At 40.2% G+C, this 126,206-nt stretch overlaps 6 protein-coding genes across 7 annotated transcripts; 4 read left to right on the top strand and 2 right to left on the bottom strand.

The window, feature by feature from the left end:
* Positions 1-6,099: 6,099 nt before the first annotated feature.
* Positions 6,100-11,487, bottom strand: selenos (selenoprotein S). 2 transcript variants are annotated; one of them, XM_067598016.1, is made up of 6 exons: positions 11,205-11,487; positions 10,021-10,149; positions 8,356-8,462; positions 8,172-8,261; positions 7,186-7,258; positions 6,100-6,758 (listed from the first exon to the last, which is right to left on the bottom strand). In XM_067598016.1, the coding sequence occupies exons 1-6, from the start codon at positions 11,302-11,304 to the stop codon at positions 6,679-6,681; spliced, it is 579 nt and encodes a 192-aa protein (XP_067454117.1). In that variant the 5' UTR covers positions 11,305-11,487; the 3' UTR covers positions 6,100-6,678. The 2 variants fall into 2 exon arrangements, with proteins under 2 accessions (XP_067454117.1, XP_067454106.1); XM_067598005.1 differs by having other exon boundaries at positions 10,021-10,152; positions 11,205-11,484.
* A 3,019-nt stretch (positions 11,488-14,506) lies between these two features.
* snrpa1 (small nuclear ribonucleoprotein polypeptide A') lies at positions 14,507-26,117 on the bottom strand. Its single transcript, XM_067597990.1, has 9 exons — positions 25,923-26,117; positions 24,700-24,847; positions 22,149-22,227; positions 21,282-21,328; positions 21,081-21,183; positions 18,178-18,257; positions 17,521-17,596; positions 16,379-16,472; positions 14,507-14,810 (listed from the first exon to the last, which is right to left on the bottom strand). The coding sequence occupies exons 1-9, from the start codon at positions 26,002-26,004 to the stop codon at positions 14,617-14,619; spliced, it is 903 nt and encodes a 300-aa protein (XP_067454091.1). The 5' UTR covers positions 26,005-26,117; the 3' UTR covers positions 14,507-14,616.
* Positions 26,118-43,430: 17,313 nt separating this feature from the next.
* On the top strand, positions 43,431-83,168 carry LOC137189274 (mucin-5B-like). The gene is made up of 29 exons (XM_067599036.1): positions 43,431-43,607; positions 44,106-44,193; positions 55,648-55,761; positions 55,938-55,997; positions 56,104-56,398; positions 57,670-57,784; positions 60,127-60,217; positions 60,298-60,404; positions 60,937-61,165; positions 64,413-64,538; positions 64,636-64,753; positions 65,009-65,147; positions 65,929-66,039; positions 66,414-66,483; positions 69,297-69,434; positions 70,346-70,510; positions 70,594-70,688; positions 70,826-70,952; positions 73,990-74,245; positions 74,662-74,714; positions 75,670-75,773; positions 75,944-76,095; positions 76,258-76,396; positions 76,884-76,994; positions 77,998-78,177; positions 78,307-78,546; positions 79,518-79,674; positions 82,600-82,728; positions 82,907-83,168. Exons 1-29 carry the CDS (start codon positions 43,431-43,433, stop codon positions 83,059-83,061), a joined length of 4,041 nt encoding a protein of 1,346 aa, XP_067455137.1. The 3' UTR covers positions 83,062-83,168.
* Positions 83,157-89,059, top strand: LOC137189264 (mucin-5AC-like). The gene is made up of 6 exons (XM_067599025.1): positions 83,157-83,187; positions 83,276-83,477; positions 84,113-84,289; positions 84,626-87,201; positions 87,748-88,628; positions 88,973-89,059. Exons 1-6 carry the CDS (start codon positions 83,157-83,159, stop codon positions 89,057-89,059), a joined length of 3,954 nt encoding a protein of 1,317 aa, XP_067455126.1.
* An 881-nt stretch (positions 89,060-89,940) lies between these two features.
* Positions 89,941-93,703, top strand: LOC137189254 (mucin-5AC-like). Its single transcript, XM_067599013.1, has 2 exons — positions 89,941-93,506; positions 93,617-93,703. Exons 1-2 carry the CDS (start codon positions 90,036-90,038, stop codon positions 93,701-93,703), a joined length of 3,558 nt encoding a protein of 1,185 aa, XP_067455114.1. The 5' UTR covers positions 89,941-90,035.
* A 2,200-nt stretch (positions 93,704-95,903) lies between these two features.
* On the top strand, positions 95,904-119,835 carry LOC137189248 (mucin-5AC-like). The gene is made up of 19 exons (XM_067599001.1): positions 95,904-99,891; positions 101,492-101,631; positions 101,765-101,936; positions 102,840-103,087; positions 103,328-103,511; positions 103,792-103,972; positions 105,492-105,670; positions 105,807-105,876; positions 105,998-106,128; positions 106,815-106,849; positions 106,971-107,139; positions 107,646-107,741; positions 107,861-107,904; positions 108,615-108,737; positions 110,171-110,269; positions 110,613-110,741; positions 111,610-111,649; positions 114,214-114,337; positions 119,399-119,835. Exons 1-19 carry the CDS (start codon positions 95,904-95,906, stop codon positions 119,622-119,624), a joined length of 6,378 nt encoding a protein of 2,125 aa, XP_067455102.1. The 3' UTR covers positions 119,625-119,835.
* Positions 119,836-126,206: the final 6,371 nt, after the last annotated feature.

Below are 126,206 nucleotides of genomic sequence, written 5' to 3'. Positions count from 1 at the left end.
AGCAATTGTTGATGTAGTTATTTCAACGTTTGTGCTACATGACGGAAAACCTCAGAAGCAGTAGACTATTTAAAAATCTATTCTGTTATAGTAAAATAATACACATAAGATTATGAACTTCTATTTTAAAAAATAGTAAACCTTCCAAAAATAGGCAATGGGTCTGTAACTGTAACTACATCTATGCAACTTCAGAACAAACACTACACTTAAAACTAAGCCGGCTAAACTGAGAGTGAAGTAAAAGTTTTATAAAAGAAAGAATACAAATTATTTTAAAGAGGTGTCACGCCATGCCCTCAAACGCAGCATGTCTCTCAACCAGCTCTCTGGTCTCGAGCTCCCCCGCGTGCTTGTAGTCCTCTACAGCAACCCGTCGCTGAATGTTATAGACATACAAATCTTTCAAATCCATCGAATTACCTCACTAAAAAATTGTCACCAGACTGTGTTTCTGAACTGCTGAAATGTACAGTGTAGGGAAGACCGGAGTTGGTACACGCCTATTTTCTGGTCCTTTGAAGGTCACAGAAACAAAAATGTAACATCGTAATGCTTGATTTCTTCGCCTACACTCATCTACTATGTTAAAACATCTGAAAGTCGCTCACTTTTTTGGTGAAGGAAACATTTCAGTTTTATAGTATTGAAAGTAAAAAAGTGGTCTGTGGACTAAATGTATCCCATAACTGTGTTAAACAGAGATATTAGATATTGTGTTACTTCTAGTTAATAGATAATAGTTAATAGTGTGTGTGTGTGTGTGTGTGTGTGTGTGTGTGTGTGTGTGTGTGTGTGTGTGTGTGTTGGGGGGTGGGGAGTGAGTAAGAATCAAAATTTTCATGGTTTTTTTATCATTACATGTTGCTATTTCTGAAACGTTCCCACCCAGTTAGGCCAGAATGAAATGAAAATGGAATCACATTTCATAACCTTAAATTATATTTGTTAATAAAGGCTAATCAAATTTCATATTTGCTAGCTTGATCACAATCGCTACCAGTTGCACACACAGCATTAATAGTGTGTGTGTTTGTTTTATATACAGTATGCACACACACACTACTAAAGTTAGTAACTTAGCAACTGGTCATAAACTAGTTTAGCTAGCTAGTGATTTTGATCACATTTTCCTTTATTCAAATTTTTTGAGATTTTGAAATTTGAAAATGTAGTTGTTCTAAATATGATTTTTGTATTTAGAAACATTTTTAAACTTTACAAATGTTCTTGTTGGTGTGACAATAGTGCAAACATTTGTAAGGATGTCTGAGAGGGGAAGACCACAGCTATTGCTTGCAGCAATGTGGCAAGTGAAACTACAGAATAAAAGTATACGCGGTACTGCTATATATAGATTTTGATATTCCCTTTCAGACAAATTGACCCCTGACCAAATTGAGAGTAACAAGCACCTCTCTGCTGGTTACAAAATAAACAGACGACTGTTCTCAATGGAGATGGAAAGGGAGTTGGTCAAATACTTAAAAAGTCAGGGAATATTTATTATGGCCTGTCTCCGGCAGAAGTCAGAAAGCTGACTTACCAGCTTGCCATCGCCCACAGTCACCACAGTCCACAGACCAAATAGACTTGTTGCCAAGTGGGGCTCGAAATAAATCAGGCCCCTCACATCTGTGGAGCAAGGGACAGTCATGATCCTTGCATGTGCAGTTTCTGCGACAGGGAACAGCATTCCACCATATTTCCCATTCCCTAGGGTGCACTTCAGGGACCATTTCATAATAAACCCTGTTGGCTGTAAGGGGAGGGGCGAACCCATCAGGCTGGATGAAGGAGGAACGCTTCCTTGAATTTCTGAAACCCTCTGTGGCATCCACAAAGTGTTCAATGAAGACCTCCTTCTCCATGAGTCGCATCTGTCAGTCAGTGGCCTTAATTATGCCAAGAAGAATCGCTTCGTGGTGCTGTCCATCCCCCCACACTGCTCCCATCAGCTGCAGCCACTTGACTGCACCGTGTATGGGCCTCTGAAGAGGCACATAAATACAGCATGCAATGGATTGATACTGACAAAGTCGGGCAAAACCATGTCCATCTATGATGTGCCTGGGATTGTTGCCACAGCATGTCCAGCAGCTGCAACCCAGGAAAACATTGAGGCAGGGTTCAGAGCAAAGGGGGTGTTCCCTTTTAACAGGACATCTTTTCTGACAAGGATTTCACCCCATCCTACGTTACAGACCAGGCAAACCCAACCCTTGTGCTGCAGGCTCACATGGACAATTGTGTGACACCGCTCCACCCAAACCTGGACAATGCTGTGCCTGGACCCAGCAGCACTGGGAGGGTTTCCCCTAAGGAACTGTGGCCTTTCTCCAAAGCTGGGCCTAGGAAAGTGGGAGGTGCTGTCAGGAGAAAAAGGAAAATGGACACTCCGACAGACACACCCATGTAGAAAGATTTGGAGGAGGAGAAAGAAAATGCAAAAAAGAGCCAAAAAAATACAAAACAAAACAAAAAACCATCCAAAAACAGCAAGAAACAACCCAAAACTCCAAAGGTCAAAGCTCCCGCTGCTAATAAGACAAGATATGAGTCATCATCAGTCAGAGGAGTAATACTGTATTGTGTGTATTGAGCCCTTCTCCAACAGCCGGCCAGGGGAATTCTGGATTCAGTTAGTTATGTGTAAAAAGTGGGCATATTGTGCACTCCCCATCTCCAAAAAAACACTCCCAGTACCACTGTAAAAAACCCAAATCCCAGTACCACTATGACTCCTGTGACTCAGAGTCAGACTGAGATCAGTCACACACACACACACGAGGAGAGAGAGAGGTAGACAAGGAGAAATAACTATAGGCCTATTGTAGGTTCATGGCTGTGAATTTTAAAACTAAGGGTACATCATCACATTTCAGGGAAAATGTATGTTGTACAAACTATGGTGTAATGGGCTTTTATTGGCTTCACTAGTGTTATGTTTATGTGATATTTACATTTTTTTGAAAGATAATTGTTTATAATGACAAATGTTTTAACAATAGCTTTCTTGTTCATGAACTTGTAACTGTTAATGTATATTTTGTTGGGGTATTTTGAAAGATTAAAAACAATGTTTATATTGTCAGTTTATTATTATTTTGAATGGTCAGTGGAAAAAGTAATTAGACATTCTTACTGATGAAGTGCTTAAAATGTTTGGTTTTCAAAATGAGCAGATATTCTATTAAAGGTTCATGTTTTTTGGTTCTTGTTTGAATTAAATATTCAAGTTGTTTCAATTGGTTGCTTCATTTTTAGTAACCATAGCATTTTAACATTGTGCCAACCAACCCTGTGATGGGGCTAGTTGGCACTAATGCACAACATGATTTTAATTACAAATCATAGGTGTAATGTGTTCTGTGTATTGGCACATCTCAGAGGTGGGTCTAACTTGTCTGCTTACCTGTAGGCTCATACACTTAAAGTATAATGTAGTGGTGATTTTCTATATTTTCTTATTGTAAACAAATCTCATTTGCAGATCCAAACCAACAATGAACTGATCTACTAATAAGTATTGTGTGTATCCAAAGCCTGATACATCTTATTCCTCTGTGCCATAGAGCTCCATTGTTGTCCAAAAAATATTAAAAACACATCAATGAGGCACACTGCTGCACTGGATGACATGTTCCTTCATTAGCGTGAGCACACACAGTAGCCTACCAGTCAAAAGTTTGGACACACCTACTCATTCAAGGGTTTTTCTTATTTTTTAGTATGTTCTACATCATAAAATAACACATACTGAATCATGTAGTAAACAAAAGTGTTTGACAAACCAAAATATCATTCATATTTTTGATTTGTCAAAGTAGCCATCTTTTGCTTTGATAGCAGCTTTGCGCACTCTTGGCATTATGTCAACCAGCTTCATGAGGTTGTCACCTGGACGTCTTTTCAATCAGTCTTGAAGGAGTTCCCACATCTGCTGAGCACTTATTGGCTGCTTTTCCTTCACTCTGCGGTCCAACTCAACCCAAACCATCTCAATTGGGTTTAGGTCAGGCGATTGTCGACGCCCAGGTCATGTGACGAGGCACTCCATCACTGTCGTACTTGGTCAAATACCCCTCCCTTACATAGCATGGAGATGTGTTTTGGGTCATTGTCCTATTGGAAAACAACTAGTGGTCCCACTAAGCACAAACCAGATGTGATGGCATGTCACTGCAGTATGTTATGGTAGCCATGCTGGTTAAGTGTGTCTTGAATTCTGAATTCCCCCCCACCCACCATCCCCACTCATCCTCCATGCTTTACGGTGGGAACCACACACACAGATACCATCTGTTCACCTTCTCTGAGTCTCACAAAGACACAACGGTTGGAATCAAACATCTCAAATTTGGACTTATCAGACCAAAGTACAGTTTTCCATTGTTCTGATGTCCATTCCTTGTGTTTCTTGGCTCAAGCAATTCTCTTCTTATTGTTCTCCCTCAGGAGTGGTTCCTGTGCAGCAATTTGATGAAGGCCTGTTTCACGCAGTGCCCTCTTAACAGCTGATGTTGAGATGTGTCTGCTACTTGAAGTTTGAGAAGCATTTATGTGGGCTGTAATCTGAAGTGCTGTTAATTGGAGATTTGTGAGGCTAGTAACTAATTTATTAATTAACTTCTCCTCTGCAGCAGAGGGAACTTTTGGTCTTCCATTGCTGGGCCGGTTCTCATGAGAGCCAGTTTCATTGTAGTGTTTGATGGTTTTTGCAGCTGCACTTGAAACTTTCAAAGTTCTTGAAATTTTCCAGACTGACTGACCTTCATGTCTTAAAGTAATGATGGGCTGTCTTTCTCTTTACTTGGTTGAGTGATTATTGCCATAATATGGATTACTACAGTAGTGGAATTGGCCTATTTGCTATATATCAACACCGCGTTGGTATGCCACAACTGATAGCCTCAAACACAACCTTTGACAAGGCTCACCTTGATTGAAAAGCATTTGAGGTGACTACCTCATGAAGCTGAGAGAATGAGTGAGCAAAGCTGTCATCAAGGCAAACAGTGGCTACTAGAATTCTAAAATATAAAAGATATTTTGATTTGTTTACTACATGGTTCCATATGTGTTATTTTATAGTTTTGATGTCTTCAGTATTCTTCTTCAATGTAGAAAATAGTAAAAAAAAAAAAAAACAGACCCATGAGACAAACTAACACCATGGCTAACATACTTGGGCTGCGGTCGAATAGTCTTTTTTGCTTAGAAAGGTTCACTGAATGAAATGACCTGGAAGTATCTAAGATGCAGCCATGATAAGAGCTGGTCGCATTCTCTAAATATTAAGGACAGGTGCTTCAATGCTTCCTCTGTAATATCCTTTAGCATAGGATACACCTGGACATCCTTTACCAAGGAAAGGAGATAATTACGTCCCACAATTCCTTGCGGAAGCAAGCGATGCACCATTCACAAACTCAAATGATTACTCACATTACACATCCACAGCTGCCCGTGTATCCAAAGCTGTGTTCAGCTTGTTTGATAACAGGATAAAAAAATATATGGATTATACGTTTTTCATATGAATTAAAAAAAAAAAAAAACAGAAATTCAAGTGCTTTCCCCGTTTTCTTCTTCAAATCGCCATTGGAATATAAATTAAACCAAAACCAGAAAACAACTTTTTCACTTCTACTATTATATCTATATTATCTGCCCCTACTGCATCAATATAAAAACACTGTCATTGACTATAAATGCTATAAGATAGATAGATAATAAATGAAGTTACGTTGTTGTGCCTCATGCGTAAATGTTTACTGTATGTCTATACTCTATGTATATGTGACATCATAGCAGTGTATAAATAACAAATTCACAAAAAGCATAATGTCTCCTTTAAAAACAATGAAAAAAAAACAAAAACAGAAGAGACCCCTAAAACTTCACATTGTATTCTTGTACCAGAACAGAACCTGTTTCTGCTTTAATAACAGAAAAATCATGATACTCACATTCCATTACACTTCTCACCACTACTCTTAAACCACTGGATTCCATTCATCACTGTGCCGTTCCACTCATTACTAAAGACAGCTACAAAAGCATTGGATTCCCAACTGGACAATTTCAAACTCCCTGTGACCATATCTTTATCTTTATTGCATAAAAATGTGTGCAACGGTACAATATCCTCCTTACATTTTGACAGATGAAAATGTCTGTAACTATATAATGAGAACATATTAGTTGTTGTAATTAACCATCTGTCCTCCAGCTACAATCGCTGTAGTTACATCAACTCTAAAACTATGGAGGTACACACTGATAAACATATGAAAATATTAGAAAAAATGCACTGACTGTGAAATTTATCAGCCAAACCTGCTGGTTAGGTACCATTTACAGGAAAGGCTTCATTACAAGCTTTCAACTCCACAATACATTTAGCCCTGGACAGCGTGATTCAATATAATCACACAATAAATGTGATGCTTTACAAGGCTGCAGCGCAGAGATTAGACAGTAAATAAAATCAAACAGGACAGCAGGTATATGCTATTAATGATGCAAACTGATCAATGGAGCAAGTTAAAAAAAAAAAAAATCTTAATGTGTGGGCTTGGTGAGATTGTCAGCTTGGTTCAGTCAGTCAGTGTGCACTTGAGGATGTCAGAGGTCAAAGGTCACGCAGACCAATGTCTCTGACCTTCTTTAACCTCATCCACCAGATGACGGCCCTCTCCTGCCCGGTCTCCAGGAGCAGGAGCCTCCTCCCTCTCCAGTCAGAGGATTGTAGTCTGGAACACACACACACACACACACACACACACACACACACACAAGCTTGAAACTTTCAACCAGAGAGGGCGGTGAAATACCTTTTAACACTGATCAAGGTGGCAAAGTAGAGGCCACAGGAAATTAATGTCAATAATTGATGAATGAGATCAGTTTGTCTATTAAAGGGAAAGCACAGTATACATGGGTGGAGACCATAGAATTATAATTCCAGGTACATTATAAAAGAGAATGGCCGATATTTTTAAAAATTAAAACCACCATATTAAAAAAAAACCAAAAGCAGGAACTAGCGACACACAATTAAAGGGCAGGTTCACAATAAAAAAAAATTGTGAACCTGCCCTTTAACCCATAATTAAATTCCTTCCCACTGAATATTTAAAAGGAGTGTGTGGTTCAGCTCCAATCCTGTGAAATACATACCAGCACTGCGAAGTGGCTTTTTGTTGTTCTTTGGTTTCAGCACAGCTGTTGATGAACTGGCCTCTTCAGTGGTCTGCAGTGAAATATATTCATCAGATTCAGCAGTAAGAAACTCAGATCATATCCACACCAATGTGGGCACATTTGAAAACACACACTGTTCTGTGGTGCTGTTAACCTTGGTTAAGAGTATTCACAAAACTATTATGATCACTATTCCATACTTCTATACCGGAGTAGTCGTCTAATAACGGAGACATACATCACAGAGACACACCGAAGTGATGCGAGTCAGAGGAGACCAAAGAGAGTAATGTTACCCAGACAGAAAAATCATTCAACTGGCAAAAAAAAAACTGTGTGCTTCTGTTGTGACAGCAGATCAGTATTTAATATGTCAGAGAATAACGTGCTTACTGAACAGAAGAGAAAACACAGAAGACGCGTTGTGTGTCCTTTGAATCACTCACGGAGGAAGAATTCCTGTCTGAATAAAAGACGCTGCTCAGCATGATCGTTTCATGTGATAGCAACCCCAACTGCAATTTTCAGGTGACGCGTGCAACAACGCGTGAAATCCATCTATAGTTTAGTTTGAAGTGTGTGTGTTTCAGACCTTAGATGAAGAGACTCCTAACCAACTTCACTGTGTACTGCATGACATCAGACCAATGTTGTGATTATTATTATTATTCTTTATTAAAACAATATGTTTGCTTGCTTGAGCTGTTAACAGATACATCAGCTGCTCTTCTGGCAGAGTACTATCTGAGTGTTTGCTGTAGTATTAAACCACACTGTAACCAAAGCTGTCGTCAAATCAACCAGGACAGAAATCTGACAGATTACAACTTTAAGAATGCAATTTACTCTAAAAACTACAAATGGAGAAACTGAAAACACTTTTTTTTTTTTTTTTGCACATTTCATCTCTGTGGAGAGGCATAGCAATGTTAAAAGACAAAGTTCCAGGTGATGAAACTCACCTGAGAGACTTTTGTGGCTCCTTTGTAACTCTTTCCCTGTTGCATACTCTCCCATATCTCGATTTTCTGCCTCCTCTTCTCTTGTTCTTGCTGCTCAGCAAACACAGTACACATTCAGTTTAGGTATCGTGGACAGACTCATCATCTTGCTGATGAGGACAAACATCGTGCTTCAGTACTGCACCTGTGTCTGCTTCTCTCTGAAGAGGGCTGCCTTGGCGTCCAGCTCCTCTTGCATCTTTCTCCGAGCTGCTTCCATGGCTTCTTGTCTTCTTGCCACTAACACGGCATCTTTAGAAAAACATTTAAAAAATCATGATGATCAAAACACATGTACACACAGAGGGTGAAACTGAGTTTTACATAGGTGCCGCAGTTTCTGGACGTGAATCAGACAGACATCATACGGGGACACATACAGCCCACTCACACAGGAGGGAAGAGGGATGTTCTTCATGGCAGAGACATGTAGGCCAGGATTCTGCAAAAACACTTTTGGGTATACTGTAAAGGCAAATATCTGATGTAAGTGTGTGAGCAGACAGACAGGAGTATGTGGATGGCATTTACATCATCCTTTATTTACATGCATTTGTTGTGTTTAAGATGTTTGTTTTTACTGTACTTTCATATTTCTCTGTTCTCTTTAGGCCTGTTGGCTGCAGAGGATGTTTGACTTTTTCTTTTGGGTGGATGTATGGAAGTCTCAATGAAATATAAGAGAACTTCTGTCATACTGACATAGTTACTTAGACATTTGACACTCTTGATTTAAGCAACGATAAAAAGGGGACGTATCATTTTGGTGGAAGTGATGAAGTGTAGAATAGAATAGAAATCCTTTATTTTCATTGCAAAGAAGGAATATACAAAGATGAGTGTTTTAAGAACTGCAACAGTCTTCCAAAAAAACATGCTTAAGCAATTGAGGAAAAACTGTAATTGGACAAAAACAATCAACAGATTATTAAGTGTGAAAAGAATCATTAGTGAGTGTTTCCTTACTGAGCCACAGCAGAGAGATACAGCATGTCCTGGTATACATGGACACATATATCAGTATTGGAATATATGTTGTCCGATATGCGCTGAAATATTATCTATTTTTTTAAAGTTATATAGGCAACATTTTATGTATATTTGATCCTTTTTCTTAATTCAAGTTTAAAACATACATACATGTTGTTTGTTCTGTGTTCTATATTTATTTATAGTTATTTATAATGATTCAATTCCCAGTGAAGTTTACAGTTTCACTGCACTGATGTCATTGTTAAACTATAAAATATCATGTCTCCATTACATATCTTATCACAAGTGTTTGATAAGCACATTTGATATAATGTGCTAAGAGATAAGATTATCAGCTTATATATCTAGATTGGAATTTTTTTTTACTCCTGATATTGGTATGAGCCCCAAAACTCCAGTATCGGCCAGGCCCTATTTATTTTCATCTCCTTTTTTTTTAAAATCATTTCTATCTTACGTCTTGTCCTGTGAAGCACATTATGACGTCTGATCTAGAAGGGTATATAGACTCAATCTACTGCTACATCTTCACAGAAACAGTGTCCCATATATCATAATCACTACACAGGAACTACTTCTTTCTAACTGGTGCCACAGAACCTAACAGCTACATACTCTATATCCAATGAAGCTATTTGGCTTTCTTAAAAGGATTACAAAAAAAAAGTAGACTGCAAAAACCAAAAACATTGTAGTGTGATTTTTTTCCAATACTGCTCAGCCCTACACTGTGTTTAAAATGGACCTCTAAAATATGAAATTCTGATCTGATCTGACCTTTGTACAATATAAGGTGTTGGTACATGCTGGTGCTGACCTTGTGGTGTTTGTGGGAGTGGGCTGCGGGGGTTCTGGCTGGATCTTCTCTTGCTCAGGTGCTGGATGATCAGGTAGACCAGCACAGTCACAGCCAGCAGGTACCATCCATACTCAGACAGAAGATTTCCTGCTGGGAGGGAAATGAGCAAACACTTCTGACTACCGTATTTGTTTATTAAAAACAGATTGCATTAAAATGATGATTGATGTTACGGCTGTATGTGCACAGCTGTACCTTTAACATACAGCCTTGGTAAAGTAGCACTCATCTCATTTCAAGTGAAATGTAATGCAATGAATAAATAGTATGATGGTAATTTGTCCTGGTGAACTCTGATGTGCTGTACTAGTGCCGCGTTGAGTTGTTGAAATGTTTTTGTACTTGTGTGTGATTGTGTGGCAAACTATTCATTCTTTTAAGGGCGGGTGTGTTACGGCTGAATGTGTTCCTGGTGCTGTTTGTCCTTTTTCCTCTCCTGACTCCGCCGAGGTCTTCCACACCTATCAGTCCTCAGTGAGGTGCACCTGGTCCAGGACAGGCAGTGGTTAAATGCTCTAGGTTCCTGTTGCAGGGAGAGGCTTCTTATTTGTGGACTGCTGGTCATGCTGCTTCTCCGCCTAAGATTTTATTTAGTGTTGCTGTTATCTTTTGACTGTCGTTTGTAGGATCTATTTAGTGCCTTGGTTGTTTTGTATGTCTCTATGTTGATAAATCTCATGGTATTTTCAAAAGTGTTATTAAAGATTTACTTTGGGTCAATAGTGGACTGTTGTTCGCCTCATAGGCGAATAAGTAATTAACTATCATTTTACGTGTGATATTTTAGATTTACATTTTTGGTTTGTTGAGCCTCAAGTGGCGCAAAGTACTGACGTTAACATCCTGAGAGGACAAGATACACGGGAATCACAGTCATGGATGTAAAATAAGATCTTCTAATACATCCATGATAACAGTGCAGCAGCTGGCTAAACTCAACCAGCTGATGAGTGTAATTCTTAATATACAGTGCTAACCACTAGCATACTACTTATTACTTCATCGCCAGCCAAGTGGCCATCACGCCTCAAAACATAAAACTCCCAATCGATAGCACAAGATACTCTTTTCCCGTTAACGTTACTATAAACCACAGTATTCCAACATAAAAATAAATGAGTCGTGTTATCATGCCAACTTACCAGACAGGCTGAGGAAAGTCAGATCCTGGTTTTTGACGGGCGCCTTCTCCACCTGAGGCAAGTCACCGTCATCTACATCTGTAATTTCCACATCTTCCATTTCAGAGCAACACTAACGCTGTCTGTGGAGACCACAAAATACGTGTCCCCCGTGTCGATTAGCAACCCGGCTCTAAAATGACTGGACGTGGTGGGTTCTCCTTCCTGTGTTGCTAGCTAACAGACTAGCTAAACTTAAAACGCTGAGCAACATTTAGGATGACGTGTTTGCCTCGTGCTGCATTTCAGTACTGTGGGAAACCCGAGCATTCAGATCATAGATTGTACATTTTATACGCGCGCGCGCGCGCGCGCACACACACACACACACACACACACACGTGTGTGTTCTTATTATTACTCTTGTTCTTTACCATCACTATATGGTGGTCGATTTTAGGAGGACGGGGACCGTGGCCAAGCCCATTAAAATCATGGGAGAGGAGGTTGGAAAAGTGGAGCCCTACAAGTACCTGCGTGTCCATTTGAATAACAGACTGGACTGGAGGACCGACGCTGACGCTGTGTACAAGAGGGGGATGATCAGACTATTTTCTGAGGAAACTCAGATCTTTCAATGTATGCAACAAGATGCTGGAGATCTTCTACCAGTCTAAGGTTGCGAGCGCGATCTACTGTGCTGTGGTCTGCTGGGGGAGCAGCATCAGCGCCAGAGGTGCCAGCAGGATCAACAAACTCATTCCCAAGGCCGGATCTATCATTGGTCAAAACCTGGAGACGTTTGAGTCAGTGAGGAACAGGAAGTCACTGGACAAACTGCTGTCCATCGTGAACAATCCATCCCACTCCAGAGACAGAGGGGCTCATTTTCCAACAGACTCATTTAGCTCCGCTGTCATAAAGAATGATACAGGATAACCCCGGGATTCCACCAGGCGCGTGTGCGCCGTGCTCCGGCTCCGACGCGGTTTTGCTCCGTCCTCTGCACAGCGCCTTATTCCACCGGGGGCGTGTCAGAAGCGGAGCGTCTTCACCGCGGGGCAGCCACCCGCCGTTTAAAGTCAGTTGTACTCCTACTACAGCAATTACAGCAGCTTAGTCAAAGCTTATAGAGTGCCTTAAGGCTACCGTAATTACTGAAGTAGCAGTGCAACTAAACTGCCCAATTTTGTTAACTTGCTCAGCTTTCGTTGATTTGGTCACTTTCCTTGATCTTTATGCTTCTGCTATGGTTAAGTGGGCTGCGTAGTTAAATGCTTTCTTTATTCGTTTGTTTTGATTGCGTTTATTGTTGATATACGACCGGTCTGCACGGGGTATTTTATTTTGAAAATTGACCGGATGCTCAATGCTGTTTCTGCGTCTGACTTCCTGCCCAGCTCCATCTGCTCTGTGCTGCTTGACGCGGCCTCCGTAAAAAACAGACGAGGCGCCTATCTTAACCACTGGGACACTGCACAACAGCTCACCTCTGTGCGACAGGTGAACACATCATTGCACATCTGTAAATATTGTTTTTCATCAGACTTATATTGAATACAGTGTATGTATTATTCATGGCCACTTTGTCTTGTGCACATTCTTAATTTTTCCCTATTACTGTTTTTGATGTATATATTTTACATCCTGTAACTATTGAATGTTTGGTGTCTTGCTATGCACACCTGCAATTCTGCCTTTTAACTTATTGCCATTTGTTGTCATGTTATTGTCAGTTCTTCTTGACTATAGTTGACTATGCTCGTGTAACGCAATAATTTCCCTTGTGGGATTAATAAAGTCTATCTATCTATCTATCTATCTATACACAGAGACAGGTGACAAATTAAAGGAAAAACTGGTACAGGTTTGAATGCTTGACCAATACACTGAGGGGATCTGGTGGCTCTGTTATGCTGTGAAGGCATTTTGCTGGTATGGTTTGGGTCCACTTGTCCCCTTAGAGGGAAGAGTCACTGCTAATCAATACAGAGTTGTTCTGAGTGATCATCTTTATCCTATGATGAAACATTTCTATCCTAAAGGGAGTGGTCTCTTCAAGGATGACAATGCCCCAATTCACAGGGCACGAGGGGTCACTGAATGCTTTGATGAGAAAGAAAATGATGTGAATCATATGCTATGACCTTCAGTCACCAGATCTCAACCCCATTGATTCAGTTGGGTACTTAAAAGGCAGCAACCCCTCCACATTAGACAGTGGAATTTCTGTGAACCCTTGGAGATATCTATTTCTTATTATGGCACACTCCTTATAATTTTGTTAATTGCAATTTGGATTGTTTATCCATGATCATAAACTGGCTTTTCAAAACCAAAATGATTTTTCATTAGAAGAGAGACCTTGTTAAACTCTGTTAATTTGACAGGAAAGATCTAAGCTTGGTTGTTCAAAAACACATACTACCATGCTGATCAAAACGATCAACTCGCATATAAATTCCTGAGATTTTTTTGTTGTTGTTGCTGAAATACATTGTTTATTCCAGATTAATTCTTTATGGAGGTGAAAAAAAAAGTAAAATATGATCTCCATGCCAGAAGACTTAGTGATAGTTTGATAGGCAACTCATATGAAAACAGCATCATACAATAATACATTATTTTCCACACAGTTTATATTAAAAGTATTGTTTCCAAAAAATCTAGCAAAAAAAAATCAACATATCAAAACCATCTTTTGTAATACGCTTTTTTCCCAGTAATAACATCCCTTTTCAAGTGCTGGTGCTTATTCTTCCAAAAGAAACTGACAAATGTTTTTTATTCTAACACTGCAAATGAATTATTGGGATATACAAAACCTCCAGCTCTGTAGGAGCTCTGTCAGTCAGAAAATAACCCCAATGATGTCATAGTGAGGTCAACAGGGTTATTTCTGCTCAAGCTTGGAGACTCAACATTTAGAACGGGGAGTCTATGTTAGAAATTGGGGCATGAAGTTTGAAAGATGTGTATTTACCAGGCAAGCATCAGAAGAAATGATGCTATAGGTTGCATTATGGGAAATGCAGGATTCCGTGTTCTATGGAGCATGACCCACACTAGGGACGATAAGTCAGGATATCTTGGCCTCTATTGGCTTGATTTTGACCCCCGCCCCCTCTTTTTTTTTTTTATTTATTTATTTATTTTTTTAAAAAGGTCAATCTCTTGTGTGTCCTCCAACTCTAAAGTGACATACTAACAAGCTGTGACACCCCTTCAAAACATAGGACCATTTAGAGAACATATACCCGGGTGGACTGCATTCAGCTGGGAATGTCAGCTAGCTGCTTAAAGAAACTGGTCCCACACAGGAGTATAAGAAATCAGTTTAATGTATGTCATTGTACTAAATAAAACAGCCCTGATAAATGTCCAACACAAAGAAATCTACAACATAGAAAAAACAAAAATGCTTTCAGGGTACTCAGGAGCCATTAACATGTGGCTCTTCATCCATATCTTCTACATCACCCTCTTCATCTCCCTCATCCATCTCCTCTACAGCACCTCCACTCATATGTGCCACCATCTGTGCAGGGTCACCCTCTTCCTCCTCTTCCTCCTCCTCTTCTTCTTCCTCCTCCTCCTCCTCCTCCTCCTCCTCCATCCCAGCTGGACCTGTACAGCACAAAGAGCACCAGATACGGAAAACTGAGCAGTTTAACTTCAAATTAAATGCGTTTCAGCAGCCAAACCGGCCTGTCTGAGTTTAGTCGCTGCATCTATTATTAAGTTTACAAGTGAAAATTGAAGACAGACAGTAATATAGAGATCACCTCACACCAACTGTGTTTAGCACTTAAGTAAAAAACAATTTAAACATATATAACAATATTTTTTTTTATTGTCAAAAATTCTCACGTGCCGAGCCAAACCAAAAGTGAACTCATCCTATTAAGTATTGGATTTGTATCCTAAGCCTGATATATTTTATTCCTCTGTGCTGTAGTGCTCTGTTGTCCAAAAACAATTAAAAACGTGTCTGGGTGCACTGGGTGTACGGCAGAAACCACTGTGCATGCATGGGAATGCAGTTCCATTTATAGAGCTTCACTTGCTTGTTGTGTACTTTTTTTGTTGATACTACATTATAAATTTCTCAAAGAACTTCAGTACAAAGTCAAGAGTTTGTGCTATGTAGCACAAGCTAGTGAAGCTGTAAAAAGAACCACATTCACACAGTGCAGCAGTGTGGCTCATTGTTTCTGGACAACAACGGAGGTCTATGGCAAAGAGGAATAAGACATATCAGATACACACACACACAATACCTGTTAGTAGATCAATTTATTGTTGGTTTGTTCTTTTCATTATGAAACATTGTAAAAAAAAAAAAAAAAAAAAAAAAAAAAAAACGACTACTACCGACAATTACTAATCTGAAACTAATACTCTGATAGGCTATATTTCTGCCTCAGTGCACATTTTTGAGTGTAACAGAGTAACCAGATTAAAGGAAATTTACACTGCTCTCAAAAATTCACCAGCTTTGACAGTGTTAGGCTGTATTCAGACCAAATCAGGTTGTCTGGCGAAAACGTCAGTCCTCCCATTCATTTGAATGGGGGTAGTGTGTTTAGGCTGTGGACGTTTTGGCCACACGGGCCTGCGGATGGAAAGTCGAGCCAGAGTCAACTTTTAGAGAAATGCAACACAACATTAATGTGGCTGAAGGCTGCGGTGGCCAATCACAGCCAGAGATCAGCCTGATCAGAGCTGTAAACTCTACCATGAGGGAGAAGAAAGACGTCATTAAGAGGAGGGGAGGACATTTATCTCCATCTGATAATGTTAAAAGTAAAGTTAGACTTTGCTGTGTGTGTGAGAGAAAGATTCATGGATTTCATTTTATTTAATGAATTGTGTTATCCTTGACGCTTTGGCAATATTGTTCATCTGACATTCATGCCAATAAAGCGAGCAAGAGAGAGAGAGAGAACGAGAGCGAGAAGCTGTGGTTGAGTGAGCTAGAGTGTGAATGACGTGAGGGAGCACTGGTAGTGAGACAGCCGGTGAATCAGATCAATAAAACATTATTTTGTGATTGTTTCACAGCGATTACATTCTAGAGCACAAATAAACACACCCACACCCACACCCACACCCACACCTCTGCGCTGCACCGCCTGATTTGGTGTGAATACAGCCTTAGTAGAGTTCTGGAATAGTATGTGGTCAGCACTGACCTTGTCTGAGATCTCGGCCAGGGATCTGACCAGCCTGCAGCATCCCTTTCAGCCTCTCCACCTCTGCCAATGATGAGGCGTTAGCAATCGCATTCTGAAATACAAACACACGCATGTTAATCTCATGTGATATGGTCTGATAAATTCTATTCTCATGGATCATTTTACATTCAGCAAGTCCACTGTATGAGATATCAATCTTAATCCAGGTTATTTTAGTTTATCAATGGTGCTTTATCTCCAGTGAGGTTGTCTGACAGTTATTTAATGCATTACATTATCTACATCAAACCATGTCATTTCAAACATGCTTCAAAGTTACACTGTGACTAACAGATTAAGAGTGAAATATGACAAAAAGGTTAAATATAAGCATAAATGTTCATTGTTGAACTTCACTCAAGGTTCAGTCCCTGGCTTTTTCTGAAGCTTTCAACCACATCTCACCATCTTCATCAGTGGATGGAGTTTGCTTAGTAGTCATGGAGGTTGAATTGTTATGTGACTGTAACCCCTGTCTCTGTTCAAAGATGTTCTTTGGCTGTATGTGAACACCAGACCAAAACTGCTCACAGCATCTACTGTGTAGAGGTCAAAGGTCAGCCTGACCAGGAGTCAGTGGAGGCCTGAATTCACGTCCAACACCAGAGACCAACTAAATACAACTAAATACACTGAAATACCACAAAATAGAACAGCTGTGCAGTTTATCATAATGTAGCTGATAGGGATCCTCCGAAACAAGTCCATACATAATTGTTATCTACCCATACAGAGTCCCATCTAATACTTTCTACCAAATACTGAAGGTGTTTCAAAAATATTAAGGTGATCAGCTTAAGTTACTGATTTAATATGAATGACTTGAAATAAACGTGAAGCTAGAAGGTACACTTCTCACTCTGTTGGAGTTCTTCAAGCTATAAAAACACTCACTCCACTTGCGACTATACAGTGTTGTTACAGTGTGGAGCATCTTCCCTCACAAATGATCTTTGGAGGAGTACAGACACTGGCAGCTGGGAGCTCACAAACCCGACTTCATATCCAAACAACAGAGACAAGGGTTACCCCCCCCCCCCCCTCCCCTCGGATAAAAACACCCCAAAAACCCAGAAATACAGTGCTGTTAGAAAATGAACCTTGATGGCTTCCACATCTGCTTGAGACGGCCCCGTCCTCTTCTTCTCAAGCTGCGCTGCCACTCCAGGAGTGAATCTGAAAGGAACACACCCTAGTTAAGACAACACATGGACACACATGGGCTTCTCTGACCTCTCAACCAGTGTAGTATCTTTTCTTGTGTCAAATAAACTGATACATTGTCCAAAGACAGCAGTCCTGAGCAACACTGAGGTGAATGTTTCTGGCTTCAGATTTAAACGGTAGAGTTCAGGCCAAATTATAGATTTATCACTTCCACCTAGGAAGGTATGTTTGTGCTGCATTTGCTGGGCCAAGAAAACAACAAATGACAAGCTTCTGGTGCTGATCCTGGATTTTTTTTTTTTTTTTTTTTTTTTTTAAAAAAGGATTTCCATGAATTGTGAAATACGCCTAAATCATTTAAAATATGTTTGGAATTTTGTCATAAATGAATACAAATCATTTTAAAAAAAAATATGGCAGATCTCACAATTCACATATGACTGTCTGTCACTATGTGTGTGTTCTGATGTGCGCAGACATAGTGTTTACAATAGGTGGTGTCTTGTTGTTTATTGCATAATTTCACCATTTCATCGGCCAGGATGCAGTGGTTCTGAGGAGCTGCTGTCTAACAAAGACTTTCATCTTACGTTTTTGTTCGCTTGGCAATATCCTTTGCAAGTTGAGCACCTCGTTTGCCCTTGAACATTTTCTCCGCCTCCTGGCGTTCCTATGACATAATCACACAGTTAAAGTGAAAACCCTCATCCAATACACACTGAGCTTTCATCCAAGGCCAGGCAGGAAAATGCACAATTCACCAGAACTCCTCTGGATGTTAAGGGCATCAACTCCTGGGCAGAAGACTTAAACATTTATTAATAAATGTGACTGTATTTGTGACTGTATGTTCAGACTACCGGCGACATAGCAACAGGCTGTAAATCATTTTCAATGGAAGCAAATGACACTTGTCACTGCATGACGTGCTACAAATCAGAGTTGAACTGGCCTTAACTTTTTTCAGTGCTCCAATGACACAGTGAAGCGTCAACCAATCATAAGTTTTTGTTTCACCATTTTCTACTCCCCACAATTCATGTTCCATTCCATCTATTAAAAAAAATAATAAAAAAAAGGAAGAAAAGGTGATACTTGTCATTAGCCAGTTCCCTGTGCCATTTAATCCTTTTCATTTAAGTTGACACTTAACAAAAAAAAAAAAAAAAAAGGCGCTTGGCAGAAGGTGGCAGCTATTGTTGGAGTACCAGGTATGTACATTGTAAACACACAATGGCTAGCTGTGGTAGTGTTATTTAATCATACTAAATCGTGTTTATTAGCTATTAAAAGATAATCATAAATTACTATGGTACACAACTCCATGACGACATAAACACATCAACGAGTGCTTGAGCAACACTTCAACAACACCCCATGAGTGTGTGTGTAGCTCAGTCTCCCCTCGTGCAAACAAGGACTGACAGAGAGCAGAGGAGAGAAGCATGTTTCAAGTGGTATCCCTAGTCTGCAGCCAAGACTCCATGTTATCTAGGGTTGCCCCCTCATAGTCGACCAAATCGTTAGTTGATGAGAAATCATGGTCGACAATGTTTTCGCTTAGGCCGTATTATGACCAAATCAGGCGGTGCAGCGAAAAACACCAGTCCTCCCATTCATCTGAATGGGGGTAGTGCGTTTCGGCTGCGGCTGTTTTGGCCGCTGCAGTGCCACACCAGACCATGGCCGGAAAGTTGAGCCAGAGTCAACTTTTAGAGAAACGCAACCTGACGTCACTGTGGCTGAAGGCTGCGGTGGCCAATCACAGCCGGAGATCAGACTGATCAGAGCTGTAAACTCTGCCATGAGGGAGGACAAAGACGTTACAAGGATGAGGGGAGGACATTTATCTTCATGTGATAATGTTAAACATAAAGTTAGACTTTGCTGTTGGCTTCTCGACTCATTTTAAAAAAGCGAGCGAGCTAGAGCGTGAATGAAGAGAGGGAGCGCTGGTGACAAGAAAGCCGGTGAATCGGATCAATACAATGTTATTTTGTTATTGTTTCACAGCGGTTACATTCTAGAGCACAAATAAACACACCCACAACGCCCGACCACACCTCCGCTCGACCCTGCGGCTGAACGCTGCACTGCCTGATTTGGTCTGAATATGGCCTTAGTCGCAGGAAAAAAACAAAAAACAAACAAACCTTCAAACTGCATTCAGTACTGCACCTCGTCATTAACAAGACTAGGTCAGAACCTCGTATATAGCTGACTGTGTATGAAACACTAGAGGGCTTTAATTTGAAACGACAGATACAGGAAGCGGTGACATCCGGCCGAGACATGTGATGTTACTTCACTCAGCTGACCAATGGCATGACCTCATCACTAGGTCAGTCAGTCAGAGGACAGCCATTCGCCTTTATAGGGCTGGTTCCTGCAGTACAGCCAAAAAGTTATTAAACTATGTTGGGCAGGAAATCATCCCAAGTGGTGGGATCATTTTGAGCATGTAAAGGACGACCCCCAAGAAGGTGACAAAGATTTGTTACTACTGTTTTTGCTTCCATCTACAATACATATAACTGATGAGATGATCTGTGACATCTCATGCCACATGTTGAAATACTGTGGAGGGTCAGTAAAGACTGGTCAACAGCTCTGCATATCACATTACTTCACATTTATAAACTTATTTCCCATTTACAAGCAATCAAAGATGTGCACGCAGCAGGGGGACATAACCACATTAGCCACATTGTACAAATAAAGCAACTTGCTGGAAACCATTAAAATTTATTTTCTTTATTTTATTTTTTTTAAATCTACACACCACCTTTAGAAGACGTCTGTCAGCTCTGAATGTGTCCCAAACCATAAACCGGCAGTACAGGTAAAAACACAGAAGTCCCCCCCCCCCCTCACAAAAGCAACATTAGCATGAAAACAATAAAGTAAAGTTTGCATATAATTCCTGCTGTTTGACTGCACAGAACAGATGCATTCATTCTGGTTATGTTCATTAGCACTAAGAAAAACTGCTGCTGCTGCTGTTTCCCCCTCTTATACTAGACAATAGATTGCAGTGTATTACTGATCAGCCACACAGGATCATGACAAGACTTTCTGAAAGATTAGAAACATAACAATGCATTTTCCACCCAAAGCTGCCAGTTTACACTGACACACATTGAAACTATATGTCAAACTGATCACCACAAATATCACAAACATTCACACCCTTCATTAAACAGCCTTAAACACGCAGTAACAGTACAGTAAAATCATCTCTGAAGCCAACGCTGAGTTCTGAACTGTGAGCTAACCAGAAGTTTTCCTTCTTGAGATAATGAAAATTTTCTATCCGTTACTTCTGCGATTCGTGCAGTTTAAACTTCATGTTGACTTCTCATAAGCTCTCTATCACTCTAGTTAGCTTTCTGCCCCCCCACCTGTGTATGCATCACACTGATGACTTTACTCAGAAACCTGTCTATTGGGACTTTCAAAAACTGGTACGACTGACCTCCTCACTTGCACTTACCTTGAGCTTGACCTTCTGGAAGTCAAGCACACGGATCTGTGGGATTTTGTTGATGACATAGAGCCTGTAATGCTTCTTGTTTGTCACTGGATTCCTTAACAGACTGGAAAATCAGGGATTTATCACAAAACATGTAGAATCAGAATTCAGTGTTGAACAAGTCAATCATAACTTTATCTTTTGAGTATTGATCAGTAATACCTGAGAAGGGTCAATGTCTTCACTGTAGCCAGTGGGTCTAAGTCACCCTAGAGATGAAAAGATAATGATTCAGAAAAACACACCATGGTAAATGAAGCTACCAACTAAAAACAGTGAAACAGAACATCTGTGAAGTTTAACCCAATACAACATCCCTAAAATAAATTCTACCATTATGTGGCTGACTGTATTCAGTTGTTTGTTGACATTGTCAGAAAGATGATAATGCTACTTCATGTTTATTATTGAGGTCATAGTGGGTGGTGGTGGTGGTGTACTGGAGTGCATTATACTGAATGGGGGGCGGTGGGGGGGGTATTAGGAACACTTTTCAATATAACATATAATAATAATAAACAAAATGCGCAAACTTTTGCATACAACTGTACACCAGTTATACAGGTTAAGGCCATCATACATTATACAGCTGGAGTTTCTAGCCGTCCTTCTTTTGTTGAAGATGTAATATCATCAGTACCATACACTGAATATAACTATTGTGTCATTAATTCGATTCGAATCGATTCTGTAGGGGATATTCCTCTAAATCATTGATAAGTGATGCAAAATAAACGTCCTAAAAACTCAGATTTAATACCATTACCAAAAACACATGATTTGATATTTTTGTACATATTCTGGGACTTAACCAGTTTGCACCAGAGTACATCCCTCTGAACTGTACAAAATGCCTTATTGTAATCAATAAAAAGAAACAATACAAATGAATAATATGTTTCAAAAGAAAGATGTGATGGAGTAGCTCTTTTTAAACCTCTGGTATTTCAGTGTAATTATGATCTAAATGTAAAAACCCATAACATTCCTATGGTTCTGTTGTACTGGCTCCTGCTAAAATGTACTCACCAGCTCCTGAATATTGTTGTTTGTGAGAACCAGTTCTGTCAGACTAGGCAGAGACTGCTCCAGATTTTCACCTATGCGGCTGGAGAAACATTTGATAGGGTTACAAACATGCAGCCAAACAAAACAAGCCAGCAGCTGACAGCTATGGAGTCACAAAGGTGGCTTTGTAGAAAGGCTGTTAATGCCAACCTTGTGCTTGTCTAAAAAAAGGTACTCACTGTGTGCAAAATAATAAGTAAGCCAGTTAATGTGCCACGTATTTTGTTCATTTTGTTATCCCCTCAATCTATTTCTCCCAGAGTTTGGTTCAGTGTTCAGACCTAAACAGCACTGTGTTAAAAACAGGCTGTGTTGGTGTGGGTGTGTTAGTGAAGGTACTGGTACTGGTGTGAGGTCTTGTCAGACACTAAGACGCAGCACAGACCAACATCAGCTCTGCATGAGAAAAGGTAGTTTTCTCATTCATTTTGAATGGGGCAATGTGTTGATGAAGTGGGGGTGCCAAAACAGAAAGGTTGGCAAAAAAAATGTAGCAGTTTCCTGGTAAAAAAAAAAAGTTGAACCAGGCTGAACTTTTGCCCCAACGCAACAGCCCAGAGCTCCACAGTAGAAGACTGCATTAGGATTGGGATCCTGCAGGACCCAAGGCAAATTTTGCAGGAGCGGGCGGTTTTAAGTTTGCTGCGGGTGGGAGTGGGCAGTCAAAAAATAAACAGCGGGTCCCGAGATTTAGCCAGCACTCCAGACTGACTCTCACAGAGCTGGCCTGAGTGCTCAGTCAGCGCTCCTCCTGGTGCCCTCTGACATCACTATGATACAAATCACACTCTTTACGGCAATATGTTTTGTCATTTGGAGTCTGTCCATCTTTTGTTCAGATTACATTGATAAATTACTCTTATTGGTTTCTACTCGCAGAGGTTTTATTGCACTTACAGTAACATAAAGGAGTTTAGCTGTTGTCAACTCTCCAAGTCTACACCGCTGTCTGTATCTGTGCTGCACACATGGAGGGCTCAGCCCTGCCCACACTGAGAAAATGCAGAGAAGAGGAGAGAAGCAGCGAGATAGCAAGCTGTTTCCAAGGCAGTGTGTGCACAGTTTTGAAGCAGCAGGGGTTCTGACTTTTGCCAATGACAAGTTCCTTATTTTCCCCGGCATCAGAACGGGTGAAGATAGCAGTGAAATTTACTTAAATTTCTTTCTCCGCTTTTATTGTCATGAGCTTCGAGGAGACTGTGTTTGTCATTGAGAGAAAATGACTTTCTGTCTCCGTCATGAGTTCAGTGTGCTGTGTTTTTCCATATGTTATGTATGAAGAGACCGAAAATGAACACTGTATGTGGACTATTTGATTTCTATAGGCAAATCATTTTAAGATGATAAATTTTCTACTATAGGAGTGATTCTGTCTCAAGCTTTCTGATCCATATAAGCAGCTGATCACTTGTAACTGTGATCACTATGAGCGGTTTCCACTGTATACATTTAAGCACAGCAGGAGGTCATGGTTTGGACTTTATTCAATTTTCTTTTTGTCTTCACGACTTGAACAAAGTGAGTGAATGAATGAATAAAATAAATAACTTCAAAACAACGTTGGCACACTTTTATTTCTTAACTTATAAATGCTGAGCTTTTAAATAAAAGGCTTCACTCCAACACAGAAGTGACCGTGAATAAAATAGGGATCAACCTGAAACAGGTATTTTTGTAAAAGTCCCTCACAGTTCTTCTATTTTATGTTTCCAAACATGGGAAAGTGATGCAAGTGCGAAAAGACACTTGATGGAACCGTCTTTCTAGATTTTGTTGCCGTCCATCAGACATTCTTTGACACGCAGCTAAATTAAGCCTGACAGTTAGCCTGCCACAGAGCAGGCTAGTTCTGCTGAATATGTTACCATAGTTACTGAGCTGGAAACCATATAAGCCGCAGTGATGGAACAGAGCTCTCACTTAAATTAGCGAGGCTTATCGAAATAAGCTTTTCCTTTAGCCAGCTGGATGGAACAGCCCTCAGGTGAAGTACTGGAGTTGATGACAACTAAATCCATTATGTTTCTGTAAGTGCAATAAGAGTAATTTAATTTAATCCATGCAAAGGATGGACAGACAGGGGGGGGGGGGGGGGGGATTACAAGCCTGTTACTCATCAAATCAGATATGATTTGATCAAGACTACTGTCTGGTAAGAACGCATCCATGCGCTAACATAACAGTCCACTTACACATAAAACGGGCTTCCAATTAGGAATGTGTTTGTTACAAGATTAGACAGGAAATTTTCTAAACTATTCTGTCATTTCGCCCTAGAGACGGTACCACAGAACTGACAAACTTCAATATCAGCTAATTATTTTAAGACAAAGTATTCAAACATGGTGTCACAAGCAATATTAAAATCACATCCCTAAAATAAACCATACAGTGCTGAAATGCTCCTTGGTTCATCTGAATATGCAACGTCTACGTGATTCTTCTTTTTTTATTGGAACATCATTTATTTTTCCATTCATGACATTTGGGGAATATTGCATCTATAACTTACCAAATCCTGTTGTTGTTCATTAGTAATGTTTTGAGTCTTTTGAGAAGAGGGAAACCGTCCAGTTTTCTGACTTCATTATCAGAGAAGTCAATGGTGTCAAACTGGTCCAGAGTAGCTCCAAGGTTTTCAAGCACTGGGATTTTATAACCTGTGAGATGAAAAAACATCAATGCTGAGGAGAAAGTGACAAAAGGCATTAACAGATTGTTTGCATTCACACCAAATAAGGCGGTGCGGCGAAAACGTCAGTCGTCCCATTCAGCGGCTCGGCAGCGGCCGACGGACAGTTGAGCCAGAGTCAACTTTTAGAGAAACGCAATCCGACGTCACTGTGGCTGAAGGCTGCGGTGGCCAATCACAGCCGGAGATCAGACTGACAAGAGTTGTAAACTCTGCCATGAGGGAGGACAAAGACGTTACGTTACTAGGACGAGGGGAGGACATTTCTTTTCGCTTGATAACGTTAGTAAAGTTAGACTTTGCTGTCGGCTTCCCGACTCATTTTTCAAAAGACGAGAGAACAAGAGAGAGAGAGCGCAGCTGTGGTCGAGCGAGCTAGAGAGTGAATGAAGAGAGGGAGCGCCGATAGCGAGAAAGTCGGAGAATCAGATCGATAAAACGTTGTTTTCTGATTATTTCGCAGCGGATATATTCTAGAGCACAAATAAACACGCCCCCAAACCCCACACACCTCCGCTCGACCGCCTGATTAGGTGTGAATGCAGCTTAAGGAATGGGGCAGAGCGTAAGCGAGTGAGTGGTTAAGCAAGAGAGCGAGCGTCAGAGAAATGACGGTGAATGTGAGCAGAGCAGAGAAAAAGGTTGTCAGTCTGGCAGTAAATGCACAGTGCAGACTACAGTGTGTCAGTTAATTTATGCTGCAGCTTGTCAAGACCATGAAAAGTCACGTCTATTGTTTCTGCTGAGAAAAGTGAAGGGCTTGGCTCCGAAGTTAGCAACAATGGTTAGCCCAGTTTAATAGAGAACGGAGAAATGTGTAGTTGTCTGCTAAGCCACCCCCGCCAGGCCAAACCACTCAACCCAGGGGAAACACTGTATATACACACACATACAGTATAGACCTAACGTTACTTTTTTGCTGTTCATTTCAAAGTGAAAAGCAAGCACTTATTTGTCATGTTTTTAATGGAATCGGGGTGAGGCCTGCGTAACGTTAAAGCCTTGACAAGCTCAACTATGTTGATGAAGAAAGTTTGACTAACCTCGTAAATCCAACTCTCTGTCTCTCACAGGGTTAGTATATTGAGCGGCCTGCTCAATTAGCTCCGCAGATAATTTCACCATATCGAAGCGTATAACAGACGTTACAGAGATTCTTTCTTTTGCAGCAGTTGTTCGGCGCGTAATGCTGCAAACACGCTTCTTCTTCCCTTTCTTCCTTCTTCCGCTTCTTTTTCTTCTTCTTTGAGTTTTAATGGCGGTTGGCAAATTAGCCTATAGGCGCGTTACCGCCACCTACTGGACTGGAGTGTGGAACAGTAGATTGGCAGAAAAAAATCTCTGTTATTCCTGTTACTGTCAAGTCATTAATTAGAAGATTGCGCAGTTTCCATTATGTCTTTCCTAGCAGATTCCCTAATGTAATATTGTGTTTTTCAGCACTTAGTGCTGATATTAATTCCCCTCTTTCTTCATCATACCTGTTGCAATCTATCAGTACATGTTTGACAGTTTCTGTTTCATTACAGTGTGTACATAATCCAGTATGGTGGTTGCCTATTCTATGGAGTGTTTGATTTAAACCTGTATACCCTATTTGCAAATGGGTAATAACTATCTCTTCCCTCGGGCTCCTGCCCTGTATTCCACCGTCAACATGTTTTTGAATACTGTAAAGATGTCTTCTTTTGTGAATTAGGTGGTGTAGTATTCCTGCAAAGCTTTGCACATATAATCCTTCATGATAGTTTTAACCTCTACTTCATGTAACGATATTTGTATGTAAATTAACTGTAGTTTTAATGTTTAGCCAATATGTCTTCTGTCTCATTTCCTTCCATCCCTACATAAGCAGGAACCAAAAGGAAGGAGACATCCAATCCCCTATTATTAAAGAATTCAGTCAGTCAAAGAATTGACTTTAAGATATTGCTGTTGGTTTATAAAGCACTAAATGGTTTAGGGACAAAATACATCTCTGATCTGCTGCTACATTATGAACCATCCAGACCTCTCAGGTCGTCTGGGACAGGTCTGCTTTGTGTCCCCAGAGGAAAAACTAAACATGGAGAAGCAGCGTTCATGCTCCACATATCTGGAACAAAATCCTAGAAAACTGCAGGTCTGCTGCAACTCTCAGTTCTTTTAAATCACAGCTGAGGACTTTCCTGTCTGCCGCTGCCTTTCATTACACCACATTGAGGGTTAATATTTTACATTGCACTGTTACTTTTATTCTCTTGTTTTATCTGTCTTATTCCCTTTTAAGCTTCTTTTTATTTCCAAATTTAACACTTTTTTAAATTGTTTTTATATGTCTTTTTACTTGTGTTGCTTTTATATTCTGTTTTAATACCTTTTATGCTCTATGCAAAGCACTTTGAATTGCCTTGTTGTTGTTGAAATGTGCTATACAAATAAACTTGCCTTGTTCCTAACTGAATGAAATGACCCGGAAGTATCTAAGTGGCAGTCATGATGATTGCTGGTCGAATTCTCTAAATGCTAAGGAAAGGTGCGTCAATGCTTCCTTTCTAATCTCCTTTAGTATAGGGTACACTTGACTATCCTTTACGAAAGGAAAGGGGATAATTTCGTCAATTCCTTGCGGCAGCAAGCAATGCACCATTCACAAACTCAAATGATTAAACCCACATTATGCATTCATAGCGGTCCATGTATCCTCCGTCCGAAGCTGTGTTCAGCTTGTTTGATAAGAGGATAAACAAATATACAATGCGTCACACATTTTTCGTATAGATTAAAAAAGCAGAAATTCACATGCTTTTCCCATTTTTGTTTCATTTTTGGGGGGTATTTAAGAATCCTCCCACTATAGCTCAACCAGGAAACACTGTCAATAAACATTATTTAATGCTAGATCCTAACCAGTCCTGTCTGCGTGTCTGGAGTTTTGAATAATCAATGAAGTTACGCTGTTTTACACTTTTTCTTTCCCTGTACAGTGTTTCCCTGTTGAGCTGCAGTGGAAAGATCATAACAAAATGAGGGAATTTGGCACTAAAACAACTGTAATGTTGCTTGAGTTTATTAAATACTTGCAGGGATCATCCACATTAAGAGACACTGTGCACATTTACGCACCAGGCACAGCAGCGTAACTTCGTTATTTAAATCACCAGACATGCCATTTCTTCACACAAAAAACGGCAACAAAATAATACATTGTATATTTGTTTATCCTGTTATCAAATGAGTTGAACAGAGCTTTGGATGGAGGGGACACACGGACCCACAGCCTGTATCAACCATAAAAACTTTAAAGCACAATGTTTGGGTTTGTATGTGGTGGTTCTTAAACTATTGTATGCACAGGCTAATAACAGATCATAATAGGCATATTAACCACAACACAGAAATCTGTTCAAGAGAAAGGGATATGAGACATTTTTAGTCAGATTTAATTCATCATGTTTGAAACTAGTAACATGTTCTGCCTATCTTTCATACATTTAACTTTTATTTTCATAAAATAATTGGGATTCAGGAGGATGAGCCTGAGCAATAATTCTCAATTTGATCATTTCGTTTCAGTTTTGTGACTGGTAGCCTGTATTCCTTTTTTCAGTATAATTCTGACCTTGGTTATGAAGTGATATTTTTCACCATGTTGTGCACGTTTATATAGCCTGCATGAAACAACACGGTAAGAATGACCGAGGCGAAGTATCTAAGATGCACTTTTTGTAGTCCATCTTCAAAACATTGTAGTTTCACCATGGCAGACCCACAAACATCCACCATCACATAATTACGTCGCCCAGTGTAAGTGGAATCGGATTCTCTTAGCACCTCAGTTGTCTTTTCCTAAGTCCTAATAAATTCTCCTTCTCATCTTTCCTTGACCTTGTGACATTTCCCATGGAGGTCAAGGGAAAGTGGTTAGGAAAAGACGATGGGAGGGACTTTTCGACTGCAGCCAAGTTGTAGCCGTGGTGTCACTATTTCAGTGTGTTTTCAGTTCATGAAAGTTAATTGTAACATTTTGGTGGCCTAAAAAAGTCTTGTTCAGTGTTTGGTTGTACTAAAATACCCTCTAAAGAGTAGGATGTTCAATTTTTTCTGGTAGGTTAATTTTGTTTTAATGGTTTTAAGCCTGTTTTTCGCTAGTGAAAATTAGTATTAGCATAATCACAATTAACCATAGACTATGGGTACATCTCAAGTCTCTTATTTGATATTTCCTCACTCTTTGATCCTCACTTGAACCGTCCACGAGATAAATGAGAGCAGCCTTCACGGAAGTCTTTTACCGGCCGAGACACTCCCTTATTGACAACCAGTTATTCCCCTCTTCTCATTTCTCAGTTTGTACATCCTTGATTCCTTCCCTCGCCTCCTCTCCTCACGTCTTAGTCCCTCCAACCTGAGATGCAGGTGGAGGAGGTGAGGAAGAGACACAAGGGGAGAGGAATTGAGGTAACAGGTATTTAACAAAATAAGACATCCTTGCTTCGGAGCAAGCAGCAACCTCTGGGCTGAAAAATGAAGCCAACGTGGAAGTGCCAAAAACCTGCATTCTATCTAATGGCCATCGGGGGTGATTCCACTGGCTGCAAAAAGAAGTCCAATTGTATAGAAGTCTGAGAAGATGACCCGACTTCTGTCTTGATTTATTACCTCAGTAAACTGTTTCCTAATGAGTTTATGGTCTCAATCGCTAGTTTCAAGTCTTCTTCAATACAGCATGATGTTCATTTTGTAAATTATGGTCCCATTTAGAGTAAAATAGATGATAAAGCAGCATATGCCTTAGGGTGTGGCTACTCTGTGATTGACAAGTCACTACTATGGCCATAACGTTGCTTACATCACGTAACCATGATGTATAGGCGTAGCTGCTGCTATTTCACAGTGTGTTTTCAGTTCACTAAATTTGTAACAATTTACACACACACACACACACACATATATATATATATATATCTTTTATATATTTTATTGTGTGAAGCACTACAAATGGTTTGTATATTCCAGCTGTGTGTCATGCCTCTTTTATATGTCACAGGATACACCTGTGCATCCTCGCTCATAGCTCCTCCGGCAAGCCTCCTCTATCCTCTCTCCCCCAGATGCTTTTTAGGAATTGAGATCCTTAAACATGACGCACTGAGATGGATTTCTGGGTCACAGGCAGGAAGACGGAGGAGAGAGGAGACGAGAAGGCATAAAACAGTGAAATGAGAAGAGCCCTTGGGATGTACCCTATGCCAAGGATGCTTCTTCTTCTTCTTTGGATTAGACGGACTAGATGCTACCATGGCGTATTGCTTCCCTCTACTGTTACTGATGTTCCTTTTGACAGTTATTTATATTTTGTTATATAGTCCAATACTGTACAGATATTCCAGCAGTTTCTACATTTAAGTCCAGTTATCCAAGTTGAGTAAAGTGTGCAGAGTAAAAACTGTTTCTACAGCTGCTCCCAGGTCCCTGAAGAGCTTCCTCTTTTGAAGTGAGTAATTATTGCACTGGATGAGGATGTCTCACTGTCTCTGAGTCTCCAGACTCATATTTAAGTTTCCCAATCAGGGCAAGCCCACTCCTGAGCCCACAATGCTGAAGCCTCAATCTGGATATGACAACTGAATCTTTTCCTTGACAGGCAATTGCTTTTTGCTTTTTCCACTGTTTTCTGTATTGCAAAGTGAGACCTCCCCTTCTTTTCTTTTCCCATGTATTCTGCCACATTTCTTTGACAGACTTGTTTATGATTGAAGTATATTCTGACAGTCCATATTGTAGGGAAATTTCTACTCTGTCCTCACGAGCAACGTTCTTTGTCAAGTTATCTGCTTCCTCGTTTCCCTCCACACCCATGTTTGCTGGTACGCAAATAAAACCCCCCTCACACCCTGCCTTGTGAATTCTGGTATTGTTTGATAAATCAATAATAATAATAAGTCAATATATCCGGTCTGGACTTGGATTTGATTTCTCAAATAGTTAAAGCTGCTGCTGAATCACTGCATATGACTGAGTTGTCTGGTTTACTGTCCTCTACCCACCAAAGTTCCCATAATATTGCCAGCATCTCTGCTGTGACTACTGACATCTGGTCTGATATTCTATGTTCCTTAATTCTTAATTCAGGAATGGTTATTCCAAATCCCACTCTCCCACTCCCTGGATCCTTTGATCCACCTGTATAAATCTGTAAATACAATCTCCATTCATGTTGCAGATGGGTCTTAACTTCCTTGACTAAATCTCTTGATTTCTTTCTCTTGTGATTTGGCAATTTCTTTTTATATCCAAATATCATGTATTTTGTTTTGTCTATGGATATTTTGAAGCCCCCCTCATTGGCCCACTCAATCACCTTATCCAAAGCTCTTTGAATTTGGGTGAAAACATAAGAGAGATTCCTTTCCTGCTTCCAGATGGCCCCATCATCTGCAAATAATGAAAGACCACATTCTTTTCCCACTCTGCTAAAGATTCCATTGACTAAAATGTTCAAAAGGATAGGGCTAGTAACACTTCCATGAGGGGTTCCAATCTCTACCTCAAGTTACCCAGATGAATCACTTCAAACCCTCACCTGTACTGACCTGTTGCATTTCCTCTAGCACCAGCCCTACCATGTGTTTAAATAGATTATATCCCAATCCATCTCTACCTGGAGTGGTGTCTTTGCCATGATTTATAGCTCTTTTCAATTCCTCTAGTGTGAAAAACACATTGATAGCACAAAAAATATTCCCAATTAAAGAAATGCTACCATCACTCAATAATGATAAAAATGGCTTTATTTTTTCCCAGTGCTCTCCAGTGGATGGAAGATAGGAAAAACTTGACATTAACGTTTTTTTTTTGCAGGACAGGCAGGCAAGCAAACAATTTAGAGGTAGACCTACATGTAGTTTACCTGAGTATTTCTGTTTTATGCTACTTTATATTTCTACTTCACTACACTTAAGAAGAAAATATTGTAGCTTAATTTTCCTCCACTATCCCAAGAAGAGACCACATCTCCCCTGCAGGCTATTTGCCACTGGTTACCAGTGAAATACAGAATTAATTTTAAGATTCTTTTATTTGTTTTTAAAGCACTGCATGGACTGGCACTAGCTTATCTTTCTGAATTCCTCATCCCCTATTCTACTGCCAGAGCCCTCAGATCTGCGGACCAATCACTGCCCTTAATCCCACACTCCCAGTTAAAATCCAGAGGCGAGGTGAGTGTAAAAAAACATGTATATATATATTAAAATCGAATTAGGTGATCAAATATACATAAAATGCTGCCTATAAAAAATAACTTTATACTTTAAAAAATAAAATATATTGGATGCATATCGGACAACATATACACCGATATATCTGTGATAAGCCAATACTGGCTGATAATATCGGCTGACCAATATATCAGTCGGGCACTAATTATATATGTTGATATCAATCCACCCTTTTTCCACCACTTTTAAACTTGTGCTGCCATGTTGTAAAAATCTCACATTGTCACACTGTCACAGAAAATATTGCCTAGTTTAGGGATAAAATGCCAGTGCATTGCAGAGTCAACTGAAGAGGCCATATCAAGTAAAGTCAATTTATAGCCCAACATCACAAATCACAATTTTTCATCAGGGGGCTTTACACTCTTTACATCTTCTATCCTTAGACCCTTGATTCAGATGGATAGGACCTGAGCCATGTGCCCTCCTCTCACCATGGAGACCTGCAAAGGGAAGAAGACTATATACACACAGGAAAAATTATGTCACACTATTCACACACATAGAAGGAAGAGAGACAAGGAAGCCATACACACAAGGGAGAGAGAGACAGGACATCTGTCCCACAACAACCAGCAGTAGAGTGCTTTACACTGTCTTTGGTGATAACCTGCTGATCTCTGGGATAAAGTGAGCTATGAACTGAAATGTGGGAAACTATGAATCTGTGATACATGTGTGAAACAAAATAAAGCACCACTGCTTCACACACACAAGAGGGCAAAGTTCAGTCATCGCTCCTAGTGGCATCAACACTGAATGCAGCTTTAAATTGACCTTGGTAAGGTCAAATGATCTAATCTGTGTCGAATGCCAATGCCTAATTTCTGTCATGAGTAATTAAGTAATGAGTGTGTTCAACAAGCTTTTTTCTAAATTTCAAAACACAAGCTTTAGTGTAAATGCATGAGGAATATAGAGGAAAATATAAATGTAGTGAGGGAAAATCTAAAAAAAGATCAATTATTAATTCTGCTTAGAATGAGATATGAAAAGTGAGGAAAAATAAAAAAAAAGAGCCAGTAAAAGAGACATGAGATGAGAGAGTGAAATGAAATTGTTTGTTAAATCAGTTGATTAGTAGTAAAGCTTTTTATTTTGCATGATCATTTTAATGTACATATTTATTAATTTCTTTTTACTTTAATTTTATCAGATAACTAAATGATTTTGTCACTTCTCAGTCGGGGTTTTCTTGATTATCTACCACACAGTAGTTGCAGGTCATGTAGCACTTAACAGGACGGGACAGTGAGGAACAAAATAAAATATGACACCAAGCACAACAAACAATGTTCACACCCAACACACACCCACACTCACAGCTACTCACACAGTGCAAACAGTCAAAGCTGAAAGCTAATTTCAGTTTTCATATCACAGTTACTCATTTGTTTTTGATTCCCCTTTTATTTATTTTTTTGTATAAGTTAATGTACATGAAGCTTTCTTGTTCTTGTTCTGTTCTTGTTCTTTTAAAATTTCCTTTCCTCTGGGCCATTCTACCATTAGTGGACAGCTAACCAAGCAGCATATCCCCTCCTGACACCATGGACCTAACTGATCCACAGGTGATGCCACTGCCTTCGCATACTGCCCTCTCCCACCTGGGCAAGAGGAACACCTATGTTAATGCTTCTCATTAGCCACAGCTTGACATTCAATACAGTCATCAAAACTTATCACAAAGCTCATGGATGTGGGACTTGATCCTGCGGAGGACTCCTCCTCAGCAGGATCTTTGTCATCATCTCATCAAATTTGCTGATGACACAACCATTGTAACGATGATGAGTCAGCTTATGGGCAATTAATTAATGTAATTAATAACATGAATCATGGCTGCATTCCTAATACATGAGCAGGTTTCAGGGCCCTCTCATATCGAGCACACTGGCTGCTCACTGGCTTGGCTAACTAGGACACCTAAATGGAACAGAGTCATCATTAGTGTTGCATGTAAATGCACAGCAGAAACATCCATTATGAACAATATTCCTGACATGCCTGGTGCTGTTACTCTTCCATGTATACTTCTTTAAGATTTTCTCTCTGGTTTCTTTTTCCTTGAGTTTTGCTCCCTGTTCAGCACCACTCCTGCTAGACAAACAGTGGCACCCAGCATCGCCCAGAGCTATCAAGCTAACCTGATACATACTGATAACAGCTGATACACCTTAACATCAGGCTTATCTTTCTCGCATGCCAAGTTAAACCATACCTGTGGCTTCTGTGTACCAGGAGACAGATAATCATCTATGGGTTTGAAGCAGTTTCCCAGTTGATGGGGTCTTTTGATGTTTATGAGCAATTTTATATCAATTTGCTGTTGCTGTGGAATGATGTTTCCTGAATCCAAACTGCATAGGATGCAGTGGGAAATGACCGTGATTTAGATGGGCTATGAACTGGTCACAAATTACCCTTTCATTTATTTTAGAAATAACTGGGAGAATACTGTTAGGTCTGTAATTAGTTACATTGGTTGGATTGCCAGCCTTAAAAATAAAGATTGTTACTGCTGATTTCTAGGCATTGGGAAAATAGCATTGTTTTATCAAAAGTTTACAAGATGAGTGATAGGAGTACAGAGGATACTTTTGTACTTTACAAATGCAGGATCACTGTCAAAAACATCTTTGGCCTCGGAGCTTTTAAACTGGCTCAAGATTTTGGTTATGGAGGACTCTGACACTTCAGAGATGTTAAAAACAGGGAGATTATAATTTGGTGGTATAATGACCTTACTTCTTAAGCCAAAATCTTGTGCCAGATCTTGAACTGAATCTATAAAATAATTAAACACAGAAGAAATTGTCTTTGTCTTGCATTAAAATTCCCTGAACTTGGAATTCAAATGCTTTACCTGCTTTGTTGCTATCTTTCTTTAGAACTCTGTTGATGTTTTCCCAAATTTGCCTGCTATTCCCATTAGCCTCATTTATCATATTAATAAAAAAAATTACTTTGCCTTTCTCAATTAATTTAAAACTTTCTCACATAGATGCTGAAAAGTCCTCCTTGATTACATGGCTGAGGTCAAACTGACTTGTCATGTCCTTCAGGTTTTTAGTATTTGACTTCTCAGCCCGATTAATATTTAGATCCTCAACCAGAATTAAGTCTTTATTTCTGTCAAGTTCTTTCAGGGTGTTTCTTAGATGTTCATAAAACTATTCTATGAGGGAGATCTGTATATACTTACAACAGTGAAGGGGGGGCAAAATAATTATTACAGCAATGCATTCCATATCCATAGAGCTGCTGAATTCAGTTCCTTTGCAGTTTATGCAGTTTTTCACATACATAAGCAGTCCACCACCCCTGCCCAGTTTCTGGTCTTTTCTAAAGACATTACATCCCAGTACTAGGTATGCAGTGTTGGGTGATGAGTCCATTAGCCACGTTTCAGACAAACAAAGGAAATCAAGGCTCAAGTCCATAAGTAATTTTTTGAGTTGTTCGGATTTTGAAGTGACGCTTCTGATGTTTAAATGCCCCCCAAGTAAAACTCTGGGTTTTGCTTGTGGATCACACGAAACTTTCGCATGTTTTGTTGTTTGAAACAGCTGAAAGTTGCGTTGTTTGTAAGCAGGCACATTGTGAGCGCTAGTTTTGGGGATAACTGGAGGCACTTGAGTCACATTTACTGGTATAAGTTTGTTGGATTTGGCAGGAGTGTGTTTGGTTATTAGTAATAATTCATAATTATCAGAGATAATTATGAATTATAAAATCAAGAAATTATTGATATTAATAATACATGGCACCAACTGTTAGAGAGCCTCACACAGGAGCACCAACTGTTAGATCTGTGAGGAGCTGGTTATTAGAAATAAGTAATTCAGAGATAATTATTAATGATAAAATTAATCAAATTATTAATATGAATTAATAATTACAAGGCACCACCCAGAAACTGGGATCAATAACCAAACAATAAAGTAGTTTCATAAAGGAGTTCACCTAGAATGCTAATATCTGAGGGATATCAGCATTCACAGGTGAATGAAGAATGTTTGAATTTGAGCTCTGACTCTCTCCATCAGCCACTTTTCACAATATAAAAACACAATAAGGACAAAAGAACTTCTCTTTAAAGATATAACAGTGTTTATTAAACAATAGCAGAGTTAACAAAGTTAGCAGATGCTTTGATCAATAAACCACTGTCCTAAAATCTAATTCTATCTGAGCAAACAGATAGCTATGTACAGTGAAAACACATGCAAGCGGGAGTGTGTGTATGTGTGTGTGTGAGAGAGAGAGTGTGTGTGTGTGTGTGTGTGTGGGCGACAAGATGGCGACGTGATCTGGTGTGATGACGTCAAGAGTTTAGATAGCGGCCGTGACTATGGGAGGAAGCAACGTCACGCGATAACAGTGACTGCAGTGTCTTGGTTAGACAATAGTGTAATAAATCTGAGTTCAAACAGAAACCAGAACTTATGTGGGATAAATGACAGAGACCTCAGAATAACCGACACCAGACCATCAAAGTATCAGGCAAAAATAGAAATCTTTATTAAGTTAAGACCAATAAAAAGAAGGGGCTTCGGAGTTTCACTAGGTAGGATAGTTATGCCACTTGAGGGGGAGTCAGGGCTGGCCACACTATAAAAATTCACACCACCATCCAGAGATGCAACACACAACAGGGATAAGAGCACATCACAACAACTTCAGGAAATGCCTGGGAGCACACCACACTGCACACAGTGGAGTCACACGTCTACTTTAAGAAAGAGGGTGGGGCCAATACAAAACCTCCCCCCGCCTGGGACCCAACTCAACCCCACCCAGCTTCTCTCCTGTCCCCACGACAATAAAATACAAAACAACAAATACACAATACATACAAGTTAAAATATATACTAAACTTGCGTGGTCGATGAGACCCTCCCCCGGGGTCTGAGCTTGTGGCACCGTCCAACTCCCTGGGGAACCACAGCTCCGTTGGACGGCGCAGCAGGTGAACAGGCAGGGAACAGCGGCGTGCCAGAGGCAGCAGTGAGGTTGAAGAGCAGCGGCGGCGGCTTGCGCTCCTAAAGCCCCAGCCCTAACTAACTAAAGGAGGCAGCAAACCTCCCCTCCTAACACAGGAACTCACTAACCCCCTATCGTACCTGTCTTCGTCGCCGGCAGCCTTAAACAGCTGCGAACGACACCCTCCCGCTCCCGGAATAAACGCAGCCACACCGCAGAGCAGCTCGCTCTCCAGACCTCCACACACGAATACCCGCTCTTCCCTTCCCCTTTTCCAGAGTCCCACAGCTGCGCAATCAGCCACACCTGACCCTCATTAGTCCATCACTTGTCAGTCCAATCAAGGTATCTTCGCCAATTCACTTCACACTTTCCCCTCTCCTAATGAAAAAGACTCGTCCCCAAGTCACTGCACTATCATCTGGTAATCTTGCGACCAAACAGGTGGCCTCCGGTGACGTAGGGGGCGACCACCGGAACTACCCTGACCGTTGGACTCTGGCCTCTCCTCTTGACTGGAGCAGGCTGCAGGTGCATCCTCAGGGGAAGGGCCCACAGATGCGGGGGAATCAGAGCAGTTTATAAGAGGGATCCTCTGTGTTCCTCCAGCTCCGGAAGGCACGGGGGCTTGAGCCACATGACCCCTTAGTGGCAACCTCTCTCCTTCCGATGTCCCCAGGTCAGCTGGGCAGCGATGATGGGCCCAGCCCGCACCAAACCGGACCTCTGAATGCTGTCGCCTAGGTCTGGTCAGCTGAATGTCGGGTCTGTCGAGTCTGTCAGCCCTCCTGGACACTGGATCACTGGTCACTGCCAAAGAAGAATTATAGGGCTTAAGCCGGTTGAAATGCACAACACACTCAGGGCCTCCCTCCACTGACATTAGTCTATAGAGCACATCTGTCACTCTTTCGACCACCCTAAAAGGGCCTTTATACCTCCTCTGTAACTTGGGACACAGTCCTCTCTTCCTAGCCTTGTTCTGCACCCAGACTAACTCTCCCTCAGAGTAGTACTGAAAATTGGCCCTAAAATCATAAGAATTTTTCTGTTTCTCTGAGGCCCTGGACTGATGTCTTCTTACTGCCTCTACAACTGTTGACAGTATCTCTCTCATCCTGGACACATAGTCATTAACAGAAGAAAAATGTTCCTGGGTGTCTAGGTTTAACATGATGTCAATAGGCAGAACAATTTCTTGCCCAAACAAGACTTTATAAGGAGTGAATGCAGTACTGGCATGAACACTACTCCAATATGCCAACATCACATAAGGCAGCAGAGCGTCCCAGTTTAACTGGTTGTCCTCTACAAACAATGACAGCATGGACAACAGGGTACGGTTAAAGCGCTCTATGAGGCCATCTGACTGGGCATGATAAGGGGATGTACGAGACTTGTGAATATGCAAAAGCCTACACACCTCCCTGAACAAAGTAGACTCAAAATTTTTGCCTTGATCTGAATGGATACTGTGGGGAACCCCAAAACGACACACCCACTCCTCTGTCAGCACTTTAGCGATAGTGCTAGCTTCCTGATTAGGAAGAGGAAAGGCCTCAGTCCACTTTGAAAAATAGTCCCCTATCACGAGGATATACTTATTCTTACTAGGGGTTTCTGGAAGAGGGCCAAGGATATCCAGAGCCACCCGTTCAAAAGGTCTTGATCTAACTGATGGTTGCAACGGAGCACATGGAAGCTTACCCTGGGTCTTGCGGGAGGAACAATCTACACACTCTTTCACCCATTTCTTAACATCCCCAAACCACCCTGGCCAATAAAAACGGTCCTTTACCGTCCCTTGTAACTTGTGCACCCCCAAATGACCCCCCATGGCGTCATTGTGTAGCTGTGCCAAAACCTTAGGTATCAAAGAACAAGGGAGGACCACCTGTCTTTGAGAAGCAGCGTCAGAATGGGCAGGGGGGATCCTCACTAACCTAGATCCTTGCACATGCAGTTGACTCCAAACAGGAGCATACTTATGTAATTCAGGGTCATCTGGCATATGACACTCATCTGCCTGCTTTTTACAGTCTATAATCTGCCGTAGCTCTCTGTCATCCATTTGGGCTTGGGCTAGCTCATCTATCTCCCTCCCTTCGCTAGGGGGGACCGTGAGGGATTTCCTGTACAGCACACACTTTAGAGATCTCCTTGCTTGTCTCTTTACTGGCTGGCAACTCCTGACCCTGTCCTCCCCCATCACCGAAGGCAGGCAACCTTGAAAGAGCATCAGCATTTGCATGGAGTTTGCCTGGCCAATGTACGATCTTATATTGGAAATTAGCAAGTTGTTCCACCCAGCGAGCTAGCTGCCCCTCCAGCCCCTGGAAATTATGTAACCACCGCAAGGAATTATGATCAGTACGTAACACAACCTCCTTACCTAACAGGTAATGTTTGAAATGTTTTGTAAACATGACCATGCTCAAAAGCTCTTTTTTTGTGGTAGCATATTTACGCTCTTGCTTAGTAAGCGCCCTGCTGGCATATGCAACAACTCGTTCATGCCCCCCCCATTCTTGAGATAGCACTGCTCCAATTCCCACATCACTGGCATCAGTGTCTAAGATGAATGTTTTGTTTGGGTCTGGATACGCCAACACAGGCGCAGTAATAAGGCTGGCTTTTAGCTGATCAAATGCTCGTTGACAATATTCAGTCCATTGAAAACGCTTCCCTTTCTCCGCCAGCTGATGTAAAGGACAATATCAGCAAAACCCTTCACAAAACGCCTAAAGTAGGAGGCTAGCCCTACAAAACTCTGGACCTCCGACTGGTTTCTTGGAACGGGCCACTCCCTCACTGCAGCTACCTTAGCAGGGTCTGCCATCACCCCTTCAGCAGAGATGACATGCCCTAAATAATGAACCTGAGTAGAGAACAGATTACATTTAGAGGGTTTAATTTTCAAGTTGGCCTGCTGAAGTTTTACAAGAGCCAGATGTTCTTGAAATGTGCGCCCAAACACAATAATGTCAATAGCAAGATGGCGCTGCCTAGAGGTTGGCGTCTTTAAACTCACCCAATCCAGTGTAAAACACACGTGTCTGATGGTAGATGACAAAAGGCAGAGCGGTTCTGTGTCTCATGTTATCGGAATGTCAGACGTGTAAGAAGATGTGTGTATGTGTTTATGTGTGTGCGTGCGTGTTTGTGGGTTAGTAACACAAGAGAGAAGAAAGAGGAAGAAAAGCGACCGTGGGGGGAAAGCAAAGTGGTTGCTTTGTCCACAGAGAGCGCATGTACAGACAGCATTCATGTCTGATTTCTGATCAACAAAGCAACTTACTTTTTCACTCACCGTGGCACAAACACAGCAGTCCCGAGTGGGGACAGTTTAGCATGGTGAACACAACTAAACAGGCAGCAAACTTCAAATACTTCTCAGAGTAAAGCAGCACAAAGGGACTCGGTGGTCCGTCAATTCACAACAACAAACAACAGCACTGAAGCTGAAGATAACACACAATATAACTTATCTCTGCCCAGACTTAAGCCCCTTACTTGTTCACTTCAGGAAGTGAGCAGGGTGTGTGTTTCACTCCATCTTTGGTCTGGCTCGGTTCCTCGGTGCGGATGCTGATGGGGCCATCTTCACGCTCTGTCGGCGGGTTTGACGGCAAGCTGATCCTCAACGGTGTCGCGGAGAAAACAGCTGAGTTGACTTAGTTGAAGAAGGGTGGGGCAGAGAAGTTGTCTGTGTCTTTGTGAAAAAATCCTTTTCTTCCTTCTGCAGGCAGTGAGAGCGCTGGGTTGCAGCAGAAGTCACTCTTGGATCGGGTGATCGTGTTCGGGTGAACATGGGCAAAGTCTCGCCTCGTCCAGCGGGGGGAAAATCTTCCAGTCAGTGGGGAAAAAGTACACGTGCATGGGGTTATCTCCTTTAGTAAACTGGCTCACTCTTGCTCGGTTACAATGGACAGGCAGAGATTTCTTGGTGCAGCCGGTACTTAAAGGGGCAGTGATGTCACGGCTGTGTCACCATGACTTCCTCTGGTGTTGGAGCGTCTCTGCCAATGAGAGCCGAGAGTTTCCAGATTTAACACCAAGGTGCAAACTGAGTAGATCACGTTGGGAGATGGAGTCCGTTTTGGACTCCCTTTGTTTTACTGAGCGCCTTCCTTTTATCAGGCTTTGTGACTGCATGCAGGCCTACCTTTGTCTCATGCACATGGAGTATGAGACCCAACAAGTTATCACAGAAGACAGTCCCATTGTTGGAGTATCTCAGTCATACCCTTAGAATGGACATTACCTTGTCTGATGAAAGTGTCAGGAGACTGTGGGTCGCTACAGTTGGAATTAGGTCCTAGGTTTTGGTGGATGTCACCTACGAGCAAGAGGGTGATGGCTAGATAGCTGATTATTCTCTGGAACTATTGTGATGGTTTTCCTTTCTCCGTGGACCGCAGCTGCTTTGTCAGAGAAGTCCGAGAAGGAGGTGAACTGGCTGGTGAACTCGAAAACTTGGAAAATTATCTACGGACTTGAATGTTGATTTCCTTTGTTTTTCTGAAATGTGGCTAACGGACTCATCACCCAACACTGCATACCTACTAAAGGGACGTATTGTCTTTAGAAAAGACGAAAAACTGGGCAGGCGTGGTGTCCTTCACTGTTGTTGGTATATACACACACCCCCCTCATCAAATAGTAAGTTTTATGAACATCTAAGAAACACCCTGAAAGAAGCTGACAGAAATAAAGAGTTCATTCTGGTTGGGGATCTAAACATTAATTGGACTGAGAAGTCAAATAGTAAAAACCTGAAGGACATGACAAGTCAGATTGAGCCAAGTAATCAAAGACCCCAGTAGAATCACCCAATCATCTCAAACCCAGATTGATTTAACATTCAGCAATAGACCAGAAGAGTAACTAAATCATTCAATTTACTGACCTGGCTGAAATTGGTAGCAAGGAAACTAACAAAACATAGGTTCATATAGCGGCAAGAAATTAAACGTGTGCCAAACATCATACCACTCATACCACCAAGTTTGAACTAGCCTGAAGTGAGATCTTGTCCAAAGACGATCTAGAGGTTGCTTTTAAGTGCTTAATGACCACAATGAATAGGTTAAGAGTGAATTCAGTAAAAATGTCACACATTCCTGAAAGAAGTAGAGCTTTCCCTGGTTATATGCACAACTGTGGAATCTAATGAATGAGGGATCATGCCTTGAAAACCGCACTTAAGTCAGGGTTAGCCCATGACAGGAGGACTTTTCAGCATCTACATAATAGTAAAAGTTGTAAACGAATTGAGAAAGGCAAAAGAAAATTTCTTTATTGATATTATAAATGAGGCTAAAGGGAATAGCAGGCAAATTTGGGAAAACAAGATAGAGTTCTAAAGAAAGATAGCAACAAACAAGGCAAAGACTTTGAATTTCCAGTTCAGGGAATTTTAACGCAAGACAAAGACCAAATATCTTCTGTGTTAATAATTATTTTATAGATTCAGTTCAAGAACTGGCACAAGATTTTGGCTTAAGAAGTAAAGTCATTATACCACCAAATTATAATCTCCCTGTGTCTATATCTGAAGTGTCAGAGTCCTCCACTGGCACTGCCTGTATGTATCGAGCTAGGGTTGCAATATCATGATCTTCGTTATATTTTATGTGTTATTGTCATGTATTTTAGATTACATTTATATTGCAGTTTCAATAATGCTATATTGTGTCTGAGCAAGGCACAAACAGTGCGGTGTGCGTGAATATGGGTACATCTGGTAAGGTGTACGACAGTTTTGCTGACCAAATTACTACTACTCTTACTATTCCGGAGGACAGGCTGTACTAGGAGTGAGCTCCTGATTACATCTCAAACTTGGACCTAAAAAAGTGGAATATTTTGCAAAATAACCTTCAATATTCTTCAGAAAGGACTCTTAAGAAGAAGTTACAGTGTTGATCAGCAAGAACAGAAGAGAAAATATTACCTTTGGATATATTTTTCAAATCAAAACAACTAGCTAGCTGTCAACTGCTAACTGCTACCTGCTGTTACCAATATTTCATACAGATACAGCACTAAAGAAGCTAACAGAAGAGTTATTTTATGAAAACAAGAAGAAAAATTAAAGGATCCTTGGTGGTAATGTAACCTATGCTAAATTTGTGCACTTCAGTAAACTTTTTGTGAACAATATTAGACATCATTGGACAATGATAACATATGGATATCAGACACTCATCAGGATAAGGAAATGGTCAGCTCCTGCTGACTCTGCTACCAGGCTAGTCCAGATTTTCAAATGTAAACATTAGATTAAACATCAAGGAAAAGATGGAGAGGATAAACAACAGCTGCGATCCTGACCACATGAACAAGCAAGACCATCTGTACATCGATCTCAACATCAAAGGAAACGGTCCTGGCCATATGGATCTTCTGGGGAAGTGCCCGGATGGCGGCCTTTTCTCCCTGCTGAGGTCGAGAGGAGGTTCCGGGTGCACTGGGCTGGTACTGAGGGGCTTAAGAGGAGCTTCTACCCTCTGGCCACCAGGATCCTGGATGGAATTGCTACGTAGGACTGTCCTCCGGGGCCGTTTATCATACCACAGACTGTGCCTGTCAAAAACTGCATCAAGTTGAAAGTAGTTTTTCATCAGCAAAAAGACCTGGGCTGTGTTTCATGGAGTGCTTTTTGGACTACTGTTGGTACTCACTGGTATTGCCTGTATGTGTCTGTCTGGCCAGAGCAATCAATGTTGATGGAAAACAGCTGGGACAACGAGTGATTGAGCTTGGGACAAATGCTGGCTCATGGCCAGTTGATGCTCCTACAGTGAGTTTTCATCATAACTTACTGGGATATTTTGCAATCTATTCCTCTTTCCTGCAGCACAGACGAGCCCAGGTACTAGAGCAAATCACCAATCCAGTGGATTGGTCATCTGCCACCCCGTTTCAGAGAAAAGCAGGTCTTCTCTTCATGCTGATCCTGCTCTCCGGATCCAGCTCAATCCTGGACCAGTGACCCCTGGAGAGCTGCAGAACTTCGGTGCTGATTTGTGCCCGAGTGTGTCTGGGACTCCTCTGGTGATGAGTGAGCATCAACTTTCTAAGCTGGGCTTCTCCCTTAACAGACAGACTAAACTTTGTTATCACCAGGCATGATGTCTTAATGAATAACTTTTTGCTACTGGACTGTGACCTTGATAGGTCCAGTGTCTCTCTCAAAAAACCTGCTGCTGACACCACTGCGTGTCAAAACCCTGCAATGAGGAGGCAGAGGTTATTCAAAACCTTACAAACTGTCAATCATGCAAAAGTCTTATGGGACCTGAAGCTGAAACTGAGGGGGCTATTTAGTTGACATTTTAACATCAGAAGCATTACTGCAAAGAGCAATCAGCTAACTCATATTCTGTCTGACTCAAATCTGGACTTTCTCTGTCTGACTGACACATGGTTGAAACAAACAACTCCTGCGAGTGTGTTCACCGTGCACTGATACCAATGTTTTAGAAGAGACAGACCTGATGGAAGAGGAGGAGGGGTGCTTTTTATGTGAGAGACAACATCAAATGTGAATGTATGGTTTACATTTTGGGTAACACGTTAGAATATGTTGGGATAAAATAATGTTATCGCAACAAATGTCTTTTAACATCATAAATGTTTATAGGCCCCCTTCTGCAGATGACACTTTCTATGATCAACTCACAGAAGTCTTGAAAGAGTGCAATCTCAACAAAGAATTATTACTTATGGGAGATTTTAATGTGAACTGGGAGGATAAATCTAAGAGGAAAAAACTAAAATTGATCATAGAGAAATTCCAACCAGAACAACTAGTAAAAGACTCAAATAGGATTGCAAAATGCTCCAGTACACAATATGCTCTGATATTTACCAAATTTAATGAAAGAATAACTAAAAGTTATAATTTAATCACTGGCTCATCAGATCATAACCTAACCCTATGTGTGAGAAAACTGACTAAAAATAGATTTAGGATTAGGACCACAGCAACTAAGCCAATGATCCTTCAATGCATAGTCAGAGCTAAGCAAGAATTTGTCAGTGAAATTAACAGCTTGAACTGGGATGATGTACTGTCCTCTGATGATCTGGACTATGGCTGTGATACTTTTACTCACAGAATCGACTCTGTGAGGGAAAGATTTAATGCGAGGATACAGATAAAATCTAAAAATAAAAACAATTTACTGTGGTTTCATGAAAATTTGCGGAAACTAATGAAATTTAGAAATGCTGCACTAAGGAAGATAATTAAAACTAGAAGAGACACTGACATGCTGGTTTATAAGATTTAAGGAACAAAGTTATCCAAGAGCTAAGAGAAGCTAAATCTCGTTTTTATCTCAATATTTTGAATGAAGCAAAAGGCAACAGTAAATTGATCTGGAAAAACACTGATAATCTCACAAGGAGGGACCCAAAATTTTTAGGAGATTTTAAACTCAACGGACAGAATAACAACAATCATAACAATAACAATAATGCAGCAATAGCAGTAGCAATAGCCAGGGAAGGATGCCAACAGGACTGCAAAGGACCACGAAGGCTAGGCCTGCAACCCAGGGTTTCCTGAGAGATGAGAGAGCACAAAAAACTCCAGAGAAGAAGCCAAGTTAGTGACATGTATTGAAGTTACATGAATGCATACAGATGGAGAGGAGGAGGAGGAGAGAGGAGCTCAGTGCATCATGGGAAGTCCCCCAGCATTCTAGGTCTATAGCAGCATAACTAAGGGCTGATCCAAGGTGAGCCTGGTCGGCCCTAAATATGCTTTATCAAAAAGGAAAGTTTTAAGCCTACTCTTAAACATAGAGAGGGTGTCTGCACCCAAGACTGAATCTGGAAGATGGTTCCACAAGAGAGGAGCCTGATAGCTGAAGGCTCTGCCTCCCATTCTACTTTTAAAGACTGTAGGAACCACCAGTAAGCCTGCATTCTGGGAGCGCAGTGTTCTAGTGGGAATATGGTACTATGAGCTCTTCAAGATATGATAAGGTAAGATAAGGTGTGCCTAAATACTCTGTTGTGCGGAAGTGGGATGTGTACAAGGCGTGGTCTTTGTTCCCGAACTTTGTTTATAAATCTATAAACTTCATTTAAAACCATTAAGTACAACCTAGCAAATTTTAGACATATTAGAAACTGTCTCTCTTTGGACACAGCCAAAATATTTATGCATGTTATGATTCTTCCCCATACGTCTTATTGCATCACATGTTGGGGGCGGGCTGGAGAAACAGCCATAAGACTTCTTGAGTCCTTATACAAACAAACTCTAAAGACTCTGGACAAAAAGCCAATGCATTTCCATCACTGTAGGGTACTGAAGAAATACAATTTTCTGAGCTTTGAGAATTTTAGATTACTCTCAAATTTGTGCCTAGTTTATAAAATTTTAAATGGTTTGGCCCCTCCTCCACTACGTGACTTTGTGTACACTCACTCAGTAAGTTCTATTAGATCCTCCAGAATATCCTCTATACAAGATTGCACCATACCATTTCGTCGCACTGCATTTGGGCAATCAGCTTCCTCTGTGATTGCCACAACTCAGTGGAATGCCCTACCTGATGATATGAAGAGCTGCAGTTCCATCAGTATGTTCAAAACCAAATTAAAAAATCTGCTAAAAACTACTCAGCTCTGTAACTGCTGACTCTAGATTTCATCTCATGGTCTTCTCGTGAACGCAAATAATCTTGCTTTCAATTTGACAAGCTTACATTATTAATTTTTAATTGACATTGTGAGTGCATGTGATGTGCTATTGTATGTACCTTTGTATTTTGTATTGTATTGTATACTATTGTATTTGTGTCCTGTGCGTTTTTTGATTTGTACTGTTTGTTATTGTGCTGTTATATGTTTTAATTGTGACCTGCTGAAGGGACTGCAGATGAAAATTAGCTATAAGCTACCTCTGGTGCAGTACATCAAATGGTAACATTTATGTTTAACACTGTACATGGTCCCAATAAATATATAAATAAATGAATTTTATGGTCGCAACTTCATCTGACAAAATCAACATAGATGCAGGTTAATGACAGCTTCTGTCCTGTATGAATGGCTATATTATTTATAATGAGTGATCAAGGAGATTAGGGACAACAGAAAGTTGTCATTTTTGCAGACCTGCATGAGCTATAACAAGACAGGCTAGAGGCAACGGACTACATATAACATAAAACATAAAAGGCAACAGGCTTTCTGTAACAAAAAAGGCAAAAGGCTTTCTATAACAAAAAAGGCAAACAGGCTATACTGTGCTGCTTGAAAGTTTGTGAGCCCTTTAGAGTTTTCTGTATTTCTACATAAATATGACCTAAAACATGATCAGATATTTACACAAGTCCGAAAACTAGATAAAGTGAGCCCAATTATACAAATGAGACAAATTTTTTTTATTTTTTTCATTTTTTTCATTTATTTATTGAGGAAAATTATCCAATCTTACATATTTGTGGGAGGAAAAAGTATGTGAACCCTTGCTTTTGGTAACTGGTGTGACCCCCTTTTACAGCAATAACTTCAACCAAACGTTTCCGGTAACTGTTTATCAGCCCTGCACATCAGCTTGGAGGAATTTTAGCCCAATTCTCCTTACAGAACAGTCTCAACTCAGGGATGTTGGTGGGCTTCTTTGCATGAACTACATGCTTCAGGTCCTTCCACAGCATTTCTGTAGGATTATGGTCAGGACTTTGACTCAGCCATTCCAAAACATTATCTTTCTTCTGCTCTAACCATTCTTTGGTAGAATGACTTGTGTGTTTAGGGTTGTTGTCTTATTGCATGACCCATTTTCTGTTGAGCTTCAGTTCACAGACGGATACCTTGACCTTTTCCTATAGAATGTGCTGGTACAACTCAGAACTCATAGCTCCTTCAATGATTGCAAGCTGTCCTGGTTCAGAGGCAGCAAAGCAGGCCTGAACCATGATACTACCACCACCATGTTTCACAGATGGGTTGAGGTTCTTATGCTGGAATGCAGTGTTTGCTCATCGCCAAACATTATGTTTCTCATTCAAGCCAAAAAGTTAGATTTTGGTCTCATCCATCCACAGAACATTTTTCCAATCACCTTCTGGCTTATCCATGTGGTCTTGAGCGAACCGTAGACGGCAGCAATGTTCTTTTTGGAGAGAAGTGGCTTTTTTCCTTGCAACTCTGCCATGAACACCATTGATGTTCAATGTTCTCCTGATGGTGGACTCATGAACATTGAATGTAGCCACTGCACGAGAGGCCTTTAGTTTCCTAGACATTAGCCTGGGGTCCCTTGTGGTCCAGAGGCATGTAATACTCCGGGAGTATTACATGCCTGTTCTTGGTGTGATTTTTGTTGTTTGACCACTCCTGGGGTGGGTAACAATGGTGTTGGATGTCTTCAATTTGTACACAATCTGCCTGACAGTCGCCTGGTGGAGTCCAAACTCTTTAGAAATGGTGTTGTAACCCTTTCTAGCTTGGTGAGCATCAACAACTCTTCTTCTAAGGTCCTCAGAAATCTCCTTTGTTCAAGCCATGACACACTTCCACAAACCTGTGTAGTGAAGCTCAGACTTTGATAGTGTAAATCCAGATTTCTCTTCTTTAAATAAGGCAGGTCCTCCAAGACTCACACTTGATTCTCTAATTTCCCCTTCAAATAAATTGATAATCCTAGAAGTTCACATACTTTTGTCACGTGCAAATATGTAACACTGGATCATTGTCCTCAATAAATAAAAGTGTAAGGTTTTTGTCTCATTTGTTTAACTAATGTCTTTTTACCTAGTTTTAGGACTTCAATGGAAAGTATTTGTATTTGTATCTGTATTTGTTGAGACAGCAAAATTATTTGTATTTGTATTTATATTCAAATAAAAATGGAAAGAGGCTTAAAAATCCTATTTTTGTTTTTATTACACTTTTAATTTTAGAAAATTAAAGTGTTAGTATAAATGTTCATGTATAAACTATCTTGTGAAGGAGGTCCCCACACCAGGTCTCGAACTGGAGTCTCCCAGATCATAGATGACTGTGCTGACTACTGAGCTAAAACTTTATTCATTGTCTCATTGCAGACAGACCTCTACCGATTTATACACCAACACAGAGACAGCAAATCATGTAACATGTAGGGAAGAACTTAAAAGGCGATTCTTGCTTTGCACTTCTCATTTATTGCCTATTTTTTACAACCTAACTTTGTGGAAAGGAGAAGGGGAACAACAGGTTATAGAGTATGGAGTGTGTCAGTAGCTCAGCTTTATATCTGGGGAACAGCCTCAACTCTGGGACTGAGTTGGAAATGTGTGTCATGTAGCAGGTGGACGTGACTCCCCTCGTTGAGACCTGCTGATAGATGTAACAGTGGAGCAGAGGACAGAGACTGAGATAGAGACTGTAACCAACCTGCTATTTGACATGTTTTTTCTCGAAAACAAATCAAAATATTTGTATGAAACAAATGCTCTTAAAAAAAAACCCCACTATTTGTGTTTTGCCGAATAATGTATTTGTATTTGAGCACACCCCTACTATATATAACATAAAAGATCAAAGGAAACAGGGGGACATTTTTGTCCAAACCCTGCTCTCCACTTTCAGTGTAGGTGACTGCTGGGCAGAAGAAAAATCCATCAAGGAGTTCGACTCATCAGGAGATATTTCCAGACCAAGACAGTGTGATAAATGTGTTGTTATAGACAACATCAATCATCAATCTCATGACTGCACCTCCTTGCTAGGACTGAATGTGAAAATATAATGTGTTTCCTGTATTTGCATGTGTTGCCAGTGCGATTGAATGTGCCTGCATGTGCACACAGAGCAGACTGAAAGACTACACAGAGTGGGCTGCCAGCATGTCAGGGGTCCAATCACAAGAAAAATGTTCTGAGAATATGCTCTCCTACAGCCCAGCAGTAAACTTTGAGTAAGCACTCTAGCAGTTGCTTGACCAGTCAACACTTGTGATTCCTTCTGACAGCCACACACAAAGCACTGGTCTTCAAATCATGCCACCATGCTGTCTTGTTGAATGTGTTAGTCCAGTTATGTGATGGGCTGTTGAATGTGTGAAGTTTTTGTAACATCATGGACAACCTACTGATTCTTAATTATGTAATGGTCCATTTTGTGGGCAGTGTTCTATACATCTGACTTTATGTAAAATTCATGTTCAACTTTAATGAAAAAGTTTGTGTACCTCTTCTGTTCTAGGGTGTAGATTGTTGCACTGAAGGAGAAAAAGAAATTCTGTGAAATTGCACCACTCATTGTAAACCATTTTCCCCGTTGAATGTTCAATGAAAATGTTAGCAGTCACCACTGCACACATATTGCTGTGGTTTACTGTAATGGTGACGCATATAAACCCATTTCATACCAGAATTTAATTCACACAAGTAGTATATATATATGAGTCAGTGGGATTAGATTATGTTACTGCTTCATGTTGTGTTCTAAGCTGCTAAATGGCACTATGTCTGTTTATTAAGTGCCATAAGCTACTGTATCTTATGCACATTTGTAATCAACTTATAAAGCTACATAAAACTCATAAATAAAAGTACATGTGGCATTCAAAACTAATCTTGGGCTGCCTGTTGCTAAGCCAATCCTTAACAATCTGATCATAAAAGATAAGTCTGAATGATAATAGAGGGAGTTTCTACTGAACTTTTTTATATGTACACATGATTTTCATCATAAAATAGTTGCTGTGTAACTTTGCTTTGATAAAAATTACAATCAGATTTTCCAAATATTCCAGGTCAAACCACAGGTGTTGGGTTATCACTGTTGGTTAAAGGAGGTGAGCACTGTTCAAACACACTTTGATGCAATGTTATAACGTCTTTGTTTGGTTGACTCATAAAATCTCGATATTGTGCAACTTATATTAAATACGAGTCAGAGCCAAAGCTGCTATTGAAGACACTACCCCCCTGCTATCAGACATACTGTAGTAACTAGTATGGGACAAAAGAGCAAAAAACCTAGATATGAACAATGAAAAATCATTTCAATTACATTATTTGTCTTGTCATTAACCACAATTTGTCACAAGCTCAGCCTCCATTTAACTCACTTAATCCCACTATTGAGTATCCTCTCATTTCAGACCCTGTCATTCCTCTCCTGGCCAGCTGTAGTCCTCACTTCTTCTCTCTGTTCTCCACTCAACTGACCCCCACCTGCCCCTCATCACCTAATCAGCTCCCTAGAATATATACCTTTGCCAGATTGTCTATTGTATGTCAACCTTAGTGTTTCTGCCAACCTGATCTGCTACAACCCGGGCTTGGTCCCTCTCACAGTTCTTTTGGACCTGTTTGGACCTACCTGCAACTGAACCTGCTTTTGCAAAAAGACAGAATAAACTGCCATTTGGTTTTATCTGCACTGTCCCTGCGTCCTGTTTTTGAGTCCACACCTGACTTAATAAGACAAACTCCTAACACTAAGGGCTGTGTCAGTCCTAACCTTAGGACACTTTTGGTCTTACAGTATGGCGCTGTCAGACATTCACTGCTGTGTGGAATAGGCAAGACACATTCGCTTACGGTCGTTGACCTGCAGCCTCCGTTCTTCGGAGGCTGCAGGCCCTTTGCTGACCTTTTACACATGAAATCATGAGGCAGTTGGGGTGGAGGGTGAGGTGGTTGAGGTGGAGGAGGTAGCAATGGGTGTGTAGTAATGTTCACTACATTAACTGTAAATACATTACTCCCAACCTCACCCTATCCTTAAAAGAAATGTTTTATCTTGTATCTTTCCCTAATTTTAACCATACCATAGGGCACAGATATTTTAGAAAGAGAGAATTTTAAAAACATTGGCATTGAACTTCATATAAAACATTGGCATTGACCTAAATCCATGGTTTTGCAGAATTGTGCAATATCAACCTACTGTAGGTCATAATGTCAAATATCATCATTATCATTGTTGAGTGATAGGGTTGGGTCACAGGGTGTAAAAGGGAACAACTGGTGAACAAGTAATGGAATTAAAAAGGTGCAGTGGAGCTTCACAGAACTTTCAATCACAAACATACAAATGCTTGAAGTGAATGCGCTTAAATATTCAGCTCTAAAAGCGGCTGAAGTATCTGCTGGAAACAAGGAGTCACAATGGTCCAGAAGGATTACCACAAATAAGATTGCAGATACAAGCAGCTAACAAGTTTCCTTCACATTGTGTCTGGGTTAACCTTTAAGGACCTCTGTCAGGACATCTGAATAGAACCACTGCTCCTCCTGCTTTAAAAGAATCCATCCAGTTGAGGAGTTCAGGCATCAGATTAGGATGCCTCCTTGACCAGTCTCCAGACAAACTAATATTCACCTACAGCTGCTAGACAGAACATGCGGGAGTGATTATACAGTATATCCTGGCCTGGGAATGCCTCAGAATCCCAGTGCCAAGTGGACATTAATAGAAATTAGATGGCGCATGTGTACTTTGATATTTTGCATATTTCAATATACATCAATAATACCCTATCTTGAATTTTGAATGATATTACTTCTTAATAAAAACTAAACTCAGATTTAAATGGCAGAACCTACAGTTCACTTTCCATGAGCTCAAATAATTAACTCTTTACACACACACAAAGACAGACAATGCCAGCTGAAGATGTGCAATCCTCTGCTGCAGATCCACCAAGAGCTCTCCCCCGGGAACAGACAATATGTGATTGGTCTGAATATACATTTTTTATGAGTCCCTCTGAACCCTGAGCTTGTAACCCTCTGAACTTTTCTCTAGCGGATTCATCAGGCCAAGGTTTGCTCATGTGTTACTGCAAACAAAAACAGCTTAATCCCAAGAACTTGAAGTGGTTTGAAACTAAATTGCGTTCTAACTGTGCTATCCTCAGGGTCCACATTTCTCCATTTAAATTCATTAAATCCCATTTGAATTATTTCACAACATAAAAACAGAAATGTAGTTGAAGCTACAAAGCCAATGACATAAAAATGATTGCAATAAGACAATTTCTTAAAACCCGGTGTTTTTGTTGCAGTAACTATTGTCTTATTAATGTCTGTGCTGTTACCAAACACCCACTCACTCAACAACAGGAAACAATGTTTCAAAATGCCAATGCTAAAATCATTCTTTTTGCTTTTTTCATCCCGATGTTTGCCATCCATTCAGAATCTGCCCCAAGGTCTAATTTTGTAACACAATGCACCAGTTGGCAACCACTGCTCTTCAGTGAAGTAAGCAATGAAAGGTTGAACTGTCATTGAACGTTAAGCAGAATGTTATTGTCCAATGAGCCTACATATGTGAGGACTTTTGAGTTTTCAAATAAGTTGAAGGATATCATGCTTTCTAGGCTTGTAAATTTGAAGTCCATTGTCAGTCATCTCAAAAATGCATTGTCACAAAGAGGGGTTAAAACAGTAACAGCTATGATTGTTACGGTGGTGTGTGTTCTCCTGTTTGCACTGGTCGGGGTGTTGGTGTGTTATAAATGTTACACCTACTCTCCCTGTTATCTGGAGGAATATCGGGAATATTTTAAATATTTTTGTGACATCAGAAATTACATGAAAGGGATCCAAGTATTTTAAACTCAATGTAGAGTCATTTTTAAAAAATATTTCAACACTTGCTTATAGGGTTTCTCACCTGCACACTGCTTTTGTTTTTCATCCAGTTCTGAATATCTCTTGCTGCCTTCATGAAATATAATTAGTCATTTACAAATTTCAAAGTTTAGGCCTGTTATTTTTATGTAACTGCAACTGTGTCTGCTATGATGTAGTGGGCACAGTTCTTTACATTTCAAGAAGACAGATCGAGTGTTTCTGACATTTTAGAGATAAAATTCAGTTAAACTGTGATGAGGTTCATAATGTCAGTAGCTGAGGTGACTGGGAAGGGACAACCACCCAGATAATTATTCCTAATTAACTCCATCTTTACAGTGTTGTTACTGCCGGTCTACAGTCTTAGTCAGACATGCCATTTGAGATACCTCAAATTAAATTGACCTAAATAAAACGGTTTTATTTCTGCCATGTATCTCACCAGAAAACATGCACATATAACTAAATAGAATAATGTTTTCTTTCTTCTGAAATGTTATGCTTATAGTTGAGACATTATTATGAGTTTCTGTTATGGTAGTGATTTACAGAGCCTCCTGTAAAAATCATGATTCAAACAGCATGACGTAAAGCAGTTGCTGATTTATGCTGCTGCGTAAATGGCAGGGCTACACCCATGGCTGTGCAACACACAGTAGACCCACTTCAACCAACAACATAATGACATTTATGTTGATGGTAAAACAATACTAATGGATCTGTAATGAACTGAGGTGAATTGAAGTCATCACTGCTTTCCATTCATGTTCCATTCACTGTTGATTCTTGCTTTTGATAAAGATGACTGCTGGTGATAAGAAAGCAAAAGACAAAAGTGTTAATCACCTCAGAGATCTGAACACACCTTGAATACATTTAAGCCTTTATCGCCTGAGTCAAAATATGACAAAGAAAAGCAAATAAAAACACTCAGGAGAGTATTATGTTAAGTCTTTATTCATCTAAAGCCTTGTATTATCTCAATCCCTAATGATGATCTATTATTCCCACAGGTCCAAATCAGATTTGCTAGATGTGGGTGTAACCCACTTGAACTTTAAATAATGCCAAAGCTGTATCTTGATGCTCTTAAACTGAAAAGACAAACCTTTGCTTTCCTTCTCACTGTTTATTGCCACAGGTAGAAACTAACTGAATACATCTACTCAAATACAGGACATAAGTTTATTTTTGACTGTTGATATTTTAAAGGGTCAGTTATCCCAAATTACAAAACAACATATTTTCTCCCTTTCCTCTTATGGTATTTCTCTATGCTTATAGTTTTTGCTTTATTTGTTCTGATATCTGTCTCCACCTCAATTAACAGTGAAATTGAACATTTTAAGCAGCATCCTCTCTTTCCAGGGGCATTTTCCCTCTTACTCAAGATAATCCACACAACACACTGTCAACAGCATTTGAATATTTCTTTAGTTGAAATATAGTTCCACTGAAAAAATGATCACAGTGAGGCCTGTGACTAGGTTAACCAGGACCATGGTTCCTGGAAAGAGAATGCCATTGAATTTTAGTTTTTTAAGAAATATTTTAATGCTCTGATATATGTTATATGAATACAGAAAGTAATGAAACTTAATGATCCAAGAACACATCAGAAACACCAACACCATGGGTTTGGCCATCAGTATGGATGTGGATTCCTCATTAGTATAGACTGTGGCTTTTAGGTGTTAGTTTGTTTCCATCACAGATGTGAGGTGAACATTCTCTGAGTATTTGCATGCTCTGTAATCTTGCCCTCTATATCAGGTGTGTGAGGGAGAGTGAAACATGGACCATGAAAGTAAATGGGACACAGGGCAGGACCAGCAGTCATGAATCACCACGTGGAGCTATGGGCATGCCACTCCCTCACCTGCCGCATTAAGACCATTCCCCCTCGTATAAAGATCTGGGACTTCCTCCTATCTTCCTCAGAGTTCCTGTGGAGAAGCAAATGGCTATGACTAACGAGTGGCTGCTATGGCTGACCCTGTCTGCCATCGTAGCTGCTTGGCACAGCGGTATGTACATTATGCTCAATTAGGCAGCCTGACAAATATAACAAATGGGACTATTACTAGCTCACATGTTACCCATGTGCTACAGCAAAGCTCAGCTATGTTATGTTTTAAAGAAGTTTGAAATCAAGTTTAAAGTCATTGATTACTTGACTAATAACTCTTAATTCTTTCAATAGAGGCAAAGTCTGCTGTGAACACGTTCTCCTCTATGTCCCAGATTCCTGAAAAAATAACAGGTGAGCTTGTTGGTTGGACCTGTAAGCTGACTGTTTCCTTGTGTAGACAATGTATGAGCATTCATTCATGTAGGTAAAGACCTCTGTAAAAGATGACCACTGTTGTGGTACCACCTCCTGATCTGTCTTTGTCCTGTAGGTGTGAGTCCCATCCACAACGGCCAGGTTTGCAGTACATGGGGAAACTTCCACTTCAAGACCTTTGATGGGGATGTTTTCCAGCTCCACTCCTCCTGCAACTATGTCTTGACCTCTTTGTGCAGCAGCAGTTACAAGGACTTCAACATACAGATAAGAAGACAGGATACTGCTGGCCGTCCATTCATCAGCAACATTATTATGAAGCTGGAGGGTACTGTGGTGGAGCTCTCCAAGGACTCAGTGGTCATTGATGGCAAATCGTAGGTTTACTCTAAAAACCCCAATCCAGACTATGTCAGATTTTCCTTAGTAGTTCTCTTCAGATTTCCTTAGATAAAAAGAGGAAAAACTTAAGTAAACTTAAGTCATGTTTTTAGAAAATATCTTTTAACAAGTGTGAGACTAGGGAATTCCTTAAAGTCTGTTTTGTCCTCACAAACATTCCTGGAAATAAGACAAATTAACGTAACTTCAACAGCAACTTAAATGGAAGACATTTTTTCATTGCTGAACAGAATGTGCCAGAATATGTTTCAGGCTTTGTCCATGGTTTTTTTATGCAACCTGATCTTAAGACTCATCCTAGTCATCAGAGCAGCACAGTTAGAACCTAAAGACATTGATTGATTATGAGAGGCTAATTTGTTGCCTTCTCCTCCGCCGCCTGACTGTGCATCCCTCCACAGACTGTTTCACCCTGACAGTCCCAGTGCTTCCTCCGTAGGCTCTACTTCACTCAAGCTGCCCGTCAGACCTGCTGCTTCTTCCCACTTTAACCTGCGGAGCGTTAGCAGCAGCATGACCAGAGGCTAGTCAGCTAGCCTCTCAGCTAACATTACCCCCGGCTCTCCGTGTGGATCCAACCGGAGCACCGAGCCCCGGTTTGTTATTCAGGTTAAAGTGGGAAGAAGCAGCGGGTCTGACTGGCAGCTGAGTGAAGTGGAGCCTCTGAAGGAAGCACTGGGACCGTCAGGGTGAAACAGTCTGCGGAGGAGCTGCTGTGATCGGCTGTACAGATGGGAAACACCTTGGCTGACAGGATGTACCCGTAGACTGTGGATGTACCACTCTGTTTGGAAAAAAAAAATCTTCTTTTTGGTATATAACGGTGGGTGGAAACCAGCGTATTAGGTGCATTACTGCCACCTTCTGCTCCGGAGTTTGGACCAGAGATTAAATCCTACACATTAATCCTGTATGTCTAATAAACTCAGAGAAAACTCTACTGCTCCACCCACTTAAGCAGGTTCATCAAAGTTTTAATGCTGAGCTCCTGAACTCCAGTCTTCCTGAGTTCTTCCTTCATATATTGTCTTTCTCAATCATACTTAGTACAATATATGCTTGCATGCATAGTAGTCTTCTCAGCCAGCTGGAAAAAAATATGTACATATATCGGTATTGGCAATTGGCCACAATGAGTTGGAAATATCGGCATATTGGATATCGGCAAAAAATCCAATATCGTGCATCCCTAGTTCTAGGAATACAAGTTGGAAAAACAAAATAATGTGACTTTTTCTTTTTGCAGAGTCATCCTACCATTCAGTCAAGCAGGAGTGCTCATTGAGGAAACTCCCACCTACATCAAAATCATAGCAAAGCTGGGACTGGTTGCTATCTGGAATGAGGAGGATTCTTTTCTGGTAGGTATATTGCTGCACCGACAATATTGTTATCATCAATGTTGTGTGAAAATACTAAACTGGAGTATAACATGGCGTTAGGCTGGACACTAAACACATGATATTGTTTTGTAATGTAACAAGGGCTAGTATATCTTTTAATGAGTAGGATCACAAGACTAATTAAAGCTGCAAGCAGCGATGATCGGGCCCTCGAAACCTTGCGTATGTCGCTGCGCGGCGCAGTTGAAGGGCTTCTGTCACTCGCATGTAGATGTGTTCAGACCTGGGCTGTTTTCAGACAGTGCAAGGAGATAAACATCACTTCCTTTGTCCACTATTTTGTCTGCTGCTTGGGCTGCTTCCTTGAAATTTTATAGGGGGCGCTATGGAGCCAGTTTGCATTACTTATTGAATATTCTCATGTAGGCATGTTCAGGCTGGCAAACATGGAAAGTTTGGGGCAGATTGGAGCATTTACACTAAAGTTATAGCAATTTCCTCTGGAATGGCGAAACATCAAAACTCAACGCCACGCCACAGCCACACGCTTCAACGATAACTAAATAATTTAATACATTTTGATCACAAACTAGTCTAGATGACACACACTGATTTTGAAGTCGTTATGATGGATTCTGTAGGAGGAGTTCGTTAAAATATAACACATGCAAAATCGCCAAAATTGACAACTAAATTCAAAATGGCCAACTTCCTGTTGGGTTTCAGCTATGGGTCCAAGAGACTTTTTTGTGTGCCCTGGCATGATACATGTGTGTACCGATTTTCATACATGTAGGTTTAATGTGGCGCAGGGGCTGCTTCGTTGAAATATTATAGGGGGCGCTGTAGAGCCATTCTGCCACACTCATGCCAGCCACCTATACGATATTACAGACTTTAAGACCTGTAATGTCTGTGTAATGTTTTGACTTTTCAAGCATGTCTAGCCCCTTAAAAACAGCTTCGTACTTTGTGGCGAACAATGTGTTGCCATGGCAACGGCTTTTGATGAAAACTCAGAAGCTTCAGGAGTTATCATCATCAAGGTCTTACACCATGGCTGACCAAATTTTATGTGTTTCTGACCAACCTGCTAGGAGTAGTTAGCAAAAGAGTGGCGCTTAAAACTTCCTATTGCCAGTAGGTGGCGCTACGACTGTCACTAAATATGGGCCTTTACATGTGTTCAGACCAGGACTCTTAACAAGCATATGAAATTTGGAAAAGATCAGACCATATGGAGTGAAGTTATAATGCTTTGAAATTTCATGGTGAGACATCGAAATTCGCCGCATCGTCATGGCAACACCTTTCAACAAAAAGTCACCAACTTCAGACTATACAAACTCCAAGGTCTTTAGGCTATTCTCAGTAAATTTGAGGTGGATCCAATCACCGTGCTACCCACAGGGCGTCAAAGCGTAAAAAATGTTACTTCCGGTTGCCAGTAGGTGGCGCTATGACTCAGATCCAATATTGATACATGGATGTGTTCAGGGCGGGACTCTTTACAAGCACAAAAGGTTTGGGTCTCTTAGGATCATGTATGCCTGAGTTATGACCGTTTCAATTTTCATGGCGAAGGATCGAAATTTGCCACCCGGCCACGCCCCCTTGGCAATGTTGAAAACTCACTGTTTTGATAACTTTTCATCTCCCAGGTCTGTAGATGATACTGACCGAATTTGAAGTTGCTGAGGTCAAATCTCTAGGAGAAATTTGTTAAAGTATGAGGGCTGGAAATGGCAAAATCAGCGTCAAAATCGCAACTTTGATCCAAAATGGCCGACTTCCTGTTGTACTTAGGGTATGTCTCCAAGAGACTTTTTGGTGCGTCTGGTCATCATACATAAGCATACTGAATTTCATTCTTCTACGACAATCTGTATCAAGGGGCTCAATTTTCCTAATTTTCTAGGGGGCTCTGATGAGCCATTTTGCCCCGCCTTTTTGCGAGACCCATAAAGTATCAAATTTTTCACCACCTCTGATGTCTGTGCAAAGTTTAACAACTTTTCATGCACGTTTAGGCACTCAAAAATGCATTTGTTCCGGAAGAAAAATAATAGAGAAAAATTCCTTGAGTTACAATAGGGCTTTCGCACTGTCAGTGTTTGGGCCTTAATGATATGATCAAAAACATCAAAAAAAATAATAGATTTCAATAATTTAACTCTAAAGTCTGTATACTTTAAATTACCAGGAGTTTTGTGGAACATCAGAATTACCATTTTGTTCTGATTTATTCTGATCATTGGTAGTCTGGGAAAGTTTACTTCGAATAGACAAACCTGATGAGGTCACTTAGAGTGTGCTGCAGGTGCAAGCAGCTGATTAAGCTAATGTTTTTGTCCTCACAGGTGGAGCTAGATCTGAAGTACAAGAACCAAACCTGTGGTCTTTGTGGAGACTTTAATGGGGTCCAGCTCTACAACGAGTTCTACAGTCATGGTACACTTTGATCCACTTTAACAGGTCAGTCAGTGTAGGCCACAGAACTGAACTGTGTTTCTTTGGTTTTATCCAAACAGGTGTGAAAATATCTCCCTCTGATTTTGCTAACTTCTGGAAAATGAATGGTCCAACTGAAAGCTGCTCTGACTACACACTTGAATCAACACAAGGCTGCAATGACACGGTGAGGCTTCAGTCAGTTATATGGAAATAGAAATGGAAAAATTAATTTTAAACAATATTATATCACTATTATACCATGACCAACACTTGATTCTGATTTGTGGGTGTCTCAGGGTGTCAGTGCATTGGTTTCATCACTGTTCTTGGTGAATATGCTGAGCTGGAATCCTACTCATGAAGTAACATTACAAAACTGACACATATATTGCCAAAGTGCTTTAAAAGTGAGGAGTCTACTTACCCAAAACATGAATAATGAAAGGATGCCTATTTTCTGAATACAGCATGCAGCTAATATGGATGAAGCAACCACAACAATTATCATGGGTCATACATTAGTTTTCAGTATCTGCACAAAATGGCATAGTTTATCCCCTGATTATATGTGTGGCCTTTGTTACAATATTGTCAGAATTGATGCAGAAATATTTAATATCTTGCACTTCTCAGCTTTACCTGCCTAATCATTCTCCCTGTCTTTGCTTTTCCTCTGTTTCCATCTCTGTCTCTCTGTTTGTCTTTCTGTCTTATAGAAACCTCTGTGTGAGCAGATCCTTACAGGGGTGGCCTTCAACAGCTGTCACAGCCTGCTGGACATTGCCTCTTTCACCTCTGCCTGTGCTGCAGACCTCTGTCACTGTAGTAATGGTGTAGGTGAACATGCAGATGCCTCATGCCTGTGCAACACTGTGTCTGAGTTCTCTAGACAGTGTGTCCATGCTGGTGGCAAGCCTCAAAACTGGAGAACCAAAGAGCTCTGCTGTGAGTACACTCGTTAGACTCTGCTAATTATATATTCCATGGGTAGGAGAGCTTGTCTGCTCTGCCTGGACTTTTGTCCAAACAAAATATTTGAGGTGCATGGTGCATGGGTTTCTCTGACTCAAAACACAGAAAGATCAGAACTCAAATTAATTGAGAAGATAACATTAAATCAGAAAAAACTGTAACTGAGATATCTGTCAATTGTGAATGTTACAAGAAGGTAAAAAAGAAGTTCAGAGAAAAGGTTTCAGCCATCATATATTCTGTAAACTTAAGAGTAACTCCAGGCCACAGTGTCTTCAGTCAACAATGAGGTTTGTCAGTGTACAGTTTGCGTAATTCAAGCAAGTTGATCAAGAACATTGGTCTGTGTTATCCTAACCCTAAGCACAGTCACAATTTTGCACCCATACAAAAAGTGCTGTCTTGGGTTTGAATATTTCTAAATTCTTATTTCTAAATTTGAATGGAGTCTGGAGTTTAAAGGTTAATTCACTAAACACAGCTAATTATAAAGATCATTAACCTTGACTTATAGCTGTTATTAAGCTGTTGGCAACTGTTGAAAACTGACCAACTTCAGGCCCACACACACTGGCACTGAAGGCTTGACTGTTTCTTTAACCAAGAACAAGCAAGACCAGGGCCTGTATTCACAATACATCTCAAGGCTTAAAGTAGCTCCTATAACTGGCTAGTTAGCAGAAAACTAATAGTTGTGTTTGTTGTAACTCTACTACTACTGGGCCACTGGAATAATTTAGAACCTATCTAATTAATTTAGTTTCTTGCACTCATGTATATTGATCAATATTTTGTATCATATTCACTGACACAGATGATAACCATGGTCAGAGCGTAAGCTTAAACATGATGTAATGCATAAAATGGTGCCAACCTTGCCCCTTCTCAAAGCTTAGGAGTTAAGAGGAAAGTGCTCTAAAAAGAGAAAAGTAGGCATCAAAAACAGAGCTTTTTATCAAGAATGGACACTTTTACCCTGTGTCAGAGTTTCGGGACACAGCTAAAAAAGATATTGGACCATCCCTGGCAGCAGGACGAAAATGGACACCAAAGGAAGCAGTACAACAGGCAAAGTCACCCCTCCAGCATGGTGACATTGTGGGCTCAGCTGGAGGGACTTATGGGAAATGGAGGCAAGCAGAATCAGCTTCCTGCTTAGAGTAACTTATAATGTCTTTCCTTCGCCTAAGAATCTCAACCAGTGGCTGGGTGAAAATGGTAAATGGTAAATGGACTGTACTTGTATAGCGCCTTTCTAGTCTTCTGACCACTCAAAGCGCCTTTACACTATGAATCACATTCACCCATTCACACACATTCATACGCTGAATGGGTATAGGGGCTACCATGCGAGGTCCCAACCTGCCCATCAGAGGAAATCTAATCATTCACATACATTCTCACACTGATGGCACAGCCATCAGGAGCAATTAGGGGTTAAGTATCTTGCCCAAGGACACATAGACATGCAGACTGGAGAAGCCAGGAATCGAACTGCTGATTCTTCCGAAAATCCATCATGCCCCCTGTGTTCAACTCCAGCTACCCTCAGACACATCTTCACTGGGTGAAAAGTGAGCCTCTCCCAAGGCAGGTACACTTGGACACACAACCAAGTACTGAAGTGCTTGGCATCAGCTCTTGAATCCAAGAGAATAATTACCAATGCCTTGCCCCTTAGAACATGAAGAACAGTTCTGAAAACATCATTTGTCCGAGAATGGGAACTGGGACAGAGAAAGCTCCCGCCAACAACCAGAACTGGACAATTGGGAGCCACCCAGGACTGGGAAATGCTGGCTGATATATGCCAATGTCTTACAGTCCCGTCAGAAATAGCCACTACCACCTTGAGACTAGACTTGGTGCTCTGGTCCAACTCTCTGCACACTGTCTACTTTGGAGAGCTGACAGTACCCCGGGAGGATGCTGACGATGAAGCAAATGAGAGGAAGAGGCTGTGGTATGCTGAGATGGCAGCTGATGCAGAACAGCAAGGCTGGAGTATGATGGTTTGTCCTGTGGAGGTTAGTTGTCGGAGCTTTGTAGCAATACCTACTACTAGGTTGCTGACGGAACTGCGAATATGCGGCTAAGCCCTGTGCCAGACTATCAAGGAAACATCGGGAACTTCAGAATGCTGTAGCCAGTGGATATGGATGAGGAGGAAAGACCTCAGCTGGGCCCCAAAAGGACTGGGGCACACACCCAGCTCTGATCAGCCTGTGGTGGGCCTGCCTCAGCAGAGGGTGTATTGTGAGGAAAAGGCTGAAACACCCGATGACGCTGAGGTACACAACTGATGATGTGTCCCAAATAACATCCACTGGTGGTGGACAAATCGATGAAATATTAATGATGAAAAGTGCCTACTTGAAAACCCCCAATGACGGACTGACTCAGTTCCTATCACTGCTCGTTTCTTTAGTTAAGTGCAGAGGGCCTTCCTCAGACACAAGGGATTCATAACATCACGTCTTCTGTATTCAATAGGTTTCAGTCAACTGTAAAAAAACAAAAAAAACAAAAAACATCTCAGTATCAGCATGTAGATGATGTTTGTCAGATACAATCTACAGTACAGTTTGACCTTGTTTCATTCATGAAATCTGTATATCTATCTCTCCATCCTATTTTATCTAATCATGCTGCTGTGTGTTGAAGAATATTTCCCTTAACATTCACTGACACAGCCCAGTCACCTGTCAACCAATCACTGTGGAGGTTTCATTTCATTTCATTTTCATAACATCCAATTGGAGTCAAACATTTCTTATTAAAAGTTAATCTCAGCAAGTTGTGCAAATCGGTTTTAAGAGGAAACTCTTAGTTAGGAACTCTGGTAAGACTTTCTATGACTCTGCTGCTCATGTCTATAATGCGTTACAAGCTTATAATGCATCATAATATGCTTATAGTATTGTATAAATTTAATTATATTATTATTATTATTCATAATTATTTATAATGATAATATCTAAAATGCATTATAGACATGAGCGTCATAGAAAGTGTTACTGGAACTTTTAGTGACACTTAGGAGGACTCCTAGTGGTAAGATAAGATACTTTGTGAATACAGCCCCTGAAGTGGTAGACACTACCCACACTGTGGGCAGACCATTCAGGGGCTGGAACCAGACTACAATAGTAGTGTTTGTGTGAATGAATGTTATCAAAGATATAAGTCAAGTGGTGAGAAAAAACTGATGTATTCACAGGGAAGTCATGTCCCTACAATATGGAGTACAAAGAGTGTGGGAGCCCATGTTCTGATACCTGCTCCAACCCTGAAGCTAGCCACACCTGTGACAACCACTGTATCGATGGATGCTTCTGCCCTGCAGGTACAGCAGAGTGACACACACACACACACACACACACAAACACACACACACACACACACACACAACCCCAATACAGTATTACTGTGATTTCGTTCAGGCACGGTGCTGGATGATTTAAAAGGAAAGGGTTGTGTTCCACTGAGCGAGTGCTCCTGCAACTACAACAGCAAGATCTATGGGCCAGGAGAGTCCTACACCAGTAACTGCAAAAACTGGTAAGATATATATTTCGTCTGTCTGCATGTTAAAGGAACACTCCACATTATGGGAATGTGTTTGTTTGCTTGAAAAATCATTCAGATGAAATGATCAATTTCTATATTGTCAGTCTGTGTCCTGTACAAATATACAGTATATCCAAGAATGGGCTCCGCCTAGTTTATAAATAAAACTGTCTTGGAGATAGTTGCAAATTATTAAATCAGCTATCTGCTGAGAATCAATTAAGATCCAGATGTGTGTGTTGACAGTGTGTGTGAGGGTGGCCAGTGGAATTGCACAGAAGAGAACTGTCCAGGAACCTGTTCTGTGGAGGGAGGAGCCCACGTCAACACTTTTGATGGGAAAATCTACACCTTCCATGGAGACTGCTCCTACGTTCTGGCTAAGGTCATAAACATCATCATTACTGCTTATATACCACACACCGCTCTGCTAAGATAACACTGGCACAACACTGTAGATGTATGTATGTCTCTCTAAACCTCAGTTTATTTAAATATCAAAAAAAGCAAAATCGAATACAAGATGCAAATGTAACCAAACTTTGCACTGGAAGTTGGTATCACTTCCAAACTGACTGACAGTTATTTTAATAACTTGCTAATATTAGACAACTAAATCTTCACGTTACAATATAAGCTATAATACAAATTAGTATGGGTAAAAAATAATCAGTTAATCATGTTCTCTGATGCTGTCAGTGTTTTGTTATATTAACAATAATCAGTTTGTCAAAAAAAAAATCCTCTAATTGAGGGATACAGAGTTAGCACACAATATTAATATCTGACCTTTTTTTCAGCAGTGGTTTTAAACATTGCAACAACAAAAAAATCAATCAATAATAAAAAAAAATCATAGTTCCCTAATATTACCTGCCATTCTTCTGATCCCAATCCCCTTCCATCCTCACAGGAAGTGCGTTAACAGTCCTACACAACAAACAAGCTCTCCCTGTCAATAGGATGGAACTGCAAAGTAAATAATGTAGTGTAAAAAAAGAGGACACACATATTAGATTAACATTTAGATCAGGATTAGAGGTAGATTAAAAAACAAGAAGACAGGAAATTAATCTGGAAATTGAATGGAAACTCGATCTGCTGTTGTTTCAGTTTGACAGTTAGCAAGCAGCACTGTTTGATTAGTTTTATGTTTGTATGTTTAGGACTGCAGTGGAGCCTCGTTTGTGGTACAGGGAGAACTGGGGCAGTGTGGACTGACTGATAGTGAGACCTGCCTAAAGTCTGTTACCTTGGGTTTGTCTGGAGGGGCTAATGTGAGTATGATACACACACACACACACACACACACACACACACACACACACACACACACACAATGGCATGAATAGATTCGTAGATTGCTGAACATGTTTTTCCTATATTCCAACCAGCCATTGATTTCTATTATTTCAGCAGTTAATATAATATTTCAGTCTACAAACATGATTGAGTTAGGTAATCCATCACAGAGAATATCAGTTACGTTTTTTTTATTCTATATTTATATCCACTTTTAATCAAAGTTGCACTGTTCCATGGTAGTGCTATAAAAGCATATTTTAGTGTAATTTAATCATTACACCATGAGTGAACATGCACTCAGAATGTAAAGATTTCAGTAATAACATCTTGTCTCCTTTCAATATAGGTGATTACCATCCAGCCAAATGGCAAGGTTTTTGTGAATGGCATCTATGCTCAGTTACCCTTTTCAGCTGGTGAGTGTATAGTACTCACATCTGACCTTCTCTCTATGTGACATGTACAAAACATGTATACTGTCTGTGGCCACATTATAACCTACAGTATATTTTTCTATTTAATGTATACCACAAACAGTTTAGCTGAATGACTGAGGACTCATTTCATTTGTTGTCAGGCTTCTCAGTTCCTAAATATTTAATTGCAATGCCCAAACTATTATATCTGACCTCTACCTACAATATCTACAACCTATCTACCATATCAACGTTTAAATACTATCCTAAAGGTGCAATATGTGACATTTAGACAGACATCTCACAAAACTCAGATCAAACTGTCACAGTACATTGAGGGCCAAAATAGTCCCTCCTTGGCTCTGTGCACTGTGGCCTTGATGCCAGGGTGGCCCTAGTGGAGTTGCTGCAGGTAGTATTATTGGAGAAAGTGAGGAATGATAAATCGCTGACAGTCCATTGTCCATTGTTGTGATCTCATTCCTCATTGCATAGTAGGGTTTGACACTATTTGGGAGTCGTTTTCACAAGCCAGGCCAGGTTTTTGAGACAATGTTGGACAAGCTCCTGAATTTGGGGTCAGTGAGTGTCTCCTGTCTGAGCTTTCCTCCAAGTAGAGAGCATGTACACAGTCATTACCATTACCCCAACACTTGTCAGGGATGAGCTTCAGGTTATTGGGTTGAATCCTGTCCAGGACTTTGTGGAGACACACATCATGCACCTGCATGGATTTGCCCCAGAGCAGGATATCATCCACTATGATCTTGCACAGTAATCCTGCAAAAAGCTATTCCATGCATCATTGGAAAACTTCACTCCCTGTAGAAATACCATAAGGCATGTGAGGGAAGCAGTAATGGCCACCTGGAGTTATGAAGGTAGTGAGTCTTGATGACTGCTCATTGAGGGAAAACTGCCAACACCCACATTATGCATTCAGAATACTAAACACCTTGGCTTCAGACATATCCGCAATGACCTGCTCCACAGTTGTCATTGGATGGTGGGGCCTGAGGAATGCTTTGTTAAGGTGCACTGAGTCTATGCAGAGCCTAACTTTTCCATCTTTCTTGCTGGCTGCCACCATGTTTGAGACCCATTCAGTGGCTTCCACAACAAGTGTGATGACTCTTAGTTTAGTCATTCTATCAAGTTCTGCTACTACTTTGTCCATAGCATAGCAAGCAGCACCTGCCTGGGAACATATATGGCGGAGGGCACAAATTCATCAATCCACATGTGATAGAGCACTGGGAGCTTGCCTATGCTGTCATAGTCAAACAGGTCTTTGTATTTGCTGAACTCTGGAGTTCCCTGTTGGAAGTTGTGGACCTTGGGAGCAATGCTTACCAGACCCAGTTTGTTGCTGTCTTCAAAGCCCAAGAGTGGCTTCACATTGAGGTCCACTACCTGGAACTTGAGCCACCTGACAATCACCGGTTCATTGTAGCCTTTGACATGATGTTATATTTCATTTCAGAATCTATTTTGACTCTCAGTTCTTTCTGGGTGGAGGTGGAGAAGAGTGTGGTGAAAAGTTCATCCTTCTGTGGTGGAGCCTATAAACTCTCACAGTCTGATGGTGCCTGTACTAGACCTCCTCTCTGTGTACTTGAAAATTTGCTGGCAGAAAATGGTTTAGATCTACAGCACCTAGAGAAGTGGTTTAATTTCCTACAGGTATTGTAGTGTTTATTGAAGGCAGGGCACTTGCCTCTGTCAGATGTGTGTTTTCCACTACAATTTGAATAAGGGCCTTCCTGTGTGCCTCCTTCTGGGGCCTCCTTCTATAGCTCCTTGCTGCCCCGTTCCAACTGCTCATGTAACATGCAGAGCTCTATGGCAGAGTGCAACATCAGGTCTTTCTGTTTAAGAAGCTGCGAGTACAGGGCATTGCTATGGATTAGCTTTAAGGTAAATCTGGTGCAGTACATCAAATGTTAACATTTATGGTTAACACTGTACATGGTCCCAATAAATACAATACAATACAATACCACACACCAATCGATCCCTGATCAGTTTGTCAGTTAGACTGCTGAAGTTACATCTTTTGGCCAGCAGTCTTAATGTAAAAACATATTAATTCTGTGTGTAGTGTCCCCCACTTTTTGTTTCATGGTGTTGAATGTGTGTTGGTCCATTGTTACATTTTTTAATGGGAGACATATGGTATCAAACTTTTGTATCAGTACCTCTGGATCCTCTTTGTCCTTGTGATCTCCAAACATGAAGATTTCGTATTTATCCAAAGCTTCAGAGCCAGCAAAGTTGAGGAAGGTGTAAGCCTGAACTTTTTTGAGGTAGCAGAAAGTCCAACCATGCAGTACACCCACCATTCCTTCTTAAACTCCAATTCTCTTAAAATCCAATTGTCTGCCACATTTTAGTCAAAAACCAGTGAGTCCAAGCTCCATTCTGACACCATGTAGACATGTAATAAATCCACCTAGCACTCTTGAACTTACTCGCTGCTCTTTTTATTAGCTTCATGTTAATTAACACGTTTTGGCTAGCAACAACAACCCAAGCGCCATTCTGACACCATGTAGACATGTAATAAATCCACCTAGTACTCTGTTGAACTTACTCGCTGCAGAGCCAACATCCTTTCATTTGTCTGTGGCCTGATTTGGATGACAGCATGCAGAAAATGATAGATTTCAATTTTAATATGCTTTCACTGTGAACTTTTTTCTTCGACTATCCAGATGGGCAGACTAATAGTATTCCACTCTGCCCCCTCCCCTTCCCTCTTCCCTGCTACCCCCTTAACAACTCTCATCTCCATCTTTTCTCTCAACCTCTAGCTGGGATCTCTGCCCTCAAAGCGTCCACTTTCTACCTTCTGGTCCAGACATCTGTTGGTGTTCTGTTGGAGGTGCAGCTCCAGCCAGTCATGCAGCTTTACATGACAGTGACCAGTGACTACCAGGCCAAGACCTGTGGTATGAACCCTGAATGATCTGTAGCTGGTCTCAGACTGAAAACATCCCATAAAACAGTGAATATGCAAACAGTGAATAAAACATGGAAATAAGAGGTTCTGTAAATAAACACAAGCAACTACTCCAGGCATAGTCTGGGACACAGGCAAAGTCAATATTATAACTAACATAAACAGTATATAAAATAGCATCAAACATATCCATTGGAGTGAGAAAGAAGAAATACTGAGACAAAAAAAGTCAAATATTCCCATTTTTGAAAGGGAGATTCTGCAAATTGTATGAGTGTTTAAAAAAACTAGAAGGGACTTTGACATAAATACAGCTTATACAACAATATGTTACTAACTGGTTGCCTTAATGTCTTAATGTAGTATTTCTTTGCTCAATGAGGCAAGAGCGATTTATTCATTGTTTGAAGTGGAAATATCAAGCTATACCTTCACCAAACAGGTGTGTGTAATCATTACATTAATCTTCCATGCTTCCCTGCATTTTCAAATCATATACAGTAGAAGACTCACTTGTCCACATATATGAAACTTTGATGAAATTTAAAAAAACTGTAGAAAGTTTGATTGATAGACTTCATAATTTGACTTTTCTGTAATGAATAACAGAATCTTCTGAGAGGCTGCAAAAACCTAGCACATACAGCTAATTTATTTTAAATTCAGACAACAGTATAGTGCCACAATGTGGATCACTTCCCCCATATTGAATATATATTCAGTATTATATATAATATTATTTTTTGCAAAATGTTCTGCTGTGGTGTGCCTTTTTCTTTATCTGTTTTGGTTTTAGTACAAAAGAAATTTGTGTAGTGAGAATACCCATAGAATCAATCAAATTTGCCTCTACAATGAATGCTTATGTATTGCCACCAACATGATGGTGTCTGCCTGCAGGTCTGTGTGGGAACTTCAACAGTAACCAGGCTGATGACTTTCTTAAGCTCAGTGGTGTTCCAGATGCCACAGCAGCTGGTTTTGTCAATAGCTGGAAGACACATGCTGGCTGTCCTGATGTTAAGAGCAACTTTGAGAACCCCTGCAGTCTTAGTCTGGATAATGGTGGGTCAGACTCATTTAGATTCTCTTTTACCACTGTGAATTCTTCAGAATGACTGATGTTAATCCTTGTGCTTCAATAACAGAGAAGTATGCCCAGCACTGGTGTTCCATGTTGAGTGACCCTCAGGGAGTGTTCGCCTCCTGCCACTCAGAGATCAACCCTGACATTTACAAAGAGGTAAGTCTCACAGCTATACACAGCTGTAAACTTTACATATTTCTGTGGATTGTACTTGGACCAGTCTCCAGACCTGGGATATGACCTCACACTGCTGTTTTTTTTTTTTTTTTTTTTAAAATTCTGTCTCCTCTCAGAACTGCATGTATGACAGCTGTAACTGTGAGAAAAGTGAGGACTGCATGTGTGCTGCAGTCTCTTCGTATGTCCATGCCTGTGCAGCTGCAGGGATCCATATCAGTGGCTGGAGGAAGACTATCTGTGGTGAGTAGTGAGGAAAGGTGAAACAGTACAATTTTACGAGGATTCTCTTCTTGGAATTGGTAGAAGAGGCTTGACGATTGAGTGTCCTCACACATATCCAAGTCAGTTTGGCCAAGCATTAGATAAATCCTTCACATATTTTTTTGACATAAAAGCCAACTGTTTCAATTAGAAATAGTTGGTTTCTTGCAGTTTGTTCTATTTTATCACACTATGATTGTAAAGGATCACGTTTTATCCTAAATTACTACAAATTAACTATACTTTATCCTTTTTTATTTTGAGCCATTCCCGTCTTTCTAATTTTGTGGAGTAAGAAAATCACCTTGAGGGTCATGAAACTTGCTTGATTGATAGAAATACAGAATAACTCTGCACAGCAATAGTTACAATCATCAAGGATTTTTTTTAACACCTTCATTTATTCAGGGAAGCCTCTCTTTTGCACTTACACCATTTCACACATTCACACCTGGAAGCGGTCCAGTACAACTACAGTCTGACCTGCTGGCCACTGTGCAGCTCCACTGGAGCAGTTGGGGTTAAGGGCCTTGCTCAAGGGCACCTCAGTGATGATAATGATGGAGGGGCAAGCACTGCTTTTTCACTTTTCACTTTTCCTGCTCAGATTCCTCCTGTTATTCCAAGGATTGAACCAGTGATTGAATCCGGTCACAAGCTTGCTTCTCTAACCTTTAGGCCATAACTAGATCACAATAACTGTTTTTTGTAAAATTAACTAAAACCAGTAGCTGCATTCACTTAGGAAAAACAACCTAAAACACTACAACATAACTACAAACAGATTTAACTATAATTTAAGATGCAAGCAACAATGATCAGGCCCTCGCACATTTGTTCATGCTGGGGTGCGATGCAGTCAAAGGACTGTTATTGCAGGCATGCAGATGTGTTCAGGACCGGGCTCTTATCAGACATTGCATGAAGGAGTTAAATATCACTTCCTGTGTCCACTAGGTGGCACTAGACAACACCCACTACTTATATATCATGTTGCTGTATATCAACTGTAGACGACACTGTAAATTTCATGTGACTCAGATGATGTTTGTCATATAAGGCTGACATCCTGTTGTCAGTAGGTATGACTATGACTCAATATTGACATGTAGATGCGTTCATGCTGGGACCTTTATCAAGCATGAGAAATTTTGTGCAGGTTGGACAGTGCACATTCAAGTTACAACAACTTCATGTTTCATGGTGAAACATCAACCTTTGCCGCGTCACCACGGCAAGGGCGTTCAGTGTAAACTCAAGATTTTGATTACCTTTCATTGCAAAAGTCTTTAGATGACATTGACCAAATTTGAAGTTGGTTGGGTTAAATCTCTAGGAGGAGTTCGTTAAAATACAATGTCTGAAAATGGCAAAAAGTGCGCAAAAAACGCAAGTAAATTCAAAATGGCTGACTTCAAGTTGGACTGAGGGTATGGCTTCAAGAGGCTTTTTTGTGTCTGGACATGATACATGTGCCTACCAAATTTCATTCATCAACCTCAAATTTAAAGGTGTTTGCTTTTAATTTAAATTTTCTAGGGAGTGCCCTCGATTTATTTTGCCATACCCAAGCTGAAAACCCATATCAGACAACTTAATAGCACCCTTCTGATGTGTGTGCCAAGTTTTGTGAGTTTTCAAGCATCCGTAGCCCATAAAAAACAGCTTCCTGTTTCATGGCAAATAATACGTCGCCATGGCACCAGCTTTTTATGAAAACTCAAAAGCTTAACCGTTTAGCATCATCAATGTATTACAACTTAGCTGACCAAATTTTAGGTGGATATGGTTAACCTGCCAGGAGTAGTTAGTAAAAGTATGTGGGCTATAACTTCCTGTTGTCAGTAGGTGGCGCTATTACTATAGTACAATATTGTCCTGTACATGTCTTCAGACCAGGACTCTTATCAAACATGTGAAATTTAGGAAAGATCTGACCATGTGGAGTTGAGTTGCAACAATTTGTTTTGCAATGGCAAAACATTGAAATTTGCCGCATCGCCATGGCAACCGAGTTCAATGAAAAGTCACAAGTTTCACAATATAGCATTATCAAGGTCTTAAGGCTTTTCTGACCAAATTTGAAGTGGATGTGTTCAACCTGCTAGGCACAGGTCATAAAAGTATGGCACCTGTAACTTCCTGTTTCCAGTAGGTGGCGCTACAACTGTGACTCAATATTGACACATGATGTGTTCAAGCAGGGACTCTTATCAAGCATGAGAAATTTGGGGCAGATTGGATGATGTATGTTTAAGTTATGACAACTTCCTTTTTCATGGCAAAACATCAAAGTTTGCTGCATTGCAACGGTAATAGCATTCAATGAAAACTCAAGGTTTTGATAACTTTTCATTGCAAAGGTCTTTAGATGACATTGACCAAATTCAAAGTCGGTCAGGTTAAATCTCTAGGAGGAGTTTGTTAAAACACAACACCTGCAAATAGCAAAATCTGTGCAAAAATTGCAAATTAAATTCAAAACGGTGACTTCCTGTTAGATTTAGGGTATGGCTCCAAGAGCATTTTTTGTGCGTCTGGCCATGATACATGTTCCTACCAAATTTCGTTCATATATGTCAATTTGGAAGGAGGGGCTTCAAATTTGAATTTTTCTAGGGGGTGCCCTTAGGCCCTTTTGCCATGCCCATGGCCTAGTCCCATAAAATATGAAATTTTTCACAACTTCTGACATATGTGCAAAGTTTTGTAAATTTTCAAGCACGTTTAGCCGCTCAAAAAAGCGTTTCTTATGGAAGAATAATAATAGAGAATAATAATTCCCTCAATTACAAGAAGGCCTTCACACCATTCGGTGGGCGGGCCCTAATAATAACAAAAATTCCTCCAGTTACAAGAGGGCCTTCACACCGCTAAATGCTTGGGCCTAATAATGTGGCAAATTGGCTAAATTGTGCAAAAACACTGGCATGGGTCTTTATATATCTTCCTGTGCCATGATTGCAATGCAACAGTGTCAGTTTTTCCTCTGCTTCCTATGGTCTGATCTCCTTAGGAAAGTATTCCAGTTCCTGCCCCAGTAACATGGTGTACTCCTACAACATCACATCCAGCAGTCGAACCTGCCGCTGCATCAGCACTACAGATCTCAGTTGTCACTTCTCCTTCCCGCCCATCGACGGCTGTATCTGTGCAGAGGGAAGCTACCTAGACGACTCTGGAAACTGTGTCCCATCTCAGGCTTGTCCCTGTCATGACAAAGGCACAGTGGTGCCTCCTGGACAAGTTGTCAACAAGGATGGGCTCATGTGGTATGAAAATGATATATTGTATAAGTTTGTTATTGTGTTATTGCATGTGATTTGTATGTGATTTGGTTGGTTGAAATGAGAGTACCATACCTCATATCTTAGAGTTAAAGCCCCAAGCCATAAAATTCTTCAGCAGTAAAATGCTAAATATATTCATATACTGTATATAATTAAAGATACAGAATTTTATATGAAAGGGCATTTTGTCTTTTTGAAGTGATCATAAATAAAAGTACTGGCTTGTAGTTGCTGTGTTCAAAGACCTGCCAATCAATTTGAGAGTAACAGTTGACAGGCAGGTTTTGAATTTTGGCTATTTTTGTATACATTTGGACTACAGATTGGGCACAAATCTTGAAACTGTGTGATATAGTGTTATCTATGTATATTAATATATTTCTTTTTTTTTCTACTAGCACTTGTAAGGAGGGCAAACTAAGCTGCATTGGAGAGTTCATTATACAGCCATGTAAGTTACATAACAGAATCACCTGATAAGTGGCAGTCTAAAAGTGGTAAATTCCTTACAGTACCTTGTATAAGGCAGAGAATGTTCTTACGGTATTCACCAGCTGTATTTATTTACGGGGAAACAGTGTCTATGTATGCTGTGAACTAGGAAAGAGTAGGTCTTAATAGATTTGAGTTACATTTCCAGATGTAACAGACTTACAATAATCTCTAGTATGAAGCTGAATCTGTCAGATTTAGAACCTTGGACAGTTGTTGGTATCCTTCATAGCTAAAATAGTTGGTTGCATTGTTTGGAGGTTGAATATAATACTAAACAAGATTTTGTTTGTGTTCAAAGGAAAGGTGTTCATTTGTTTTTTTCTAAGAGTGAGATGTTCAGATAGATATTTGGGATGAAAATTCGTAAAAATGAAAATGATGAGCCTTAGACATTAAATAGTTTTATGATTTGGTTTTAGAATACAGACAAAACTTAAATTCACTTGCCAGTGTTTCAGCATTAGCCTCCAAACACTAGAGAGTTTCCTGTTGCCAGGGGGCGATTTTTACCACAGTTTACAGTTGACAGGGTCCCCTGGAGGCTTAGAGTATGCTGCTGGTATCCCAGGAATAGAAAGTGAAGAGAAGACAGAAAAACAAAGGAGCTGCTGAGTCTCCTGCATCATTTAAATGTAATATTACTCATTTAAATCACAGAATGTTTGTTTTGCAAACCGTACGTTTCACTAAATCTCTGGCTGTGTATTTGATTCTTAGGGCTCGTTTTCAAGCTGTATGGATGTATAATTGTCATAATCAATATCTTAAAAAAATCAGTTTTCCAAGCTCCATTAATTCAGGCATAAAAATGTGTTTTTGGTACAATAAATCTGGGCAACAATGATGATGATGAGTGACAAAGATTAATTTAAAAGACATATTAAAGTTATTTCAATCATGCCTTTTCTCAGCAGCCTGTGCTCCTCCCATGGAGTTCTTGAACTGCTCTGCTAATGGTCCAGCTGCAAAAGGAATTGAGTGTGAAAAGAGCTGCAACACATTAGACATGGCTTGTGTGAGTCACCTTTTCCCAACACAAAGAAACATTTACATAAAAATACATATTATTAGTTAATATCTTGAATAGATAAGTGGGTAATCTGAGGTAAAGCAAAACATGATTTGGTAAACCTCAGCAGAAATTACATATACATCTATGGATTGTATGTTTGATATTTTCTCCAGGTGAGCATAGAGTGTGTCTCTGGCTGTATGTGTCCATCTGGGATGGTATCTGATGATAAAGGAGGCTGTATCAAGCCAGAGGCCTGTTCCTGTGTTCACAACGGCATCTCCTACCAGCCTGGAGAGACTACCAAGGTGGACTGCAACACCTGGTAGGTGAATCACAAGAGGAATGAAATGTTGTAAAGCTAGAAAGATACACCTTAATTCTTTTGGCAACACCTCAGTCTGTGATTGAAATGTACAAACAAAAAGTCACGTCATTTATTATAAGCCTGATGCCTAATGGTGATCTAATCTTTATTTGTTTGCAGCACTTGTAAAGACAGGAAATGGCAGTGCACTACCAACCAGTGTGATGGAACCTGCTCTGTATATGGTGATGGACACTATATGACTTTTGATCAGAAACGCTTCACCTTTGATGGCAGCTGTGAATACATTCTCACTCAGGTGAGTGAAATGAATGAAATGAAAGCACACAAAATCAGTTGAACAGAGTGATGGAACTGATGTTCATTTTTTCACATTTCACCTTCATTTTTTGACTGAGGTGAGCATATGTTATGATTGATGATGGACTCAACATGCCGTGTGACATATTCAAGAATGAGCCATCTCAGACAATGTCAGTGAGCGATTAAAAATACTAAAACTTAATTACAACTGTAACCCTGCCCTACAAAATGCTTTTGGTATGCTGCATATGTCATACTTTTCAAAGTCCTTGCTTATTTCTTGTATCAATGAGTTGTTGCATGGAGGTAGAGACAAACATATATGCAATATACACTCCAACATCCTGAATACATATTCATTCAACATTATTATCTACATTTATTTAATTTTATGATTGGCCAGTAATCAGTAATCTACGCATCTATTGATGCAATTGTGTTTGTGTGTGTGTGTGTGTGTGTGTGTGTGTGTCCTTCCTCAGGACTATTGTGGCAGTGCTGAGAGTAATGGAACCTTCAGAGTGATCACTGAGAATGTTCCATGTGGAACCACAGGAACCACTTGCTCCAAGACCATCAAGGTTTTCCTGGATGTAAGCAGTCAATATAAAACCTTTTCAATAGCAACTGCTTTGTCTGTTTCAATATCAACTGCTTACACAGAGATGACATTCAAGATAGATTCATAGCCCTTTCTTGATGTAAGATTTTTGTAAACTCCAATGTAACTTTATTGATATGTTGATATTTTGAGAGACAAGATTTTTTTTTGTAAATTAAAATGAACTGATATGACATATCTGGACTTGCTTTAGATTATTGAAGATGTTTTGCTAATGGCTTTTTAAAACTTTTACAAAAATCTTTCATTTACATTTCCAAAAGGGATTTTAAAAAATCTTTCCTCTCAACTTATCTCATCATTTATACAAAAAACTGATTTTATTAAATAAACTCAATAAATTAATGAAGAGAAAAACAAATTAATGCCCACAGGATTTACACCATAATGTAACTGTAATGGTGATAAAGGTTGAGATGGCAGTCTGATTTCCCTTTTGATTTTTTCTTGTTGTGGTCAGTAATCCTGCAGCCAAACTTGATCCTTTGCACCCACATTGAATCAAACACAAAATTCTCCCAGTTTTACAAGTTTATGTTGGCTTTTGCTATTTGCATGCATTATGAAGATCCCATATGAGTTCATAAAAGGATATAATGCAATGCAATAGAAATGCATACTATGTAATTTGTCTAATTGTATGTTGAATGTGTTTTGCAGACTGGAAGAAATGGATTACTTAGGACTTAGTATACTTACAAATGCCACATTGCAGCCTAAAATAGATGACTTAGGGTGGTGTTGGTGGAATACAAAAGAACTAGAGGGGCCCATCATAGCTGCAAAAAACAATTGATTAAATGACAATCACAATGATTTAATGGCTTCAGAATTTTCAGTCAGAAATTTTGGCTTTGGAGTCAAACATATCATAAGTAAACAGTAAATGCAACATATTACATATATATATGTATATATATGTATATGTATATACCCAATAAATCAAACAATAAACAATTTGTTCTTATGTTTAGAGTACAGAACTGATTCTAACAGAGGGAAGCTACCAGCTGCTTTCAAAAGGAAATGAAGAAATAGTTCCATTCCGCTACAGCACCATGGGCATCTACTTGGTAATTGAAGCCAACAACGGCCTCATTCTCATTTGGGACAGGAAGACCAGCTTGTTCATCAAGCTCAGTCCAAAATATAAGGTAAACCTGCAATGTGAAGGAACATTTCAGTTTTAATGAGACTTTAAATGATTTGTTCAAACAAAAAAAGACAAACTTTGTTTTGATATTTGAGTCGAACAGCATAATATAAGGTGCTCTGTTTTTCAGGGTCGGGTGTGCGGGCTGTGTGGCAACTATGACAACAATGCGAATAATGACTTCACTACAAGGTGCCATGCTGTGGTGGTCAATCCTCTCGTGTTTGGGAATAGCTGGAAGGATTCACCAAGCTGCCCTGACGCTCAGAGCATCACAGGCCCCTGCACAGCCAACCCATTTAGATACTCGTGGGCCCAGAAAAAGTGTAGCATCATACAGAGTGATGTCTTCTCTGCCTGCCACTCCACGGTAGGTTGTCGTTGAAGTCAAATTTGTTGTTGAAGTTTTTCCTTCTGTTTTTACCTTGCAAGCAGCAAGGCCTAATGATGGTGATGTTTGTCAGTTTGGCAGTTGCTCCATCTGTCCTTCAAACAGAATAAGATGTGACAATATCTGCAAAAATGTAATATGCACATCCATGGTCCAAAGAGAATGAATTGTAATTATTTTAGTGACCCCTTAGTTTATATTCAGCACCACTGTCAAGTTAAAGTTTTACCCTTATCTAATCCATGTAAAGCTGTTTCAAAGAAGAATCCCAAGATTACCATGTAATATTTTGGTGAACCCCTGAACGTTCCTTTAGTGGCACCATGTCATATCTCCCTCTTGTATGAAAAAAACCCATCCAAATCTATTTCAGGCCATTTTAGACTAAGCTTTCATGAGCTTGTGCTTTCAGGCCAAAAGATCAACTTTGGCATCACATAAACTAATAGGCAGACTGACACGATATTTCCAGCACATACTGAATTCCAAAACAGGCAGAAACATAAACAGCAGATGTGCACAGGATTCTGCTTATACATTAGGTGTCTTCATACTTAAAAGTACAGAAGTATTATCAAAATTGACTCAATCAATTTCGAATGTTTTTAAAATCAATCAAAAATATCAAAATAAAAATTACTCATTATGCAGCAGAATGGCCCTTTCTGAGTGTTAAATTGTTACGTATTACAGTATATATTTGGTATATTATTTGGTCATTATAGCTGTTAAATTTCAATGTTGTAGCTAGTTGAGGTGGAGTTGAACTGTTTTATACACCGTTGGGTATTTCAATCTTTAATAATGTATCGTAATTAGTATCTGTAACTGTTGATGTTGATCAGTTTATTGGAGTAAAAAGTACAATATTTGCCTCTGAGATGTAGTTTTGTTGTGGGATTTCTCTTTCATGCAGCTTTAACTCATAATCTTCAAACACTTGTCTGTAGGTGGATCCTGCTCCATACTATGAAGCATGTGTGTTTGACTCCTGTGCTTGTGACACTGGTGGAGACTGCGAGTGTTTCTGCACTGCTGTGGCGGCTTATGCTGAATCCTGTAATCAAGCTGGCATCTGTGTACAATGGAGAACCCCAAAGATCTGCCGTGAGTAAATGTTCCTTGTTGCAAAACTACAATCAGCGTACAGTTGATACAGTTGGTCTGAGGTAAACTCAGGTTAATGGGAAAGGAAATAAAGAGATTATCAGGGTTGTAATAAAGCAAAACGACTTTTGGTTTTCCACATTTGAAATATTTAGAGCTCTTAAATGTAGAACAGGAATCACAGTTGGTTTTCCATTTGTATAACTTACAGCATTATGTGTTTGTGTGTGTGTGGGGGGGGGGTGGGGGGGGGGGGGGGTCATGAGGGGCTGTAGTAGTAACCCTCAAAGTAGGGTGGTTGGTTGTAGTATAGAGAAGAATGTGAGATGAGTCTAAGACTTTCATGAACCATATCTGAGAAATACATGTGTGTATGTGCTGTGTCTAGCAGGTACCTATTTAGAGTAGGGATGTGCAGAGAGCCCAGTATATGTATTTGTATCTGTATTTGTTGTGTTTGTATTCGATTAAAAGTGGAAAGAGGCTTAAAAAGGCCTGTTTTTGTTTTTTATTACACTTTCAATTTTAGAAAATTAAAGTGTTACAATAAGTGTTCAATAATAAACTACCTTACGAAGGAGGTCCCCACACCAGGTCTCAAACTGGAGTCTCCCAGATCATAGACGACTGGGCTGACTACTGAGCTAAAACTTTACTCATCGCCTCATTGCAGACAGACCTCTACCTATTTATACACCTATAACACAGAGACAGCACATTGTGTAACGTGTAGGGAAGAACTTCAAAGGCAATTAATGCTTTGCACTTTTCATTTATTGCCTATTTTTTACAATCTAACTTTCTGGAAAGGAGAAAGGGAACAACTGGTTATGGAGAGTCCCTTGGGAGCACTCGTGTGTGTCGGCTTTATCTCTGGAGAACACCCCAAAGTCCAAGAGTAATGTCCAAATTAGGAAACGTACTTCATGTAGCAAGTGGATATGACTCCTCTCATTGAGACCTGCTGATAGATGTAACAGCGGAGTAGACGAGAGAGACTGAGCTAGTGATGTAACCGACCGACAAATCATTTTAAAAATATTTGTACAAAATAAATATTCGTAAAAAACCCACTATTTGTGCTTTGCCGAATAACGTATTTGTATTCATTTCATCAATTGCATAGCTCCTTTTTCCTTGTTATGCTCTAGCCCAGCCTCTATCCCCATTTCGCTACACACCAGGGTGAGGCCCAAAGCACACATAAGGTCCCAGCCTAACAAGTTTACTGGACAGCAACTTGACAATAGGAATGAGTGTTTAAAATTTCCAATCACTTCATCATGAACTCTGGCACCATATATCTTTCTTTTATTGAATTCCCTGTTTCCCCTATTGTTCTTAATGTTCTACTGCTCATTTTTGAAGTTGGGATCAAATCTGATGCTTTAATAACAGACTCTGCTGCCCCTGAGTCTACGAAAAAGGTTACTCCTTGGGCTGAAACTTGAAATGTGTGTGTGGGCATGACCCTGTATACTGTATGTGCAAGCATAGAATATTTGATATTTTCTGTATTCTGTTGTTCTTTCTCTTCTAAATATATGTTGGCATTCTGAACTAATTGCTGAGGGTTTTGTGTTTGTGTATCTGTCCTGAGTGTTCTTACTGTCATGTTGTTCATCTGGACCCCAACCTGTTTCCAGCTCTGTGCACTGTCAATCAGCTGTCATCTCGTCCTTGTGTTTCTTTGGCCAGTCCTTAGCCCAGTGGTCACTGGCACTGCAGTTGAAACATCCATCAGAGTGACCTTTTGCCTTTGCCTTGGCCTCAGCCAATCACTCATCCTTTACCATGACTCCTTCCTCTGGTCCTAGGTTTAATTTTTTTCCCTCATTTGTTTTCTCGAGTTTACTGCTATGGGCGGTTCTCTAGCCTGCACATGCCCTAGTAAGCCATTGCCTATATAGAACCCCTTTTACTATTTCCCTTTTCTGTTTTTTTCTCATAACCAAATAACAATAAACAGAAAAATGCTATTTTGCAATTCTAAGAATCACAGAGGAAATTTTTCAGAAATATTTTTCTCAATTGGAGTGATCATTCATACCCTTTCTTCCTTCGCTCTCAACCATCAGCATTTGTCCACCTTCTCACCCTTTGTTCGTAGGGGAGGTCAAGGGAATCCTCAGAGGTTTTATTTTTCTGACTATGCACAGCTTTTGTCTGTCAGCATTGAGTTTGCCACTGGTCCACGTTCAGCATCCTGCCTGACAACGCCAAAATTGTGGTGGCAATTTCTGTAATAAAGACTCACAAAACAGAAGACGTCTTTCTGAGTTTTATGCTCACACTTGCAGACAACACTGAAGACAGTTCTAATAAGCACAGTAATGTCACAGAATTATGAACAGTAAGTGATTGCTTACTGATAGCCTTTGATCAGATGTCATTATCTGTATGAGATATCCAGGCGCAGATCACATTTTAATACCAGGTAGAGAGGAGTTTAACTTTAATGTTTAATTATTCTCGCCAACCTTTTAAACAAGAACCTGTAGTGTTAGTTTATTCTCTAATACCATGTCATATTTATATTTACTGATATATGTAGACATTAATGTCCTTTAGGAACAAACAAGAAAAATATCTGATGCATTAGCGTTAAGGACAGACTTAATTTTTTTTAAACATATCTTAAGCATGTCTACCCGGGTCCACACACCATTGCCAGTCAGCAGTTGTCCTTAAGACACTCTGGGCTGTAGTTGGGCTAAATGTTAGACCATGCACACTTTCCTACACTGTCTGTGTTTCCTGCTGACAAATATGGCCTTTCTCAAGGTAATTTTCATCATTATTGTACTGCTCTGGTTTTTGGCCAGGGTACCATGTGCAACCACAGGTCTAAAGTCATCAGTATTCTCACTAAATATTCCAGTCTGGAATGTGCCTGTACTAAATAAGTTTTATTATCTTTCCCAGCTCTCTTCTGTGATTATTACAATCCCCCTGGTGAATGTGAGTGGCACTATGTGCCATGTGGATTTCCTTGTATGAAAACCTGCAGGAACCCCTCAGGCATCTGCTCTACACAGATACCTCCTCTAGAAGGTAAAATATAATGATTTTGTAGCTTGGTCTGATTTGCTAATCAAATTTGATTGAAGATTTAAGATTGAAAACAATAATAATTCTAATAATTATTAATTCAAATGATTTCAACACTGTCAACAATTATTAAACAATCCATTTCTGGCACCGTATGAACAACAATTTGGTTTTCAATCAGGTTGTTATCCAAAATGTCCTCCTGCTGAGCCATACTTCGATGAAGATGCAATGACATGTGTTTCAAAAGACCACTGTGGCTGCTACAATAAAGAGGGGACACACTTCAATAATGGTGACAAAGTGCCAACAACTGAAAACTGTCACACATGGTAGGTCTTGATTTAATGTGTCAATCAAGGTAATATAACTCTGCTGGTTCTGTCAATCTGACAATATTTCATGTCCTCTCTTGAAGTACATGCAGTTCAATGACCATCGAATGTCACTATGATGCCCAAGGTATGAAAAAATTTGGAGAGATTGAGGGTTGTAAAATACATACTTATATTAGGTTGATATGTTAATAATACATCCTCTTTCTTTACAGCCTGTACTTGCACATATAATGGAAACAAATATCCCCCTGGCAATACCATCTATAACACAACAGATGGACATGGTAACTGCATCACAGCAGTGTGTGGGAATGACGGTACCATTGACAAGGAATCATACCCGTGCCCAGTACCCACACTAACAACATCTATGTCCATTGCAACCACTACTACAGCAAGCCACTCTTCAACCACGTTTGTTTTTACATCAATCACACCAGGTATGCACAAGACTATTTTGGAACATGAAGATATATTCAACTAATGTAAGGTATATGATATATGATATATATATTTCGACTATGACATTATACAGTTTCTTAACCAACGCCTGAATTATGTGTGTCCACAGAGCTAGTCACAGTCACAGTCACGAGAAAATCTACTCCTGAAACACCTTCAATCTCAACTGCAAAACCCCCAGTAAAACCTACAACAACAGAAAGTGTTACTGAAACATCTTGTCAGGAAACGTTCTGCTACTGGTCACGGTGGATAAGTTCAGACTACCCTGAATATGGTCCTGGACGTGGAGACAATGAAACCATAAAACACATTATCCAGAGAGGATATGACATCTGTGACAATCCAGTGGCAGTGGTGTGTCAAGCTGTGCACTATCCAGGTGTTCCACTAGACGAACTGGGACAAACAGTAACATGTAATAACCAAGGACTTCTGTGTAAGAACAGCTTACAAAACCCCCCCATGTGTTACAATTATGAAATAAAGGTTAAGTGTTGCAAGGCAATACAGTGCAGGAAAACGCCAAAACCTACTACAATTACGTTCACAACCATACCAACTACACCACAATCTTCTCATACTAGTACCACAAGTGAATTGCCAACTAAAACTCAGACACCTACAACAACTACTCCACCCACTACACCTTCTTCCACAACTCAGAAAAGCACAACTCAGACGACTACATCAACTCCTACAACCAATACGCCTTTTACTACAACTGAAACAACTACAACTCAGAAATCTACAACAACTATTCCACCCACTAAAGCTTCCACCACTACTGAGACAACAGACACAACTCAGAAACCTACGACTACTACAACCTCAACACCCACTACCACAACTGAAACAACTACAACTCAGACACCTACAACTACAACAACCACTACACCCTCTACAGCCACTGAAACAACTACAACTCAGACACCTACAACAACTACTCCACCCACTACACCTTCTACCACATCTGAGACAACAAGTGCAACTCAGGCACCTACAACAACCACTACTGCCACTACACCTTCTACCGTAACTGAGACAACAACTACTACTAGGCTACCTACAACAACTCTTTGCCCAGGGGGACATGATATGACGTGTGGCTGGTCAGAATGGATAAATCTTGGCAAACCCACGCCGGGCCCTAATGGTGGAGAAAATGAAACCATCCAGAATATAATCTCTGCTGGTTATCATGTTTGTTCAACTCCAGAAGAGGTCCAGTGTAGAGCTGTTCTTTACCCAAGTCTTCCCTTGTCAGAGGTGGGACAAGCTGTGACATGCAATAAAGATGTAGGTCTCATATGCAACAACAAACAACAAGGGCTTCAGGGTGAGTGTTTCGACTACGAGATTAAATTTAAATGCTGTAGGTGTCCAACACCATCAACTGCCCCTACAAATATTCCAACTTCAACACCTTCAACTACCACATACGTAGCACCTTCCAGCACAACTGAAACAATTACAACTCAGAAACCTACAACTACTACAACCTCAACACCCACTACCACAACTGAAACAACTACAACCTCAACACCCACTACCACAACTGAAACAACTACAACTCAGACACCTACAACTACAACAACCACTACACCCTCTACAGCCACTGAAACAACTACAACTCAGACACCTACAACAACTACTCCACCCACTACACCTTCTACCACATCTGAGACAACAAGTACAACTCAGGCACCTACAACAACCACTACTGCCACTACACCTTCTACCGTAACTGAGACAACAACTACTACTAGGCTACCTACAACAACTCTTTGCCCAGGGGGACATGATATGACGTGTGGCTGGTCAGAATGGATAAATCTTGGCAAACCCACGCCGGGCCCTAATGGTGGAGAAAATGAAACCATCCAGAATATAATCTCTGCTGGTTATCATGTTTGTTCAACTCCAGAAGAGGTCCAGTGTAGAGCTGTTCTTTACCCAAGTCTTCCCTTGTCAGAGGTGGGACAAGCTGTGACATGCAATAAAGATGTAGGTCTCATATGCAACAACAAACAACAAGGGCTTCAGGGTGAGTGTTTCGACTACGAGATTAAATTTAAATGCTGTAGGTGTCCAACACCATCAACTGCCCCTACAAATATTCCAACTTCAACACCTTCAACTACCACATACGTAGCACCTTCCAGCACAACTGAAACAATTACAACTCAGAAACCTACAACTACTACAACCTCAACACCCACTACCACAACTGAAACAACTACAACTCAGACACCTACAACTACAACAACCACTACACCCTCTACAGCCACTGAAACAACTACAACTCAGACACCTACAACAACTACTCCACCCACTACACCTTCTACCACATCTGAGACAACAAGTACAACTCAGGCACCTACAACAACCACTACTGCCACTACACCTTCTACCGTAACTGAGACAACAACTACTACTAGGCTACCTACAACAACTCTTTGCCCAGGGGGACATGATATGACGTGTGGCTGGTCAGAATGGATAAATCTTGGCAAACCCACGCCGGGCCCTAATGGTGGAGAAAATGAAACCATCCAGAATATAATCTCTGCTGGTTATCATGTTTGTTCAACTCCAGAAGAGGTCCAGTGTAGAGCTGTTCTTTACCCAAGTCTTCCCTTGTCAGAGGTGGGACAAGCTGTGACATGCAATAAAGATGTAGGTCTCATATGCAACAACAAACAACAAGGGCTTCAGGGTGAGTGTTTCGACTACGAGATTAAATTTAAATGCTGTAGGTGTCCAACACCATCAACTGCCCCTACAAATATTCCAACTTCAACACCTTCAACTACCACATACGTAGCACCTTCCAGCACAACTGAAACAATTACAACTCAGAAACCTACAACTACTACAACCTCAACACCCACTACCACAACTGAAACAACTACAACTCAGACACCTACAACTACAACAACCACTACACCCTCTACAGCCACTGAAACAACTACAACTCAGACACCTACAACAACTACTCCACCCACTACACCTTCTACCACATCTGAGACAACAAGTACAACTCAGGCACCTACAACAACCACTACTGCCACTACACCTTCTACCGTAACTGAGACAACAACTACTACTAGGCTACCTACAACAACTCTTTGCCCAGGGGGACATGATATGACGTGTGGCTGGTCAGAATGGATAAATCTTGGCAAACCCACGCCGGGCCCTAATGGTGGAGAAAATGAAACCATCCAGAATATAATCTCTGCTGGTTATCATGTTTGTTCAACTCCAGAAGAGGTCCAGTGTAGAGCTGTTCTTTACCCAAGTCTTCCCTTGTCAGAGGTGGGACAAGCTGTGACATGCAATAAAGATGTAGGTCTCATATGCAACAACAAACAACAAGGGCTTCAGGGTGAGTGTTTCGACTACGAGATTAAATTTAAATGCTGTAGGTGTCCAACACCATCAACTGCCCCTACAAATATTCCAACTTCAACACCTTCAACTACCACATACGTAGCACCTTCCAGCACAACTGAAACAATTACAACTCAGAAACCTACAACTACTACAACCTCAACACCCACTACCACAACTGAAACAACTACAACTCAGACACCTACAACTACAACAACCACTACACCCTCTACAGCCACTGAAACAACTACAACTCAGACACCTACAACAACTACTCCACCCATTACACCTTCTACCACATCTGAGACAACAAATACAACTCAGGCACCTACAACAACCACTACTGCCACTACACCTTCTACCGTAACTGAGACAACAACTACTACTAGGCTACCTACAACAACTCTTTGCCCAGGGGGACATGATATGACGTGTGGCTGGTCAGAATGGATAAATCTTGGCAAACCCACGCCGGGCCCTAATGGTGGAGAAAATGAAACCATCCAGAATATAATCTCTGCTGGTTATCATGTTTGTTCAACTCCAGAAGAGGTCCAGTGTAGAGCTGTTCTTTACCCAAGTCTTCCCTTGTCAGAGGTGGGACAAGCTGTGACATGCAATAAAGATGTAGGTCTCATATGCAACAACAAACAACAAGGGCTTCAGGGTGAGTGTTTCGACTACGAGATTAAATTTAAATGCTGTAGGTGTCCAACACCATCAACTGCCCCTACAAATATTCCAACTTCAACACCTTCAACTACCACATACGTAGCACCTTCCAGCACAACTGAAACAATTACAACTCAGAAACCTACAACTACTACAACCTCAACACCCACTACCACAACTGAAACAACTACAACTCAGACACCTACAAATACAACAACCACTACACCCTCTACAGCCACTGAAACAACTACAACTCAGACACCTACAACAACTACTCCACCCACTACACCTTCTACCACATCTGAGACAACAAGTACAACTCAGGCACCTACAACAACCACTACTGCCACTACACCTTCTACCGTAACTGAGACAACAACTACTACTAGGCTACCTACAACAACTCTTTGCCCAGGGGGACATGATATGACGTGTGGCTGGTCAGAATGGATAAATCTTGGCAAACCCACGCCGGGCCCTAATGGTGGAGAAAATGAAACCATCCAGAATATAATCTCTGCTGGTTATCATGTTTGTTCAACTCCAGAAGAGGTCCAGTGTAGAGCTGTTCTTTACCCAAGTCTTCCCTTGTCAGAGGTGGGACAAGCTGTGACATGCAATAAAGATGTAGGTCTCATATGCAACAACAAACAACAAGGGCTTCAGGGTGAGTGTTTCGACTACGAGATTAAATTTAAATGCTGTAGGTGTCCAACACCATCAACTGCCCCTACAAATATTCCAACTTCAACACCTTCAACTACCACATACGTAGCACCTTCCAGCACAACTGAAACAATTACAACTCAGAAACCTACAACTACTACAACCTCAACACCCACTACCACAACTGAAACAACTACAACTCAGACACCTACAAATACAACAACCACTACACCCTCTACAGCCACTGAAACAACTACAACTCAGACACCTACAACAACTACTCCACCCACTACACCTTCTACCACATCTGAGACAACAAGTACAACTCAGGCACCTACAACAACCACTACTGCCACTACACCTTCTACCGTAACTGAGACAACAACTACTACTAGGCTACCTACAACAACTCTTTGCCCAGGGGGACATGATATGACGTGTGGCTGGTCAGAATGGATAAATCTTGGCAAACCCACGCCGGGCCCTAATGGTGGAGAAAATGAAACCATCCAGAATATAATCTCTGCTGGTTATCATGTTTGTTCAACTCCAGAAGAGGTCCAGTGTAGAGCTGTTCTTTACCCAAGTCTTCCCTTGTCAGAGGTGGGACAAGCTGTGACATGCAATAAAGATGTAGGTCTCATATGCAACAACAAACAACAAGGGCTTCAGGGTGAGTGTTTCGACTACGAGATTAAATTTAAATGCTGTAGGTGTCCAACACCATCAACTGCCCCTACAAATATTCCAACTTCAACACCTTCAACTACCACATACGTAGCACCTTCCAGCACAACTGAAACAATTACAACTCAGAAACCTACAACTACTACAACCTCAGCACCCACTACCACAAGTGAAACAACTACAACTCAGACACCTACAACTACAACAACCACTACACCCTCTACAGCCACTGAAACAACTACAACTCAGACACCTACAACAACTACTCCACCCACTACACCTTCTACCACATCTGAGACGACAAGTACAACTCAGGCACCTACAACAACCACTACTGCCACTACACCTTCTACCGTAACTGAGACAACAACTACTACTAGGCTACCTACAACAACTCTTTGCCCAGGGGGACATGATATGACGTGTGGCTGGTCAGAATGGATAAATCTTGGCAAACCCACGCCGGGCCCTAATGGTGGAGAAAATGAAACCATCCAGAATATAATCTCTGCTGGTTATCATGTTTGTTCAACTCCAGAAGAGGTCCAGTGTAGAGCTGTTCTTTACCCAAGTCTTCCCTTGTCAGAGGTGGGACAAGCTGTGACATGCAATAAAGATGTAGGTCTCATATGCAACAACAAACAACAAGGGCTTCAGGGTGAGTGTTTCGACTACGAGATTAAATTTAAATGCTGTAGGTGTCCAACACCATCAACTGCCCCTACAAATATTCCAACTTCAACACCTTCAACTACCACATACGTAGCACCTTCCAGCACAACTGAAACAATTACAACTCAGAAACCTACAACTACTACAACCTCAACACCCACTACCACAACTGAAACAACTACAACTCAGACACCTACAACTACAACAACCACTACACCCTCTACAGCCACTGAAACAACTACAATTCAGACACCTACAACAACTACTCCACCCACTACACCTTCTACCACATCTGAGACAACAAGTACAACTCAGGCACCTACAACAACCACTACTGCCACTACACCTTCTACCGTAACTGAGACAACAACTACTACTAGGCTACCTACAACAACTCTTTGCCCAGGGGGACATGATATGACGTGTGGCTGGTCAGAATGGATAAATCTTGGCAAACCCACGCCGGGCCCTAATGGTGGAGAAAATGAAACCATCCAGAATATAATCTCTGCTGGTTATCATGTTTGTTCAACTCCAGAAGAGGTCCAGTGTAGAGCTGTTCTTTACCCAAGTCTTCCCTTGTCAGAGGTGGGACAAGCTGTGACATGCAATAAAGATGTAGGTCTCATATGCAACAACAAACAACAAGGGCTTCAGGGTGAGTGTTTCGACTACGAGATTAAATTTAAATGCTGTAGGTGTCCAACACCATCAACTGCCCCTACAAATATTCCAACTTCAACACCTTCAACTACCACATACGTAGCACCTTCCAGCACAACTGAAACAATTACAACTCAGAAACCTACAACTACTACAACCTCAACACCCACTACCACAACTGAAACAACTACAACTCAGACACCTACAAATACAACAACCACTACACCCTCTACAGCCACTGAAACAACTACAACTCAGACACCTACAACAACTACTCCACCCACTACACCTTCTACCACATCTGAGACAACAAGTACAACTCAGGCACCTACAACAACCACTACTGCCACTACACCTTCTACCGTAACTGAGACAACAACTACTACTAGGCTACCTACAACAACTCTTTGCCCAGGGGGACATGATATGACGTGTGGCTGGTCAGAATGGATAAATCTTGGCAAACCCACGCCGGGCCCTAATGGTGGAGAAAATGAAACCATCCAGAATATAATCTCTGCTGGTTATCATGTTTGTTCAACTCCAGAAGAGGTCCAGTGTAGAGCTGTTCTTTACCCAAGTCTTCCCTTGTCAGAGGTGGGACAAGCTGTGACATGCAATAAAGATGTAGGTCTCATATGCAACAACAAACAACAAGGGCTTCAGGGTGAGTGTTTCGACTACGAGATTAAATTTAAATGCTGTAGGTGTCCAACACCATCAACTGCCCCTACAAATATTCCAACTTCAACACCTTCAACTACCACATACGTAGCACCTTCCAGCACAACTGAAACAATTACAACTCAGAAACCTACAACTACTACAACCTCAGCACCCACTACCACAAGTGAAACAACTACAACTCAGACACCTACAACTACAACAACCACTACACCCTCTACAGCCACTGAAACAACTACAACTCAGACACCTACAACAACTACTCCACCCACTACACCTTCTACCACATCTGAGACGACAAGTACAACTCAGGCACCTACAACAACCACTACTGCCACTACACCTTCTACCGTAACTGAGACAACAACTACTACTAGGCTACCTACAACAACTCTTTGCCAAGGGGGACATGATATGACGTGTGGCTGGTCAGAATGGATAAATCTTGGCAAACCCACGCCGGGCCCTAATGGTGGAGAAAATGAAACCATCCAGAATATAATCTCTGCTGGTTATCATGTTTGTTCAACTCCAGAAGAGGTCCAGTGTAGAGCTGTTCTTTACCCAAGTCTTCCCTTGTCAGAGGTGGGACAAGCTGTGACATGCAATAAAGATGTAGGTCTCATATGCAACAACAAACAACAAGGGCTTCAGGGTGAGTGTTTCGACTACGAGATTAAATTTAAATGCTGTAGGTGTCCAACACCATCAACTGCCCCTACAAATATTCCAACTTCAACACCTTCAACTACCACATACGTAGCACCTTCCAGCACAACTGAAACAACTACAACTCAGACACCTACAACTACAACAACTACTACACCCTCTACAGCCACTGAAACAACTACAACTCAGACACCTACAACAACTACTCCACCCACTACACCTTCTACCACATCTGAGACAACAAGTACAACTCAGGCACCTACAACAACCACTACTGCCACTACACCTTCTACCGTAACTGAGACAACAACTACTACTAGGCTACCTACAACAACTCTTTGCCCAGGGGGACATGATATGACGTGTGGCTGGTCAGAATGGATAAATCTTGGCAAACCCACGCCGGGCCCTAATGGTGGAGAAAATGAAACCATCCAGAATATAATCTCTGCTGGTTATCATGTTTGTTCAACTCCAGAAGAGGTCCAGTGTAGAGCTGTTCTTTACCCAAGTCTTCCCTTGTCAGAGGTGGGACAAGCTGTGACATGCAATAAAGATGTAGGTCTCATATGCAACAACAAACAACAAGGGCTTCAGAGTGAGTGTTTCGACTACGAGATTAAATTTAAATGCTGTAGGTGTCCAACACCATCAACTGCCCCTACAAATATTCCAACTTCAACACCTTCAACTACCACATACGTAGCACCTTCCAGCACAACTGAAACAATTACAACTCAGAAACCTACAACTACTACAACCTCAACACCCACTACCACAACTGAAACAACTACAACTCAGACACCTACAACTACAACAACCACTACACCCTCTACAGCCACTGAAACAACTACAACTCAGACACCTACAACAACTACTCCACCCACTACACCTTCTACCACATCTGAGACAACAAGTACAACTCAGGCACCTACAACAACCACTACTGCCACTACACCTTCTACCGTAACTGAGACAACAACTACTACTAGGCTACCTACAACAACTCTTTGCCCAGGGGGACATGATATGACGTGTGGCTGGTCAGAATGGATAAATCTTGGCAAACCCACGCCGGGCCCTAATGGTGGAGAAAATGAAACCATCCAGAATATAATCTCTGCTGGTTATCATGTTTGTTCAACTCCAGAAGAGGTCCAGTGTAGAGCTGTTCTTTACCCAAGTCTTCCCTTGTCAGAGGTGGGACAAGCTGTGACATGCAATAAAGATGTAGGTCTCATATGCAACAACAAACAACAAGGGCTTCAGGGTGAGTGTTTCGACTACGAGATTAAATTTAAATGCTGTAGGTGTCCAACACCATCAACTGCCCCTACAAATATTCCAACTTCAACACCTTCAACTACCACATATGTAGCACCTTCCAGCACAACTGAAACAATTACAACTCAGAAACCTACAACTACTACAACCTCAACACCCACTACCACAACTGAAACAACTACAACTCAGACACCTACAACTACAACAACCACTACACCCTCTACAGCCACTGAAACAACTACAACTCAGACACCTACAACAACTACTCCACCCACTACACCTTCTACCACATCTGAGACAACAAGTACAACTCAGGCACCTACAACAACCACTACTGCCACTACACCTTCTACCGTAACTGAGACAACAACTACTACTAGGCTACCTACAACAACTCTTTGCCCAGGGGGACATGATATGACGTGTGGCTGGTCAGAATGGATAAATCTTGGCAAACCCACGCCGGGCCCTAATGGTGGAGAAAATGAAACCATCCAGAATATAATCTCTGCTGGTTATCATGTTTGTTCGACTCCAGAAGAGGTCCAGTGTAGAGCTGTTCTTTACCCAAGTCTTCCCTTGTCAGAGGTGGGACAAGCTGTGACATGCAATAAAGATGTAGGTCTCATATGCAACAACAAACAACAAGGGCTTCAGGGTGAGTGTTTCGACTACGAGATTAAATTTAAATGCTGTAGGTGTCCAACACCATCAACTGCCCCTACAAATATTCCAACTTCAACACCTTCAACTACCACATACGTAGCACCTTCCAGCACAACTGAAACAATTACAACTCAGAAACCTACAACTACTACAACCTCAACACCCACTACCACAACTGAAACAGCTACAACTCAGACACCTACAACTACAACAACCACTACACCCTCTACAGCCACTGAAACAACTACAACTCAGACACCTACAACAACTACTCCACCCACTACACCTTCTACCACATCTGAGACGACAAGTACAACTCAGGCACCTACAACAACCACTACTGCCACTACACCTTCTACCGTAACTGAGACAACAACTACTACTAGGCTACCTACAACAACTCTTTGCCCAGGGGGACATGATATGACGTGTGGCTGGTCAGAATGGATAAATCTTGGCAAACCCACGCCGGGCCCTAATGGTGGAGAAAATGAAACCATCCAGAATATAATCTCTGCTGGTTATCATGTTTGTTCAACTCCAGAAGAGGTCCAGTGTAGAGCTGTTCTTTACCCAAGTCTTCCCTTGTCAGAGGTGGGACAAGCTGTGACATGCAATAAAGATGTAGGTCTCATATGCAACAACAAACAACAAGGGCTTCAGGGTGAGTGTTTCGACTACGAGATTAAATTTAAATGCTGTAGGTGTCCAACACCATCAACTGCCCCTACAAATATTCCAACTTCAACACCTTCAACTACCACATACGTAGCACCTTCCAGCACAACTGAAACAATTACAACTCAGAAACCTACAACTACTACAACCTCAACACCCACTACCACAACTGAAACAACTACAACTCAGACACCTACAACTACAACAACCACTACACCCTCTACAGCCACTGAAACAACTACAACTCAGACACCTACAACAACTACTCCACCCACTACACCTTCTACCACATCTGAGAAGACAAGTACAACTCAGGCACCTACAACAACCACTACTGCCACTACACCTTCTACCGTAACTGAGACAACAACTACTACTAGGCTACCTACAACAACTCTTTGCCCAGGGGGACATGATATGACGTGTGGCTGGTCAGAATGGATAAATCTTGGCAAACCCACGCCGGGCCCTAATGGTGGAGAAAATGAAACCATCCAGAATATAATCTCTGCTGGTTATCATGTTTGTTCAACTCCAGAAGAGGTCCAGTGTAGAGCTGTTCTTTACCCAGGTCTTTCCATGTCACAGGTGGGACAAGCTGTGACATGCAATAAAGATGTAGGTCTTATATGCAACAACAAACAACAAGGGCTTCAGCAGGAGTGTTTCGACTACGAGATTAAATTTAAATGCTGTAGGTGTCCAACACCATCAACTGCCCCTACAAATATTCCAACTTCAACACCTTCAACTACCACATACGTAGCACCTTCCAGCACAACTGAAACAATTACAACTCAGAAACCTACAACTACTACAACCTCAACACCCACTACCACAACTGAAACAACTACAACTCAGACACCTACAACAACTACTCCACCCACTACACCTTCTACCACATCTGAGAAGACAAGTACAACTCAGGCACCTACAACAACCACTACTGCCACTACACCTTCTACCGTAACTGAGACAACAACTACTACTAGGCTACCTACAACAACTCTTTGCCCAGGGGGACATGATATGACGTGTGGCTGGTCAGAATGGATAAATCTTGGCAAACCTACGCCGGGCCCTAATGGTGGAGAAAATGAAACCATCCAGAATATAATCTCTGCTGGTTATCATGTTTGTTCAACTCCAGAAGAGGTCCAGTGTAGAGCTGTTCTTTACCCAGGTCTTTCCATGTCACAGGTGGGACAAGCTGTGACATGCAATAAAGATGTAGGTCTCATATGCAACAACAAACAACAAGAGCTTCAGCAGGAGTGTTTCGACTACGAGATTATATTTAAATGCTGTAGGTGTCCAACACCATCAACTGCCCCTACAAATATTCCAACTTCAACACCTTCAACTACCACATACGTAGCACCTTCCAGCACAACTGAAACAATTACAACTCAGAAACCTACAACTACTACAACCTCAACACCCACTACCACAACTGAAACAACTACAACTCAGACATCTACAACAACTACTCCACCCACTACACCTTCTACCACATCTGAGAAGACAAGTACAACTCAGGCATCTACAACAACCACTACTGCCACTACACCTTCTACCGTAACTGAGACAACAACTACTACTAGGCTACCTACAACAACTCTTTGCCCAGGGGGACATGATATGACGTGTGGCTGGTCAGAATGGATAAATCTTGGCAAACCCACGCCGGGCCCTAATGGTGGAGAAAATGAAACCATCCAGAATATAATCTCTGCTGGTTATCATGTTTGTTCAACTCCAGAAGAGGTCCAGTGTAGAGCTGTTCTTTACCCAGGTCTTTCCATGTCACAGGTGGGACAAGCTGTGACATGCAATAAAGATGTAGGTCTCATATGCAACAACAAACAACAAGGGCTTCAGCAGGAGTGTTTCGACTACGAGATTAAATTTAAATGCTGTAGGTGTCCAACACCATCAACTGCCCCTACAAATATTCCAACTTCAACACCTTCAACTACCACATACGTAGCACCTTCCAGCACAACTGAAACAATTACAACTCAGAAACCTACAACTACTACAACCTCAACACCCACTACCACAACTGAAACAACTACAATTCAGACACCTACAACTACAACAACCACTACACCCTCTACAGCCACTGAAACAACTACAACTCAGACACCTACAACAACTACTCCACCCACTACACCTTCTACCACATCTGAGACAACAAGTACAACTCAGGCACCTACAACAACCACTACTGCCACTACACCTTCTACCGTAACTGAGACAACAACTACTACTAGGCTACCTACAACAACTCTTTGCCCAGGGGGACATGATATGACGTGTGGCTGGTCAGAATGGATAAATCTTGGCAAACCCACGCCGGGCCCTAATGGTGGAGAAAATGAAACCATCCAGAATATAATCTCTGCTGGTTATCATGTTTGTTCAACTCCAGAAGAGGTCCAGTGTAGAGCTGTTCTTTACCCAGGTCTTTCCATGTCACAGGTGGGACAAGCTGTGACATGCAATAAAGATGTAGGTCTCATATGCAACAACAAACAACAAGGGCTTCAGCAGGAGTGTTTCGACTACGAGATTAAATTTAAATGCTGTAGGTGTCCAACACCATCAACTGCCCCTACAAATATTCCAACTTCAACACCTTCAACTACCACATACTTAGCACCTTCCAGCACAACTGAAACAATTACAACTCAGAAACCTACAACTACTACAACCTCAACACCCACTACCACAACTGAAACAACTACAACTCAGACACCTACAACTACAACAACCACTTCACCCTCTACAGCCACTGAAACAACTACAACTCAGACACCTACAACAACTACTCCACCCACTACACCTTCTACCACATCTGAGACAAGAAGTACAACTCAGGCACCTACAAAAACTACTACTGCCACTACACCTTCTACCGTAACTGAGACAACAACTACTACTAGGCTACCTACAACAACTCTTTGCCCAGGGGGACATGATATGACGTGTAGCTGGTCAGAATGGATAAATCTTGGCAAACCCACGCCGGGCCCTAATGGTGGAGAAAATGAAACCATCCAGAATATAATCTCTGCTGGTTATCATGTTTGTTCAACTCCAGAAGAGGTCCAGTGTAGAGCTGTTCTTTACCCTGGTCTTTCCATGTCACAGGTGGGACAAGCTGTGACATGCAATAAAGATGTAGGTCTCATATGCAACAACAAACAACAAGGGCTTCAGCAGGAGTGTTTCGACTACGAGATTGAATTTAAATGCTGTAGGTGTCCAACACCATCAACTGCCCCTACAAATATTCCAACTTCAACACCTTCAACTACCACATATGTAGCACCTTCCAGCACAACTGAAACAATTACAACTCAGAAACCTACAACTACTACAACCTCAACACCCACTACCACAACTGAAACAACTACAACTCAGACACCTACAACTACAACAACCACTTCACCCTCTACAGCCACTGAAACAACTACAACTCAGACACCTACAACAACTACTCCACCCACTACACCTTCTACCACATCTGAGACAACAAGTATAACTCAGGCACCTACAACAACTACTACTGCCACTACACCTTCTACCGTAACTGAGACAACAACTACTACTAGGCTACCTACAACAACTCTTTGCCCAGGGGGACATGATATGACGTGTGGCTGGTCAGAATGGATAAATCTTGGCAAACCCACGCCGGGCCCTAATGGTGGAGAAAATGAAACCATCCAGAATATAATCTCTGCTGGTTATCATGTTTGTTCAACTCCAGAAGAGGTCCAGTGTAGAGCTGTTCTTTACCCAGGTCTTTCCATGTCACAGGTGGGACAAGCTGTGACATGCAATAAAGATGTAGGTCTCATATGCAACAACAAACAACAAGGGCTTCAGGGTGAGTGTTTCGACTACGAGATTAAATTTAAATGCTGTAGGTGTCCAACACCATCAACTGCCCCTACAAATATTCCAACTTCAACACCTTCAACTACCACATATGTAGCACCTTCCAGCACAACTGAAACAATTACAACTCAGAAACCTACAACTACTACAACCTCAACACCCACTACCACAACTGAAACAACTACAACTCAGACATCTACAACAACTACTCCACCCACTACACCTTCTACCACATCTGAGAAGACAAGTACAACTCAGGCATCTACAACAACCACTACTGCCACTACACCTTCTACCGTAACTGAGACAACAACTACTACTAGGCTACCTACAACAACTCTTTGCCCAGGGGGACATGATATGACGTGTGGCTGGTCAGAATGGATAAATCTTGGCAAACCCACGCCGGGCCCTAATGGTGGAGAAAATGAAACCATCCAGAATATAATCTCTGCTGGTTATCATGTTTGTTCAACTCCAGAAGAGGTCCAGTGTAGAGCTGTTCTTTACCCAGGTCTTTCCATGTCACAGGTGGGACAAGCTGTGACATGCAATAAAGATGTAGGTCTCATATGCAACAACAAACAACAAGGGCTTCAGCAGGAGTGTTTCGACTACGAGATTAAATTTAAATGCTGTAGGTGTCCAACACCATCAACTGCCCCTACAAATATTCCAACTTCAACACCTTCAACTACCACATATGTAGCACCTTCCAGCACAACTGAAACAATTACAACTCAGAAACCTACAACTACTACAACCTCAACACCCACTACCACAACTGAAACAACTACAACTCAGACACCTACCACAACTACTCCACCCACTACACCTTCTACCACATCTGAGAAGACAAGTACAACTCAGGCACCTACAACAACCACTACTGCCACTACACCTTCTACCATAACTGAGACAACAACTACTACTAGGCTACCTACAACAACTCTTTGCCCAGGGGGACATGATATGACATGTGGCTGGTCAGAATGGATAAATCTTGGCAAACCCACACCGGGCCCTAATGGTGGAGAAAATGAAACCATCCAGAATATAATCTCTGCTGGTTATCATGTTTGTTCAACTCCAGAAGAGGTCCAGTGTAGAGCTGTTCTTTACCCAAGTCTTCCCTTGTCAGAGGTGGGACAAGCTGTGACATGCAATAAAGATGTAGGTCTCATATGCAACAACAAACAACAAGGGCTTCAGCAGGAGTGTTTCGACTACGAGATTAAATTTAAATGCTGTAGGTGTCCAACACCATCAACTGCCCCTACAAATATTCCAACTTCAACACCTTCAACTACCACATACGTAGCACCTTCCAGCACAACTGAAACAATTACAACTCAGAAACCTACAACTACTACAACCTCAACACCCACTACCACAACTGAAACAACTACAACTCAGACACCTACAACTACAACAACCACTACACCCTCTACAGCCACTGAAACAACTACAACTCAGACATCTACAACAACTACTCCACCCACTACACCTTCTACCACATCTGAGACAAGAAGTACAACTCAGGCACCTACAACAACTACTACTGCCACTACACCTGCCACCACAACTGAAAGAAGTACTACTACCTTTCAACCTACAACAACTACTACCGCACCTGTAGAGACAGGAGAACCACCCTCTCAACCACCTACTGGGCCAGCAATTTGCCATTGCTCTCATAATGGTATAGAGTTCGCCCCTGGTAAGTTCTCATTAATAAAGACACCCTTCCATCGACATTTAACTTGCAGTTGAGTCACATCCATGGCAGACATAATTGTGATTATCTTCTATACAGTATCACTGAAAAGTTTAGACACATCCTCCCATTCACCTTCTGTCTTTGAGTGCACAATAATTGGAATGCCACAGGCTTTGATGATGAAACAAGGCATTTATTTTTTCTTGCCTTCTGCCATAGCTGAATTCACTGTGAGATGGAATTAGGTAAAAAAAAAAAAAAGTATTATGGCTAGGATTATGAGAGCAACGATCCCATTGAGTTCCATGAACATGCAAGCAACTTTATATCAACATGGCCCAAGGTTTGGGGGCGCTATGGAGCCTCCTGGCCACACCTGAGCCCAATCACTACAGAACATTGCAATTTTCGCCAGTTCTGACGTTTGTGCTAATTTTTCTGATTTTTTGAGCATCCCAAGCCCCTCAGAAATGCAATGGCATGCAGGAATAATAATAATAATAATAATAATAATAATAATAATAATAATAATAATAATAATAATAATATTTACAAAAACAATAGATTCCTTGCACTGGACCGTTGGGCCCCTGGCACATTTGTACTTGGGCCCTAATTATAGGGCAGCAATGAATGAGCCCTCGCACTCCGTGCATGTCAGATGTAGCGACAGCCATGGTATCACTACTAGAGGTCTGTTGACATGGGTCTGAATTTTCAGGACTGTGTGAATGGATAAAATATTATTTTCTGTGTGCAGTACGTGGTGCTAGAGATGACATAGTGGAAATTGTGTATTTTAAATTGTGTATTGTGAAATATTAATGCAGCAATACATTTACTAGAGGGCAACTGACATGGATATACATTTTCATGAATATTGGATATTCCATGTTGTAGATAACAATCACTTCCTGTGTCCACTATGTAGCACTAGAGAACACCCACTACTTATACGTCATGTTGCTGTATTTCATGTGAAGATCACACCATGAAAATTTCATGTAAATCGGATGATTTACAATAAGGCTGACTTCCTGTTATCAATAGGTGGTGCTATGACTATGACTAAATATTGACATGTAGATGTGTTCAGTCCTGGACTCTTATCAAAGATAAGAAACTGTCTATGGGTAATAGAAAGTGCAGCCTAAATGACACATAGTTCATGTATACACAGTTTTCAGTATGTCATCTCCATCGCTGCGTTCTGCACACAGGAAATAATATTTTACCCATTCGCACAGTGATGATAGTGAAATTTCAGAGACTCCAGTAGCGATACCATGGATGTGTCTCCCTCCAATGCTGTTTGCAGCTTTATTTATGATTATTATTATTATCATTATTATTATTATTCTAGTAAGCCATTGCATTTTTAAGGGGCTTGGGAATCTCGAAAACTCACAAAAATTGGCACACATGTCAATTTCTGAAGCTCTGAATTGGGATTACACAATAAAATCTAGTGATGTTGCTTTTAACACAGATATATCCATGGGATATTTATAGTGCTTAATTCTGTAATATATGAGATCACATACTGTCTATGATATCTGACAGACTCATTTTCAACAATTCTCCTGTGTTTCATTTACAGGCTCCATAGTTTACAATGTGACAGACCATGATGGCTATTGTTACATAGGGTACTGCAATGATAGCTGTCATGTAGTGCCTACACACCACCCATGTAATGTATCTGGGAAAGAGTGTGCTGATGTAAATCCTCCAAGAAAGGTACTTCTTTATGTCCATTCCATACATATTTAACTTTCCTTCATGAAATTGTGTAGCAGCACTGCTCAATCTGTAAAATGCTGTGATTTCCTCTTTTTTTCCTTTAATTCCAAATTATGATTCCCTCTCATAGGATGGTGAAAGTTGGAAGGAAAGCAAGTGTCGTATAGGAAGATGTGATAATGGCAAGGTAACCTATAGCCACATACAATGTCCAACTCAGAAGCCTATAGTGTGCAAAAACAACTACCCTGCTATTGAAGTGCAGGATGATGATGGATGCTGCTCCCACTATGAATGCCAGTGTAAGTCTGACCTACTCAAATGTTGCTAGCTTGCGAAATCCTCAGGTTAACTATGCAAAATTATTTTAATTGTAACAATGTTTTGTTATGTTTTTTCATTTTACTTACATTATGCAATCCAACATCTAATGTTGGGTTGCACTTTATTTTATGGTACACTAATAACACATATCAAATTAGACAAAAACAAGAAATAATATGTTCTTTATCAGACAGTAATCAAACACAGTTATACCCTGATTAATCAATTACAAACCACATATAATACCGTGTTATACCCAAAATATTCTATATTTAGACACTATTATACCAAATTAAACTCTAATTAGAAAATGATAGATCCTAATACACTATTAGACACCATTTGACAAGATCATAGTCTAATTAGAAATCAAATAGAATGCCATATCAGATCCAAGATATGCTACAGATAGACACTATTCTACCCTTACTACCAAATTATGCTGTAATTAGACACCACATTTATTATTATATATTTTTTACTGCTTCATCGAATGTAAATTATACAAAAAGTATGAAGATAATACATTCATGATGAAGTAATGTGACACAATTATAAACCATTTGTAACTTTTATTAACCCAGATAAATCTCACATCATTGCTAAGCTGTTAAAAACATACAATTATTAATATCTGGTTTCTAATTAGAGTATAATTTGGCATATCAGTGTAAAGTATATTTTAAATACAGCATTGTATGTGGTTTCTAGTTACAGCATAATTTAGGTGTATGGTGTCTAATTAGGGTATAACTGTGTTTGTAGTACAGCTTAGTACATCTTATTAGTGTACCGTAAAATAAAGTGCAACCAGATGTTGTATACCACATGATACCAGAAAACATGTCATTTTAAAATTTGAATATCCATATTGTATCAAGGTGTCTGCTACGGTTGGGGAGACCCCCATTATGTCACCTTCGATGGAACCTACTATGATTTTCAAGGCAACTGTTCTTACTGGCTGGTGAAAGAGATCTTGCCCAAATACAACTTCGGTGTTATAATAGATAACTACTACTGTGGTGCAGCTGATGGCTTGTCCTGTCCTAAGTCCATCACTATCTTCTACAAAAACTACAAGATCTTTATTACACAGACGGATATCAACGGCATTTTTACAAACCAGGTAATTCTCCCTTTCTCTCTTTTTAATTCAAACTCTAGTCATTATCCCAGCAACGTCTCTCATTTTTATCAGTGCAAATGCAGCCACTGCTTGGACTTATGTAGATACCTGACCTGATCCTAATTGGTAAAATTGTCCAAAAAAGGGCTTTCATACCACCACTGTAGATGCATTGAACCATGCAAAGAAGTTTGTAAAGAGTTATTTCTGACATTTATATCATGATGCTTTTTGTTTTAGATTTCTGTGAATGACAAGCCTGTATGTGCTGCATACCAGACTGGTGACTTCCGTGTCACCACCACCGGCATTGATACAGTGCTCGTCATCCCTAGAATCCATGCCAAGATAACTTTCTCAGGGCTCATGTTCAGTATCTACCTGCCCTATAGTGAATTCAGCAACAACACCCGGGGGCAGTGTGGTGAGTCCTGCAGTAGAAATTAATAGCATCTTACTGTATTTAGAGTTTAGACATCAGTTGATTAATAACATAATAATATGTAATGCACATTTACAGTAGCTGAATATTTTGTGCACCTGATACTTAGAATACATAGAATCTATTGTACCTATGTTACACATTCTACATTCAGCATTTTGAATGGGAAAAAATGGCTTCTGCATAATTCCAGGGATTCAGCAGGAAAATAGCTGTTTGCTGAGTGCTGTCATGGTTTCACTACTAATGAGGGTTTCTCTAGGTACATGTAACAACAACCGGACAGATGACTGTATGTTGCCCAGTGGCAAAATTGATTCTTCATGCTCAAATGCACACGAGTGGCATACTAACAACAGTAACTGTGAAGATCACCTCCAGCCCACACCAGCCCCTCCACCTAATCCCTGCAATACAACCATTTGTGAGGTCATCAAAAGCAGGTAGGAGGAAAAGGCGTAAATAATCATCTGTAACATAAGGTTCAAACATTTATTAGATTGAGTATTAATTTTCAGCTGTGAAATTAAGAGTTTACAAGTTCTAAAATTTGTTTTTTTGTTGTATTTTATTCATTTTTATTTTACCAATACTAAGAGACTTAAGAGTCTTTATATACAGCCTGTGGGGGGAAAAATAAGTTTTTCTAAAATCCATCAGTGATGCAGCCTGAAAGAGAACAGAAAATACTATTCCTCCTTCTTGTCATTGCTCTCCAACTCACCACTGTTTTCCCAATATTATGTCTCTTTCTGTAACTGTCCTGTCATGTCTGAAGAAAGCCATAACAAACAACTGTGTCTGAATGGCAAAAATTACTTTTATAAGTTATCTATGTTAACATAGATTACCATAGATTAATATTAGGGATGCACGATATTATCGGCACGTCATTGGTATTGGCTGATATAAGCTCTAAAATGAAATATCGGCATCGGCCCAAAATGAACATTTTCTGCCCATTATGAGAGGCCGATTTGTTGCCTTCTCCTCCACAGCCTGACAGTCCCAGTGTTTCCTCCGTAGGCTCCACTTCACTCAAGCTGCCCGTCAGACCCGCTGCTTCTTCCCACTTTAACCTGCGGAGCGTTAGCAGCAGCATGACCAGAGGCTAGCCAGCTAGCCTCTCAGCTAACCTTAGCCCTGGCTCTCCATGTGGATCCAACCGGTGCACCGAGCCCCGGTTTGTTATTCAGGTTAAAGTGGGAAGAAGCAGCGGGTCTGAAAGACAGCTGAGTGAAGTGGAGCCTGCGGAGGAAACACTGGGACTGTCAGGGTGAAACAGTCCGCGGAGGAGCTGCTATGATGGGCTGCACAGCTAGGAAACACCTTGGCTGACAGGATTTACCCATAGACTGTGGATGTACCACTCTGTTTGGAAAAAAAATCTTCTTCTTTTTGGTTTATAACAGCGGTTGGCAACGTATTAGGTGCATTACCGCCACCTTCTGCTCCGGACTTTGGACCACAGATTAAATCCTGCACATTAATCCTGTCTGTCTAATAAACTCAAAGAAAACTCTACTGCTCCACTGGCTTGGCAGGTTCATTAAAGTTTTAATGCTGAGCTCCTGAACTCCAGTCTTCCTAAGTTCTTCCTTCATATATTGTCTTTCCTGATCATACTTAGTACAATATATGCTTGCATGCATAATAGCCTCCTCAGCTAGCTGGAAAAAAATATGTACATATATCGGGATTGGCATCGGCAATTGGCCACAATGAGTTGGAAATATCGGCATATATCGGATATCGGCAAAAAATCCAATATCGTGCATCCCTAATTAATATAGCAAAATTACAGATTCCATCTCTGAAACTGGTTTATAAGACAAATTACATTCCAGCTTTGTTTCCAGGTAAGCAACACATTTTATTCATTTGTCTCAGGTCAATAATGTGCCATGATGCTTTCAGTTTGTGTTCAGTGACCACACTAACTATGAATACTATCTTCCCCAGTGTGTTTGAAGCTTGCCACAAGATCATTGATTACAGTCCATTTGTGAGGGCCTGTGAGTTTGATGTGTGCCACATGCACGTTAATCACAGTTGCTGCACCAGCTTGCAAGCCTATGCTGAGGCCTGTGCTGAGTCCGGAGTGTGTATTGATTGGAGGAGTGCCACCAAAGGACGCTGTGGTATGAAACTAGAATATGTAATGTGTAGCCATTATGTCAAGCACTATTACACACTGTACCAACACTGCACCAACAACATCACAGCAATAACCTCTACTAAAAACATGATGTTTATTCTCTCTTCATCATTGAATAGAATATAAATGTCCAAGTCCCAAAGTGTACCAGGCCTGTGGCGTTAATGTGGAGTCTACCTGTGATTCCTGGTACAGTAATTCACCAACACATTGTGGTTGCTCATCACAGTCAATTAATTATCATTCATTGCTTTGACTCACATACAATATCAATGTGTGGCTTTCACACACCATACTGTTGTTTCTATAGGTACAACCAGAAATTCATCTATACCATCAATGAGTTCAGCAGGATGACAAATATGAAGGTGGAGGGTTGCTACTGCCCGAAAGACACCGTCCTCCTCTCTTCCAACTCAAATGAATGTGTGCCCACCTGTGGTAAGAGCAGATAGCATTCCTGTATGGCATTTGCTACTTAAGTTGTAATTCAAACTCTTGCACTTTTTGATGACCTGTTGTGTTCACAAAGTCAAAATTGCATTTGTTATTCTATTGTAAAATAATTTAAATAAATTAAATCACAAGTTTATGGAGACAGTAGTATCCTGTAGCGAAGAGGAAAGTGAGGGTGTAGAGGTCAGGGTAAGGAATGGGTGTGTAGTGCATTCAACTTTGATGCCATAAAACAAGGTTTGCACCTTGTCTTAAACCAACAATTAATGTTGACTGTTTTTTTTTTACCGTAATGACAATCTTTCCCTCACTAAGTGTTTTACTAGAACTTTGCTATACTGTAGCTGACATATGGGGATATGAGAGGAATGACTAAAGAAACACTCAAAAATGCCATTACTTAATCCAGTAGACCTGTTATCAACATCTGTCAACCTGTTGCTGTAGCTGAAGTCTGAGTCTGTTTGGAAGTCTTAACCAGTAAAAAGAAGGAACATTCAAACTGACTATTCTGGAATTGAGTACAGCAACCCTTGGCTGGTACACAATGCAGTACCTTAGCAATGGGTTAAGGACTGTTAATCTAATTTCAACAGTAAACCGATGTGTAGAATATGAGATGGGAAAATAATTTTATGTTAATGTATGACTATATGTTTTTCTCCTAATAGAAATCTGTCGACTTGCAAATGGAAAATGGAAAAAGGTAAATTATTTGTCTACAATGCCAGCCCCTTTTTACCTTTACCCGAACTGTCAACAGGCCAGTAATACATGATAATGCCTTTCCTCCTGCCACAATTCTACATTAAATAATGTGTCCTCAGGCCAATGAAACATGGATAGAAGGCTGTGAGGAGTGTATATGTGAGGAGGACACTCTGCAGGTCACCTGCCGTAGCATGTCCTGTCCAACACACCCACCAATCAGCTGTGACGAAGAAGGTCAGGTCAAAGTCACTGACACTGATGGCTGCTGTCAAAAGGAGAAGTGTGGTAAGTGGGCGCCAAGAAGTTAGCAACTCCTAGTACTGAAGTCACAGTTTTCCTCATCCTATGCATTCTGTATTTCTAAATATTGTACTGTTCTGTACTGTATTTATATATTTAATACACTGTTCTCTCATTTCCTGCTATTCCCTGCTATGTTCGGTGTTTAGATACCAGTGATCCACACAGATAGAATTTGAATGCACAGTAACTATGTCTGCACATATTTAGAACCAATGATAACCACAGATCAGAAATGGGTTATAATGGTAAGACGATGATTGATGTTTGTAATTTGATATCTGTTCACAGGTAGTATAAGTGGGACATTATACATACCATAATTGCAATGTACAACACAGAAGCAACAAACCAAAAATGACCACAACATGCTTATTTGTTGCCTGCTGTGAAAACCAAGACTCTCTTGAGTATTTCAAAAGACTTGTTTCTCAGTGAAATATCTCCCCAGTTGTTATTTTACTGGTGTGAACCTCCCTCTTTGAACACAGAGTGTGATGTAAAGCAATGCCCTGGTATGCCATCCTGTTCTGCTGGTTATTATCTAAACACCACTATGGGAGTCTGCTGTCACAAATACTTCTGTGGTGAGTGTGCTCATGTCTGTGCATGTTACTATAAATGCATAGCCAAGTTTCATTTTTGCCACTGTGATTGTTGCAGCACATTTAAAATGCATTAATTGATTGGTGCCGTTGCTTCACAGTGCCTAAAAAGGGTGTGTGTGTTTCCAACAACCATGAGTATCAGGTGAGATCTCACATCTACCACCACCATGAGAAACTGATGTAAAGTGACTAGATTACAGAAAAAATACAGTGGGCCTTTGTTTAACACATAGACTGTGGGATTGTGTAATTTTTCTACAACCAAAACCTTATTTGATCAGAAATATATGAAAGGTGTTAACATAATCTAAAATTTCTAGACTTGGTAACTGGTGGCACAGGCAAACAATTATGCTAATTGGCCATGATATATTAGAGTTACCTAAAACTTGTCATGGGAATAATTGCATTTGTACAGGAAGAAAATGTAGTCATTAACTCATATTGGTAGGCTCAGTTATGCTGCTGTATTTTGCAGGATTCCTGCAACTTACATGTGTCATTTACATTTGTCTTCCAATGCTTCCCAAAATATTTAAGAATTTCTGCACTTTATGTCCAATGGCCCACAACTAAACAAAAAACAGACAAAATGGCGACAATTCTAGGTGAAAATGGGTGAGTCCAGGAATCCAGGAAAAACGATTTTTTTTACCTTATGGTTTAAGATTTATATGACAAAACATAAAGTGCTGCACTTGATACATTGAGATCAAACGCACAAGTAACTGAGTCACATTTTGTGTATTAGTTGTGTAGTATTTTTGACATTGGCAGATATGGTTTCACTTGAATTGAGACTTATTATGAACATGAATTATCTGTGCTGACCTTCTCACCCTGTCCATCCAGGTTGGAGACCTGGTGCCCATGAAGCCATGTGATAAGTGCATTTGTAGTCACCAGATAAATGCCAACAGCAATCTGCACACTATAGAATGTCAGCCCATACCATGTGACATTCACTGCCCTCTGGTAAGACCAGTGTCTCTCCCTCCCTCCCTCAATGATGTACTTTCTCACTCACTCACACACACGCATGCATGCACACACACACACACACACACACATACACACACACACACACACACACACACATTTATAATTTTTTTTTTAGCTCACTCTTACATTCTTACATTCTCACTTTTTCTTTCTTCACTGATGAGCACATTCATTGGCCACGTTCTCTCCCATACATTCACATTTTAATTTTTATTAGTTGCCAGTAATGCCCTTTCAAACCTCTGTCAGATCTGCTGTGCTATTTTTCCATTCTGCTTTTATTGTCAATTCAATCATAAGTTTTAAGCATTTTCCTCCTTACTTCATATTTGCTGGCAGGAATTAGTAAGTAACAGTAAAATGATTGGAGAACACTACACATTGGATTGGAGTACCAGTCAAAAGTTTGGACACACTTTCTCATTCACTGGAATGAGAAGGTGTGTCCTGATGAGCAAAAACTACTCAGCACAAAAAATTTAAACAGGGATAATTTTACAAATCCACATATGAGAGTGTACACCAACAGATTTGTAAGTTTCAAAGGTATATTCTGCAAGCGCAGAATGGTGAGTGTCATCACTGTGTCAGAGAAGTTGTGTTAATGGATTTGAGTGAGCAGCCATGTGACCTTTTAAATCAGGATTCAAAGCTGTTCTCTCAGTTTTGAATCATACAAAAGCAACTCAAACCAAAATTCCTTGAATTTGACTTAGAAGTAAAATATCATCCTATTAGATGACATTTTTAAAATAACATCAAGCATCCTTATACTTTGCTCCACTATATTTTATTTGTTTAAAAGAATTTAACTGTTTTAAAAATCATGGGTCTAACAGTCAGTTAAGAGAGTATTCTGCCGAAGCCTATTGGTCAGAAACCATTGTTAAGCACCTTCTCACATTCTCCGGCGCTAAGCCTTTGACAAGTAGGAAACAGTGAGAGCAGATTGAAAATGAACATGGACCATATGAAAAAAAAATCCCTTCACGCACTCACCCACAGAATGTTTAAAGTGTGAATTTAGTGTTAGGTCATTTGTACATTTCCGCAAGTCTCAGCAGAGAATTTTGAGTCCTAGTACTTGACTACAAATTTGTCTTTTGACCACACACAGTTTTAGTCAGAAACTGTCTGTGACATTTTGTGTTTTGTATTTGCCTCAACTGTATTGCTTCTTTGCTGCCAATGGGAATAACTAATGTAAGTAATGAAAACATGAATGTACCCCCTCCAATTATAGTTACCCGTTTGATAAAGCTATCCCATAAACTCATCAGAATATTGATGTTAACTCTATATCCAAATCCTGACATTAAATGTCCTCATCTAGAATGGATCTTGTGCTGGTTTTACATTTTTACATTTTGTTTATATGCTGAGTTTCTGTGTGTGTCTCTGTACAGGGCTATGAGTACCAGATAGTCCCCGGCCAGTGCTGTGGGAAGTGTGTCCAAACAAGCTGTGTTGTCACGCTGTCGAACAATTCAACACACACATTACAGGTTGGTATATGTGTGCAATTCAAAAGTCTCAACTAATGTGTTTTGGAAAATTGTTAGCAATAAATTATTGGTGATGTGTAGAAAAACTCTGGAATATCCCTTTCAGTTTAACAGGCAGTGATACTAGATTCAGCACAAATTACCAGGAGGTGAAGTGCATCTTCATTTGATGATACTCACAAATAGAAAAACATATCAGACAAGGCAACAGGGAGGCAAAATAGCTCAGTCGAAGGCTATGAAAACCAGTCCACATATGTTTGAGGAGATGACAGTGATTCATGCAGTCCTGCCTGGGAGACTGTGTTCTAAATTGTGTTATGTTATCTATGTTATTCTTCAGCCTGGCACCATTTGGACTCCTTCTGGGGACCCCTGTGTGAGGTTTGAGTGTGTGAAGAACGGTAATCAGTTCACCACAGTTGATATCAAGACCATCTGTCCTCCCTATGACCCTAATGAATGCATACCGGTAGGCTACACACACATGCATGCAAGCACACACACACACACACACACACACACACACACACACACACACACACACACACACAAACCATCATCATTGTAGCTTCTTATTCATGGAAGATTTGAGTCCGTCAGGTTATAATTTCACACATACAGTAATGACATGATGGTCATGTTTCAGGTATACATAGTATGGCATGCCATCAAACTCATTAGACCCCCTGGTCTTCCCCTTGCTTTTCTGTTGTCATGGACTAAACTGTAATTTAGTTTTTGTTAAATTGTAAAAGTGTGAAAAGATTTGTCATTATTATTGTATTTGGATATTGCGATGTGTTAGATAAGTCTTTATAGCAATGCCTTGTGTTCCTCTGTATAGTTTTTGTCCAAGACATTGGCAGACTTGCCATTATGAAGAAGAGACAGATTGACATCTAACTTGCATTTAGAATAATTCCTTATGTTGGAGTTGAATCAGACACCACTGAAAAACAAAAGATGGATGATTAAAAAAGAGAGAGCTTGTGTGTTTTTCTGTGTGCAACAGCAACAGAGAAACCACAGTTTTAATTAATTGAATCTGTTCCCCCTACATAACCATGGAAATGCATTTACACACCCAGCATGTGACCACAACTTATGATATCATCCTACATATGCCTACATAGACATACATATTGTTATATTACTAGGCAGTGGTATTAGAGCTTTACTTTAAGCGCATACACGTTAATTGCGCACACCCAATGAGCTTGGTGGCTTGCCATAACATAGAAGTGGCAGTAGTGTGTGCCACCTACTGTCAAATGTGAATCTCTAGAAAATAAAACATGACCCAACAGAGTACTGACGTGAATGTGTGTCTCCTACAGGGAACAGAGACCATAACACCAGATGGATGCTGCCATGCCTGTATGTATTGCCTCCAGGAGTTTTTCATATCTGCATGTTATTTACACTCCTGTGGCCTGATTACACTCATGAGGTCCATTAGAGCCTTTAAATGAGCAGAGCCATAGAGCTCTCACACTATGTTATCTTCACTCTATTATTTATCTGATAACTTCGAATTTTCAAAGTTATCAGATTGTGTTGTGATAACTTTTGTACTCTGATCTCACCAGAATGTCATGTGATCAGGTAGAGTGGAGAGCAGAGATATTTTTAGACCAGAAAAAAATTTCTAAACACATTTCACTCCCATAGTTTTAACTCCTCAAGCAACTTCAAATAATTGTTAGATGACAGGCTTCTGTGTTTGATACCCGCTCATTGCAATGCTCCTCATAATATTGCTCTTATGAACAAAGTTGCTTTAGATCTTCACCATGTACCATCATTCAGTGTGACTCAAGTGCTCTTCAACATCATTACTTTAAATGTGGATTGGTGTAAATGTTGAAGTCATCTTTTCCAGTCACATACCCCTCTTCTCATTTCTCAGTTTGTACATCCTCGATTCCTTTCCTCGTCTCCTCTCCTCGCGTCTTAGTTCCTCCCACCTGAGATGCGAGAGGAGGAGGCAGGGAAGAGACACAAGGCAGGCATTTAACTAAATGAGACATCCTTGCTTTGGAGCCGTCATGTCAATTAAATATAACATGCTGCAGGGCTGCATCATCTGACCATTGTTTTGTTACAGCATACCGCTATATTTTATGATACATTGTTATATTTTATTTAACACGCACGTGCACGCACAGAGTATGTCTAAGTAGTCCAGTGGTTTAAGATCAGGCCACCTCTGTACCCCTTTCAGATCTGTAGGTTGTGAGTTTGAACCCTGTAAAGGCTAGCAGTTAGTGGAGTTGAAGGTGCAAAAATGCAGAGGCACACACCTTGGCAAATTTTATTCTTGGTAGATTTTTCAATACTATTCAACTTCCAGCAATGCAATCTAAATCAGCTTTCTGCGATCACATGCAGTTTCTACAGAAATTGCATTTTCTAGTAATCATTATTATCATTGTGTGAGAGCATGCATACTATGTTATCTTTGCTTTTGTCCAGCTTTCACAATCTTATCTTCTTTGTTCTTCAAATCTTTATTTATTGTGCGAGCTGCAAAGCAAGATAACTATGTTATCTTCGCTCTTTACTAGTGTGAATGCTTTCAGTAAAACTTTATTATTATTATTGCGTGAGAACTGTACCACAGCTCTCACAGTCTTCTTATCTTATTATTATTATTCTTGTGTATGTTTTTTGACCACTACCTACACCTACATACTTTCAGTTACAGAATCCATTCATATCACAAAACTTTTTAAGTTTTTACTGGACATTTTAAGGACATTACTGCTGTTGAGACTTAGTAGGAGCAGTTTTGGTTATTAGCAATAATCAACAATTATTAAAAATAACTACTAATTATTAAAAATCAGTTATTTGTGCAAATTAATAACAACAGGGCACCACCCTGAGATCAGGGACCAATAACCAAACCAGTCTCAAAAAGTGTGTTTTTCCAAGAATGTCAACATCTGAGAGATATTAACATTACAGGATGAACAGTGAAAGTATGAATTAGAGCACTGACCCCGTCACCAAGCTGTTATCACAGTATGTATGCAAACAATCACAGGAAACTTCTCTCCAAATGCACAGCAGAATTAATTAACATTAGTAGTGTCAATTACAAATCATTAACACTTCAATTAATGAACATCTATCATAGCTAGTTACAGCTACAACTATCCAACACAAGCAACAATAAACAACAGTGGTTATAAACAGCAAGACAACATATAGCACTAACAGAGATGTGTGTGTGTGTGTGTGTGTGTGTGTGTGTGTGTGTGTGTGTGTGCAAGAGGGGTGTGAGACGCGACAGTTCCAAGATGGCAGGCGTGACTGCAAGATAGATAGAGAACAGAGACAATCGTTAGTAGCATCTGCCGGTTGAACACGTGTCTCTAACAATAGGATAATTTGGGGACAGAGCTGAGCTCTGTAACTGAGTTATCTGCTCACCAAATGTGTGTGTGTGTGTGTGTGTGTGTGTGTGTGTGTGTGTGTGTGTGTGTGTTCGTGTATGTGCGTGGTTAGTGGGAGAAAGGAGGTGGAAGCACCAAGGAACAAAAGATCACAGGGATTGTGAGAAGTGGCACTTGCTTTTATTTTCATAGACGTGGAGTGTGAATGTCCTTATTTGCCAGCCACGGTCTGATTTCAACAAATAAAATGCAACCTATGGTCTCATACACGATGGCAAGCTAACACAAAGAGTCCAAGCAGTTGGACAAACACAAATACAGCAATGATACTTTCACAGCATTCTCAGCAGCAAAACTGGGCTTACAGTCCGTTAATCTCATAACAACAACAGCAATAAAGCTGAAAATAACACAATTTAATAACCTATCTCTGCCCAGACTCTTACTTGTGTCGCTTAAGAAAGCAAGTAGGGTGTGATTATATATCAGGTCACAATGAGATGTTATTCCCTCTCAAAATGTTGCTCCTTTCTGCTCCAGGTGTTCGGAAGAATCAATCATGCAGTGTGTCCACCACTACTGTGTACCTGGAGAGCGAGGGCTGCCACTCCAAAGACCTGGTCAACGTCACATCTTGTAGTGGAGCGTGTGGTACCTTCACCTTGTGAGTCCCCACTTATCATCAGTGTCATGGATAATTGTTTTATCTCCAAATGAATGTTTCTGTTTTCTGAGATTTTAACGACATTATCTATGATAGAGGTTTATATCACTTTAAAGGGGCACAGCACCAATTTAGTATTGCATTTCCATTAAGCTATAGGAATTGTGAGAGACAGATTAATATTGTTAATGCTGTATCTTACGCTTCTCATAATGCAGCTCCATACTGTTTATCAGACCCTCCTTGCTGTTAAATGCCCGTGTGTTTGATACTTCACAACCTCAGACTGTATCACCGAGCCAGTTCTTGCACTTCCAGTTGCTGCCGCTCATGTGTTTACTCTCATGTTTACTCTCGTGTCTCTTGTCCTTGGTTATTGAAAATAATTTCCCAACTGACCACTGATTTTGGATTACGGAAAAAAAGAGCGATATATATTTTTATAGGTCAGTGAAAACATTTTATTGTTCCAGACTTTCTATTTCCACTCTGGTTTTAAAACAGAGCTTCTAACAAATGGAGAGATTGTTTACAACATGGATGATTTTACACTCTGATTCCATCGCTGCAGCTCAGAATAACATGAGACAACTGTGTGATGATAACTAGAAATAAAAACAAAATATTGTCTTTTATTAGAAAAATAATCCGCACACTGTTAATTGGCTCCTATGATTATAGATAGACCTCATCAGTCATTAACTACTTTTCCACTCTTTGTTTCGGTAGCGGAAACAATCTGGCTGCAGTTTGTTTTTTTATGTACATATGTACATATTCAGGATGGTTTCTTCATCATCCAACTAAATAGCAAAAAATACTCTCTCTGTATTTAAGTCATATATAATAATTCCTAAATGTATTTTAAGTATTTAATTTAATGTATTTAGCCTACTTTTAATATGTGGAAATTATTTCTAATGTTTCTACATCTTCTTATTCTGTTATATGATTACAGGCTCATTTACATTTCACTTGGTTGAATATGACTTTTTGCTGTCTCTTAAACAGAAGTTTTCCTGCAGGTACTTGGTATCACTGTTCATCTCATATCATGAAGTATTTCATTCATGGTTCTGATGATGTCTCTCATAATTAACAACCCTGCCTCTTTCACATAAACGCGGTCGTAGCTGGATAGGAAAACCCCGGGTTGGTTGAGCTAGTTGATAACTATCTTCGTAGTACTGGTGAAGCCAGATAACGAAAAGATATCCTAGGTATGTAGAATTTGCTTCGTAGTACAGGTCTCTGGTTGGCTGATTTGGAGCAGTACATGCGGATGAACGACATCATAGTCACCGGGCTGCATTATTGGAAATGGATCTAGAAAGTCAAGTTACCCTCACTATTTTGTTGATGATGATAAGACCATAAATAATATGGATATGTGTTAGTAACATGGATATGGTTAGTGGTTTAAATAATTCTTTGTGTGGGACCAATTGGCAGAAAAAAATCAATGAACCAGAAACAACCAAAGAGGGGAATGATGATGATTAGGGGGATAGAAATGCAAGTTCAATGTTTCTTAGAGCAGTAGAGGAAAAGGAAATCATGGACATTATAAGCAAATGTAAGAACAAAAATTCTACTGACTGGAGTGTAATTGATATGACAATAATCAAGAAGTCATTGAAGGAATTGCAAAACCACTAACTCACGTCTGTAACTCGTCTCTCCAAACTGGTAAATTTCCAAGCAAAATGAAAATCGCAAAAGTAATACCATTATATAAAACTGGGGATAGACACCGCTTCACAAATTATAGGCCTGTTTCTTCACTTTCCCAATTCTGCAAGAAATTAGAAATGCTCTTTACTGAAAGACTAGACAATTTCATTGAGAAGCACAAATTGCTGACTGACAGTCAGTATGGATTCAAAACAAACAGATAAACATCTTTGGCGCTAATTTAATTATTGAAGAAATTACTAATTGTATAGACAAAAAACAGTATGCAGTGGGAGTTTTTATAGATCTAAAAAAAGCTTTTGATCCCATTAACCATGATATATTACTGCTACTACTACTACTGAATTGGTTGAGAAGCTACTTAAGAAACAGGCAATAACTTGTAAAGATAGGTGAGCATAAATCAGCATGTATGGATATTACTAGTGGAGTCCCTCAGGGGTCAGTATTAGGAAGTATCATTACATCGCTATCTCCATCTCTCTCCTCCACTGTTACGTCTATCAGCAGGTATCAATGAAGGGAGTCACATCCACCTCCTACATGATGCACATTTCCTTATTTAGACATCACTCCCGGAGTTGGGGGTGTTCCTCAGAGATAAAGCTGAGCTATTGACACACCTAAAGTGCTCCCAAGTGACTCTCCATAACCTGTTGTTCCCCTTCTCCTTTCCAGAAAGTTAGGTTGTAAAAAATAGGCAATAAATGAACACGTTACACAGTGTGCTGTCTCTGCATTATGGGTGTATAAATAGGCAGAGTTCTGTCTGTAATGAGGCAATGAGTAAAGTTTTAGCTCAGTAGTCAGTGCAGTCATCTATGATCTGGGAGATTGCAGTTCAAGACCCGGTGTGGGAGCTTCCTTTGCAAGGTAGTTTATTCATGAAAACTTATTGTTACATTTTAATTTTCTAAAAAAAAAAAAAAAAAGCATAATGAAAACAAAAACAGGCCTTTTTAAGCCTCTTTCCACTTTTATTCGAATAAAAATACAAATACTTTTGCTGCCTCAAGAAATACAGATACAAATACAAATACTGGGCCCTCTGCACATCCCTAGTCAGTATTATGCCCCAAATTGTTCTTTTTGTACATAAATGATATATGCAGAATATCAGAAATATTGAAATTTGTTTTACTTGCAGATGACACAAATATGTTTTGCTCTGGGGAGAATTTACAACAGCTTTTGGAGGTGATCACAACAGAAATTATCAAATTAAAACAGTGGTTTGACATAAACAATTGTCATTAAATCTGAACAAAACAAAGATTATGTTGTTTGGAAATTGTAAAATAAGCACTCAAGTTCAAGTGATGACAATGTCAATATAGAAAGAGTATATGAAAATAAATTTCTAGATGTGATATTAGAACACAAAATCTGCTGGAAAATAGGATATGTTCAAGTAAAGCTGGCAAGGAGCATTACAATACTAGGAAAAACAAGGCACATTCTGGATCACAAAGCGTTGCACACTGTTCACTTGTATTACCATATCTGAGTTACTGTTTGGAGGTATGGAGGAACACCTACAAAAGTTTTATTGGTACCCTTGCACTTTATTAAATTAATGCACCATTTGCCCTGAACAGTGTTGAAATTAAAAGATATTTTATGATCAATGCATGTCTATGTTTGGTTTGCAGTGGAACAAAACAAAAAAGTCGTGAAAATAACTGAATTCATGCTCATTCTACAAACCATTCTAAAATAGCCTGAGCAAAATTAATGGTAACCTTTAGAAGTTGTAAGAAATAATTGATTTGTAGTGATACTTTAAGCTATTTTAATTAGTATCACAGGTGTTTTCAATCTTATAATCATTCATGTAGCCAGTTTAAAAGAAGAAAATGACTCCCTCTGCTGTTTTGCCACTGTGTGCATCACATTGAACATGAAAAACAGAAGGAAAACTAGAGAGTGGTCTGAAGACATTAGAAAAAAGGTAATAGCCAAGCATGGTCAACGTAAAGGTTACAAGACCATCTCCAAAGAGCTTGATGTTCCTGTGACCACTGTTGCCAATATTATTTAGAAGTTTACGGCCCATGGAACTGTAGCCAACATCTCTGGACGTGGTCACAAGAGGAAAATTGGAATATTGAACAGAAGGATTGCTCAAATGGTCGAGAAAGAACCAAGGAAAACTTCAATACAGATCAAAGATGTTCTTCGAGTTCAAGGTACAATAGTTTCAAGTCGCACTATCCGTTGCCGTCTGAATGAAAATGGGCTCCATGGTAGAAGACCCAGGAAGACCCCACTTCTAAGAGGGAGACACAAAAAAGCCTGACTGGACTTGCATGCATGTTCACAAGCCACAGTCCTTCTGGGAGAATGTGCTTTAGACAGATGAAACAAAATTAGAGCTTTTTGGTAAATCACACCAAGCCTATGTTTACAGAAGAAAAAATGAAGCCTTCAAAGAAAAGAACACCATGCCTACCGTACTGCTATGAGTCCTGATCTGAATTTCATTGAACATCTGTGGAAAGAGCTGAAACTTGTAGTCGGGGGACAACACCCCTCTAACTTGAGAGAACTGGAGCAGTTTGCTCAAGAAGAGTGGGCCGAACTATCAGTGGAGAAGTGTAGAAACCTTTTTCAGGGTTACAGAAAGCGCTTGACTGCAGTTATTGCCTCCAAAGGCTGTGCTACAAAATATTAAGTTAAAGGTACCAAAATTTTTGGCCATGCCATTTTCATTTGTTTTATTGTATTAAATAATATGTTAAGTTGTAAATCAAAAGCAAAGTTTTAGTTATATTCAATGTGAAATAAAGAATGATAGATACTATATACTTCTGTCAGTTTCGACTTAATACAGAGAAAATTTAGTTTGTTTTTTTTTAAAAAAAGGTGGAAGGGTACCAATATTTCTGGCCATGTCTGTAAGTTTATCGTTTATTTAATTTCATTGTTATTCTTATTTTGTTTTTATCTTGTTCAAAATAAATATAATATATTTAATATAACATCATCATTGGGGTTATTTTCTCAGACTTGTCAAAGCTCCTCCAGAGCCACAAAGACATAATTATAACTGTTTTCAAAGGCTCAGTAGTACTAACCAGGAATAGTAAGATTCCACAAATTGTTGTCTCCCTTTAGAGCATCAGAAATGAATAAGACTGAAATTACAGATTTAGAAAAGTTTTGCTCACTTCCTGTATCAATGTGACTTTAAGGGTTCATATCAGATCTTGACCTGATTGAGGAGCTTTCCAAACTTAGTAGCTCTGTAGTTCTTAAATCCGATTTTTATTTTATGCTCCTTTTTTCTTCGTTTTTAATTTCTCTCAATTTCCTTGTTACCTTCTTTATTTCTCACCCCCCTCTTTCTTTTGTCTCTTCTCTCAGCTATTCTACCAAAATGAGATCCTTGCAGCACACCTGCTCCTGCTGCCAGGAGTTGACCACATCTGAGCGCCAGATTCAGCTCTCCTGCCCAGACAACACAGAGGTCACATACACTTACATGCACATCGATTCCTGTGGGTGTCTCAAGACAGAGTGCTCTGTGTTTGGCCACAGTCAAATGGCGACAACTCCCTCTAGTGTGAAGTCTCGTCGACGCAGGAGATAAGGCAAAAGCCAAGACTAGCATATGTATTGGTAACTTAAGTAATGAGCATTTATAGGATAGAATTTATGGGAGCATCATTGAATAGACATAATTGTATCAGTGTCTATTTCATCTGCATACATACTTCATATATTTATGTCTAATGTATTAGAGTACTTAGTTTAAGCTTGATAAGATTATAAATACAGAAAGATCTCATTAATAAAGCTTATAGCTGCAAGCTGAGCATGTCTGTTTTTATTCGTGGAGTCTTACTGCATGTGCAGCATGTGTGTGAGTGAGTGTGTGTAGCTATTGAAATTTTGTTTCACTACAACTTTCCTCTAAAACTAATCAAATTTAGGGCCAATCAAACCTCCACAGTAAACATACATTTTAACTGATTTAAAATTCAAGAATGACTGTCATGTCACCATCTGTTTTTATGAATAATTTTATGACTGCATTAGTTCGAGATAGATTACAGCATATTTTTCAGACTTTAATGGCAAGTTGAAAGAAAACAGGTTGAGCTTTTCTTTGCTGGGCACATTATTAACTTGGATTTCATTTTAATGCTGGATGCATGTTAGGAAATGAAACCAGGATTATTCATATTTATTTTTAAGGTTTGTTTTTTGTTGCATATTCTTGATAAATGCACCAATATTTTTGAAGATCTTATTTGTTCTTGAAATGAGTTCTTTGAGCAGTAACTAACCTGTAATTTTTGAAAAACACAGATTTTCTCATTAAAAGGGATATTCATTACCTTTGAGTCACAGTTCCAAAAGGTAAAGCTGAAATTATATTTTAAATATCCTCTCTTAAGTCGTCTCTTTTACAGAGGAGATAAGAATACACTATAACCAAGTCTCTGGCTATACAGTAGTTCTTTGAGAAGCAGTCCCTTCACCCCAAGAAATCCCAAATCCAACACTGCATGGTTTATGGACTCAGAGTAACCTTTCATATCAGAAGTGGGTAATGCACAGTTTTATCGGTCCGTATTTTCCTAATAATTCCTAAATTAAATACATCTCCTTAAAAGAACGATGTAATTTGGTATCAAGTATAGTGTAAATATACATAGATAAAGTTCTAAAACTTGAGTTTAGTTCATAGTGAGTTCAAATGCAGTTGTTGAATTGAATTTTGAAGTTAAAAAAAAATGACATCAGAAGAGACTGTTGGTAAATTTGACTGATATGGAATTTATGATTAGTTGGCATTATCAGTATAATGCTCATAATCAGTTATTTATTCATAAGCTCTTTGTGACACCAGAGAACATTATTATGCACATAAGAAGCATTTAAGTGCAGCATGACCTACTGTCAGTCACCGGAATTTGATGTTCCCATGTGGGTTCATGTTGCACTGATGATGCAGGATGAGAGTCACGAAAACTGTTAAAGGATTGAGTCAGGCTTCCTGTCTGTCTGTATAGCTTCATGTTTGCAGCTCCCATTTCATTTGTAAAATAAGGTCTCCAGATACGTAGGCGGATAACGGAATGGTATATCACAGGGAACATGAAATGGACTAGAGCTAATAGGCAACAATTTTATCTATTAAATAACTACTGCTGAAAAATCATCCTAAGAATTCACAGTTACATTTCTGTTCCTTTCTAGGGAAACAATAGGCTGATATATCAGCAGATATTAGCTCATTGCAAATATATTGGTAGTGCATAAATGCCAAAGATATGTTTACAAACAGTGTCAGATTCTACAGTTTGCCCACCAGAGAGTACTGACAAGTTTATCTTTCAACTGTAAAAGATCCTGCCCAGTACATTTCTTGGTCACAATCCAACTGAAATCATATTTAATCATCCCTCTTTGCAGTCAAAAATAATGTCAACATATTTTTTAAATATATTGGTAATGGCAAACATCGTGTTGCTAGCAGGGATTTTGAAGAGCAATGACCACATCAGCTTCTAATGGGACCCAACATTTACATGTGCTGCAACTGAGCAGCTAAGACATGACAGTAGTGGTACACTTTTGCGGTATTTCATTGAATTATCGTTAAATACAATTATTACTTGTAAAATAAAGCATTGCCTAAAAGTTCAATAAAAGCCATGCATTGTTTGGACATATAAAACCTTTTACCTGACTTCACTTGACATCTCTTGCTATATCATCATTTACTATATAACAGAATGCAATACTGTGTTTGTTAGGATTATAATATACAGCTCTATTAGAGACTGAAGTTTGTGCTGTTGTTAAAGACACTGGTCTTTACTGGCAACTGTGAACACAATAGATGTATGAGGTTTCTGAGGACAAAGTGTGTGCGTGTGTGTGTGTGTGTGTGTATGTGTGTGTGTGTGTGTGTGTGTGTGTGTGTGTGTGTGTGTGTGTGTGTGTGAATGTGTGTGTTAACCAGCCTCCACCTTGACCATCAATCAAGCAGCTGTGTGAGAAGCCTATCACCTTCATACATGTAGGCTGTGGCTAGATCCTGCTTCCAGTTTACTTCCCAACCCTGAGTATTTGCCCAGGATTTGGGAGACAAAGGTCTCACAGAAAGATCATGGCAAAGCTGTGATGACAGCAGCCAAACACAGCACCTTGAAGCAGAGAGTCTCAGACAAACACTCCCAGTGTGACACAGTGCCTTTGGGCAAGGCGGTACCACACAGCACATATCCCCAAGTCAGAGCTTTCACAGGCTAATGGGTGGAGAAAACAGGAGTCTTGGTAAACAAGGATGTTTACTTAATTTGATGTTTATCTAACTAGATACGTAAATGAAAGCAAATTATCATGACTTACTGCTCAACACCACCATAATTTACAGCCACAATTTATTAGAGTGCAGAAGTAGCAATACGCAGTTGTGGAGGACTTAAATCAGTTCACATCTCAACATATCATATTATATATTAAATATCTGAGTCAGATGAGAAACCTTTTACTTGAGGCATATTTATTCAAGTTGAATAGAGCAATAAATGATGATGTTGAAATTATGCATCATTGTAAATCTTCAGATTACAAATAAAATATGGTTGTTATTAAAATCTGACCTACCAAAAAAAGATGGCCTCTTGGCTCAGCTTAATTAAACATGCAGAGCAGATATGTTCAGTTGCTCTAGTTACCCATTCAAGCACACTGATGTTTTTGAGGAACTACAATAATGAATCATAAGCTATTACATTTTGTTTAAAACATCTTACCTTAATTCAGTGGTGGTTTGAGTACGTTGTATCCTGCACCAAACAGGCTGGGTTTGTCCTTCCTGAACTCTCCTCCCAATAAATCACTCATCTCAGGCATGTTCTACTGCTGCCCTTAGTGGATCAAAGTAAGAGAAATGATTTTCACATTTAAACTTGTTCTGGTCTAGTCTGCTATTTATTAAGCTATCCTGTTGACTTTCCTGCATTATGAATTTCATTCATATGATGGAATGCAATACATAAGTCATTACCATTTTTTATTTTTTACTGATATATCATCCTGACTTCCTTTTAAGAGTATCACATTTTTCAATAATGCATTGAATTTATTGTAAGTTGCTTTGGACAAATGAAATGATGAAGAATGAAAGTGAATGTCCTAAGATGGTAATGTAAATTAAGGAGCTGATTTGTATCTTATTGGACTTTTGGACACACAGACAAAATGCTATTGTCATGAACCGGGCTGCACGGTCATGACAAAGAAGGGAGATGCACACAACAAAGCCAATTAATAACCAATTTATTTAAAAAAAAAAATAAAGTAACCTAAGAGAATAACCCAACCTAACAATGGCATGTGAAGTCAGTGAGGTCAGTAGTGTAGGTGAGTGCATGAATGGAACAGTGTGTGAATGTAGTGTTGTCATTGGAAAAAAGGGGAAACAATTCATACTACACAGTTGTTAATAAATTGGGAAATAAGAACAAGTGTAACACAATCTACTTCTACTGATTAATCATTTTAAAATAATCAGTAGTTGTCAAAAGTGAACAATAAGACTAGATTACTTTGCTTGTACAACACTGTTGAACAGCAAAGCTGGTGCCTTTCTTTATTTATCTTATCAGCAAAAAAACCCCATGAGGACTAAGGCCATGTCTGAAATCACTCCCTGTTAGCAGTAGAGGAAAGTACATTTACTCAACTGCTGTACTTAAGTACAATTTTGAGGTTCTTGTATGTTACTTGAGTATTTCCATTTTATGTTACTTTATACTTCTACTGCACTACGAGGCAAATATTGTACTTTTTACTCTATTACAATTGTTTAATCCTTTCAGTTACTTTGCAGATTCAGATCAAAAATATACTGTTATTATAGGTTAAGAAAAGATAAGACTTTATTGATCCCTGGGAGGACATTCACAAGCCACCCAGCAGTATATGAATTGACTCAATGACCTCACCTTTACCCTAAAATACCTTAAAAACTTTTTCATGTTTACATTCATAAGTATGTTTTAATTGGTGTATAACCCCATGAAAATAAGAAGTATTGTGTATTTGTTACCCTAGAATTAGCCCTATATCTAAATAGGAAGTGGGTCCTATTTCACAGAGGTCACCATGTTTCTACAGTAGCCCCGGATAGACAAACCAAACACTGGCTCTAGAGAGGGACTTTCATGTTTTTCGCGAGTTTTGCAGCCACCATAGGTTCTCCTACATGCTTGGAAGGGGAGAGGGAAGGGTATTCAATTTGTTGCAATCTGATTTTTCTTTTTTTGTGAAATAGTGGATACATTCACCACTTCATGTATTTCTATATTGTTGTATTGCTACTTTTACTATGTAATACTACTTTTAATTTTTTTAAAATTTTATTTCAACAATTTCATTGATAGAAAGATAGTGTAGAAAAGAACAATTGACATGATAAGAACATTCTTAGCCCAAAAGCCTCTGTCTTTGCATTAATGTTTTGCTGATTCTAGCTTTTTTTCCAGCCCTAATAAATGAAGAGATCATAGAGTCAACCTGATTAAAAAAGGACTTTGGTGGGAAAATTGGAAGGCACTGAAATAAGTATGGTGCACACTGATTAGCATAGGCAGGAATACAAATCAGAGATAATTCCACAAACATGTGTGGGAAGAAAGTAGTGGGCCTGGGACCCTTGGTGGATTCTGGGAGAACAATAAGTCTGATGTTGTTTCTCTGGCTACGGCTTTCAAGATCAATCATTTTAGCAGTTAACCTAGCATTGCTATCAGCCAGGGCAGTGTACTTCTCCTCAAGCACACTGATCCGCTGCTCCAGCAGACTGGTGTCAGACTCAAACCAGACTACGTGGTGGTTATGGTCTGTTACCATGGCTTGGGTCTGTAGTAGTTTCTCCTCCAAACTTGAGAAAGTTGTTTTAAAGTCGGCTGAGTTTGATGCCCTGTGTTTTTTGAGTAGGCTAGCTATGTTATCCAAACACATGTTGATGTATGTTGTTGGAATGTCACCTTCTTTAACCTCACCTTTCTTCGACCCTTTTGTTGATTTTGAGGCCATTGTGTTGCAAATGGCACATGTTAGGAATGCCAGCACTGTAAAGTTGAAAAGCTATTAAAGTAACTTTACATATAGTTAATTAAAAGCTTTTAAGAGAGAAGAGACTGACACATCCTCTCCATTCTGCTACAATTACTTTTAATATCTGAATACTTCCACCACTGCCTACAAGTGCACTATATTTACTGTCTGCCATTTTTTGGCCCAACATCTCAGTGGGAACATTACTCACTGTATATTCCCCTCAAAACTTCTCATATAAGCAATGCAACAAAACAAGTAGTGCCACACTATTCTGTGTTAACAAGCTCACAATGCAATGTGAATGTGAAAATCACAGTCGAGTGACACTAAACCTGTCACTGATAATCCAAAATGGTGATGATAGAATGCCTGCTGCTCACTGTAGAGTAAACCTGTGATTGAGACCTCTCACAGGGTCCCAAGAAAAATCTGAGGGGCCACCATTAAAGTAAAGATATAAGAAAAGATAAGAAAGAAAAAATGTTTTTGTTACATAGAATTTTTCTGATACATTCACCACTTCTTGTATCTAAAAATCCTTCAAATGAAACAGTCTGAGGAGAAAACTAACTGTTCAAACCACACAGAATTTTCTCTTGGGTACGAATGAAATTTTCAAATGGTCTAGACCATGCAAGTCATGTACAGATAATCTGCCTTTCTCTAAAAAGAGAAAAAGAGAAAATCACTTGTTAATTATTATAAACACTCTGTCATAGTATGGCGAGACTCTGATGACACATTGTTGGCAGCTGTACACAACAATCATGACTCAATCAGAACAGAAGTTTCACTTCACCTGTTTTTTTTTGGTTCTTTTTTAGAACACGCATAGCTAAGCTTCAGTCCACCAAAATTAAACATGCTGTACAACTCTCCAAGCAACATTGCATTTCCAAACATTTTTAGCCATCTCACCTTCATCGGGGATAGACACAATAAGATTTGCTGACGAAACAAATGTGGCTATTATTATAACCATAACAACAAAGTGTCCCTAACCTTAACAAATTAGTAAATGTAATGTAAGCCCCGATGTTTCCCAGACCTTACCAAAGTACTTAATTTTAACCAAAACCATGATCTTTCC

This window comes from Thunnus thynnus, chromosome 1, assembly GCF_963924715.1.
Source record: "Thunnus thynnus chromosome 1, fThuThy2.1, whole genome shotgun sequence".
Classification (NCBI taxonomy): domain Eukaryota; kingdom Metazoa; phylum Chordata; class Actinopteri; order Scombriformes; family Scombridae; genus Thunnus; species Thunnus thynnus.
The sequence above is the reverse complement of the archived record's forward strand: the minus strand, read 5'-3'. Positions and strand labels throughout refer to the sequence as shown.

Bases quoted from the DNA above. Each gene is read 5' to 3' on its own strand.
- LOC137189248 (XM_067599001.1), top strand. From the start codon at position 95,904: ATGACGTGTGGCTGGTCAGAATGGATAAATCTTGGCAAACCCACGCCG. The intron at 103,512-103,791 runs GTGAGTCCTGCA...GGGTTTCTCTAG, and splicing joins CAACACCCGGGGGCAGTGTG to GTACATGTAACAACAACCGG. The intron at 114,338-119,398 runs GTGAGTCCCCAC...CTCTTCTCTCAG, and splicing joins GCGTGTGGTACCTTCACCTT to CTATTCTACCAAAATGAGAT.
- LOC137189274 (XM_067599036.1), top strand. From the start codon at position 43,431: ATGGAGAGGATAAACAACAGCTGCGATCCTGACCACATGAACAAGCAA. The intron at 55,998-56,103 runs GTGAGCTTGTTG...GACCACTGTTGT, and splicing joins GATTCCTGAAAAAATAACAG to GGTACCACCTCCTGATCTGT. The intron at 65,148-65,928 runs GTCATAAACATC...TTGTATGTTTAG, and splicing joins GCTCCTACGTTCTGGCTAAG to GACTGCAGTGGAGCCTCGTT.
- LOC137189254 (XM_067599013.1), top strand. From the start codon at position 90,036: ATGACGTGTGGCTGGTCAGAATGGATAAATCTTGGCAAACCCACGCCG. The intron at 93,507-93,616 runs GTGGGACAAGCT...TAAATGCTGTAG, and splicing joins CAAGTCTTCCCTTGTCAGAG to GTGTCCAACACCATCAACTG.
- selenos (XM_067598005.1), bottom strand. From the start codon at position 11,304: ATGGAAGATGTGGAAATTACAGATGTAGATGACGGTGACTTGCCTCAG. The intron at 8,463-10,020 runs GTCAGCACCAGC...GTTTTTCTAAAG, and splicing joins ACTCCCACAAACACCACAAG to ATGCCGTGTTAGTGGCAAGA. The intron at 7,259-8,171 runs GTGAGTTTCATC...ATTTCACTGCAG, and splicing joins GAGCCACAAAAGTCTCTCAG to ACCACTGAAGAGGCCAGTTC.
- LOC137189264 (XM_067599025.1), top strand. From the start codon at position 83,157: ATGACCATCGAATGTCACTATGATGCCCAAG. The intron at 83,188-83,275 runs GTATGAAAAAAT...CTTTCTTTACAG, and splicing joins ATGTCACTATGATGCCCAAG to CCTGTACTTGCACATATAAT. The intron at 84,290-84,625 runs ACCCACTAAAGC...GGGACATGATAT, and splicing joins AAATCTACAACAACTATTCC to GACGTGTGGCTGGTCAGAAT.
- snrpa1 (XM_067597990.1), bottom strand. From the start codon at position 26,004: ATGGTGAAATTATCTGCGGAGCTAATTGAGCAGGCCGCTCAATATACT. The intron at 21,329-22,148 runs GTGAGTACATTT...TTTCATCTCTAG, and splicing joins ACAACAATATTCAGGAGCTG to GGTGACTTAGACCCACTGGC. The intron at 16,473-17,520 runs GTTCATTTTCTA...TTTGTATTTCAG, and splicing joins CAGATGTGGAAGCCATCAAG to AATGCGATTGCTAACGCCTC.